General features: G+C 36.0%; 15 protein-coding genes across 22 annotated transcripts; 8 read left to right on the top strand and 7 right to left on the bottom strand.

Moving 5' to 3' along the window:
- The first annotated feature begins 4,279 nt into the window (after window positions 1-4,279).
- Window positions 4,280-8,409, top strand: LOC120276911 (protein DETOXIFICATION 40-like). The gene is given in 8 exon segments (XM_039283646.1): window positions 4,280-4,700; window positions 4,798-5,429; window positions 5,573-5,629; window positions 5,731-5,969; window positions 6,976-7,055; window positions 7,057-7,095; window positions 7,189-7,275; window positions 8,201-8,409. Coding segments are annotated over 8 exon segments (1,365 nt in total). The 5' UTR covers window positions 4,280-4,535; the 3' UTR covers window positions 8,267-8,409.
- Window positions 8,410-8,676: 267 nt separating this feature from the next.
- Window positions 8,677-12,845, bottom strand: LOC120276909 (heat shock 70 kDa protein 16-like). Of its 2 annotated transcripts, XM_039283643.1 has the most exons (9): window positions 11,656-12,845; window positions 11,320-11,535; window positions 11,001-11,099; window positions 10,794-10,910; window positions 10,127-10,327; window positions 9,906-10,052; window positions 9,336-9,464; window positions 9,118-9,248; window positions 8,677-8,990 (listed from the first exon to the last, which is right to left on the bottom strand). In XM_039283643.1, exons 1-9 carry the CDS (start codon window positions 12,748-12,750, stop codon window positions 8,945-8,947), a joined length of 2,181 nt encoding a protein of 726 aa, XP_039139577.1. In that variant the 5' UTR covers window positions 12,751-12,845; the 3' UTR covers window positions 8,677-8,944. The 2 variants fall into 2 exon arrangements, with proteins under 2 accessions (XP_039139577.1, XP_039139578.1); XM_039283644.1 differs by lacking the exons at window positions 8,677-8,990; window positions 9,118-9,248 and having other exon boundaries at window positions 9,358-9,464; window positions 9,906-10,015.
- A 3,160-nt stretch (window positions 12,846-16,005) lies between these two features.
- Window positions 16,006-19,943, bottom strand: LOC120276910 (heat shock 70 kDa protein 16-like). Its single transcript, XM_039283645.1, has 7 exons — window positions 18,796-19,943; window positions 18,371-18,583; window positions 17,145-17,366; window positions 16,928-17,074; window positions 16,499-16,627; window positions 16,281-16,411; window positions 16,006-16,152 (listed from the first exon to the last, which is right to left on the bottom strand). Exons 1-5 carry the CDS (start codon window positions 19,903-19,905, stop codon window positions 16,523-16,525), a joined length of 1,797 nt encoding a protein of 598 aa, XP_039139579.1. The 5' UTR covers window positions 19,906-19,943; the 3' UTR covers window positions 16,006-16,152; window positions 16,281-16,411; window positions 16,499-16,522.
- A 2,790-nt stretch (window positions 19,944-22,733) lies between these two features.
- Window positions 22,734-24,829, bottom strand: LOC120276913 (heat shock 70 kDa protein 16-like). Its single transcript, XM_039283649.1, has 7 exons — window positions 24,719-24,829; window positions 24,011-24,232; window positions 23,793-23,940; window positions 23,372-23,500; window positions 23,153-23,283; window positions 22,959-23,048; window positions 22,734-22,890 (listed from the first exon to the last, which is right to left on the bottom strand). Exons 2-6 carry the CDS (start codon window positions 24,046-24,048, stop codon window positions 22,982-22,984), a joined length of 513 nt encoding a protein of 170 aa, XP_039139583.1. The 5' UTR covers window positions 24,049-24,232; window positions 24,719-24,829; the 3' UTR covers window positions 22,734-22,890; window positions 22,959-22,981.
- On the bottom strand, window positions 24,827-26,848 carry LOC120276912 (heat shock 70 kDa protein 16-like). Of its 2 annotated transcripts, XM_039283648.1 has the most exons (3): window positions 25,685-26,848; window positions 25,262-25,474; window positions 24,827-25,033 (listed from the first exon to the last, which is right to left on the bottom strand). In XM_039283648.1, exons 1-3 carry the CDS (start codon window positions 26,795-26,797, stop codon window positions 25,004-25,006), a joined length of 1,356 nt encoding a protein of 451 aa, XP_039139582.1. In that variant the 5' UTR covers window positions 26,798-26,848; the 3' UTR covers window positions 24,827-25,003. The 2 variants fall into 2 exon arrangements, with proteins under 2 accessions (XP_039139582.1, XP_039139581.1); XM_039283647.1 differs by lacking the exon at window positions 24,827-25,033 and having other exon boundaries at window positions 25,145-25,474.
- A 6,831-nt stretch (window positions 26,849-33,679) lies between these two features.
- Window positions 33,680-36,608, top strand: LOC120277547 (1-acyl-sn-glycerol-3-phosphate acyltransferase-like). Its single transcript, XM_039284411.1, has 6 exons — window positions 33,680-33,691; window positions 33,953-34,489; window positions 35,592-35,741; window positions 35,819-35,917; window positions 35,996-36,088; window positions 36,172-36,608. The coding sequence occupies exons 1-6, from the start codon at window positions 33,680-33,682 to the stop codon at window positions 36,412-36,414; spliced, it is 1,134 nt and encodes a 377-aa protein (XP_039140345.1). The 3' UTR covers window positions 36,415-36,608.
- Window positions 36,609-37,595: 987 nt separating this feature from the next.
- On the top strand, window positions 37,596-41,507 carry LOC120277527 (polyadenylate-binding protein RBP45-like). Its single transcript, XM_039284387.1, has 7 exons — window positions 37,596-38,064; window positions 38,812-39,289; window positions 40,151-40,203; window positions 40,270-40,400; window positions 40,520-40,613; window positions 40,697-40,846; window positions 41,217-41,507. The coding sequence occupies exons 1-6, from the start codon at window positions 37,702-37,704 to the stop codon at window positions 40,841-40,843; spliced, it is 1,266 nt and encodes a 421-aa protein (XP_039140321.1). The 5' UTR covers window positions 37,596-37,701; the 3' UTR covers window positions 40,844-40,846; window positions 41,217-41,507.
- A 461-nt stretch (window positions 41,508-41,968) lies between these two features.
- LOC120276848 (mediator of RNA polymerase II transcription subunit 21) lies at window positions 41,969-44,559 on the bottom strand. 2 transcript variants are annotated; one of them, XM_039283572.1, is made up of 5 exons: window positions 44,206-44,559; window positions 43,966-44,040; window positions 43,582-43,633; window positions 42,996-43,120; window positions 41,969-42,182 (listed from the first exon to the last, which is right to left on the bottom strand). In XM_039283572.1, exons 1-4 carry the CDS (start codon window positions 44,410-44,412, stop codon window positions 43,044-43,046), a joined length of 411 nt encoding a protein of 136 aa, XP_039139506.1. In that variant the 5' UTR covers window positions 44,413-44,559; the 3' UTR covers window positions 41,969-42,182; window positions 42,996-43,043. The 2 variants fall into 2 exon arrangements, with proteins under 2 accessions (XP_039139506.1, XP_039139505.1); XM_039283571.1 differs by having other exon boundaries at window positions 41,969-42,244; window positions 44,206-44,557.
- Window positions 44,560-45,025: 466 nt separating this feature from the next.
- On the top strand, window positions 45,026-55,869 carry LOC120277223 (protein EXPORTIN 1A-like). 3 transcript variants are annotated; one of them, XR_005541484.1, is made up of 33 exons: window positions 45,026-45,261; window positions 45,574-45,690; window positions 45,996-46,088; window positions 46,226-46,297; window positions 46,635-46,742; window positions 46,834-46,916; window positions 47,200-47,338; window positions 47,453-47,521; window positions 47,843-47,920; window positions 48,010-48,072; window positions 48,209-48,253; window positions 48,514-48,621; window positions 48,700-48,786; window positions 48,913-49,116; window positions 49,449-49,508; window positions 49,988-50,098; window positions 50,740-50,837; window positions 50,911-51,019; window positions 51,154-51,219; window positions 52,074-52,172; window positions 52,253-52,333; window positions 52,499-52,588; window positions 52,685-52,770; window positions 52,869-52,949; window positions 53,038-53,220; window positions 53,409-53,475; window positions 53,554-53,664; window positions 53,780-53,887; window positions 53,976-54,113; window positions 54,197-54,334; window positions 54,411-54,515; window positions 55,256-55,441; window positions 55,503-55,869. XR_005541484.1 is itself a non-coding variant. In XM_039283976.1 (32 exons), the coding sequence occupies exons 1-32, from the start codon at window positions 45,166-45,168 to the stop codon at window positions 55,376-55,378; spliced, it is 3,216 nt and encodes a 1,071-aa protein (XP_039139910.1). In that variant the 5' UTR covers window positions 45,026-45,165; the 3' UTR covers window positions 55,379-55,869. The 3 variants fall into 3 exon arrangements, 1 of the variants encoding a protein (XP_039139910.1); XR_005541485.1 differs by having other exon boundaries at window positions 55,499-55,869; XM_039283976.1 differs by having other exon boundaries at window positions 55,256-55,869.
- A 919-nt stretch (window positions 55,870-56,788) lies between these two features.
- On the top strand, window positions 56,789-58,962 carry LOC120277949 (zinc finger MYND domain-containing protein 15). The gene is given in 2 exon segments (XM_039284829.1): window positions 56,789-57,312; window positions 57,314-58,962. Coding segments are annotated over 2 exon segments (1,896 nt in total). The 5' UTR covers window positions 56,789-56,856; the 3' UTR covers window positions 58,754-58,962.
- A 374-nt stretch (window positions 58,963-59,336) lies between these two features.
- LOC120277534 (B2 protein) lies at window positions 59,337-62,489 on the bottom strand. The gene is made up of 6 exons (XM_039284396.1): window positions 62,312-62,489; window positions 60,913-61,533; window positions 60,483-60,583; window positions 60,126-60,209; window positions 59,900-60,010; window positions 59,337-59,752 (listed from the first exon to the last, which is right to left on the bottom strand). Exons 2-6 carry the CDS (start codon window positions 61,514-61,516, stop codon window positions 59,711-59,713), a joined length of 942 nt encoding a protein of 313 aa, XP_039140330.1. The 5' UTR covers window positions 61,517-61,533; window positions 62,312-62,489; the 3' UTR covers window positions 59,337-59,710.
- A 6,699-nt stretch (window positions 62,490-69,188) lies between these two features.
- Window positions 69,189-74,311, top strand: LOC120276849 (zinc finger CCCH domain-containing protein 55-like). Of its 3 annotated transcripts, none has more exons than XM_039283576.1 (6): window positions 69,189-69,300; window positions 70,163-70,552; window positions 70,705-71,025; window positions 71,099-71,323; window positions 71,507-74,009; window positions 74,093-74,311. In XM_039283576.1, the coding sequence occupies exons 2-6, from the start codon at window positions 70,200-70,202 to the stop codon at window positions 74,120-74,122; spliced, it is 3,432 nt and encodes a 1,143-aa protein (XP_039139510.1). In that variant the 5' UTR covers window positions 69,189-69,300; window positions 70,163-70,199; the 3' UTR covers window positions 74,123-74,311. The 3 variants fall into 3 exon arrangements, with proteins under 3 accessions (XP_039139510.1, XP_039139509.1, XP_039139508.1); XM_039283575.1 differs by having other exon boundaries at window positions 69,199-69,300; window positions 70,107-70,552; XM_039283574.1 differs by having other exon boundaries at window positions 69,199-69,300; window positions 70,091-70,552.
- A 47-nt stretch (window positions 74,312-74,358) lies between these two features.
- On the bottom strand, window positions 74,359-77,661 carry LOC120277546. The gene is given in 3 exon segments (XM_039284410.1): window positions 74,359-75,011; window positions 75,013-75,300; window positions 77,455-77,661. Coding segments are annotated over 3 exon segments (1,122 nt in total). The 3' UTR covers window positions 74,359-74,384.
- A 5,699-nt stretch (window positions 77,662-83,360) lies between these two features.
- Window positions 83,361-86,096, top strand: LOC120277047 (probable disease resistance protein At4g27220). The gene has a single exon (XM_039283793.1). It carries the CDS (start codon window positions 83,399-83,401, stop codon window positions 85,916-85,918), a length of 2,520 nt encoding a protein of 839 aa, XP_039139727.1. The 5' UTR covers window positions 83,361-83,398; the 3' UTR covers window positions 85,919-86,096.
- A 301-nt stretch (window positions 86,097-86,397) lies between these two features.
- Window positions 86,398-89,872, top strand: LOC120277545 (probable disease resistance protein At4g27220). Its single transcript, XM_039284409.1, is given in 4 exon segments — window positions 86,398-86,432; window positions 87,272-87,544; window positions 88,961-89,169; window positions 89,172-89,872. Coding segments are annotated over 4 exon segments (1,218 nt in total).
- The last annotated feature ends 14,278 nt before the right edge of the window (window positions 89,873-104,150 follow it).

The raw sequence follows: 104,150 nt of genomic DNA, 5'->3' as shown, positions 1-104,150 counted from the left end.
GAAAAACTAATAATCAAAATTAAATATTTTTAAAAATGATTCCAAATTTTAAAGAATAATTTTAAGAAAAAAAATATGTCATTTTAGTTTGCATGATATTAAAAATCATGAAAACAAAGTTCAAATTCATGTGTTTTTCATATATTTATCAAATGCAATAGTAATTGTATGATGAAATTTACTTTGCAAACATACTTTGTAAATGTATACATGCAAAATAAAAATATTTAAAAAAATCATGGTGGTTTAATTAACTGGTTTTTCTTTTGAGTTTTTTTTTTTTGAAAATTCTTTATAAAGTATTTTTTTTATTAAATTAAGCAGCTTTCTTATTTGATGAGTTATAGTAACACTTGCCACCAATGCAAGTTTTTATTAATGAAATATCTGCTTCAAAATATACAAAAGATATGGTAGGAATATTGCAACTCCAAGTCATGTTAAAATGTGAAATTCTAACTAATTCAATGTTTAAACAAATAATTAAACAAAAACTCTAAATAGAATCAAGTTGACATTGTGTTGATTGTCAAAGAGCTCAAGTTTCTCCAAGGCACATGGCAGCCATGGCTTTGCTTTTGCTTTCTTTTTTTCCCCCTTGTTTTTCAAGCAAAATTAAATGGTTTACACAAGCAATGATTAATGACTTTAAAAAATTATAATTTGCACTCTTTATTCAAATGGTTGGTTTATCAAAGTCAATAATATTCATAAGTCTAAATCCATAATTTGAACATTTCAAAGCATGAGAATGGTTTGCAATATTTGGCTTTTGACACTTAAATTCTAAGTAATTTAATTACAACGCAATCAAATGACAAGTTGTAAGAGTCATGCATGTTCTTCCAATTATGTACCTTTCTTATCACTCAGTTTAGTAAGAAAATATATGTTACTTTAAAAGTTAAATTCTCAATTTTGCCAAAAAAAAAGTTATGATTTTTTTATATTAGTTTTTTATTTAGTCATTGACCTATAAAATGAAATAAAATATTAGAAAGCTTTATAAAAGAATAGATCTCTTTTCATTTTATTTAAATGACTCAAACACTATATAATTATATTCTTCAAAATACTTAGAATTGAAAACTCTATATTATTGATAAAAAATTTTAAAAATATATTATCAATCCTATTTTTTTTATTGAGGTTTATTTTTTTCTTTAAGTAAAAAAAATCTCTTATGTTTTAGTCTAAAATCATATGGATGTTTTATAGTGAGTTTTTTTTTTTAATAAAAAATAGATCAGAAAATTTCAGATAAATATATGAAAAACTCTATTAAAAAAACAAAACAAAAAGAAAGACAAGAACTGAAGAAAGTGATACAGAGATCTAGATGACCAAAAACACCAAAAAAATGATGGTCCTTGTGAAAGTGTGAGCAAAGACATTGACAACCATTCAATGCAAACACCACCGTGCATTTGTTTTATTTTAATTTTATTTTTTGTACAGTGAACTAGAGGTTATGTTATTCACTTATTTGAGATAGTTTGAGTTTGTTGTTTCTCTATTCTGTTTGTGAAGTGGATTCCTATATTTGTGTGTTCTTCTGAGAAACTTTGATGTTGTATTTTCTTTTATTATAAAAAAATAAATTTTGATTCATTTTCAAGGGAAAAAACAAAAAGAAAAGAAAGAAAGAAAGTGATTGAAAGACATTGGGCATCTTGTTATTTTATTAATTAATTCGAAGTGGTTTATTCACCTTAAAAAAAACATTGAGCATGGACAATGAAAGAGCGTCATTAATTAATTATTTCTAGGTTGGCCACTAAAGTTCAAAAGAAAAGAAAGAAAGAAGTGATTGAAAGCCATTGAGCATGGACAATGAAAGAGCATCATTAATTAATTGTTTCTAAGTTGTCTAATAAAGTTAAAAAAAAGAAAGAAAGAAAGAAGTGATTGAAAGACATTAAGCATGGACAATGAAAGAGCATCATTAATTAATTGTTTTTAGGTTGGCCAATAAAGTTCATATATATATAGAGAGAGGTATAAACACCAAAATAGTCCATGTACTTTTTCTCTCTTTTTATCCTCTCTACTCGAAAATGCTCCCATCTAGTCCTCTACTTGAAAATATCTCAGTTTAGTTAAAAATGCTTTCAGTCAGTCCTCTACTTTTAGAAATGTAGTCCACTTGGACTAAGTGAATGCGTTTTTAAAAATAGAGGGACTAATCAAAGCGTTTCAATCAGAGGGTCGAAAAGAATAGAAAGAAAAGTAAAAGAACCAACTAAGATATCATACCATATATATATATATATATATATATATATATATGTTGGTGTCTTAATTTGGGGCCACTTTATATTGTAGTTTGTAGTCAAGTGGGTGTTCTGAATATTGTGATAAGTATTTTGCCTTTTTGGCCAATAATGAAGCTTGTACCATTCTGTATTAATGGGCCCCGGATTGTACATCAAATTTTCTCCATGATTTTTTTTTTTATCTAAACGTGAAAAAAAAATTATACAACATAAAATTAATATCTCAATAAATTTTTATTTTTATTTATATAAACTAATGTTTAAATATGTTTCATTAATAATACATAAATACTATGTAAAAAATATTTAATATTAATAAAAAAAATTATTGGTGTTGAGATTAGATTTTATACAACAAAAGTGATACCTCATTTATACTCCATGCTTATGCCAAAAATCCTCCATAAAAAATATTTTATTTTTATATTTTAATAAAATATCATTAAAATATATTAAGAAATAAATTAGAAAATAAGTTATAACGTTAAAGAAGATGAATTTTTAGATTAAACTCATCCAGAAATATTTTAGTAATTATTTCTTTTTCAATTGTAGAGATTTTGGTAACATTTACATTCAAATTTCTCTCTAGATTAATATATATATTTATATATATATATAAAGGATTTTCTATTTCAAAGTTTTTTCCTCATTTATTATTATTGTTATTATTTTATTTTATTTTATTTATTTTTTAAAATGGTGATAAGCACTGTCTACCTAAAGGATATCAAAGAGACAAACAAGTATAAAAGGGCATCTATTACAATAGCTTAACGAGCTCTTAAAGATTTTCCATATGGAATTAATTAATATGCGGGGCAATGAGAATTTATCAGGGGCTTAAAATGATATATAAAAACTATATTCCACAATGGGATTAATTAATAGTATTTCTCTAATATTTCATGGGCCCATTCATTTATCTTTTTAATGTAACAAATTTTAATTCAGTTATGTTTATTTTCCCCCTTTTTTTTATGTAAGTAAATACTCTGATCAACACTTCAAATCAAATAAATTAAGAACTGTGACTGGGAACCACTGGAAATGGAAGACAAATGATGTGATGAGAGGCATGAGCACATGTTTTGTTTTCTTATGGAATGACCTCATTGATGATGCAAATATTTAATAACGACTCATATATTACCTCTTTACTATGTTTATGTTATGTTTTCTCACTTGAGTTAATTTGATTCTGTTCTATTATAATTGTAATTGTAGTTGCCAATTTTGACCCCTACCTTGTTTTAGATCAAATTACTGTATTATATATGGTACCAAAGAATGTCTTTAAATCAATTATTGAATGATAATTTATTGATAATATATTTTTTAAAAAGTTATTCATTTAAGTTTCAAAGATTCTATTAAATTCATTACAAAATATGTTTTATTTTTGAATTTTTCTATTTGATAGGAATCAAGAGATTTTAAATAAATTTGTTAGGTGGTGTGACAAATTAATTCACACACAATTATCTCACACATTTGTTTTCAATTAAAGAGTTTTTTTATTATTATAATTTTTAAACACGCAACTACTCCACTTTTTATGGTTAAAAATTAACTAAAGATTTATACCAAATTTTTAGTAAAAAAAAATAAAAAACTAGTCATACTAAACAATCTTCTCACACAAATCATCTGAATGATTTGGCATCAGTGTTGACACCGGAAAATGAAAAAATTTATAATTAATGAGAAGGTGACAATTTAGGATTGGGTGATACAACGACATATGGATGCGAGAGCCAATGTCAATATAGATACCACATCATTTAGATGGTATATTAAATAAAAAAATTTATTCCATATAAATAGCATAACTCCAGAAAGACAAACCAAATTACAACATCTCATCTAACAATTAATTAATCAAACATAATTAGAAAATTCAAATCAAATCACGTGGCCACAAAAAAAAACACAATTCCCAATTCTCTCTTCTTTATATATATTTATATATATATATATAATAAATAAACCTATCTAAACACTAGTTAGACAACAAGGTCTTCATTCTTTTCTTTCATCTCCCAAACTCTCTCACCTTCACCGCTTAACCACCACCATGGCTTCTCATGACTCCTCCATTCATAAGCTTGAATCCCCTCTTCTTGAAAACACCACCACCACCACTACAACAAAACCACTCCGGCAACCCAAGAAGGAGGAAGCAAACAATTAGAAACCATCCTCACAAACACCTCCATCCCTTTTCTCCCTCGTTACTCCAAAGCCTCAACCTTTGAGATGAAGCTCCTTCTCCATCTCGCCGCTCCTGCTGTCATGGTCTACATGATCAACTACCTCATGTCCATGTCCACCCAAATCTTTTCCGGCCATCTCGGCAATCTTGAACTCGCCGCCGCCTCTCTCGGCAACACTGGCATCCAAATCTTTGCTTATGGTCTCATGGTACGTATATATATATATCATCATCATCCTTATTTTCAACACTTACCTTGATATAATAATAATAATAATAATAATAATAATATATATATTCAAATAGCTTGGCATGGGAAGCGCAGTGGAGACGTTGTGCGGGCAAGCATACGGCGCACACAAGTATGAAATGCTCGGTGTTTATCTACAAAGATCAACAGTGCTGTTGACGGCCACTGGAATTCCTCTGGCCATCATTTACGCTTTCTCTTATCCGATATTGATTTTGCTCGGCCAATCACCGGCCATCGCCTCAGCAGCGTCAGTGTTTGTCTATGGTTTGATCCCTCAAATCTTCGCTTATGCTGTCAACTTTCCAATTCAGAAGTTTCTCCAAGCTCAGAGTATTGTTGCACCAAGTGCTTATATATCTGGTGCCACACTTGTTCTTCATCTTCTTTTGAGTTGGTTAGCAGTGTACAAGCTTGGACTTGGATTGGTAGGAGCTTCATTGGTGTTGAGTTTATCATGGTGGATCATTGTTGGTGCTCAGTTTGTTTATATTGTGACTAGTGAGAGGTGTAAGTATACTTGGGATGGGTTTACTTGGCAGGCATTTTCTGGTCTTTGGGGATTCCTTAAGCTCTCAGCAGCATCTGCTGTTATGCTTTGCTTAGAGACTTGGTATTTTCAGGTCTTGGTTCTCATTGCTGGTCTTCTTCCCAATCCTGAATTGGCTCTTGATTCTCTATCAGTTTGGTAATTAAGAACATTCAATTTAATTTAAGTTTAAAGAATTTGCATTTATTTTGTTCTTGAACTTGTTAGTTTCTTGTCCTTTCTTTCATTATTATGTATTTATTTTTATCATCTAAACAATTTGTGTATTCTTTCTTGGCCAGCATGACAATATCAGGTTGGGTGTTCATGATTTCGGTTGGATTTAATGCTGCTGCAAGGTACGTAGTGATTGACTTTTAGTTTATCTTATTTTATATTAGTTTTAGGATTAATTTAAAGTTGATTTTTTATTTTTTAATTTTAATTTTAATTTTTATAGTGTGAGAGTGAGTAATGAGCTTGGAGCTGGGCATCCAAAATCAGCAGCGTTCTCAGTTGTGGTAGTGACTGGAATGTCATTTGTGATATCAGTAGTGTTGGCGATTGTGATTCTTTGTTTAAGAGATGTTATTAGTTATGCATTCACTGAAGGTGAAACTGTTGCTCATGCTGTCTCTGATCTATGTCCATTGCTTGCCATCACTCTTATCCTTAATGGTATCCAACCTGTTTTATCTGGTTAGTATCTCTCTCTCTCTCTCTCTCTCTCTTTCTTCTTTTTAATTTTTTTTATAATATGTCAAACCCATCGCAAACGAATACACTGTTTAAGCTCTTGGTATTAAAAAAATTATAATACCTAAATTGATCTCTCTATAATAATCTTTCTACTCAGAAATGTTCAGAAGTAGCTTCTATTTTTAAAAATGGTTCTACTTAATTCTTTCTACTCTAAAATAGATCAATTATTGACTGTATTTTTTCAAAAGTAGAGGGAATAGATGAGAAGAGATTAACGGTAGAAAGATTAAATTGGGTCATTTTCAAAAATAGAGGGATTAGTGGGGTGTATTTTTGAGTAGAGAGACAAAAAAAAAAGATAAAAAAATAGAAAGACTAATTTGGATATTATACCTTAAAAAAATAAAATTAAATTTATTTTTCAAATAAAATAATAATCAACTCAATTGAAAAATAAATTAAGAAGTTATGATTGATAGTTTCAATTGATGATATAATACTTTAGATCTTTTATGCTTGATTGTAAATTTGTGTTTAGTGATTTATTTTGAACTTCCAACTTTATTTGTGGGAGTTAATCATTTGATTTTAAAAAAGTTAGAAAAACAAATGGTAAGTAGAGTGAGAGTAGTTGGGGGTTGGGTGGGGGTTGAATTGAGGGAAATCTCAGGTTGAGTAGAACCCCCAGATGGTGGTTGGAGCGGTATGTATCTTTATATATATATATATATATATATTAAATGTGAAAGGAAGGACCACCTGGTACTGATCTTAACGTATGCGCTGCAGTCTGCTGCAGATCAGATCAAATAATAATACAATAGAATAATAATAATAATAATAATAATAATATATTCAAATTTTGAAAGGTTAATGACAAAGAAACAAACAAACAAGAATTTTCAAAGAAGACGGAAGTATAAAGTGGGAAATTTTGTTTTGAATATTTGAACATGGTTGAGAGTTGGATTAGATTCTTTGATTATATTTTTGAATGGAGTAGGTGTGGCTGTTGGGTGTGGATGGCAAGCGTTTGTGGCTTATGTTAATGTTGGATGTTATTACCTTGTTGGTGTTCCTGTTTGGTTATCTGCTTGGTTTCAAGTTTGGATTAGGAGCTAAGGTGAGTTATTATCAGTTTTTTTGTTATGATTAATAAGGGATTAAAAAAGGTTCATTAATAATATTTGATGGTGGTCTTAATTAATGGTAACAGGGATTATGGGGTGGTATGATTGGAGGAACATTCATGCAGACTTTGATTTTACTGTGGGTTACTTTCAGGACAGATTGGAACAAAGAGGTATGTGCTGTAAATTAGCTATGATTATGTCTTATTAGATCATGATATTTTAATTTTATGCTTTTGTTTTGTAGTGTAGTCTTTTTATTTTATTTTATTCTGTTTAGTTTTCATTTTCATGTGTAATGCTTTTTATTTAAAAGATTATTTAAATATCTGAATTAGCTGAAAAACAATATAAAACTTCCATCCTAACCCTCCTCCCTCATTCATAAGTCCAGCATTCTAATTTTACTTATAATTCATCCATAAAAGAAGCATTTATTATTAATTTTTTTAAAGTTATCTTAATATTTAAATTTTTTTAAAAATTTAACATAAAAGAATAAATATGAAAATATAAATTATAGGTAATTTTAGAAAAATAAAAAATTATGTGAAATAACCCATTTTTTTTTTATGTGAGATTCAGTTATTCACAACAGATAAAAAAAAACGGAGGAGTATTTTTAAAGCTTTTTAAAAATTTTTGAAATTATTATTCACGGAAGCCATGAACTAATTGTCACTTCCGTTAGGGTATGTATATCATCTGTATCTCTTTTAATGATGAGGTTTAGTGGATAAATTAACCTAGAAGTTTAATTTCATCACTAACCACCAAATGAAGTAATGATTCATTTTTTGGTTTTTCCGGAAAAGCCTCATGTGACTGTGACCCTTTTCTTTTTCTCTCTCTCTCTCCGTCTTTTCAATTTTTGACTGAGCATGAATAAAGTCTATTTGTCTTATTAAGGTGTTCACCGATGGGTCATAGAAATTAACCAGTAAAAAGAAAGAATAATGCTATGATGAGGTGTCGAAAATGTGACTTTTTAGATTTTGACAGGGTAAAACTTTGGATGATATCTTGATGATAAGCATTTTTAATTATCTAATGTTGCAATTGCATTTATGGATCATGTGGTGTTGATTTGGTCCGCAGGTTGATGAAGCCATGAAGAGGCTTGATAAATGGGATGACCAGAAAGAGACACTGAGTATTGAATGAAGAAACGGAGGGAGTGTTGTTAGTTACAATTTTTGTTTTTGAATAATTGGATTTTTTTTTTTTTTTAAATTGTATGTATGAATTCTATGGAAAATTTTCGATTTTAGGCTTTATGTTTATAACATATATGCTATTAGCTATCATGAGTTTCCAAGTAAAACAATCAAAGTAATTAAATAGAGAACAAGTACAGTAGGATAAGAGAAAAAAAAAATTCTTGTTTTGCTTAATTTTACTGTCCATGTAAACCATTGACATATTTTGTATTCTTTAATTAATTAATTAATTAATTATAATAAAAATGGATAAACCATGAACTCTCATCCATGAATTGACAAAAAGTAAAATCGAGAAATTCAAATCCTCGATTTTACTGTTTAAAAATATATATATATATATCACTCTCTTGTTGTAAAAACTTCTACAATGAATAGTGTAACTAATTCCTCATTAACCAGCAACAGTTGGCTGAGTGTACCAATGTGACCAGCAAACTCAAGAGGAAGCTTTATATTTACAATATGGAAAACATATGGAAATGTACTAGCATGTATGCCTTAAAACAATTGGTGTTATCCTGATCAGAGAGAAAAAAAAAATTAATTAATTAAATGAGGGTTAAGAATTAGTTACAAATTCCATGGTCATGTGTTAATTCAATCTGTTTGCATGTCCTTTTTACCCAAAATGAGGAGCTCTATGCTTCAGTATCTGCCTGCATGATCTGATATTCAACAAAAGAAACTCAGATTTAGTATGTGTAAAATATGATGGCAACCAAGCTAACATGAAACTTAAAGAAAAAAAACATGAAGAAAAGGGAGGAACTAAGTGATGATATGAAACATAACGTGTCTAATGATGCGGTCATTTTGTTGATTTCATGTGACCACAACACAGGGTCACTGTTCTTGGGTAAGGAATCCTGGAGTTGGCTTTTGTCTCGCAGCCATTGTTCGGCTTTATTGCATTCATTGAAGACCTGTGATTTGAAAATGAATATCACAATGTTAATTGGCGAATATTGTGTTTTTTTCTATGGTTATTGCAGCTTAATTATAGGACTTACAGCGTCTCGTTCATATGTTGTCAATGATTCTACAGCCAACCTGTTGTCTACTATACATTGCAAAAGCTCCCTTTTTGCTTGAGGTCTAGCTTCTTCGTCTTTGAATCGGTTGACCACGGGATCCACCAGCTGTTATTAATTAAAATCCAACACAACAAAGTGATTTATGAGACCGAAGAAAGTAAAACTATAAAAAAAAAAAGTCATGGAATAGTACAGTTTCTTGATAAAGGAATATAGGTGAAATGATTTGAGCAAAGATAAGAGTAGAATGCAACTCTACAATGCCTCAGGAAAGAATAAAATAAATATATTAGTTATGATCTAAGTGAAACAATAAATGCATTGCAGATTATAAACCACCTTCAGCTCTTCAAAGCCTACTCTGTAAACCATGAAGAACGAGCACTAGTTATGATCTAAAAGAAACAGTAAATGTGATTCAGTTTATAACTCACTTTCTTGATAATGGAATATAGGTGAAATTATATGAACAAAGAACGCCATAAGTAGAATACTACTAGTTACAATCTAGGAGAAACAATAAATAAGATGGAGCGTATATTTGACCTTCTTCAGCTCTAGCAGTTTACCGGTGTAGACATTTTCTGTTTCATCACCCCCTTCATCATAGAGCCATTCTTCTGTTTGTTGGAGGCTCTTAGAAATTCCTTCTCTTTCTGATTCAGTTGCAAAGATACGGTATCTCTCCAAAAGCTAGTGGCATAATGGAGGCAATAAATATTTGGCCTATAAAAGGCCTAAAAAGAAATGAACTCTCTCAACAATACCTTGTTGCGAACTTCATAAACATAAGCTTCCAGTTCATTTTTTCTTTCTTTAGTTTGTTCAACAAGCTTGTCCTGATGAGCTAGATTCATCTCGAGCAACTGAGCTTCAGATAACTCAGCAGGGGTCATTCCACCATACAAAGTCATAGAAACCGGTATGTCAAGCCTTCTAGAAGGCCTTCCTTTAATTTGACCATCAACCTGTAAGATACCGGCAATGAATTTGACTACAATGATAGTTTGGCAGGATAGCGAAACAGAATAATATTATTACTTCAACTTTGCTTAAATGCAAAGGGATGCAATTTTTTATCCAACAAGCATTTCTAAATAGAATAACAATTTTAGCGCGGCTAATTCATGCCCTTCAATACTTGAAGTAGATCAGGTATTATAACGTTTCTTTTTTACAAGTTTGACTAGTAGCAAGAATATACTTGTCTCATCACAACATATTAACAACGAGCAATGCAAATATTGAAAAGCACTAAACTATCACAAACACAAGATGTCTGAAAAACTAAATGCATAGAATTACAGGTAGTTTAGTCATGCATAGAAGCTGAATGGCAAATGGAGGGAGAAATAAATATAGCTTCTGGCAGTCATTGTGAAGTAAAGATACTTGGGTACAAGAACTAAAAAATAGAACTTGGCAAAGACTTACAGCTGGTTCAGACTTGTCAGATGTTCTAATCTCAATAACATGTCCAGGTTCTGCATTATATGAATTTGAGCAACTTGTATCACTTGAAACTGGATCTTTGGTGTCATCTTCATTCAACTAAGGAGTTGAGGAATGCCAATTCAGAGGTTTTCATAACAAATTGGGGCAAAAAACAACTCTAAAAGTAATAATTACTGTTGCACTTACTAAAGCCGTTGAGTCCAGAGTAACAATTCCACTAATATCTAGAAGAATTCTAACTGTGACTACGGAATCCTTACCATCAGATGTCGGAACAGGGCCAACCTGCAAGAACCAAAACAAAGAGTCAAAAGGTTGCCCATAGATAACCATATATTGAACTGGGCCACATCATCAGTAGATCATACAACATATTACTGAAACGTGGCCACTATAACAAGAAATCTATATTAGCATCTAAACGGGAGCTACATTAGTCCTAGGAAATATATGCCAGCTTAAGTAATTTAAGAAGATTAAACAGATCCTGTACACGTAGACATACAAAGAATGAAGTAATTTTCTGAGAAGCATCAAGTGGCTGTCCATTTTTATCAGCATAAAACGCATGCAGATTGAATTCGCCTCTTCGGAGAGAAACACTGAGATCTCTAATACTTGCAAGAGGCTCTCCTTTTGAGACAAGTGCCTTGTCGAAAATCATAGAAACATGGCCGGCTTCCAACCCAAAACCTACAGAGTAAGGCAACAAGTCACACACCTGCAGAGAAAGATACCAAAATTGCATCAATTTTGTAGCTATGGATCAAGAGTAAATCAAAAGAGAACATAGAAGCACCATGGAAACACACAATGCTGTACAAAATCAATTGCGGCTGACCTTATAGTTCTTCGATTTGAACAAAGGGGTAAGCTTAGCACACTGAAGCGCACAGCCACGGGCGACACATTCGCTCGCGTTGAGCGTTCGGCTTGGTTCTTTACCGAAGAACGAGGACAAAATTCTCGTGATCGCCGGGATCCTTGACGCAGAACCGACAAGCTCCACAGATTGCACTTCATCGACCACCACGCCGGCGTCTGACAGAGCATTCCTGCACTGGAACAGCACCTTCTCCAGCAACCCAGATGCCAGCCTCTCGAATTCCTCTCGCTTGATAAACCCTTTCACGTCCTTGTCGTCCATCAAGCATTCAATGCTCATCGAAGCCTCCGCGTTCGCGCTCAAGACCTTCTTCACCTTTTCGCACTCTGCCTTCAGCCGAATGCTAGCCTTTGCATTCGAAGAAACATCGATCTTATACTCGTCCTCAAACTGTTTGCTAAAATGCTTGAAAAGAATCTCATCAAAACCACGCCCGCCGAGCCGGCGATCGGAGGCGTGCGAGAGAACACGCAAACCACCACTATCGAAGACCACGACGGAGACCTGGGTGTCGCAATGGCCGACATCGACGAAGACGACACGGATCTCGCCGTCGGAGAAGTCGGTCTTGTAGATGCCGTATCCCAATGCCGTCGCCGTCGTGTCATGGATCAAACGAAGCGGTTTCAAGCCTGCGATCTGAGCCGCATGGAGATAAGCTCGACGCCCGAGTTGATCGGTGAATGAGGGCACGGAGATGACGCAGTCGGAGACAGGGGTTCCAAGGGATCGTTCAGAGATAAGCTTCAGATGAGAGAGCAACATCGCAAGAAGATGAACAGGGGTGAGAGTGATTTCACGATTGAGAAACGAGACACGATGTTGGCTCCGGGGTTGGGAGAGGAGGAGATCCTTGATGTCGGAGAAGGTGGAGGAGGGGTAGAGGAGAGAAGAGGCGGAGGAGCCGATGAGACGCTGCTTGTCGGAAAAAGAGATGCAAGAGGGGGTCTCGCGCTTGGACTCATCGTTGAGGAGGACGTCAATGGTGCCATGTCGGACGGTGGCGATCACGCAAGTGTCGTTGCCGACATCGAATCCGACGACGCTCATGGTAGCGGCGGCGATGATGGTCGGAGAGTTCGTCGGAGACGAAGTAGAAGGGAGGGGGAGGGAGTGATCGTGGGAATGGGAGAGGGAGAGAGGGAAACGAGGGCGGGAAAGAGATGTGGGCCCGACGCGTGGAACATTCTCGAGCTTTTATTGATTCGGATCCGGATCTGGAATTCAGTCCAAACCGATCCGATAAGGTCTGCTGTGAAAAGTGAAAATTTGTGCCAATTATTTAGTTTGTTCAGGATGCCAGTAAAAGAAGATTGAAATTATTTTTAAAAAAATATAAATAATAAATTGGTAAAGATGTGGTTTTCCTGATTATTTTAAATAAATAAATATATAAATTACTAATTTCTTGAAAAAAATAACAGACGGATACAGAAAAATAAAAAATGTATAAAAATAAAAAAATAGATAACAAACACACAAAGCTTTCTTGATTATTAGTAGAAAAAGTGTGCATATGGTTTATTTATTCGTAAATGTGAAGGATAAATCACACTTCTTTTTTTGTCATGCGGTTTTGAAGGTGAGTGATCAATTGTGTTTGGTGTAAAAAAAACAAAAAAGGTAAATCATAATTTATTAAAGAAGAGATAAAAACAGTAGGGATTAAAAGAAGCATTAACTAAATAAAGAGATGAACATAGCTCAAAACAATACACAACTAATGCAAAACATTCACTAATGGGTTAAGAACTTAAGACCAAGAAAAAGCTAAGGGCCCGCATCTTGATCATCAATATGAACACCTTCTTCAACGGAAGCTAAGGGCCCAACAAAACCAAAACTCTGACTAATGAGAAAAATAGAATCTTCCGATTTACTTAAATTTAAATGTTTGATTCATTAATTTTTATTTTTTACACTTTTAATCTATAGTTTCTGGCTCTAGACTCTGGTTACTAAAATTTGGTACTCACATGAATTCAATCTAGAATCTCAGAATTTTTATCCCGTAGAACTCGGTTCTGTGATAACAGAATCAAAACGTGGTTCATTTTTAGCCATTGATTTATAAATTTTATTATTTTTTATTATATAATTTAAGAATATATTAATAATTATCTTAAAAGATCCATGTTTTTTACCTTGGAAATTATTAAATCAAGACAATTCAATCGATGAGATTGGATTCTATAATAACTATATTCCGTGGGATCATTTCAAAGAATCTCAAAAGTCAAAACTGAGGCACTTAAAAGTTCTTTATTCTAGATGTGTTTTTAGAATATATGGTTAAAGAAAAGATAGCTGCATATCCAATTACTACATCCATATGTTATTTTAGTTCTAATTAAAATTGATTATGCATGACTTAAACTAGGGGATTTAATGATAACTATCAAATATAACTTTGACTTATTGTTCACTTCTCCTGATGCATTGCATTCTCAGGTAGTTCTATTCAATCTCAATTATGTTATATAACTTATATTGCATTATATATTTGTTCATATTCTCCAACTCTATATGTATGTACTGCATGTCATTGTTCATGTTCCTACATTTGTAATCTGTTTTTTTTTAAAAAAAAATAAAAAAAAATTATTACTCTTTCAACCGTTTGCATCAAGATAAACAAAAATAACAAAAATGATAAAAGGATCAATGGAAGACTAATTCTTGTTATCTACTTAGTCAATGTATCATCATGTTGGTTTGTGTCATTCACTTGGCCAAAGAAACAAATACATGAAGCCAATCTATTAAGCATGATATCTATTTAAATGCATGATTTCATAATTCATATGGTTCTATATAACTACATCCATTTGATTACCAAAAATTCTAATAAAAATGAGTTGCTTGAACACATCCTTCTCTTATTCAAAGGCTGATAAAGAGGACCAAGAAGAGGTCAATCACAGGAAAGCACAGTTCTTGATTAAGAAGGTGATGGAAGAGGCTGAATCAAGGAGGAAGAGGAGGATCATTTTGCAATTAAAAAGATTAAGATTCAAGGTGAGAAAGATATGTCATGTATTTGTTGATCATTCAACAACTTAATTGAACAAGTATGTTATTTTATGTTAAGGTCAGCCGTGGTTCTTTAAAAAACATGACCTTTTCAACCAATTTGAATTAGTGGGAGTCCTTGTACTCTCTCTTTTACCCTTTTATTTTTATTTTTATTATTATTATTATTATTATCATTATTATTTTGTGTATCAAACATTATATATATTTTTTTGGGTTTAGGGAAAAGGGGAAAGGGGGGATACATCAAAGATTGTTAGAAGAAGTTGTGCATGGATTGGAACTTGAACATCCAATTTGCGCGCACTTGATCATACAGAATGCATGTTGCAAATCTGAACCCACAATCATCAATTAGAGGTCCGTTGTCATTATTACAGCTAATAAGACTTTGAATTTAAGACCTTTTTGAATATCCCAACATTAGCACCTTTTCACAGTAGAGTTAACACTTCCTGGATTATATTTGAGTCGCTATAAAAGTTATTATAAAATTCCTTCATTTACTATTTTACTGTTTTGATTTATTACCTTCTTGAATAGTTTAACAAATACCTTTATTATCAAATTCCAAAACTTAATTAGGAAGTGTTTTATACAAATTTTTAAATAAAATGAAATAAATCACAAAATTTATTTATTAATTTTACTTTTTTTCCTCCCATTCACAACAATAATAGAAGATATCTATTCATCCATATTTATAAAACAAAATAAATAGATAATTTTCTCATTTTATATCTATAAATTCTATGGAAATTAATATTTATAACAAAAGAATATTAGTCCTGAAGTGTTTTCGATTAAAACAATTAAAACAAATAAATTACAAAGAGAACATATTAAAAACCTTGTCTCAAGGAAGAGGTTTTTACTCAAAGTTCATTTTTAATAAAATACTACCAATTTTTTAAAAATTATTTTCTTATTATTTCTCAGTGTGTACGGCTGACTTTTCTAATAAATTTGTGATTTATTGATTTTGTAAAAAAACATATATATTTGCCATCATTTCACTTTAGTACCACTTCATAATTATGTTGTTGTAATTAATTTTACTAACCTACATCATGAAACATTATATATATATATTAAGGAGAAAAAACATTTTAACCTAAATTTGAAGCATCAAAAGTTAAAAGAAGTGGCAAGTAAAAACTTCTTTAATGAATAGCCAACAAAGAAAGCAAAGTAACACCTACAAACTCAGGGGAAGCATTATATTTACAAGATGGAAAACCCATGGAAATGTAGCTGAATGCCTAAAAAAAAAAATGGTGTTATCCTGATCAGAGAGAAAAAAATAATCAAATGAGGGCTAAGAATCAGTTACAAATTCCACGTTCGTGTGCTAATTCAATCTGTTTGCATCCCTAGACCGAAGGAGGAGCTCTATGCTTTACTATCTGGCTGCATGTTCTGATATACAAGAAAAGAGACTCAAATTCAGCATGTCTTCAATTTAATGGCAACCAAGCTAACAAGAAACAGAAGAAAGACAAAAAGTTCAGAAAAGAGAAGAACTAAGTGGTGATATGAAACATAACGCGTCTAATGATGCAGTTCTTTCTTTAATTTCATATGACCACAACACAGGGTCACTGTCCACGGGCAAAGAATCCTGCAGGTGAATTTTGTCTCGAAGCCATTGTTCGGCTTTATCGCATTCATTATAGACCTGCATTTTGAAAATGAATATCACAATATTAATAGGAGAATGTTCATTTTTCTTATATGATTGTTGCAGGTTAATAATAGGACTTACAGCATCTCGTTCATGTGTTGGCCATCATTCTACAGCCAACTTGTTGTCTACTATACATTGCACAAGCTCCCTTGTTGCTTGAGGTCTAGCCTCTTCATCTTTGAATCGGTTGACAATAGGTTCCAATAGCTGTTCTCAATTGAAATCCAACAGAAAAAAAAAAATCTGATATAAGAGAAATGACAAATACAAAGCAGATTATAAACCGCCTTCCTCAACTCTTCAAATTCCACTCTGTAAAGTATCGTACAGAACCAAGTACAAAGAACAAGTATTTATGATCTAAAAGAAACAGTATATGTGATTAAGATTGTAACTCACCTTCTTGACAATGGAATATAGGTGAAATCATATGAACAAAGAACACCGTAGAATATTTCCAGTTATGATCTAAGAGAAACAATAAATAAGACGCAGCTTATACTTCACCTTCTTCAGCTTTAGCAGTTCACTATTGTAGACATTTTCTGTTAAGTCAACCCCTTCAACACAGAGCACCTCTTGTGACTGTTCGACGCTTATGAAGATTGCCATCCTTTCTGTTTCAGTTGCAAAGCGACGGTATCTCTCCAAAAACTACCAGCATAAAGAAGGCAATCAATATTTGACCTATAAAAATCCCAAAATAAAATATCTCTAAACATACGTTGCCGCTAAACTCATTAACCAAAGCTTGCAGTTCATTCTTTCTGTCTTTAATTCGTTCAACAAGCTTATCCTGATCAGCTAGCTGCATCTCCAGCAACCCAGCTGAAACCAACTCGCTACAGTCAAGCGCACCACGAAAATACATGTCAATAGGTCTGTCAAGCCTGCTCCAAGGCCTTCCTTTAACTTGACTGTCAACCTCTAACGGCAATGAACATGACTACAATAACATTTTGACATAATGGGGGAACAAAAAATAATATTGTTATTTCAACTTCGCTGAAATTCCAAGGGATGCAGGATGGAACAAAAACATTCTTACTTCAACTTTGCTTAAATTCAAAGTGGTGCAAATTTACATCCAACAAGCATTTCTAAATAGTATAACAATTTAAGCGTAGCCAGTGCATACGCTTCAATACATGTAGATAAGATATGGCTACTAGCGACATTGTGACAATATACTTGGCTCAACAGCACATAATAACAGCTAGCCACGCTCATATTGAACAGCACCAAATTATCACAAACACAATAGAAAAGAAAGATGCCTGAAAAACTAGGTGAACGGAAGCACTGGTTACTCATGCATAGAAGCTTAATGGAAAATGGAGGGAGAAATAAATATGGCTCCTGGCAGTCAATGGGAGATATAAGATAAACAGAAGAACTGAAAAATAGAACACGCCAAGAACTTACAGCTGGTTCAGACTGCTTAGATGTTTTAATTTCAACAACTTTCCTAGGCTCACCAATATATGGAATTGAGCAACTTGTATCATTTGAAACTGGATCTATGATGCCATCTGCAAACCACTAATGAGTTGAGGAATGCCAATTCAGAGTTTTTCTTTTTAATAACAAATTGGGGCGAAAACCCCCTCTAAAAGTAATAATCACAGTTGCACTTACTGAAGCTGGTTCATCCAAAATAACAATTCCATGAATATCTATACGAATTCTAACTGAGACTATTGCATTCTTACCAAGAGGCGTCCGAACAGGGCCAGACTGCATTGATAACCAAAAGGAAGAGTCAGATTACCAACAAATACACATATCTTGAACTATGACACCAGTGTATCATATAAGTACATAGCGCCAAAATGTGGCCACTATAACAAGAAAACTATATTATCATCTAGATGGGTGCTACACCAGCCATAATTTCATATGAAGCATATGGCAGCTTAAGTAATTCAAGAAAATAGAACAGAGACATACAAAGAATGTATCAATTATCTGAGAACCATCAAGTGGCTGTCCATTCTCATCAGTGTGAATGGAAGACGCAGACAAATGGGAGAAACCTCCTCGGACTGGAACATTGACAACTTTAACGGTTGGAAAAAATGCTCCTTTCAACAACACTTGGTTGTTGCGAATCCAGCCAGAGTCCAACTCAAAACGTAAAGAATGAGGCAACAAGTCATGCACCTGCAGAGACAGAAACCAAAAATGCATGAAAATTGTAGAGTAAATCAAAGAAACCAAAATATATGTAAAGTGTAGCTCTGGATCAAGATTGGAACAGAGAAAACAAAATCCATCAACATTCTAGCTATGAGCCTCAAAACTGGAGTAAATCAACGAGAATGTAGAAGTAAAACGGAAACACACAATGTCGTACAAAACCAATGCCCGCTGACCTGATAGTTCTTGATTTTGACCCCACAAGCAAGCATGGCGCACTGAAGCGCACAACCACGGGCAACACATTCTCTCACGTCGAGCGTTCGGCTTGGTTCCTTTCCAAAGAATGAGGATAAAATCCTCGTGATCGCCGGGATCCCTGACGCAGAACCAATAAGCTCCACAGATTGCACTTCATCGACGACGAAGCCAGCGTCTGACAGAGCATTCTCACAGGGGAGCAGCAATCTGTCAAGTAACCCAGATGCCAGCTTCTCGAATTCCTCTCTCTTGATAAACCCTTTCACGTCCTTGTCGTCCATCAAGCATTCAATGCTCATCGACGCCTCCGCGTTCGCGCTCAAGACCTTCTTCACCTTCTCGCACTCTGCCTTCAGCCGAATGCTAGCCTTTGCATTCGAAGAAACATCGATCTGATACTCGTCCTCAAACTGTTTGCTAAAATGCTTGAAAAGAATCTCATCAAAATCACGCCCGCCGAGCCGGCGATCGGCGGCGTGCGATAACACACGCAAACCACTACTCTTGAAGACCACGACGGAGACCTGGGTGCCGCAATGGCCGACATCGACGAAGACAAGGATCTCGCAGTTGTAGAAGTCGGTCTTGTAGATGCCGTATCCCAACGCCGTCGCCGTCGTGTCATGGATCAGACGAAGAGGTTTCAAGCCTGCGATCTTAAACGCTTGGAGATAAGCTCCACGCCCGAATTGATCGGCATAGGAGGGCAAGGAGATGACGCAATCGGAGACAGGGACTCCTAGTGATCGTTCAGCGATGAGCTTTAGACGAGAGAGCAACATCCCAAGAAGATGAACAGGGGTAAAAGTGATTTCTTTCTTGAGAAACCAGACACGATATTGGCTCCGGGGTTGGGAGAGGAGGAGATCCTTGATGTCGGAGAAGGTGGAGGAGGGGTAGAGGAGAGAAGAGGCGGAGGAGCCGATGAAACGCTGTTTGTCGGAGAAAGAGATGAGAGCGGGCTCATCGATGAGGAGGACGTCAACGACGCCTTGTCGTACGGTGGAGATTGTGCAAGTGCCGTTGCCGACGTCGAAGCCGACGGCGATCATCTCATCGCCGGCGATTCTCGGCGGAGAGTTCATCGGAGACGAAGTCGAAAGCCAGAGCGAGAATGGAGAGGGAAAACAAGGGAAACGCGGGAGTTGAAAAAGAAATATAAGAACCTTCTTTATCTTTATGGATTCGGATCCGGATCTGGAATCGCGTCCGAATCCGATCCCGATAAGATCTGAGTTGAAAAGTCAAAAACTGTGCTGGTTGTTTACTTGCTGAGGATGTCAATAGAATTTATTTATTATAATTTATTTATTTTTATAATCAAGGAGGAAGAGGATGATCATTTTGCAATTAAAAAGATTAAGATTTAAAAGTGAGAAAGGTATGTCATGAATTTGTTGATCATTCAACAACTTTATTGAACAAGTGTGCTATTGTATGTTATGGTCAGCCATGGTTTTTTAAAAATATAACCTTTTACATCAATTTGAATTTGTGGGAGTCCTTGTACTCTATTTTTTTCTTTTTTTACAAATGACAATACTCTTTCTTTTATATATATATTTTTTTAAAAAGTAAATAAACCACAATGCATTAAGATAAAAAAAAATATGATACAATATGAAGAGCTATAAAAAAATAAAACCGACACAACAATAAACTAGGTAAGTTATTCACCGAGAGTGGAACAGGGAACAACAACAAGGGTTCAAAGGCAATGCACAACTACAGGAATGCCAAAAGCCGCCACAAGACGAATCCAAAAGTGACAAGAAGTGAGTGATCTAGCCGATGATATCATCGAGACTATCATCAGGGTGCGCTCCTCGTGCGTGAAAGACCCGAGAATTGGATACAACACCTGACACCTCACACTTGCTGAGAGTTCCTCAAGCTTCAGTTGTTTAGATATGGGAGCTACATCCACCCAAGCAAGATACAAATAGCAAATTTTTAATAAAAATAGAGGGTAAAGATAAAGCTGCAGAAATTGAAAATGCAGTCATTTCTCCCAAGCCAAAGTTGCTAAATAATTATCTTAGCAAGTAAGGAACATGTAGGTCGGAGCGTGGCACCCACTCTCCTAACTCTTTTAAGCCAAGGTTTCCCATAAGTCAAAACTGGACTCTATGGCATGTTGAAAACCTAGAATACATGCAAAACAGTATCAAATTGAATTGGCCACATTGCATCTAAAAAAAATATGATCCCCCGACTAGGTGGCACTGTAATAGAGGACACATGTGGCAGTAAGCAATTTGTCACAACCTCATCTACCCTGCACCTTTGGCTGGCACAGTCTTTTCAATTAACTAAATGACATTTAGGACTTTCCAGATCTGGACCTCTCCAAAGAAAATCACGCATGTTATTATTCATGTTCCTGCATTTGTAATCTGGCATTTTTTTTTAAAAAAAAAAATTCTATTACTCTTTCAATAGTTTGCATCATGATAAACAAAAATAGCAAAAATGATCTGAGCATCAATGGAAGACTAATTCTTGTTAGATACTTAGTCAATGTATCATCATGTTGGTTTGTGTCATTCAGTTGGGCAAAGAAACAAATACATGAAGCCAATCTTAATAATTACACATGATCTCTGTTTAAATGCATGATTTCATAATTCATATGGTTTTATATAACTACATCCCTTTAATTACCAAAAATTATAATAAAAATGAGTTGCTTGAACACATCCTTCTCTTATTCAAAGGCTGATAAAGAGGACCAAAGAAGAGGTCAATCACAGGAAGGCACAGTTCTTGATCAAGAAGGTGATGGAAGAGGCTGAATCAAGGAGGAAGAGGAAGATCATTTTGCAATTAAAAAGATTAAGATTCAAGGTGAGAAAGATATGTCATGTATTTGTTGATCATTCAACAACTTAGAACAAGTGTGCTATTTTTTTTAAGGTCAATCGTAATTCTTTAAAAATATCACCGTTTTTAACCAATTTGAATTAGTGGGAGTCCCTGTACTCTGCCTTTCTTTTTTTTATATAATTATTTTGTGTAGCAAACATTATAAATTATTTTTTTACCAATATGCTTGATGTGGCAAATATGGCAAGCATGATCAGTGTGCATCGATTAAAGATTGAATATCTAATTCATGAGCCATCATCCAATCATACAGAATCATGTTACAAACCCAAACCCACAATCACCAATCAAAGATCCATTGCCACTATTGCATTTAGCAAGACTTGAATTTGAAGTTTTTTAAATATCATACATTAACAGTTTCTATAATGGGCTAATAATGTTGGACTATATTTGAATCCTTAGGGAGGTCATTGTGAAAATCTTCCGTTTATTATTTCACTGATTTTGATTCATTTATTTAGATAGTTTAGCAAATACATTCATGATTGAATTTTAAACAATACTTTTTTCAAAAAAAAGAGTAAACCACAAATTCATTATTATCCATATTTATAAAACAAAGAAACAATGTTATATCTATAGATTCTATGGAAATTAATATTTATAACAGAAGACTATTAGCCCTCAAGTGTTTCCAATTAAAACAATTTAAAAGCAAATAAATTAAGTAGACAACAGATTAAAACGAAAAAAAGAAAAAACCTTGTCTTAAGGAAGAGGTTTACTAAAAGTTCATTTTTGACATAATACTCCCAATCCTTTAAAAATTACATATCATCATTTCACTTTAGTACCCACTTCATAATTTTGTTGTACTTGCCCATTAATGAAATAAATTTGAACAATTTTTATTAATAAAAATCTCTTTCATAGTATATGTTATTACATAATAGATATATATAATTAATTTTACTAACCTACATCATGAAACAGATTTTATATATATCAAGGAGAAAAAACCATTGTCAACTAAATTTGAAGCATCGAAAGTTCAAAAGGAGAAGTAGCCAGTAAAAACTTCTTTATTGAATAGTCAACAAAGAAAGCAAAGTCATACCTGATTAACCAGTAACAGTAGTTACACCCCTCAAATAAGGGCCGAATGTACCAAAATGACCAACAAACTCAGGGGAAGCTTTAAATTTACAAGATGGAAAACCCATGGAAGTGCAGGTGTATGCCTAAAAAAATTGGTGTTATCCTGATCAGAGAGAAAAAATAATCAAAATGAGGGTTAAGAATTAGTTACAATTTCCACATTTGTGTGTCAATTCAATCTGTTTGCATATCCCAAGACCCAGAAGGAGGAGCTCTATGCTTTAGTATCTGCCTGCATGATCTGATATACAAGAAAAGAGACTCAAATTCAACATGTCTGAAACTGATGCCAACCAAGCTGACATAAAACAGAAGAATGAAAAAATGAATGAAATGAAACATAACGCGTCTAATGATGCAGTCCTTTCTTTAATTTCATGTGACCACAACACAGGATCTCTGCTCATGGGCAAAGAATCCTGCAATTGAATTTTGTCTCGAAGCCATTGTTCGGCTTTATCACATTCATTACAGACCTGCGTTTTGAAAATGAATATCACAATGTTAATAGGAGAATGTTCTTTTGTTCTACTAAGATTGTTGCAGCTTAATTATAGAACTTACAGCATCTCGTTCATGTGTTGGCCATGATTCTACAGCCAACGTGTTGTCTACTATACATTGCACAAGCTCCCTTGTTGCTTGAGGTCTAGCCTCTTCATCTTTGAATCGTTTGACAATAGGTTCCAACAGCTGTTCTCAATTGAAATCCAACAGAAATCTGATATAAGAGAAATGATAAATATGATGCGGATTATAAACCGCCATCCTTAGCTCTTCAAATTCTACTCTGTAAAGTATCGTACAGAACCAAGTACGAAGAACAAGTATTTATGATGTAAAAGAAACAGTAGATGCAATTAAGATTATAACTCACCTTCTTGATAATGGAATATAGGTGAAATCATATGAACAAAGAACACCATAGAATATTACCAGTTATGATCTAAGAGAAACAATAAATAAGACGCAGCTTATACTTCACCTTCTTCAGCTTTAGCAGTTCACTATTGTAGACATTTTCTGTTAAGTCATCCCCGTCACCATTGAGGCACTTTTTTATTTGTGCAAGGCTTACGAATATTACTGTCCTATCTATTTCAGTTGCAAAGCGACAGTATCTCTCCAAAAAGCTACAGGCACAATGGAGGCAATCAATATTTGACACATAAAAATCCCAAAATAAAATCTATCTAAACATACGTTGATGCTAACTTCATTAACAAAAGCTTGCAGTTCATTCTTTCTGTCTTTAATTCGTTCAACAAGCTTATCCTGATCAGCTAGCTGCATCTCTAGCACCCCAGCTGCAACCAACTCGCTACAGTTAAGCACACCACGAAAATGCATGTCAACAGGTCTGTCAAGCCTGCTCCAAGGCCTTCCTTTAACTTGACCGTCAACCTTTACCAGCAATGAATTTGACTACAATAACATTTTGACATGATGGGGGAACAGAAAATAAAATTGTTACTACAACTTCGCTGAAATTTCAAGGGATGCAGGATGGAACAAAAAAAAAACATTCTTACTTCAACTTCACTTAAAATTCAAAGTGGTGAAAATTTACATCCGACAATCATTTCTAAATAGTATAACAATTTAAGCGCAGCCAGTGCATACCCTTCAATACATGTAGATAAGATATGGCTACTAGCGACATTGTGACAATATACTTGGCTCAACAGCACATAATAACAGCTAGCTACGCTCATACAGAACAACACTAAATTATTACAAACGCAAAAGAAAAGAAAGATGCCTGAAAAAGCTAGGTGAACGGAAGCACTGGTTACTCATGCATAGAAGCTTAATGGAAAATGGAGGGAGAAATAAATATGGCTCCTGGCAGTCAATGGGAGGTATAAAACTAATAGAAGAACTGAAAAATAGAACAGACCAAGAACTTACAGCTGGTTCAGACTGCTTAGATGTTTTAATTTCAACAACTTTCCTAGCCTCTGCAATATATGAATTTGAGCAACTTGGATCACTTGAAACTGGATCTATGATGCCATCTGCATACCACTAATGAGTTGAGGAATGCCAATTCAGAGTTTTTCTTATTAATAACAAACTGGGGCTAAAACCCCCTCTAAAAAGTAATAATCACAGTTGCACTTACTGAAAGCTGGTGTGCCCAAAAAAACAATTCCATGAAGATCTACAAGAATTTTAACTGTGACCATTGCATTCTTACCAAGAGGCGTCCGAATCGGGGCCAGACTGCATTGAGAACCAAAAAGGAAGAGTCAGATTACCAACAAATACACATATCTTGAACTAGGACACCAGTGTATCATACAAGACATAGTGCCGAAAATGTGGCCACTATAACAAGAAAACTATATTATCATCTAGATGGGTGCTACATCAGCCATAATTTCATATGAAGCATATGGCAGCTTAAGTAATTCAAGAAAATAGAAACAGATCATGCACAAGCAGACATACAAAGAATGTATCAATTATCTGAGAACCATCAAGTGGCTGTCCTTTCTCATCAGTGTGAGTGGAAGACGCAAACAAATGGGAGATGCCTCCTCGGACAGGAACATTGACAACTTTAACAGTTGGAAAAAGTTCTCCTTTGGGCACCAGTGACTTCTTGTGAATCCAGAAAGAGTCCAACACAAAACCTACAGAGTGAGGCAACCAGTCACGCACCTGCAGAGACAGATACCAAAATGCATGAACATTGTAGAGTAAATCAAAGAAACCAAGATATACGTAAAGTGTAGCTATGGATCAAGATTAGATTAGAGAAAACAAAATCCATCAACACTATAGCCATGAGCTTATGACTGGAGTAAATCAAGGAGAATATAGAAGCACCATGGAAACGCACAATGCTATACAAAACCAATGGCCGCTGACCTGATAGTTCTTGATTTTGAACCCAGGGGTAAGCATGGCGCACTGAAGCGCGCAACCACGGGCGACACATTCGCTCGCGTTGAGCGTTCGGCTTATTTTCTTGCCGAAGAACAAAGACAAAGTCCTCGTGATCGCCGGGATCCCTGACGCAGAACCAACAAGCTCCACAGATTGCACTTGATGGATCCCGACGCGGGCGTATGACAGAGCATTCCTGCACTGGAACAGCACCTTCTCCAGCAACCCATATGCCAGCCTCTCGAATTCCTCTCCCGTGATAAACCCTTTCAGGTGCTTGTCGTCCATCAAGAGTTCAATGCCTATCGATACATTCATGAACGCGCGCAAGCCCTTCTTCACCTTTTCGCACTCTGCCTTCAACTGAATGCTAGCCTTCGCATTCGAAGAAACATCGATCTTGTACTTGTCCTTAAACTGTTTGCTAAAATACTTGAAAGCAATCTCATCAAAATCACGCCCACCGAGCCGGCGATCGGCAGTGTGCGAGAGCACACGCAAACCACCACTGTCGAAGGCTACGACGGAGACTTGGGTGTCGCAATGGCCAACATCGACGAATACGACAAGGATCTCGCCGTCGGAGAAGTCGGTCTTGTAGATGCCGTATCCCAACGCCGTCGCCGTCGTGTCATGGATCAGACGAAGAGGTTTCAAGCCTGCGATCTTAGCCGCTTGGAGATAAGCTCGACGCCCAAATTGATCGGCATAGGAGGGCAAGGAGATGACGCAATCGGAGACAGGGACTCCTAGTGATCGTTCGGCGATGAGCTTTAGACGAGAGAGCAACATCCCAAGAAGATGAACAGGGGTAAGAGTGATTTCTTTCTTGAGAAACGAAACACGATGTTGGCTCCGGGGTTGGGAGAGGAGAAGATCCTTGATGTCGGAGAAGGTGGAGGAGGGGTAGAGGAGAGAAGAGGCGGAGGAGCCGATGAAACGCTGCTTGTCGGAGAAAGAGATGAGAGTGGGCTCATCGATGAGGAGGATGTCAACGAAGCCTTGTCGTACGGAGGAGATTGTGCAAGTGCCGTTGCCGATGTCGAAGCCGACGGTGATCATCTCATCGCCGGCGATTTTCGGCGGAGAGCTCATCGGAGATGAAGTCGTAGGAGGAGGAAGCGAGAGCGGGAATGGAGAGCGGAAAAGGAGGGAAACGCGGGAGGGAAAAAGAAAATAGAACCTTCTTGATATTTTATGGATTCGGATCCGGGTCTAGAATCCCCGTCCGAAATCCGATCCGATAAAAAAATACAAAATGGAACTTTCTTGATCTTATATGGATTCGGATCCGGATCTTGATTCTGTCTGAATCCGATCCGACAAGAGTGGTGCTGGTTGTTTTATTTGTTTACTTACTAAGGATGTCAATAAAAGAAGATTGCAAATTTGCTAATAGAATTTATTTATTATTTATTTATTTTGCAATTAAAAAAATTAAGATTCAAAGTGAGAAAGATATGTCATGCATTTGTTAACCATTGAACAAGTGTACTATTTTATGTTAGGGTCAGCCATGGTTCTTTAAAAATATCACCTTTTTAATCAATTTGAATTTGTGGGAGTCCTTATACTCTCTTTTTTTTTCTCTTTTTTTTTTTAAAGTGACAATACTCTTTCTTTCCTGTTTTTTTGTAATTGCTAAAATCTACATCTATAGTGTTTTGTCTTTTTTTTTTATATATATATTTTACCCAAAATTAATATGCGTATTGAATTTCTTTTTTTAATTATTTGTATAATACACATTATAATTTTTTTTTTATCAATATGGTTGAGTTTTTTTTATAAATGCGACATATGTTGTCAGACTGTGCATCTAACCAAAAATTAAATATCTAGCCAGTGTGCCCCCACTCAGTCATGTGGAGCTCGGATTACAAATCTAAATCCATAATTAGAAACTAGAGTTAAACTGGGAACTTTTTAAATATATCATAGTAACCTTCCATATAGGTGGTCATTAAGCTATTTAAATCATTATGGAAGCCATTGTGGAATTCATTCAATTAATATTTCACTATTCTTGATTTATTCTCTTCTTAGATAGTTCTATTTTGAAAAGAATATTTTAATAAATGATTAAAATAGTAAATACTTTTATAATAAAATTTTAAAATTTGATTGATAAATATTTTGATGGTTCCGGTGGGGGTGTGATGGGTTAAGTTCACTCAAAAACTCACTCAAAGATTAAACACTCACACACAATCAAAGCGAGATAAAGGAGACAAGCAAATTGGTAACCCAGTTCGGCACAACCTTGCCTACATCTGGGGGGACCAGGCCCGGAGAAACAATCCACTAAAAGAGGTATAGGAACAAGAAGTACAACACTCACTCACTCTCTCAATACAAAGAATATCCTCTCAAGATTGCCCGATGGCCACACACTCAACTCTCACCGAAGAGTCTCTCACTTGTTGGCTCCCTCCTAAATCTTCGAGCAGGATGTCTTATATAGACGCACCGACGTCTACAAAGTTACCTCTTTTAGAATTCTCCGCGGTTTCCTAACTTGGATACCTTCCAAAGTTAGATGTTGCAACACCCAGTTGCAACATGGCCCACCTCATCGAGCAGGGGATCGAGTTCTAGCCGGATGTGCACGAATCTGCGACCTTCAACCTCCCGGTTCCTTCGATCAGCCTCGTAGCGATTGACTGGGACCCGAGCTCCTTCGCTTGCACTGCTTCCCTTCCTTACATCACTTCAAAAGGTCTCCCTCTCCCGGGGGATGTGCCCACTCAAGGCACACGTGACCATCCCTACCGAAGATAGCCAGCAAGATCTCCCGATCTTCCTTTCCAAACTTAGCTCCCAAGTTTGGTCTTCCAAATGATTTTTTTGTTTGACTCATGGAAATATTGTTACTAAACTTGATCTTGTCTTCATCCAAGTTTAGCCTTCAATATCTTTAACCATGATCTTTAATCATCCATACTTGGATCTTCAAATCTCTAATCATATCTTATGCAATCTTTAATCAATCTCCTCATATGACTAGTCTCTATGAATAGTTCCGCCCATAGATAGCTCTTGAATCTTCCTTCAATATAGTAATGCTAAATATGGTCTTGATGATCTCCTTGGTATGTCTTTTACCTTATTTAGTTTGTGTCTTCAAATAGACTTCACACCAAACTAAATCTTTGTGTCTTCAAATAGCTTCAAATAATCTTCATGATCTTGAACTCTGCCAATAATAGAATATTCTCTCTCTTCAAATAGATCTTTCTAAAAAGGAGCTCTATCAAAGATATTAATTATCATCCCGGATCTTACCAAGGATAGATAATCATATCTAAAATAAAACTTGCCTTTCTAGAAAAGATCCTATAGTCTTGATGCACTTTCCAAAAATAGTTTATCATCACATGATTGTATTGAGAGAAATATCTATTAAATCTAGATTTTAATCAAATCTCCACCTTGATCTCCATTAAATCTCTACCTTGATCTTCATGATAACATCCTTTGCCACATCATCATCATAGTCATATTTTCCTTTGATGAGTCACCACATGCCACGTCATCATCCTCTTGCCATGACACCACTTGACTTATCATATAATGCCAATCCACGTCATCAGACTTAACACATTTATACAAATCCTTTCATCACTAAAGTGAGGAAATCATAAATTCATTAATTTTTTTCCTCCCCTTTACAATAATAGTGGGAGATTACAGTTTATTTATATTTATAAATATATATATATATATATATATTTCTGATCTCATATCTATAAATTCTATAGAAATTAACATTTATAACAATAGATTTTAGCCCGCAAATATTTCCAATTAAAGCAACCAAAGCAAATAAATAAATTTTGTCTAAAAAAAAAAAAGGTTTTTACTCCTAGTTTATGTTGACAATCCTTTAAATATCACCTAACATTATGTCACTTTAGTACCCATTTCTTAATTTTGTTGTATTTGACAACCAATGGAATAATTTTTGCACTCTTTTATTTATAATGATTTTTTTGGGGGGCAAAATTGACAAACACAGCCACAAAAAATCACTTAAAGGAGGGGTGGCAAGTAAAACTAAAAACCTCTTCAATGTATACTGAAAGCAAGCAAAGTAATTCCTAACTAACCAGGAACAGTAGTTACACCCCTAAAATAAGGGCCAAGTGTACCAATGTGACCAGCAAACTCAAAAGGAAGCTCTATATTTACAAGATGTGAAACATATGGCAGTGTAGTTGTGTGCCTAAAAAAATGGGTATAATCCTGATCAGAGACAAAAATATATATATATATATATCAAATGAGGATTAAGAATTTATTACAAATTCCATGTTTGTGTACCAAATTCAGCACGCCTGAAAATGATGGCAACCAAGCTAACAAGAAACAGAAGGAAAAAAAAACAAGAAGAAAAGGGAACAACTAACTAGTGATATGAAACATAACGCGTTTAATGATGCAATCCTTTCTTCAATTTCATGTGACCACACCGCTGGGTCACTGCTTAGGGGCAAAGAATTTTGTAGTTGAATTTTGTCTTAAAGCCATTAAAGACCTGTGATTTGAAAATCAATATCACAATGTTAATAGGTGAATGTTTTTTTCCTTCTATGATTGTTGTAGCTTAATTATTGGACTTGCAGTATCTTGTTCATGTGCTGGCAATGATTTTGGAACCAACTTGTTGACTGCTATACATTGCACAAGCTCCCTTATTGCTTGAGGTCTGGCCTCTTGATCAATGAATCGGTTGACAATGGGTTTCATCAGCTGTTGTATATTAAAATCCAACAGAAAAAAAATTGATTTATGAAAGTGAAGAAATTAAAATTTTATAAAAAAAATGCCATAGAGATAGTATATTTTCTCAACAAAGAAATATAGGTGAAATGATTTGAGCAAAGAACAATGTAGAATGGAACTCTACAACATCTCAGGAAGGAACAAAGAAAAATTACCAATTATGATTTAAGCAAAATGATAAATAAGCAATGCATATTACAAACAACCTTTTTTTTGCTCTTTAAATTCTACACTATAAACAATCATAAAAAACCAAGCACAAAGAACAAGTAGTTATGGTCTAAAAGAAACAATATATGTGATTCAGATTATAACTCACCTTCTTGATAATGGAATATAGGTGAAATCATATCAACAAAGAACACCGTAGAATACTTTGTACTAGTTATGATCTAAGAGAAACAATAAATAAGACACAACTTATACTTCACCTTCTTCAGCTTTTAGCAGTTCATCATCACATTTTCAGTTTTAGTAATACCCTTTTCATATTTGAGCCATCTCTTTGTTTCCTTGAGCCTATTAGAGATTTCTTCTAATTCTGCATCAGTTGCAAAGCTATCGTTTTTTTTTAGTAAAGTGGATGAACCACTGATTTATTAAAAGAGATTAGAAAGGGTACAACAAATAGAGACAACTACTAGTGAAGACAAACAATCACATACTAGAATACAAAAACCTCACCAGAGGTGATGGAAACATAAGGAGTTAAGTAAAAAGAGAAGATAGAGAGACAAAAGATGAAAGCAGCAAGATTGGCGAAGACAACTGTTTGCTGACACAGGCCTGTCGTAGCTGCAAGCCTGCAAGGAGAGGGGAACTACTCTTGATCTACGTTGTGTTCTATATAGCTGGAGGTATCTGCGACTCTTTAGTTTATGAAATCGAGGGATCACTTGATCCTTTTGCGATACTTTAGAAAGGGATTGTTGATAAGCATGAGAAGCTGTGGAAACAAAGAAATGAGCATGTTAGCCACTTTGCGGATAATAGTAAAATGAGGTAAAGCATTCAAATGAAAAATGCGTCTATTTCTCTTTTGCCAGATGTGCCAAAAAATGGCTCGAACGCTAAAGTCCCACAAAGTCCGGGATCTAGCTTCTAAGGACGGAATCCAAGATGTCCATAAGCTAGAAATGAATAGTGGGATCACATGTGAGCCAAAAACATAAATGAAGAAACTCCATAATTGATTGTGTATTTGCAATCAACAAATAAGTGATCCACAATTTCTAAATCCCATGTGGCAGAGGATGCAAGTATCAGTAGCATTAAAATTGAGTCCAATTTTGAAGAGGGAATATTATACCAAATTAAAATAATATTTTTAACATAAAAAAAACTTGGTTGGTGAAATAGCAGTTGTAATAATAATAATAATAATAATAATAATAATAATAATATGAAATTACGTGTAGACCAACAAAAACAAATAGTTGAATTTAAATTATACATAGAAATAAATGGAAACAAATGCAATAAAATTGAAGATTTCATTGAACAAAATAAAATATTATAAATTAATGATGAACTCAAAGTAAATCAGATTCATATAATAAAAAGAATATAATAATTCTAATGACTTTATCAGGAATGTGAAATATATAAAAAGAATATTCTCCTATTTTTTTATAAAGTAAACATTTCGTGATGTATCTCCCATACATACCACATAGAAGTGATAAAGTACATACGTGTTTAATTCCATGTGGTTTTTTTTTTCCTCCAAATGTTTAACATTAAAAACTCCCACCGCTATCATTCTAATATGTTCGAGTATACGAGCATAGCGATAAGTGAGAGAAAAAAAGAAGGCTTAAATTTCTGTTTTTCACTCGTGAATTCATTGTTATATATTAGTTAAAATGGATAAACTATAATTTTATTAGCAAATTAAAAAATAAAACAAATTAAAACAGTACAAACTAGTGTTAATAACCCAAACGGAAGCATATGTAGAGAAAAGCAAAAGAACAAAAACAACAAGAATAAAAAGTACATCACTAGAGATGATGCACTATTATATATATTTTGTTTTAATAAATAATTTATTCATTTAAAAAATAAAAATAATCAATATGCTCATATTCCCTGTCTTCTCTTTCTGACCCCTCTACTTTATTATCAACTTTAGTTGTTTTCTTGGCCAAAACTCCTACAACTTGTCAATGCCTTTGATAACAAACATGGAAACAAATGACTCATCTATGCATAATGGTGACCATATTTAATTATTCACATTTCCCATATCTCATATTTGTTATTTTTATTCTTAAGCATGATATTTTCCAAATATCTTCTTTTTATTTGCTTGATCTATTTTGATCAAATTCCAAACTTTATTTATTTATAGTTAGGTTCAAGGTTGGTGGTCATCACTGACTCCACCATCATAGTCATTTTCAAAGTCAAGATTTGAATGGCAATATGACATGATATTTTTGGTTAATAATTAATCACGTGCTTAGTTTGATAGTCACAGTTTATTAATTTGTTTCTAATGCCACAAAGTCATGCCAATCAATTCCTTCATGTCCCCTTTCCTTTTCATCTCTGCCCAAGTCCAAGCAAAGCATGTGTACACTATATAATAATTTAATTTTAAAAATATATCAAAATAAATTATATTCTTAAAAAAATTTATTATAATTTAAATTAAACTATCATTAGTTATAAATTAAAAATAAAAAAAATTGGCAAAAGTCAATTTGGCTCAAGTGATTAGAAACACTAATATATGTCCATCGAGTGGTGTGCGGAATGATGAAAAGTTTGAATTTTTATTGGAAGAATTAATTCAAGGGTGATATTACATCCTCCTCTCACGTGTCTTCACAAGGTGAGGGCGCACTTGATACATTAACTTATGCACACATGTCTCTTAACAGTCTCATTTGAGGTAATAACACATCTGTGATAGAGATATCAACATGTGCTTTTATCACATTTATAAAAAAAATAATAATAACAATAAAATTTATAAATGGAAATTTAACAAATTTCCTTTTTTTATGGTCCATATGGGACTGCCATTAAATCAATAACATGTGAAAATATAAACCGAAGGGTGTTGTTTAATTATTTATCAATATATATATTAATAATATTAATCCACACAAAGAGTGACAAAATGTCACTCCCACAGACTCTTTAAAGAAGCAGACAAGGCCTACCAACGTTCTAGAATCCGCCATGACGGGTCGGGTCTGTTCTCCAACCAATACCAAACCCGACAACAAAGTCCAATCATTCCACGTAGCCATTTATTCAGTATGCCTATTTATAAATAAAAAAATATATTTTATCAACTCACATCAACCATCTATGGGCTTCCAGTTTTTTTTTTTTAAAATAAAAATCTATTTATTTTATAATTTTTATTCCGCATCCATAGATGGGCCCGAATCCGCAAACTCGTTATCGGGTTTCGGAGCTCCATTAACCCGTTAACCAGACGAGAAGCAGGGTCCAGGACGACATAGAAAAGCTCTCGTTTTTCTCTCTCGACCAGACAAACAAAGATTGTGTCTTTTCTACTTGATCTTCTTCAATCCGAGAGCTTTCATTCAGTCTATAAATCATCGAATCCTTGATAAACTTCTCCAATGTCCATTGATTCTTGCTTTGGTTGTTGTTGATCTTGTTGGTGGTTTGTTCAGTGAGGGAAAGCATGGATTTTTGGAGTGTTTGTTCCTTCTTGCGTGGGCCGTCGGTTTTGAGAGTTTTTTTGAGACGAGTTTCCGCCAGTCGGACACGCCGGCGCCGCAGCAGAAGGCGGCGGCGGCGGCGGCGGCAGTGCAGAAAAGGAAGGCTGAGGATTGGTATGAGGATGATGATCGGTTTTGGACTGTGATTTTATCGGTTTTTAGGATTGTTGTTTGTTTTCTGGCGATGATGGTGACGACGGCGCTGTGGGCGGTTGTGATGGTGGTGCTGTTGCCTTGGCCTTATGAGAGAGTGCGGCAGGGGAACTTGTATGGGCATGTCACTGGGAGGATGCTGGTAAAGTTTCAATCTTTCTGTCTGTTTGATCTTTTATCTTGTCTGAAATTTTATGATTCTTGTCTCTTGTTTGTTTGTAATTTCTTCACTTTGTTTGATGAATGATACTGGTATGCTTTTTCGGATTGTTTGATATTGTGTGCTGGATGGATTGAGTGGTTTCTTTCTGGTTTTTGTGGTTGAGGTTGAGCTGCTTTTTTCCTTTCGAATCTTTGGTTGTTCATTGACAACTTGTTTAAAGGAATATGTGGGAAGAATATTTGGTTTAATATAAAACTCACTGAGCTTTCAAAAGAGCTTCATCTGTAGAGCTATGATTTGTGAATTAGAGGAAAAATAGATTATTTTTATCAATATGCTTGAGTCATTATGAAGGTCCTTGTAGTTGTGGAATTCTTTCATTTACTATTCAGCTGCTTTTGATTTACTTCCTCCCAGAACAGCTCTGTTTTGAAGAGAAGAGTTCCATAAATGATTAAAGACAACAAATACCTGCATCTTTGAGATCCGAAACTTTGTTGGTAAGCAATATGCATCTTGTTATTCGGTCAAGTGACAATATGTTGTCTATTTGATGCCTTTACATCATACTCTTTGAAATACAAAGTATTTTCTCAAGTGGTACCCTCTTAATACTTCAAGAGAACTGTTATTGAAGGCATTGTTGCATTAGCCAAACTTTTTTATGATGATGCTAATACTATCTTGAAAATTTCTCTTCTGGATGCAATGGAAATGCATTGAGGACTCCCCTCTTGTGAAATGCATTATGGTATGCCTAAGTTTGTGTGAATTCTAAACCTTATAGAAGGTAATTAGTTAGATTTCAGTCTGAGAACTTTTTGGTACATTTGAGTTAACTGCATTCAAAAGGAAATTAATGTGCAAGATGGGTTGATATTTGGATGATTGTTCCCTCTATGTTTTTGTTGGTGTATGGCTCTCCATTCTCAATTAATGTTCCTTGATGTACATTGTGCCACTAATTTATGCCAGTGTCGCTGCAAAGTCAAAATTTATTAATTTTTCTTGTAGTTTGTCTTTGAGGCCTGTTACTTTACTGACTTCCTCGATAATGTTTGCGCCCTGTCTTTCTCTTCAGATGTGGATTTTAGGAAACCCCATAACAATCGAAGGTTCAGAATACGCCAACACCCGTGGTATTTACATCTGCAATCATGCATCACCTTTGGACATTTTCCTTGTAATGTGGCTCACTCCAACTGGTACCGTTGGCATTGCGAAGAAAGAGGTAAAGCCTGCAGCTTTCTTGTTTTACTGAATTTCTTGATTCATAAACTGTCAGTAAAAATTTATATCTATATGCAGATCATATGGTATCCCTTATTTGGGCAGCTTTATGTGTTATCAAACCATCTCCGCATCGACCGATCTAACCCCATGGCTGCAATTGAATCAATGAAAGAAGTAATTAGTAATTATACTGCACAAAATTCTTTAGTATCATTCAATCCATATCTAATCTCTGATTCTTTAAAAGCTCAGGTGGCTCGTGCAATAGTCAGGAATAAATTGTCACTAATTATATTTCCAGAAGGCACTCGATCGAAAACCGGGAGGCTGCTACCGTTCAAAAAGGCGAGCTTAGTTCCATGCTCATATTAATTCAGCTTTCTTCTTCATGTATGAATACTAATTCTTCATTCTTTCTCAAAATTCAGGGATTTGTACATATAGCATTACAATCTAAATTGCCTATAGTTCCAATGGTTTTAACTGGCACACATCTTGCATGGAAGAAGAACAGTTTGCGAGTCAGACCGGCACCACTCACAGTGAAATACCTCCTGCCGATAAAAACCGATGATTGGGAAGCAGACAAGATCAATGAGTATGTAGAAATGGTGCATGACTTGTATGTCAATCACTTACCAGAGTCTCAAAAACCTCTCAATTCTGACTGAGAAGATTCAGACAAGAGTTCAAAATCATTCTGAGAAGATGCTGGTCATATGTTTATATATTTTGTTTGATTAGTACAGAGCCAATATGTACTGATAAACACCGAGAAGTTTTGTAAGTTATAACATGGTCTTTGGTTTAGTGCCATTGTATATAGAGGTTAAAAACCAGCATTCAAGGTTCTTGAATGGTTGAATTATTGCTCAGTAAAGATATGGGATGAGTTTCTTGAGCTGATAAAAGGAGATTTCCTTAGAATTGAATTATTTTTTTGGAAATAAAATTGAATTTCAAGCATTGCTATTGTTAGAAAATTTAATAGAATAAAACACTATAAATATAACATATAATAATCTGTTTATTGTATAAATAATAGATAATGCGCTTCTCTAGCTAAAGCAATTTGAAGGTTTGAGAAAGGTGATGTCACGAACCCGGGCAGACGAACATATGGGGAGCAGTGCCATCGCATCGAACCGTCCTCACCTCGCGAGATGGGGATTGAACTCGAGGGCCCACGCTCGACACTCGAGCACGTAACACCCTAGACCCGACTGCGATAAGCCAAATGGTCGTTGGCGCAATTTGAAGTTTTGAACACCTTCAACATTAAAACTGTTTTTTTTTTTAAATAAATATGGATAAATCATAGTTTTATTAAAAAAAAAATCTTTTATTTTTATATCTACGGATTAACCTCTTTAATGGTATTTTTAATAGGATTATCTTTTAAATAGATCCAAAAAAAATTTGGAACACTTCAACAAAATTATCCAGATATAAGGTAATTTAATTTATTACATAAATATTTCAATCAGAAGTATTTTAATAATTTTTTTAAATTAGTTTTTTATTTCTTTCTTTTCGTTTTTTTTCTGAATTTTTTAATAAATTCACAATTTATCTATTTTATCACATTTTTTTTTTAAAATAATCCAAACCGGCTTAAGAACATCTCATCTTGAATGATTTATGAGAAGTAACAGAGTTTAATATTATCTTTAATTTAAAAATTTGAATTAGAAGGAGAAAGAAAGGGAGGGAGATGTGATTTACTGGGGGAGTGTTTAATAAAAAACAATAGAAGGGATCTTTTCATAAATACATCAGCTCTAAAATCGGAAAATATCAGGGGGTTGCGTGAAAAATAGACCTCTCTATATTCACTGATCGTCGTGATCGAGATAGAGAGATATCTTGGCGCCGTCCCGCGTGCGCTCTTCTCAGTGGGGGGCTCAATCCGGTTCTTCGAGCTCGCTAGGGTTAGGGTTTCCATCTAAGCTCCGAAGATGATGCAGCCCGGCGGAGGGACGATGCAAGGGCAGATGGACCAGCAGCAGATGGGTCAGAGCCAGGCGCAGTGGGGCACGATGGCGCCGCTCCAGCTGCAGTACCAGCAACCACCGCCGCCGCCGATGTGGAGCCAGCAGCAGCCGCAAATTCCCCCTCAAATCCCATCGCAACAGCAGCAGCAGTACCCTCCACAGTACCATGCACCCCCGCCGCCGCCGTCACAGTACCAGGTGGCTGCCGCGATGCAGCAGCCGGGATCGTCTGATGAGATTCGCTCACTTTGGATCGGGGATTTGCAGTATTGGATGGACGAGGCTTACCTTCAGAGTTGCTTCTCCCAGCCCTTACAGAACGGAGAGGTGATTAGCTTTGTCGCTGATAGTTCTATCTTTTGCTGATTTCGTGTTCTCATGTTAAAATTTTTATGATTTTTGTATATATTTTCCTTGCTGATTAGGGTTTTACAAACTACAGTTCAGGGTCTTAACTGGTGGATGAAAGGGCTTTTCTTGTGGGTAGATTGTTCCACTCTTGGTTTTGTTTATGAATTAGATGAGTAACATATATGAGTGTCAAAGGGAACAAGAATTTTTGTTTTGCTAGAGTGATTTTCAATTTTCAAATTGAGAAAGTAAATAGAAAGGATACTCGAGAGGGAGATTGCGGATGAAATTAATAGATTAGGTAGTGGCATGAACTTCGTCTGGAATTTTGATTAATGAAAGTTGATTTTGGAGATGCATGTATCTTGGTGAAAAGTTGGAGTAAACCTGTATTCCTGTTGATCTATCAAATCAGGTTTTTCATAAGCACAAAGTTCTATTACTCGTTCATCACAATTTTTGAAATTTTTAAGAGCTTTACTTCTCTAAACAGCTTTTACATGCAACCTTCAGTGTTTGTCTCGTAATGTGTTGGTATCCAAAACAAGTTCTGCAAACTAATGTTAGTTTTATGACCTTGAACTGTTTCTGTGTTTGTTGATCTCGAAAATAAAATATAAAATTGCTTTTGTTTGTACATGTTCATTATAGTGAGGTTATTGACATCGAATTTTACAAGGAATAAGTATGCAAAATTTAAGCCATGGTGCTCTATGGTTGCAGCTTCTTTCTATGAAAATCATCCGCAATAGGCAGACTGGTCATTCTGAGGGTTATGGTTTTCTAGAATTTGCAACACATGCCATTGCAGAGCGGATTCTTCAAACATATAATGGCCAGATGATGCCTAATATTGATCAAGCTTATAAAATGAATTGGGCATCACCGGGAGCTGGTGAGAGGCGTGACATTGGTGCTGATCATACCATATTCGTTGGAGATTTGGCTTCAGATGTTACTGATTACATTTTGGAAGAGACATTCAAGGCTGTCTATTCCTCTGTAAAGGGAGCAAAGGTTGTGATTGACCGAACTACTGGACGCTCTAAAGGCTATGGCTTTGTTAGGTTTGGAGATGTCAATGAACAAAATCGAGCTATGACTGAAATGAATGGAGCGTACTGCTCTTCAAGGCCTATGCGGATTGGTCCTGCAGCCAGCAAGAAGAGTGCTGATGCTCCACAACAATATACTGCAAAAGGTAGGGAAGTCCTCAAATCTTAGAAGTGTTCTGGCTATTCTTTTCTCCATACTGCTTATGGAGTATTTTCTTTCCAGCACACAATTGAAGGCTTTTTTAATTTTTAATTTTAATTTTTTATTTTGCAATGCAGCAGTTATTTGTTTATAGAGTAACATGGTCGACACTCTCTTAAGTGCAGAAATTGTTTGCTGAAAGCCTTTTCTCTTCTGACATTCGATTGTGATTAACTTCATAAAATGCCTAGCTCCTAATTCTCTTGAGATGTAGTTTGTTATTTCCTTCCAAGTGACTTTCGTTTGTGACGTTGGGCTCATCCTGTGAATGTGTTAAGTAATGAAATCTTATAAGAATTCGTGTTCTATCAAAGCAGGATGCCAAGAGGCCCTTATCTTGATTGATTTCAGCTGAGTGGCATTTCTCCTGTAGTTCGAGCAAGATTTAGGTCAGTCTTGCTGTTTATGCCATAATTGGTTCATAGTTTCTGTTGAGCCTTCAATGCCTTCTTTATTTTGCTTTTCCAATTTTTTATACTATTCAAGGATTTATAATCTCATATTACCTCTGTGCAATTGCCATTTCTTCTGCTAAGCAGTTCATTCGTTTAATAATATTGTTGAATATGCTGATTACTAAATTTTGTTTTGGGCTTGGAATTTGGTAATCTAGAATGTTATGGTTATTTAGGCTCTGCTACTGTAAAATCTGCTATTGCTTATTCACATCTGATACTAATATCGCGTTCTAGTCTTAGGATCTACATGATGTAGTTTATGTTTTGCAAAGCGAGTAATAGAATTCAACTGCTAATGTTTCATTTAGGTTTTTTAGAGCTAGTTTTCATTTTATTTCTATTTGCAGCATCATATCAGACACAAGGAACTGATTCTGAGAGTGATCCAAACAATACAACAGTAAGTGCATGATTTAACATATTTAAACATATACTTAAATTTCTCATTGGCATCCTTTCAATGCAGCTATTTGTTGGTGGGCTGGATGCTAATGTAAGTGAGGACCTTTTGCGGGAAACCTTCTGCAAGTATGGGGAATTAGTTCATGTGAAGATACCCGTAGGCAAGGGGTGTGGGTTTGTTCAATTTGCTTACAGGTTTGTATATTCCATATGCTTAAGAGTTTACATGACATTAATCTGAAACATTTTGCTTTTTCCGTTCCCATCAAGGAACGGTATTAATTTGGAGTATCTGGTCTCTCATTTGCATTCAGAGCTAATGCCGAGGAAGCTTTAAAGTTGTTGCATGGAACCTTGTTGGGTGGCCAGAACATTCGCCTTTCCTGGGGCCGCAGTCCTAACAAACAGGTTTGCTTTTGCCTTTACACGTAGTTTTATTTGTTTGAACTCATAAAGTTGTGAGTTTGATTGCTTTAACTTGATACTTCCAGCTACAACCTGATTCAAACCAATGGAATGGTAGTCACTATGGCTACGGCCAAGGATATGACATGTATGGTTACGCTCCTCCGCCTCCTCAAGATCCGAACATGTATGCATATACCGCGTACCAAGGATATGGAAATTATCAGCAGTAACAGGTAAAAGACGGGATGATGCTCTATCCTTGTCTTGATATCATATCATTGCTTCTGTCATATGGCAACCGATTGTTTATTTTCACGTTTTTTTACTGTTTGTTTATCGTGTAATTATAGCTCTCATACCACAAGCCATATTTATTTGATATAATTGACCATCTGACCTATTTCTAGGTCGTGAAAGTACTTGTTAAACTTGGTTTAAGTTGATTAATCATAAGTTATAACCAGAAAAGTCATGTGTCTCCACAATGTCCACATTAGCTATTGATCCCCATGCTTAATCATTATTATGTATTGTTAAGTTCCTTGTTCTTGCCTATATTTAGCCAACATATTTGAACATTGGATTGATTTTTCTATGTTGCAGTGATCATTGGTACAAGGTGGCGACGTGCTTTTGGTTTTGTCCACACAATTTGCTTTCTAGTCCTCGTCAATGGTTTAGGTTAATTATTACTGGTCCTAATGGCCCCCTTGTATGTTTGGTAGTCTGGCACCAACTTTTATTATTGTTATTATTAATTCTAGGCGGGAAATTTCTGGCTTGTACTCAAGCTATTATTTGTGTCAACATAGACAGATATTGGGTAACAGTTATATAATTGCTGTGTTATTTTCTAGATTTTTCTTTTAAAATGAAATATGACTTTTGGCTATTTATCCTCAATTTACTTTCTTGCTGGTATGTTTATATGGTAATTACATAAATGTTTGGTTTGGTTGCAGTGTGTCTGATGCTCTAATTTGGTAATGTTATTGAACATTTTTTTTTTAATTCAGAAACATAAAATAATATTGACAATTTATTCTGCACTGAATAACTACAAAAGTCTTCCATGGCTTGATGTTCACCAAGGTTTTACGAGGAAAGGATTTTTTTTTTTTTAAATAAAAAAATGGCTTGAATAAAAATGGTTATATCATACCGTCTGCACGTTAAATTCGTCACAAAAAAAATGGGTGTTAATAAAAAGAGATCAGTTCATTATCATGAACTTATATATAAATAAGTTGTTGTCTTGGGAGATAAATTTTTTTTTTTCATCTTCTAGGGCGTGGTAAGTGAAATACCCAAGAACTTACTTTAGACATGGAATAAGATTGTACTGAGATGAAAGAGACATCTAAATTGAATTCATTTAATAGTGCTTTGCTGTAAAAATCATAAATACTGATTTTCAGTACATGAAAGGGTATACAAATTGATCATTCTTAAATTGTACATGTCCATGTTCATCAATTGTTACATTCACTAGCTTCACAACGGCTATGCAGCTTTTCAGAGAAGACAGCTTCAACAGCCCGGACTCGGATCGTGGGGATCGCCGGAATACTTCGTATCAACAGATAAGATACTCGGTATATCAATATTGATTAGATCGGACTTTGCAAACTCTGCAAATGAATACAAGAAGAAACAAAAAAGCAAACCAAAATAAATAAGACTCGTGGCAACCGGCATAAACATGAGTATCTGGTTCACACAGCAAAATTGTTGCAATTGATAATATATGACTCGATTTTATTAGGCTCTAGACAGATTTTGGCCTGAAACTAATAAAGAATAAAATGCGTTGGCAACTCGGTTTATGATAATATTGATAATAAATTTTCTTTTATTCAGGAAATGATTCAAGTCCATAATTTTACAAACTATGATACCTGCTTAAATTCATTAGACAAACATGATTCATAACATCTTATAGTTTCCCAAAGTTTGAAGTCTCTATGAGTGTCTGATAGCCTTTCAAAAGCCATGGCTAAGCGAGAGAGTGATACCTTAAAAAATGAGAAGCCTTGGCTTGAATACCCCAGTTAAACTAGCATAAATCCTCTGATATAGAGAATTTCTAAAAGAGAATAGGCTCATTTAATTTGTTTCCTAATAATTTCTGGTCGTATGTATTGTCTTCCCAAAAGAAAGAATGTTGCTTGTTGTCACAGCATATTATAAGAAGGATTACTGGGTCATGATAGAACAGCTCACATACAGAGAAGATTTAGAAGGAAAAATGAAAAGTTCGAAATTCGTAATTAAGCCAGACACTTGCCAAAAATACTCATGCAAACATTTCCAAATTGTATGTTCATTGCAGGAACAAAACATAGGAAGTAGTGATTAAGCATAGTCTGATTTTAATCTTACCTCGTGCTTGAAACTCGCAGAAGTGGTTGCTTGGTATGTTTTACTTGATCAGGTCGGTTTCTTTAAGTTGAGGCAGTTGTCAGCAGCTTGGTTAAACAACTCTTGAACTTGTTTCAGTTCTTGATCTGAAAACACAAGACCATGCAATATGAGAGTATTGATCATCAAACACATTATTGACACTAAACTATTCATGAGTCAGAATAACTTTTCACTAGAAAATCTTGACCATTTGTTCAGAATTGTTCTCTCTTTTCTTTCACCATCAAAAAATCACAATTAAAAGAGAGAGAGAGAGAGGAATCACTAAAGATGACACTGAACTATTCTAGTGATATTCCACAGCATTTGAGTAGGTGAATCTAATGAAGATTTTAGTTAGATAACTTTTACTAAGGTCAAAGTTTTAAGCCACATCACTAAATGATGATAATAAACTGACAGGAAGCTCATACAACTTATCAGTCATGAAAAACAGCAGATTAGCTTCCTTTTAGCTCATCTCACAACAACAATGGCATGATATTAACACATAATGATTAAGATCAGTTTAGTTTTCCTCATTAGCAGCAACAACAAAATTTACCTGCAGCCTCTAGCTGCTTCTGAAGCTCCAAACCTACAACTTCATTCTCTGCCTGGATTATAAGGTTCAAAAGCATCAATATGAGCACACAACCATGACAAACAGTATACAATTACACAGATAAAAATATAAGAGTGTACCATCTCCACTTTGGAGAGTTGGTGTAACACTCCCTCACAGATCAGAATTTGAGATTAAGTGGAATGCTCACATTTCTCCAGAAAAATACAAAACAAAAAATTAAGAGTTTCTAGCTTTCATGTTCTACATAAAAAATTCTTCTTTTTCCCTAAAATGTTAAATGTTTTTCTTAATCTTTTCTGTTTGATAGTGAAGGCAAAATCTAGCTCTAACACAAACAAACATAATTTAGAGAAACATTACCTGAAGCTCTGCTATCCTCTTCAATTGAGCTTCTTCACCTCCAGACAGTGGCAATGCTGAAACAAGAGTATCAAACTGCAAGAAAGCAACAACCATGATATTACGCACAAATCCTCACCGTTTTCAGGTAAACAATCCACAAAAAGATAAACCAAGTATCATATATGCAAATCAAAACCACTAGAAAACATGAAATTTAAGAAAGCTTGAATCTTTAAACAAAAGAAAGCATGTTCCAACCTTCTTTGCGGCTTGAACTAGTGCGCCGCTCATTGTCTTGGTGAGTTCAGGGATATTGACATTCTCGTCAGAAGGATTCGCAGGCGGCTCAGGATAATTCGGCGAAAGCCTCACCGGTGGCGCATCCTTTTGCAACGTCCCAAAGATATCCACCGCGATGGCGGCGATGGCGTTCACCTGGTCTTGAAGCTGTGAGATGATATCCATGAATTCCTGATTCCCTCCTCTCGGAACCTCGCAGGAAGAGGAGAAAACCCAAAACGATCACAGCGATCAAGCGGAGAAATTAGGGTTTTGTTTGGGAAGCAAGAACACATTAACGAAGCACAAAATGCTTTTCTAAATACCCCCCTGAAATCTTCTATATTTGCAGGACGAATTGATATTTAAATATGACAGACTTCTTGGCCTTCATACTAATAAATAATATTATTTGCTACAATATCTTTTAAATATAACTGCACTGATAAATTGCATCAACTTGAAATTTAAAATAAAAAAATTGATGATAATATAGTCTATTAAAGTAATCTGTTTTTATTGAGATAATATTTTAAAATTTTAAAAAATTTTGGACTAGAAAAATAGATAATAAAAATCAATCTTTTAAATTATGTGGATGTTTTTTAAACACTCCATAGTTTATTCCAGAGAGATATTTGTAAATAAAAAAAAAACAAGGACTAAAGAACAGAAAAAAAATGTTAAAAATAAATATGGAAAGGGTGAGGGTTTAAGATGTAAATTCAAGTTTATTCCCTTAATTAAAACCCCCCAAGAAAACCCTTTTCGAAGTTTCTTTTTGTCTCCTATTTATAGTCCCAAGAACACCGCTTGAAAACTAAGCTAGGGTTTCGATTTCGAAAGATCCCTCCCTCCCTCTCTCGCTCTCCTTCGCTCTCTTCCCAACTTTCCCACTGTTTCTAGGGTTTTGGAGCTCGATCTCGAGCCCCCGCTCTCATGGCGGAGAAGCTCCGGGATCTCAGCCAGCCGATTGACGTTGCTCTGCTTGATAGCACTGTTGCTGCCTTCTATGGCACCGGATCGAAGGCCGAGGTTGGCGTTCATTACTTTCCTGACCTTAGTTTTTCTTTATCTGGGGTTTGGGTTTTGGCGTGGCTTTTTGGGGGTTTTGTGTGCTAGGTTTTTGAATGCAAGTGCGGGACTTTCTTTGTTTTGCTTTGCGGATTGGCTGTTGCTTTGATCGTGCTTTAGGGTTTGGTTTTTAGGGGTTTGATTCTTTGCGAAAGATATATCTTGTAGGTTTTGCGTCGTTGCTTGGGCTTACTCTTTCTCGAGATCATTGCACCTTTTTTCACTAGTTTTTGTATTAATCTTGAGCCGGGGTTTTGTATTTCATTGCGACAGAGACAAGCGGCCGACCAGATATTACGGGAGTTGCAGAACAACCCAGACACATGGTTGCAGGTTGTCCGCATCTTGCAGAACTCACAGAGCCTGAACACCAAATTCTTTGCTCTTCAGGTGAGAGGACTCTGAATAGCTACTGCTCTGGTGGAATAATGGAAGGAAATGTTTCTAGCATTAGCTTTTGCAGTTTTCACTTTTGATTGGTCTTCTATGATTTAGCTGACTTGAATGTAACTATACTCTGCTTTGTGAATTTGTCTGCTTTCAACTCGAATGCAGAATGCTGATAGCTAGATAAATGCACTTATAGTATGTCCAACTTTGAACATGTTTGAGTTTGTCAAAACAGTATGCACATTCCACTATTCTGGTCATGGAAAATGTAATGCTGCTCAAATGGATTTCTTTTTTTTTCCCAGGTTCTAGAAAGTGTGATCAAATATCGATGGAATGCTTTGCCTGTGGAGCAAAGAGATGGAATCAAAAACTATATTTCTGATGTTATTGTGCAGGTACTGATCATCTTCGTGCTTGCGCTTGATTGGTGTTATTCTTTTCATACTGGCTTTCTCACTGACTAAACATATTTCTATTCTGATGTGAATACTGGTTTCTTGTGTTGTACTTCAACTCTCTTATCTCTGGTCAGCTTTCAAGTAATGAAGCATCTTTTAGGAGTGAGAGGCTCTATGTAAATAAGCTCAACATTATATTGGTTCAGGTAGTGTGCTACCTCTTTTTTGTGGCTATTTCAATACAAAATTATTCTCACGATGAGTAGTATAATTAGGATCCTTAAGTTCCATGTATGGCCTTTTCTATGTAGGACCTTGCTAACTCATTTGTAGTAATGGCTTTGTCTGATTCTAGACATTCCCCCTCTGTCCTTTATGCTGCTTGATCTGCTAATAACTAATCTTGTTTTAGATTTTTGATTTTATATGTTTTGTATGTGTTATAAATGATGCTTTCTCTAAAATTTTAGTTGTGCTTACCCTTATTGATTCTAGCTCATTATACTCCTTTGACAAGTGTTTCCTATGAACTTGAAAATTCAGGTTTTAAAGCATGAGTGGCCTGCAAGATGGCAGAGCTTCATTCCTGATCTTGTTTCAGCAGCAAAGAGCAGTGAAACTCTATGTGAGAATTGCATGGCCATATTGAAGGTATTCTTTTGCATTTTGGATTGCAGCAATTAATTTTTGCAGTGTGATTTGGCTCATTTCAACTGATTAACTTGAATCATCAAATGTTCAGCTTCTTAGTGAGGAGGTTTTTGATTTTTCAAGAGGAGAAATGACTCAACAAAAGATTAAAGAACTTAAGCACTCATTAAACAGGTATAAATTGAGTGTCAGCGCCCATTTTATTCTTTTACCTGTTTATTATTGTTAACTGTCCATGTTTGCTGATTTGTGAGCATTTCAAGCCTTTTAACATATATCGATGACAATTGATTCTGTCCTTATTCTGCTGTTAAAAAGTCCTCCTTTGATAATATATTTTTCATTTTGCTTGTCTTGCATTTCTTTCATTATAATTGGTGAATCAGTGTGTTTTGTCTTGCATATCCTCTATTTGCAAAACGATCACTTTGTCTTACAGTAGTTTGTTGATGAACAGCGAGTTTCAACTCATTCATGAGTTATGCTTGTTCGTACTATCAGCATCTCAAAGGGCAGAGCTTATACGGGCTACATTAGCAACATTACATGCTTTTTTATCTTGGATTCCTCTTGGTTACATTTTCGAATCTCCACTGGTTTGTCTTTCTAACTACGTTGCATTTGGAGTAATTTGGTCAGGGAAGACTTGTGTTACTTTTTTAGTTTCTATATATTGAACTTATATATCCCATGTTTGTGTTTTCTGATAGTTGGAGACTCTATTGAACTTTTTCCCAGTTGCTGCTTATAGAAATCTCACACTTCAATGTTTAACAGAGGTATGCCTTTGTCATATTAATTCTTTAAGATGGCAAACATAACGTTCTCCCCTGATTTGTATGTATTAAGGTTCCTTCTCCTCTCCTACCTTCAATGTCTAAATATCTCTGACCAATGTCATTATTATTTGGTAGATTATGTGATTCAATGTCGTGTTACTGAAGAATGAACCTTTTCTTTATTATGCCATTCAATCCCTTTCATATTTTGATGAATAAATAAATATATGTTTGGCAGAATTGTATTACGTAAATTACATTCTTCAATCCAGTTCCCACCTCTTTGGGTTCTTGTGGTAAATTTCGTTTTCATTTTTGCAGGTTGCTTCTCTTCATTTTGGTGACTTCTATGACCAGAAGTATGTCAGAATCTACACGATTTTCATGGTCCAGCTGCAGGTGTTGTCTGTAGACAATCTTCTAGTTGTAATGATACTCTTTTTCATCTGATATTAATTCTTCTGCCTCTTTGTTTGTATTTGATCCAGAATATTCTCCCATCCACCACAAATATACCTGATGCGTATGCTAATGGTTCAAGTGATGAGCAGGTACACTGATGTTCACATATGCAACCATTTCATGCTTTCCATTCTTTCTATGTGAAAACACATGAGTGCAGTTTTTGGTTCTTCATTATGTTTTCCAAACATTATGCAACCTAATAACGATTTCTCTTTTCATTAGGCATTTATCCAAAACCTCGCCCTGTTCTTCACTTCGTTCTTCAAGGTAAGTCTCCTTGTTAATTCCTCACTAGTTTAGAAATCTGTTGATCATGTAACTGGTAATGGAGGAACAGTTTCAAGTCCGATAGGATTGGTAACATTTTTGTGTCCTATTACCAAAATGAAAATCCTTTGCAAAAGGAAATTTACACTGTTTAGTGGTCAGGATTGGACTCATCTCTTTTAGCTGACTTGTGTGCTGTTATTTTTAGTTATTGATTCTTAATATTTATGAACAGTATATAATGAAAAGGTTGTATGCAGTATCATATTCAAATATTGGAGTCCACTGCTGAGAGTAGAGCTGCATTGCTCTTGGGTCTTGAATATCTGATAAATATTTCGTATGTCGATGATACAGAGGTTTTTAAGGTATAAATTTATCTCACACTTCTGCTGTGTTGCTCATGGAAAATGATCTGAAACTGTGGAATTTTGATGCGTGAATAGGTATGCCTGGATTATTGGAATTTGCTGGTCCTGCAATTATTTGAACCTCACCACAATTTGGACAATCCTGCGGCAGCTTCAGGCGTGGTGGGTCGTCAGATGCCAATATTACAATTGTCCTGCAATATATAATGATTCTAATACCTGCCATATATAATGTCTTATCTTTTAGTACATGTGGTTTTTATCTTTAGTCCATGTGCTATACTGTAGGTAGCATCAATTACTGGATTGATGGATGGTCTTGGTCCTCAACTTTCACAACGCCGACAACTCTATTCTAGTCCAGTGTCAAAGTTAAGATTGCTCATGATTTCTCGGATGGCAAAACCTGAGGAGGTCATTGTTGTTGAAGATGAAAATGGAAATATTGTCCGTGAAACTATGAAAGACAATGATGTACTAGTCCAGTATAAGGTTTGGTCAATATTTTGCCTCTACACACTTATGATGTGTTTGCAAATTTTGTTTCTATTTTATTCATTTCAATGGCCTTTTTATCCGACAGAGTTGTTATCTCTAAGTGTTCTTCCAGCACTTATCCTTATTGAACATGATTATGAGATGCATGTTTATTATAGCTCTTGAAATAAATTTTTGTATGCTAAGACATTTAAAAACTTTGATTTCCTATGGATAATTGGAGCTTGACAAGGAATTGAAATTTGGTTGTATATGTTCTTGAATACATTGGACTTCCTTTATGACATTCTTTATTTCAAGGCATTTATTTTCTTTTATTTTGTCAGATAATGAGGGAGACGCTGATATATTTGACACATCTTGACCATGAGGATACTGAGCAACAGGTTTGTTGATTTTGAACGCTTTGTTGCTTAAGTGCATTCCATATAGTGCGATATGCATCTACAGAAGATGACTGGCCTTCTGGCGGTACTTATGTTGCTTTGTTGCAATGTTGTGTTTTGAGGCTAGATATTTTGTTTCTGCAAGTGGTGTTATTCTACTTGAATTTAACCTTTTTCTAGAAGCCAATTTTTGGTGAGTGGTTGAGCTAGTTGATATATCATTAGAAAAGAAGAGGGAATTAAAAATGATGATGCAAGGAATAATTATAAAATTTATTGTGTCAATATTAGCATGTGATAAGTATGCTATGTGACTATGTGAGTGTTAAGGGTTTTACTTTACATTATAGCATTATGTTGAATCGTGTGAGACATTTTTTATTAGCATCATGGTGGTTTATGGTTTGTGTTGAAATATTTTCCTCCATATCCAAGCTTGCAGAAATTGTTTAACACAGCTATTTATTTGATGATTTTAGATGTTGAAGAAATTAAGTAAGCAATTGAATGGAGTTGACTGGAGTTGGAACAACCTAAACACGCTCTGCTGGGCCATTGGGTCAATATCTGGGTCTATGATGGAGGAACAGGTATGTCTGTTTAAGTTTAATATATATTTTATCCTTTATTCACCAATTTTTATAACTAACTAGCTCTGATGATAAATGCTGTTGAGTATCATTGCATTTGTATTTCATACCTTCCCTTGTTTGACTTGCTGAAAAAAATGAAATCATTTTAGTTTCAGTGGTTATGTATTTGTAAATCTTATAACAATAGTTGATTCATTGTTCTTTAAATTTTGAGTGTTATTTCTATTGTTGCAATTGAATTGTGATGGTGCTTGGAAGCCCGCTTTATGATTTTCATAAATGATGTGAACTGTTTTTTTTTTTAAATCTTCCAATGTTAGATGAGCGTTGTTTTCATATAAATTTGAGTTAATCATATTCATAATTTTTCTAGTGAATTAGGGGTTTAGCCAGCTTTGGTTTGAGTATGTCTCTTGAGTTTGGTTCCGACTGCGAGTTGAATTCTTATGAATTGAGCCAGACTTGGGTTTTGTTTGCTATTTGGAACCGGGCAAAGGATTTGCACCACCATTAACAATGCCGACCTGTAGTATTGAACCATTTAAGTCTTTGTCAATTTTACCATGTTCCTTCTTTTTGGATTTTGGTAATAGCTTCTTTCAATATTATTTTAATGGTAATGTTTGCTCATGTCACAGGAAAATAGATTTCTAGTGATGGTAATTCGTGACTTGTTGAATCTATGTGAAATTACGAAGGGGAAGGATAATAAAGCTGTTATTGCCAGTAATATCATGTAAGTCACAATTGATTTAATAGCATATTTACTCAGTTCTCGTGTCTTTTGTTGACTGTTGGTAAGTTTTCAGGTATGTTGTTGGACAGTATCCAAAGTTTTTAAGGGCTCACTGGAAGTTTCTCAAAACTGTCGTCAATAAATTGTTTGAGTTTATGCATGAAAATCATCCAGGAGTTCAGGTGAATATAATTGTGTCAATGTATTTTCCCCTATGGTTTTTTATTTGGCTGCTGATCGTGCAGGATAGGAGTCATATAGGGTTACACTGACATGTTTCATCCAGGAGATGTAATAAACTTTTTTTCTGTTGCAGGACATGGCATGTGATACTTTCCTGAAAATTGTCCAGAAATGTAAACGTAAATTTGTTCTTACACAGGCATGTCCCACATTTCTACTTATGACAAGCTTATTGTTGCAGTTCTGTATCACTCCATACCCCATGTTCCATTGCTATCTTGATATCTTTATATATCCCATGTTCTAGTTCTGTATCACTCCATATCCCATGTTCTCTATCACATGATAATGTTTTTTTTTCTTCTATCCATTTGATTTGCTGATGTTGTAAAAACTTGGAATATCAAAATTGTCCATCAACTCTGTTGTGATATGAAGTTTCTGTTCAGAATGCTTATTGCCATCTGAAAAGGAGTAAATTGGAGAAGTGGCATTGACTGGCTTTTATATGATTTTACTAGGTAGAGAGGATAATCAGCACTTAGGAGGAAATGGGAATAATGAACTATCCTAGTTGAGTTAATATTAGATACACCAACCCACCAAGATTTATTTCAATAGCGTCATTAGAAAGATTCAGTAAGAACTTACTGATTTTTTTTTTTTTTAAATTATTGTCCATCCTAATTTGGTATCTCACCTCACATGCCCTGCAAATTCTGTGCTTGTCTCTGCCTCAGTCTGTAAAATTTGTAAAGCTGGTACTTTGTGTTTTGTTTGTTTGGTTGATTTGACAAGAAAGAAATAAATGTTTAGTTATTATGTGTTTCAAACTGGAATTGGAACCAATCTGTAAGGAAAATGCGCAAGGGGTTGGATGGGGAGTGCTGTTGCTGTAGCCCCAGCGCATGATAATTGGATCCTTCTTGGCTTTTCTATCACTTTGTTCCAATATTCAAAGATTTGTTTGTGGATTTCAATTTGGTTTTTGAATATGAGCTTAATATTAGATTATCGAAATGTCATGTGATGCCTTGATTGCTTATATTTCAGCTTGGGGAGAATGAACCTTTTGTATCGGAGCTTCTGTCCAGCCTTCCTGTTACCATTGCGGATCTTGAGCCCCATCAGATTCATTCATTTTACGAATCGGTATTAATACATAAAAAGCAAATCATGTATTTGCTTATCTAATATATCGTTTTAAGCAACTCATTGCTTTGTATGTGCAGGTTGGGCACATGATCCATGCTGAATCAGATAGCATGAAGAGGGATGAATATTTGAAAAGGTTGATGGACCTTCCTAATCAGGTTGGTCGAATTTGTTGTACTACCATTTTTCTTTATAATTATGCTTCTTCCATTTTGTACGAACTTAATTTATTCTACAATGATTGTTGTGGCAATTCAAGTGTAATTGTCCACTTGTTGCTTGTTGAGATGTCATATATTATCTTCCTTTCCTTTGCACTGCAGAAATGGGCAGAGATAATCGGACAGGCTGGCAGGAGTGTTGATGTTTTAAAGGATCAGGATATTATTAGAACTATTCTTAATATACTGCAGGTAATGGGTTTGACATTTCTCTTCAGCTTTGCATTAACCACTGTCTCTTCATATGATAACGGAAAATCTGTAATGTTTTGCTTCTAATGCTCACAGACAAACACTAGTGTTGCTAGTTCTCTTGGGTCATATTTCTTCCCACAAATATCATCTATATTCTTGGATATGCTGACAGTATACAGGTATTAGTCTTATACTGCCATCTTTTGAGGTTTTGGTTGTTCTTCCTTTTAATCCAGTATTCAATGGTACTTGATATGACACTAGTTTTTTCCAACAGAATGTACAGTGAACTTATTTCTAGTACTATAGCGGAAGGGGGGCCATTTGCTTCCAGAACGTCTTTTGTCAAACTTCTTCGGTAATGATATTTATTATTGTCAATTTCATTTTTTGCAATATCAGTTTTTCTTGATATTGTTCAAGGACTTACAACATGGGACAAACAGATCTGTGAAGCGTGAGACTCTTAAACTGATCGAAACATTTGTGGACAAGGCTGAAGATCAACCTCATATAGGCAAGCAATTTGTGCCACCAATGATGGACCCTGTTCTTGGTGACTATGCAAGAAATCTTCCAGATGCTAGGGAGTCTGAAGTGTTATCTCTTTTCGCAACAATCATTAATAAGTATGGCCGGGCTGCCTCTAATTCTCTGTACTGCATGAAAAATAAAGCTTTGTTTTCTAATAATCTATTTGACAGTATTGGTATTTTTGTTTTGTCCAGATGTAAATTTACTAATATATTTTTCCTGATAACTTGTTTGCAACATGTTTGTTTTAAATGGTCAATAATATTTAACCTGATTATTGCAGGTATAAACGTGTAATGATGGATGAAGTCCCCCGCATTTTTGAAGCTGTTTTTCAATGTACTCTTGAGGTTAGTATTGCACATACTATTATGGAAATTACCTAATTCTGCTGTGCTTATTATGTTGCAATCTTCATTGTTTTCCAGATGATTACAAAAAATTTTGAAGATTACCCTGAGCACCGTCTAAAGTTCTTTTCTTTGCTGCGTGCAATAGCTACACATTGTTTTCCTGCTTTAGTCCTGCTGTCAAGTCAGGTAGTGAACATCTTTGCTTGTGGTCATCTGCAATATGTTGTTACAAGCTGCATGCAATATTTGCACATTGGTTTCGAGTCTTTTAGAAAACTCTAATGCAGTTTGGCAATGACAGCAATTGAAACTTGTCATGGATTCAATCATTTGGGCTTTCCGGCACACTGAAAGAAATATCGCTGAGACTGGCCTTAACCTTTTAGTTGAAATTTTGAAGAATTTTCAGGTCTTGATCATCTACCTTATTATTGGTGCTTAGTTTTCACAAGCTAGTTTATACATTTTACTGATGTTTTGGTGATGCTGATTTCCAGGTGTCTGAATTTTGCAATCAATTTTATAGGACTTACTTTGTGACAATCGAGCAAGAAATCTTTGCTGTCTTGACAGATACATTCCATAAGCCAGGTTTCAAGCTGCATGTTCTGGTGCTTCAACATTTGTTCTGCTTGGTAATTAACCAACTACTAAATTTTAATGGTTGTAGAGTTATCAATCTGTTATAATACAGTTAATTTAATGGTTACATTTTCAGGTTGATTCTAAATCATTGACAGAGCCCTTGTGGGATGTTGCTTCTGCCCCATTACAATACCCTAGTAATGCTGATTTTATTCGGGATTATACCATTAAATTATTGGGATCATCATTTCCAAATATGACACCTACGGAGGTACCCAATTAAATTATGAACCTTTGATATGCTTTCGTAGTGGCGCAAAGTTGTCTTAACTTTTAACTTGTTTCAGGTTACTCAATTTGTCGTTGGTCTATTTCTGTCAAAGAACAACCTGCCTACATTCAAGGATCATATTCGAGACTTCCTTGTGCAATCAAAAGAATTTTCAGCACAGGTAATACTAATGACATACTTGGTTTCAGTTCATGTAATACTACTTGTTGCATGCTTGGTCTTGCTATATTGAAATTTCTTCCCAGATTCCCTGGGTGTTTGATTTTTGTGCTACTTATATTCTTCGACTATGCACCCAACACTCATCCCACCAGTCAATTTTTTTTTGTTATTTAAATTAATATGTTTATAAATTATCTACAGTAACTCAAAATTTATTATTAATTCAAATAATATGATTATTTTTATTAGTATGAAAAATAATTCCTTATTCCTTGAACACATGCTTTTCCTCACCAAGCAAGTACAATCTTAGACTATGGTTACAATGATCATACTAGTTCTCATCTTGAAGCAAATTTAGTCAAAGGTCAGAAGGAACAGTACTGTTGTTGAAGTCAAAGTTTTGCATGTCTGGCCAATGTGATCATATCCATAAATCATATACCCAAACAACAATAAACAAAGAAAAATGATGAACAACTCAGATTAGTAAATGCAAATTTGAATTTCTGTGCCCAATGTGATCTGTGGCAGAACTGTTTCTCTGTGCAACAGAAACATTTTCTATCCTTATCATCCTTATTCATTTTTTAAATTTAGTTTCTTAGGCAGATTATAACTGCTGAAGGTTTTTTTGAAAATAAATTATTACTCTTTGTTATATGCTGGATATGAGCAATTTTGAGATGCACCAATCGAGTGTAGTTTTTTTGTGCTAATACTATTCCACCATTGCAGGACAACAAAGATCTTTATGCAGAAGAAGCAGCTGCTCAGAGAGAGAAGGATCGGCAAAGGATGCTCTCTGTACCGGGGCTTATCGCACCAAATGAGTTGCAGGACGAAATGGTTGATTCATAGTGTTTGTGATCTTGAGAGCATTTATCTGAAATTTTTAACCAACCTCCATCTTATAGTCCAAAGGTTGCTTTAACTAATCATTTCTAAGATGTTCAAGTATTAGGGATTTCACTGGGATAGTCAGATAAGAACCTCTTGCTGCAAGAGCTGTTGAGACTGCTGGTGATACTAGCGGGCGGGTGTTCTTGTTGGTTGAAGTAGTTGCGGTTCTTGATTAAGCATGTATTATTATATTATTGTTATTACTATCATTAGGGTTTTAGCTAATTTTCAGCCGGCATCTACGGCAGTGTTTAATATTTTTTGTGTTGTTTTTCTATCTATGGGATACATAGAAGATAAGTAGGTAGTGTGGAGAAAAAAAAAAAAAGTGTAGTTCTTTTATGACTTTCAGTGTTTTGCTGGCATGTTTTATTGTTTTGCCATGGTTCAGTTTTACTTGTAAAAAATACATTACTGATGAAGTTGATTCTTTTCTTCCTTGGTTTCCATTGTTGTTGATGTGTGGTATTATTCTACTTGAAAGTATATTACCTAAAATTTGCTTGTCGCAACCATTACTGATTAAATTAAATAAATAAATAATTATTACCACCTTCTAATGTAATTATTTTTCAGTAGTCACTGGTATGATTGTTTATAAACTTAATATTTGAAAGTATGTTAATGTATAATTATAGGTTATTTTTAATAGATCAGTGTTAGCAGGAGGGAATTAATTTTTAGGTTATATAAAAATATAAAATAATAATCTTTCTGCTTATTTTACTCCCGTTTTCTGTGAGTTATCCAGGCTGCTAGGTTGTTAAGAAAGCAGAAGTGTGTACAAATTTTGGCTGAGCATGTGGACGGGGGATGAAATTTGTGCACACAATTGTTACTCACAATTTAAAAAATTTGGCCTCAAAGCTCACTGAGATGATGAATTATGAATATATTTGAAATGAAAAGACACCCATCCATGGACCATGATCCATGCCCGTCTATATGTGTATACTCTAGTGAATCATGTCATGTATATAAAAATTAGTTTAATTACTATACAACTCCTTGTAATTGTGTATTTTCTGTCCTTTTAGTCCTTGTAATTTTTTTTAGGTACAATTAAATCTTCATATTGGGTCATTCTAATCCGTGGTGTAGAGTGTAAATTGCAAAAACTTAATTGTACCTAAAAATATTATTGTGGATTAGAATGATCAATTTGATCAAATATGAGGACTTAATTCTACCTTAAAATAATACAAGGACTAAAAAAACAAAAAATACATAATTATATGGATCTCTACAGCAATTAAACCATAAGAATTTGGATCTCATACCATACCATAGTCCCTATCATCATATCATCTCTTCAGATTTTTTATATATACACACACAATCCATTGACATTGTTGAGAACTACTTATTAGTAGCTTATAGCAACACCTTCACCACCGCGCGGTGGTGCTCATAAATAAATAAATAAATAAATAAAAATGGAGGTACATTTGCGGGACCTGTTCGCCAGATTCGAAGACCAGTTCGGCTCCGGCCCCGGCCTCGGTCCTAGCTCCGGTACATCCCTCCTCCTTCTCGACTCCCTCCCTTCTCCATTCATCAAACACCTCTTCCGCTCCTCCGCCGCCCTCTTCCGCACCGACCCCTGGAAACGCCTCCGCCCTTCCCACCTCCTCGGCCTCCGCGTCGGCAAAGACTCTGACTGGTCCTCCAACAGACAACCATTCCCCTGCGCTCAGTTCATCGGCGCTGATGGCGGTGACCTCGCTCTCCACCTCTTCAAGTCTGAATCCGACGCCCTCAAGATGACCGGCCTTCGCGAGACCATCCGTGCCCCCAATACTGAGCTCCTCCGTGTCGTCTTCGTCTCTGAACCTCTCCTCTCCTCCGCCGACAAGCGTATGGTTAGATCCTTATCCCTCGAACCCTCCGGTCCTCGATCGGTTTCCTGTCTTCGACGTCGCGCGCTGCACCTCCACTGGATCTCTGCGATTTCGCAATCCGACGTTGGAGGAGCTCCGGTATGTCTACGCCTTCATGAAAGCCATCGCCTTGCTGCATCCCCTCCTCCAGCCAGCCAAAGACCCCGCGCCGAAGCGCGGGAGAGTGATCCGCTTCGAGCCATTCATCGAGACGGTGGACGTGCAGTGGCCGCAGGAAGTCTCCCGTGGTAGCGATCTCGTTGCCGTCACTGTCTCCCATCCTCCCGGTCAAGCTTATGAAGAGAAGAAGCTCAGTTCCAACTCCCCCAAATTCATTGCAGAGCCTCCAATAGAGGATTCAATGAAGAAAGTCATAGTTGCAAAGAATTGGAGCATAATGAGGCAATGCATGATGTGCGAGAAGGAAGTGCCCAGCGAGCAGTGTTTGTGCTGCGGCCGGTGCCGCGCCGCCGTCTACTGTGGCCCTGTTTGCCAGAAACAACACTGGAAGGATGAACACAAGAGCATTTGTGGAGTTTTCAAGGCCATGATGGAGAGGGAGGAAGAGTTAACTCTCAAGGTATTCACTTTCCCTTGTTTCGTAGAGCATCCTTGCAAATGGCTTGATCTCATGGGGCTTCATCAGAAGGGAATGTGGAGGAGAAGGTGTGATTGCTATGCTCATTGCCCATTTGGTTTGCTTCCATTGGAGTTTGGTGGTGTTTCTAATTCTTGGGGAGGATTGAGTGATGGTGAATTTCCTCAAGATACTCCATTTGTGAACTATATGGATGGTGTTTCCAATTTAATTCTCCTCTCTGGTTGGTCTGAGTACTATAATCTTCGGCCATTGCCAATGTCGAGCCCGGTGGCAGCCATACTTTCACACTCTTTGACGTTGTATCACATCCTCACTTCTCTTTGTATTAGTTCGAAAAACCGGTTGATCAAAGGGAAAGAAGTTGTAGTGCATTATCTTGGTCCTGAAGGTGAGTTGGATTGGATGCCTGCATTCAGCGAGATCGGTCATTTGCTCAATGGAGTAGGGAATGTGCAGATTGTGATGATCGGTCCTGAGGTTCCTAGTAATTTATCTGGATCAGTTTCCGGGATCAGTGGTAGGGTGCGAGTGAGTTTGGTGAGAGGCATTTATCAAGAACAAGCATCTTATCTATCTTCAGCTCATGTTGTTATTGCATTAAATTGTAAATTGGAGAGTTTTGGGAGCTGGGGAGGTGCTCTTGAGCTGATTAAGTCAATGAATGTGCCTGCATTCTTCACTGATAAATCCGAGATCTCGTGTGCAAATGCTAAGCAAGTTCTTCGGGGAGCCGGATTGCATATCAGTCATCCTGTAACTCCTAATCCATTCCGTTCACCTTTGCGCGAACAGGCAACTTCGAGCAATCTACCTTCATTCAGCAATGGTTTTGTGTTTGGAGTGAATGCATGAGAAACAATTGCACATTGGAACTACTTTCTATCTATATCTGGTATGGTACTATCCCTTATGTTGCTCTATGCTTACTCTTGAACATAGAGTTTGGATGTTGTTAGAAGTTGTTCTTGATGTCTGTGTCTTTAGTTTGCCATTGTTGTTCTGCTATTTTTGTGAATCAATCCTACTTGTTGGAAATTTGAAATAAGAGCAATTTAATCAAATGTTGTTATTATGTGTTCATAAAAATTTAAATTTCCTTGCAAACTGTAATTATATGCGACAGTTGATGAAAAATGCTGCATCAACGAGGAAGCACTATTTGTTTATAAAGAATAACATATGTTTGATGACAGTAACTTAATGCCATGCCAACTACGGAAAAAAAACAAAAACTTAAAAAAGTTCTGATCATTTTGAAGCCTCTATACAGGCATCTAACTGAAACATTAGTGGGGCATTTCTAATTCATTTGAGTCATAAAACCATAGCATAAGTCTGAAAAACCCAGCGGAGGAGCTAACTGTTTCTGAAGATAACTAAAATCAATTAAGGATATAATACAACATTGTGTTGATAAAACATAAGATGCATTTCATGACACACAAAACACAAGCTGCTAACAATTTGAAAGTTTGTCACCACATAGGCTTTATGATGGACAAATTACATCTGTTTCTTTCTTGTCTGTTTTGCAAATTCTGAGATCATAGACTAGCACAAAATATACATAGCATGCATTTCCAAAGTATTTGAGGTTTAGAACTGGAATGGGGCTCACAACTTCTGAGGCTTCCCAAACACCAGATCCTCATTGAAAATGCATTGAATGAAAACTCCCAAGCTTACGCTTCACAAAAGACCGACATCATGAGAACAAACATTGTCAAATAACAACAAACAAGCAGTGCTACTTCAGTTTGTGAACTTCAGGATCTTGGAATGATTGAGAAGGTTGTGATGGAATTGGCCTCACATGCCCGCCTTCTCACAGAGGTCTAGTAGATCCAAGGTCTGAGTACAGGCAACAGATGAGAGGTCTACGGTCAGTTCATCAACTCATATAAACAAGAATTTAGATCAGCAATCTTATCTTATGCATCAGCTCGGATCCAGATAAAGTGAAGAAGCAAACACAGATGAGAGATGCATTTTGAATACCTCTTTAATGGATAGTTCAAGACGGAACTTTGGTCCATCATAGTGGAACAGAACTGGCCTGAAAGAATCCTCTTCGAGGGCTTTGCAGATCTTCCTCACACGGATCCTCACCTAATGTTTTTGTCAATTGAGCACCAATGATAAATATCAATGGAAGGAACTTGTACCGCAGATTTTGAATGCTAATGATATACAAGTTCAAAATTTTTAAGTAATTTTAACTCACTTGTGCAGGAAACCTGGACTCTCCTTTGCACTTCTTATCTTCCCAGGCTGTTGGATCAATGTTGGTACCACCAAAACTTGCAGCCTGCAATATAAACCTAGTGATGAAACCTATGTTGATGTTTACTAAAATAAGTAAACACGAAATCGGTTGCATGCTTATTATGCTGCAGTTATACTTACGAAACATAGAAACTTAGATGAGTCCTAATTGTGATATTAGAACTGTGGTAAACCCCACTAAAGGCTACCCTTAAATTAAAGGAAAGGAAATTAAATCTTCAAACTGGGATCCGCTAATCCTAAACGGCTAATGAAAATGGCAAATATCAAGTGCTGTAAGACATAAAAAATTGACCTCAAATATTCCGTGAAGTTGATGGGTTGTATAGTTATAGAGGAAAAGAGGCAGTCCAGGAGTAATTGCCCTGACAGAATCACGGTATCTCGGAGGCAACCCTGCAAGTGGAAAATACACATAGCTGAGATAGTTTTCATCTTAAGAAAGTATTAGTTACTAGGGAATTTGAAACAAAAGAACATATTAGCATCAGAAGAAAAGGAAACCTCTATTAGTACTAAAAGATCAACATAACTCAGCCATGGACTGTGGCCTCTATATCAACAGTAGCAGTAACCACAGCCTTTATACTCTTCGTGCATGCTTGAAGGATGAAATGATTATGAATGATTTACAAATGTTAGCCTATCAGTTATCATAGTCAAATTCTAATAGCACTAAAATAAAATAATCTTCTTAAAGTGAGGAAGCAGAAATATAAGCATACCAAACAGTTGTCGCTTGAGATCTTCCTGCATGGTATCATTATTACAAACAAAAATATAACCTCCAAGAACCTCATTGCGTGGGAGCATCTCAGCAGAAGGTAGCGTCTTGAAACGCTTGTCCACCACAAGGTTGTTGTTATTGTTATTGTTGTTGCTATTGTCGACATTTTTGTTCCCGGCATTGTTGTTGTGGTTGATATTGTTGTTGACATCCTTGCTGCTGTTGCTCTGGGCATACTTGTTGGTCACTGAGTTCAGCTTAAAACCATTGATGCTATTAATGTTGCTCATGTTGCTCTTCTGGTACATTGTGTTCATGTTAAGAGCACCATTACGGAAAGGACTCTTCACTGCAACCTCATTTATTTTGAAATCAAGGTTCATAAGATTAAGATTTAAGCTATCAAATTTAGTATCTTCCAATGCATATTTTTCCCATGGCTTGACATCTTGAGGACTCTTTGAAATATCAAGGTTGTTCATCCGCTCGCCCTTTGTTCTAGTGAGCTCAGCCAGTTTTGAGGTAATGACTGACCACTGATGGTCCTCTGAAGCCTTTGACTGGCCGCGGAACTCATCTCCCAGATGCCAAAGGTCATCCATCTTTTTCAAGCAATTTGCTGTAAACAGAAAAGAAAATTTTCATACATCATACAGGGAAAATCTTTGAATGAGCTTCATCAGATCATAAGATTAACAAAGCAAGAACACACTTGAAAATTTCTCAAAGAAAATTGGTGCAAGGCAAAATTTTGTTAAGCTTCAAAAGTCCAAAAACTAAAACAAAGAAGGATAGGCTGTGCTTTCTCTAGAGCCAGTATGGCCATTAGTACCAATATCATTTATACAACTCAATCTTAAAGATGATAAAGCATTATAACAACAACAAAGAGACTGGATCTAAGAACACCGACACAACAAACACACACAGGCAAAGCTCACATTCCTAAGCGCCAAAATCATGTTAATTTACAATCAAGTTATGAAAGCTCAACAGATTCAAATGGCATAATGTTAAGTATCACAGGAAGAGGAAAAAAATTAAATTACCAGTAGAAAAGAGTAAAAAAGAAAAAACCAAGCAAATGCAAAGATCTGAGAATAAATAAGCAAAAATTCCACCTCAGAATCAAATACTCCAAAAACTTACTAACATAAACATATCCTAAAAGTCAAACAAAGATCAGAGATCTAGTTCTCTTTTATCCTTAAAATAAAAAACAAACTAAATCCACTAAAACAACACAAAAACTACGCAAAATCCAATATTTCAAAGAACAAACAAGAAATTAACTCCAAACCATCAGATACTACTTCATTCATAGATCAAGCAACAAAATAACAGCAAAAAAGCGTTTTTTATCGTAAAAAACCAGAGAAAATGGAGATTAAACTCACCTAGAACAGAAGAACAGTGGGTATTTTGGATCTGGAGCTTGGTGTCCAGATCCAATCAGGCCAGGGATCCAAGAAACCCTAAGATTTGGCTCGAAGGAGATGAGTAAAGGTGCGATTTTTTTCCCTTAACTTCCTCGCCCCCTCCAAATAGAGCCTGCCAGAGAAGCACACAACGTGTTGTATTGTCCCCAGTTTATAGACATACTTTTACCAAAATGCCACTACTTTTCACATTTAATTACAATTTCACCACTTTAGTAAGATATTTTCACATTCAATTGCAATCATTTAGATGAGCTCATATGTTTAACTTCACTTAATCTGATTGATTGGTTTAAATTTATTAGTTTTTTTAATGTTTTGATCTTGTTTTATTAAGCTTCATAAAACAAACAATAGGAATCATGTGAACCAAAATAATACTTTTTATTAATTTTTTTTAAGAGACATTGCAATAATATAAGTCGTCTTGTAACACATGATCAGACAGGAAAGCTTGGCCAAAAGTAGATACAATGAATTTATAACCAAAGCTTTTCCACAAGAGTCCCATTTAGAGTTTGGTGGCATCTGTTTTATCTTCCCATAAGAATATTCTCATTGGACCAAAATTTTAATTTTGTTTTCAATTTTTTATGAAGTTGGTGGATATATATATGTCTATATATATACATAATTTTTGAAATAAATGTGGATAAAACCAGAACTTTATTGAATAGAAAGAGTAACGAGGGAGCAGAAGATAAAAACCTCTCACCGGGAAGTGAGGAAAAGAACCAAGAGCAGCGAGAAAATAAAATTTATACGAAGAGAAAAAAGGTGAGAAGGCGGAAGACACCGTCTGGTCCCTCGAGCCTCCAGGACCAACAAAAAGAACCATTCCTCCTGCGAGATTGAGTCGGGATCTCCGAACTGATTTGAGACTTTAAGTACTTAAGAAATTAAGAGAAACGCTTAATTTTTACCGGGAAGACTTCATTAAAAGATGACGAGTTATCTATCAGTGAAATTTGATTGAAAGCCAAAGAAAAGAAGCGTATTAGTGATTTTTAATAAAAAAATATTGTAAAGCGGTAAAGCAGTCAATTGGAAAATACGATTATTTCGTTCAATCCATATAATTTTTATCAACAACCTTGTTATTATTTATTAATTTTTTTGACGTTGTAATACAATGTATTATTAACAATGTATTATAAAAAGAAGAGCATGTTACTTGTAGAGGTATGCACTTTCATAATGGATTAAGAATTTGTTTGTGATCACATGGGATGGGAGTGATTAGTTGGTAATAAACTAAAAAAAAATATTGAATTATTTTAATCTCTGTGAAAGATGTGTGTTGTGAATATAATATATATATAGAATGTGGATAGTGATGGATTTGGACGTCTACCATGGAGAACCACATACAACTTCTCTATTATGAGATGGTAGACGTGTATACATATATTGAAAATAAATAAATAAAGTATGTAAAATTTAGATTATGTGAAAAACTGTTGTCTTTGTTTAATTGAAACGGTTTGTCTCAAAAATTAGCTTTTTATGTTAAGCAGCTCATCTTCAATTTCTCATTTGATATTAAAAAAATTATTATTTGAAAAAAATCTGAATCATTATGTTAAATTTTCATGCTAGGTATATAATTATTTTAGATGAAAAAAATATAACATTAATATATGAGGATAAATAATATATTATATAAATTTCATCTAAGCTAGTATAATTGAAAATTAGATTTAGTTTTAAAAAAATTATTTGTTTACCAAACATCCAATTAAATGAATTTGACTAGATTATGATTAGATCCTTTCCAAAATAAACATCTTGATTATGAGTAGCTTTAATTCTACCTGAAGCTCTTTTTTTTTTTTTATTTTTTTGTGATAAAATCTAGTGGTCATGTATGTTCAGAAAATATTTCACTAGGGGATTGCTAAGAAAGCCATTGACCATTCTATGAAATATAAAGGAAATGTTGGAAACTGTCATTTCAGGAAGCTTCTTTCTAATTAATCTTATGTCTGTGAAGCTTCTTTCTAATTAATCTAATTTATATTATGTCTGTGTCCATGTCTTCTAAACCACCTTTGTGTGTTTGTTTTCACTGAGATTGTAATTTGTAACAAAGGAGTATTGCTTTAAGGTTTTCTAGGTGACCAAACTGACTCCAGTCTAGCTGCTGAGATTGCTGCAGTGAATGTTGAATTTGATCCAAGTTAGAGGGATTGTGAGAATTCTAATGAGGGATTGTGAGGATTGTGAGAATTCTAATGACATTATGAAGCCTGCTAATCATTGTGTGTGTGTTTTTTTGTCTTTTTGATGATGGGCGACAAAAGCCCCACAAAGGTGTCAAACAAGTACAGTCTGTTATGTATACTCAAAATGATATATTAATATATGATCACACCATAATTTGGTAAATTCTCTTGTCTAAACCCTGAGTGGAAAATACGGTTCTTCCCACAAGAGACTTTAGAAACAGTAGATGAATAGATATGGTATTTCAATAGTATATCTATAGTATGTTACTATGTTATGGCACAAAGGATTCAATCTTATCTCGCTCACCCACCACTAATAGTGACTGTTACTGGGTTTATTTAGTGGTTGCTTGTTAATCATTGTTTTGACTTGGAGTCTTGGACGCAGAACAAGGTTTTCAATAATATCTTGCCATTAACATTAATTTCAGCTTAGAGATCCAATCATGAGCATTTAGAGGTTTTTTGGTTTTGTTTTTTTCATCTATTGTACTATGTTGCGCCCTTTTTGGAGAAAAGGTGATGACGGAAGCTGCAGGGGAAGCATCGTGGGGAGCCGCTACTCATTATCGAACCATACTCTCACCTCGCTGAGATGAGGGATCGAACTCGGGAGGCCCACGCTCGACACTCCGAGACAACACTCTACGTAAAGGGACCCGATCTGCCGATAGACCAAAATGGTCGTTGAGCTTTTTGATGTTTTTTATATTAGTTTTTTTTTTTTGGCCTCTTGTTGTTTATTATTAGCCTTCATGGTTGGTGCCTTGGTGTGTTGTTTTATCTTTTATACCGTCTTATGTTTTTGATGAATGTGATTTATTTATTTAAAAAAAATTGATTTGATTCGGGTCATTTTGTTGACAGACTTGTTTTCCACACCAGCCAAAGTCCAGGACTCTTAGTACTGTTTCATAATGGATTTGATTTAACCAGGCGGATCACAGATGCTAAACTCTTGGGGTTTGTTTTGGGTTTATGTCTTTTTTTTTTAAATAAAAGTGGATTAGGCATTCATCCATTACAAGGGGTTGTCCGGCCAGAAGGTTTTTTTCTTAAAAGAAAAGAAAAAAAGAGGTGGAGCGAGAATAAAAACAATATAGAAAACTGAAAAAGAAGATCACAGCAGAAAGGTGGACATGTCCCAACATAGGGTTTGAGGTGTCCGGCATGTATACCAAAGCACTTCAGATTGAGGTTGCATCACTAGGGTGCTTGATTTACTGCAAGATTGTAGTGTAGTTGCTTGTGGAGAAGTCTAATTAAGCTATGTTTGATTAAAATCTTTGATGCTTTTCAACTTTGAATGGGCCAAATCAGAAGTTGCATTACATCATCTAGAAAAAAAAATTATCAGCAGAAATGATATTGGGAATAGATGACATTTTCTTATTGAAAATTCTTTTATTTCTCTCAAGCTAAATCTAACTACAATGACAGGTACCCAACCATGAAGGAGGTTGGGATGCATGACAGATTGCCACTTTAAATAGATCTCATAGAGAGTCTTAGGTTGAGGTGGGAGGTTTAAAATGAGGGGAAAATGATTTCATATTTGTTTAGCAAAAGGAAATAAGAGGAAGAGATTACCATCCATTTCAATATCCGCATCACATAGAAAGCAAGTTGGTGTGCCATGGTGGGAGTTGCATATATATATATATATATATATATATTTTTGATAAAGTTGACAAGTGAAAAAGCAAAAAACAAATGAGTACGGAGGTACATCAATTACAGTGGTTTAACTGACTTCCTAGAGATAAACCCTCAAGAGGTATTCTTCACATAGAACTCCCACAGAAGACCCAGAAAATAAATTATAATCTGAGAAGCTCAAACTCGAGACCTCTCAATCACAAACACATGTAGTTACAAGTGGGCTAACCCACGGTTCCTAAGTTGCATCTTCTCTTGGACAAATTATCCAAATTAAAAATTTTATCATCTTAAATCAATTAGTTGAATAACTTAATTTCTATTGGGTAATAACCCTTTTATTGTCTCAAATCAGTTATAAAAAAAATTTAGCTAATAATTTCTTAATATATTAACACCGAATTTTTTAAGTAAGGTGATAGCACATAAGTGTATTGAGATGCTACCTCCACATCTATGCATATTTCTAATTTTTTTTTAAAATGAAAAAGTATTTGTTGTCTATTTGTTAAAAGAAAAAAAAATTCTACCATACGTCTGGCCTTATTATATATTAATAATTTATAAAAAATAATGGAACCAAGAAGTGACAATTGCATTCAAGTGGGTAGGTCCTCACGTCCGTTTTGATGTGGGAATGACATTTAACATGTTGGCTATAAAAGATGAGGGAAATATAAAGTTATGGATAGACATTTGAGTGGAATCCCTAGTTAAATTAGATACTCATACTATAGTATGGATTGATGCCGATTGAACTGTTAATGGGCATATAGATTTAGCTACATATCTGTGGATGCACTTCCATTCATCCATCTAATATTGCTCCTAAAAGAAGTTGATCTATCATTTCTAAGGCAAGGGAGCTAATATAATGGAAAAGCTGGTCAGAGTGCATGAGGCTTCCAAAAAAAAAATGTTTTTTTATGTGGAGACCGGGACATTTATTGCCTCTGAAAATTATTTAAATGAATTATTTTGGTCCAACATCATTTTCTGTTTGAGGATAGTTTTCACTATCATTTACCAAAGAGGGAGACATTAAAGTCCTTCAAATTCAAAATATACCGTCCTCTTTTGATCTCTAAGCCGATAAATAAGATTTGAATTTTTAATTGGCATCTATTTTGAAGATTCAATTTTTACCAAAGGGTTTATAGTACGGTAGTATTGGCTTAACTACGAAATGTGATTATGAGACATTCAAGTGTTTAGAGTTAGAGTCTCACCAATAGTGACGTATTTTTGATTGTGGGTTTGGACTTACAATCCACACTTCACATCACCAAGTAAGTACATGCAGACAAATTAGACGTTCAATCCTCAGATAATATGCATGTCTTTTTGACTAACAACCCTTATTGCATTTGGGGGGAAAAAAATTCAGTTGTACTAGTTGTAATTTCTATACCATCAAAATCTCACTAAATTTTATTAATTTCATTGATCACCCGAAACCAGAGTTTCTAAATAAACATTCAACACATCATAATAGCTTACAGAGTTTCATGTATTTTTTACTATCTATTGAATAGCTTCTTTAAATTTTTGAAAAAACGTGGATAAACCACGACTTTATTGAAGTAGGTCAAAATCTCTTTAAATTTAGCATAACTAAATTTTTCATAGCCAACGACTTGTGGGTCTATTGGTACATAGGTCGCCGATAGAGCTCTCACCGAGTGATGAGAGTTCGATTCTCGGCTGATGGCACATTTTTGGGAGTTGTGAATAGTGGTTGTATACGAGTGGTTCCAGCTCACGTGGCTGGGCGCATCATCCCTCACTTGTTCCACCGAGGTTTGTCTGACGTCCCAGGGGTCTCTAGTGGGTTCGCCCCAGCTCATCTTCCAAAAATTTCATAGGTCAAAATGAAATTCTTGCTCAAATTTGAAAATAATAAAAAGAAGGGGAAAAATCCTGCGAAAATTGTATAGCAAGAAAGTGATTTTTTTTCTTAAATATAAAACTAAGTTTAAATAACCAATATTGAAATTTATGTTCTCATCAAATTAGCTTGTTCATTTGACTCGGCTTTGAGACAACAAAATCCTCATCCGAAAAACCTTGCCTTGGGAAGTGCAATAGATTACCAACTCCTACACGTGTTATGTTATGTAGCAATTGAGTCGGTTGATCCTTTGTTCATTTCTTGTGACTTTGCGGAGAAGATTGGTCCTACTCTGACTGGTTTTTGAGGTTGGATAGATTTTTTCTTTTTGTGTGACATATAGAGACCATATGTTCCCTTTATAGATGCAAACAACTCTTGAGGTTAAGAAGACGAGGTTGGAGGTTTCAACCATGATTCTTAGGAGAAGTTTGGAGTTCTTGGGTATGTGTTAGTGGAGCGGGAGAAGCTGATGAGATGACTTTCATCTCAAGTGCTCACCTAATCACTATTCTTTTGTGTTATTTTGGGGTTTTTATGACACCTTTTCCCTAGGGGTCATGTTATTAGTGTTCTTTTTCTTCTTATTGTGTTTGTTTATTTATAAGTCCACTCTAAAAATTTTATTATAAAATTTTTTTATGACATAAATACTTATTGTACTTGCTTTATGTCTATACATATCTCCTGACTTCTTTTTAAAATGGATGACACTTATCACCTGTTTATTAAAAATAAAAAATAAAAATCTTTATCATGGTATACCTTAAATGGATGCAAATGCATGTGTCTATCAAAAACTTAAAAAGGTGATGCTTGTAGGATATATTAGTACTTTGATTGCCGCTGATACTTTTCAATCAAAGAGGGCCATGTATGCTTTACACGGTGTTATTCAATCAAAGAGGGGGCTTACATGTTTTACACGGTGTTTTCAATATAGGGTATTTCAAAGGGCCCATATGAAAAAAAAAAACATTTCTTAATCGTTTCCCGTTTCCCTTTGGGATTACCGTTTCTCGTTTCCCGAATTGGGGATCCGGCATTTGGTGTAAGTTTGCTTGCTTCCCAAGTGTCTTCTTCGTGGTCTCTTCCTCTGCGGGATTTCTAGGGTTTCTCAGGAATGGTACGATTTTGTAGTTGTGAACGCTTCGAATCATCAAGAAAAGGTATTCTATTGCTCAAATTTCTCAATTGAACGCATTTTTGTAAATCTTTTGATTAATTATTTGTGATTAATTTCATCTTGACCTTGCTTAGGGTTTTGGGTCCTTTCCTTTTCCGGTGTTCCAGAATCATTCATTTGATTTTGAAGTTTTTTTTTTATTCAGTTTTAGGTTTGGATGGTTTTCGGCCTTATCATGCTGTAATGGGATTGAAGGTTGTTTTTTTCCTTTTTTTCAAGTTTTTGAGTTGAAATTTGTTGCTTATTGTGTTTGATTTGGAGTTTGCTGAAGCTCAATGTTCGAAAGGTACTGTTTTTATTGGTATTTTAGTATTCTTTGCTCGTTGCATTCATAAATGATTGCCAAATGATTGCCAATGCTGTAAAATCAGTGACTTTAGAAACATTATTGGTGAAGAGATGGATGCTAATTGTGTCACATGAATGTTCTTTTTTTAAAACAATTTTGCATTTCTTGCTATACATGTGCAACATCCTTTTGTCTTTGTTACTTTTAACCTCCCTATTGGTTAAAAATCTATTTTACTTAAGAAAGCTAGAAGAATTCAATTCTCATTGTTTGCTAAACAGAAGCAAGCACTGTCCGTTTAATTCTTGCAGGATTTCTTGTTTATCAGGCTTTTGTTTTCATTTCTTGTGCATTGATTCTAACTTGGAACTTATAGTGATTAGATATGGAGTTGAAACTCGTTTATGTTTATAATTGCTATATTCTACTTAAATTTCAAATCTAGCTTGGGAGAGCTGAATCCTGCTATTGATTTGTTCTTTAGGGATGATTTTTTACAGGAAAGTTCCCTTGGATGCATAGGCATATTTTTCTGAATGATGCTGGATGGTTACAGGCAAACTAGTGAGGAACATGCTTCTTGATCCAACTTTATGGCGGAATATCACGTCGATGCTGACAAACAGGAAAGCCTATTACCTTTAGCAGAAGATGCCTTTCATCCTGAAAACGATCCCCAAATGGATTTTAGTTCATACTATAGACAGACAAAGTTTTCCAAAATGAAAGCTGTTAATGAAGATGGCCCAAAGTCTTTAAAGAGGGCTAGTACTTCTGAAAACATAGCTTTGGAGGAGGAAACTCATACCAACAGAAAGACTGACAAGTGGAGTTCTCCAGATGGCCAGTTTACTGAATTGGCTGGGAGCATTTCCCCTGATCCTCATGCACGGAGGAATCGAAGCACTAGTGTATCCCCAAAACGTTGTTGGAGCATATCAAACAGGTATTATCGAAAATCTTCTGTTATAACTGACTGTGTATGTTCTTTTTACTTGTTGCTTTCTTTGTTGGTGCACATCCACTATGCACCCTAAAATATCACATGCTCTTTTGGATGATTAACAACCATAAAATTGTTCATCATGTAATTTTTAGGAGTCTAAGCCGTAGTCCTTCTCGTGTTTCAACATTTGGATCTAAGAGATGGGAGAACAGAGGGAGAACAAGAGAAGGATTAATCATACATGATAGAGACTTCCCTGACTGTAAAGGTGGTTCCAAGAGAGCAAATTGGGATGGCATGACTGCAGTTCAAACCACAAGGAGAAGTGGTATAACCAATAAAGAGATCAAAGGCTTGGTTCCGGCACTTGATCAAAGTGACGACTTGGGCAGGAGCATCTCCCCTGGCCTTGAATCATGGAGGCGGCATACCTATAATATCAATCCAAAACATGGTTGTAGCCGGTCAGAAAGGTATTTGATTTTGCAAATGGTGCTTGTTCAGTAAATTTTGTTTATGCATATGGCAAATCTATGATCTGTGTAGGAATTTTATATCCAATAAAGATGGTGCCAAGATGTCAAATTGGGAAACTGCATCTGGAGACCAGACTACAAATGAAGATGGTTACTCTAGAAGACATGGTGGTGTATGGGGTGCCGCACTTGATCGATTTGAGGAATTAGACCAGAGCATTTCTGTTGATCACCAGAGATGGCGGCGACGAAGTCATAGTATTTCCCCAAAACATAGTTGGCGTATAAGGAAAAGGTTTCCGATTGCAAAAAATTAGTTTATTTGTTAAAATTTTGAAGCTATTTTCCTAATTTGTTCTAGTCTAGAACTTTGGCTATATATAAATGGTTCTGTCCATGCTCTATTAATTCAAGTTCAGTCATTATTTGCTAATTTGTTACTTAACCATTGACACATTGGATTGGATATAAAATGCAGGAGCAGGAGTCCTAGTCCACCGCTTGGTTTAAAGTCTGAAATGGAGAGCTGGAATACCAGGGGTAGGACAAGCACAGGAGGATCAGCTGCGGCCTATAGAGATTTTGCCACCGAGAAGCTTGCGAAAGGCAGCCACTTAAGAGAACTTGGTGAGGATGATGCACGGAGACATTCTGATAATGCTTCTAGAGAGTTTGGGGAAGGCAGGTTTGAAAGAGGAAGATACTTGCGATACCACAGCAGGGAGAATTTTGATGATTTGTTGGAGCAAAAGGATTTTTCACGGGACAGGCTTTTGCAAAGGGAACCTTCTCACCATGATGGCAATCGGGAAAAGCATGAGCATCATCAAAATAACAGGTCAACTGATCACCATTACATTTCCACAAAGGAAAGACGTCTTCGAGTCTCAACATGCAATTATGATCATTATGATGTCAACTCTCACAGCCAGTGGTCAATGAGAGACGGGGCCAGAGAAAGAAACTATGATAGAAGAGATGCAGATTCACCTTTCAGGCAGAGGCTTAAGTCTCGCAGAGTTAGCGATACACCTTGCAAATACTTTGCCGTAGGTCATTGCCGGCGTGGTGAAGATTGCAAGTTCTCTCACCAACCTTCACATGGACATCCTAAAGGCAGGCAGCAGGATGATAAGCAAGACTATAATATGCGGACTGAGACAGCTCCATCATTGAGTGGTTCAGAGAGGAATAATAAGTTATCTACCATGGATGTGCATATTTCATCACATGGAATGCATAATGGCAATGACTCAAGAATGAGTAATTCTTCCTCCATGGATGATGAATTATTAAGAAAATCTGATGCCCAATTTAAAGCTTCTCAGTCTCCAGAGCAGGATATAACTCACGATACTTTTGAACGATATGATTCTGCTATTCATGCAGACATGATGAGCAAGAACACTCATATGGAGCAAATCATCAGCAATAAAGAGCAAACATCCAGCAAAGGAGGGTATGTTGTGGGTGACATTGCAAGATCGAAAACTGAGATGGATTTTGTTACTACTCCATTTCCTGCAGTTTCTTTCACTGAGAAATGCTTGTCAAGGAGCAGATCTGAGCAACAGTTGGACCCTGTGCTACATAGTTTTGCATCAAATGCTCAGGATATGAAGGGTGACATTCTATCTCCTTCTGGGAAAACTGTACAAGAAACAGTGTGTTCAATTGTGCCTAATGGGGATTTCCAATTAGGAATTGGTCAAAGTCTGTCGCCAACCAATCAGCAAATGCATTTTGCATCTCAAGTTGGACACAGTGAGCAAATTCATCTGAGTCCTGTGTCTCTGAGACAACATGCTCCTGAAGGGCAGTGTGATCAGCAAATGGATTCTGCAGCTCAAGTTGGGTATAGTGAGCTAATTCAGCAAAGTCCTGTGTCTCATGAAAACGGTCTGAGCCAACATGTTCCAAAAGGGCAGTGTAATCAGCAAATACAGCAGAGTCCTGTGTCTGATAAAAATGGTCCAAGCCAAAGTATTGCTAATCCAGTTGTTCCGCAAGGGCAAAGTAATCAAATATTCTCACGAGATCATCTCAACATACAACCGATATTGATTAGTGATGATGAATCAGACCAACAGGCAGGTGACTCAAATGAGATAACTTCTCAAGTCACTTCTGGAACTTCTGCAAGCCAAGTAGTAGTAATCACCGACGAGGTTGCTCATGTAACAAACCTTTTATTGTCTCCTTCTCAAGTATGCCAGCAACCTTCACAACCTGATGCAATTCTAACACCCATTGGATCCGCTGGTTCAACATTGTCACAGATAGCTTCCAAACCAAGTATGGTGAAACTTCCCTCACCTCCACTGGTATCTTCTCTTGATGGAAGTCAGGGATTTGTGGCGCCACATCATAATCAGACTCCTGCATCTAACAGTTATGAGGATGCACATTTGGATGACAATGAAAATAGACAAAATAAAATACTTGAGTTACATCATAATCAGACTCAAGTATCTGATAATTGTTACAAGGGTGCACATTCAGATGAAAATGAAAATAGACAGAATGGAAAATTAGAGCTCAAGCAGGTCGAGCATGTTGAGGAGGTAACTGTGTCAATCAAGAGCTCACATTCAGATGAAAATGAAAATGGACAGAACGGAAAATCAGAGCTCAAGCAAGTCGAGGAAGTAACTGTGTCAATCAAAAGCCAAAATGAGAAAGTACATGTGCCTCCTACAGAGGAAGTTGATCATGATGCACAGATAGATGGCGAGAACAAGAATACCAAGGAAATAAATGGGATGAAGATGTTCAAGTTTGCACTTGTGGAGTTTGTAAAAGATCAGTTGAAGCCAACCTGGAAGGAAGGCCATTTAAGCAGAGAAGCTCACAAAGCCATTGTTAAAAAGGTAGTGGATAAAGTCACCGATTCAGTGAAAGGCCCCAATTTCCCTCAAACTCAACATAAGATCAATCAATACATGGAACACTCCAAATCAAAACTAACCAAGCTTGTACAGGTGAGTACCAACTTTATCATATTTTCTATTGTTTCCTTTTTATTCTGCAAAATTTTTCCAAAACCTCCACTCATTCAATGCAGGCATATGTTGCAAGATCAATCAAAAGCTGACCAACTCATGCTCCAAAAAACCAGACGACCAATGTATTTATTTCACTGGTTTACATCAGATGGTTGTTTGTAAGATCTAAAATTTTCACAATCTCTGTCTATTGCTTCAGCTGTGTGCAGTTGTTGTTACTTATGCTTGTACCAGTAACTGGTTCTAGTTCAATGAAATTGGTAACATTAAAGTGGCAATATTTAGAATGAACCCCTGCGTGAACCTCATTCCAAAATTTCCAGGTTCTTGTGGAAGAGATGGAAAAAAAAACTAGGATTTTGATTCCATTATTTTGAATTTCTCATCCTTCAATCTCCTCTGATCTCCAACCATGGATTCGAAAAGCATCAAGAGCTCATCCAGCTTTTCCTCCTCGCCGCCGTGCAGCGCCTTCAGTGCGCACATGATGCTCTCGATGGTCGACAAGCATCCGGCCTTTGGCTCGTGCCGCACCTCACTGTACAAGCTCTCGCTCTTCCAATCCAACCTCAGCCGCGGCATCAGCTGCAGCCATGGATTCTCGCAGTACATCCTCCTCGCCTTCCCCCAAGTGCCATCCAAGACGATCAGATGCTTCACTTCGAAATCCACAGCCTCCAATGTGATAGCTCCATCACCTGGATAGAGCAATGCCGTTCCCGCAGGTATCACGATCTCATACTCTTCTACGTCCTCGGTTTCATCGCTGCTTCCCCTTCGCGTTTGCTTTGTTTGGATCTTTTTCGCTGTAAATCCATTTGAGATCGCTGCTTTGCCGATCGGCGACGCCAGGACTGATTTCATGTTGGGCTTCGCCCCGCGATCCACTCCAATTGAGATGCATTCATCGTGCCATCTGATCCTGCATTTTTCACCTTGTTCTTCAGCTCGGCACTCTCCGATATCACCGAAATCCAAGCATTTGAGGGTGATTAGGGTCGTTGGGGTTGGGATCGAGAGGGCGGATGAGGAGGCTGGAGCGAAGGTTGACGTCGGAGATGGGGATGATAGAGAGGTTTCTGAGGCCAAGCTTGGCGATGCGGATGGAGTTGAGGGGATGGCGCTTCTCGAGGTTGTGCTGGAGGACGGTGATGGCGATGGAGTTGTCGATCGGCGGCGAGGTAAAGCGCGAGCAGAGGCAGGTGCGGAGGGGTTTGGAGCAGTGGTTGCAGAAGGGTCTCTTTGGATGGACCCTCGCTTCCCATCTCTAGAATTAGGGTTAGGGTTAGGGTTAGGGTTAGGGCACGCAGCTTCCAATTTGAAAGTAGTGCCGTGTGGATGGGAGGTGGCGGGGGTGAACGGCACCTTGTTTATTTATATGTTTGATTTTATTTATTTATTTTCATCTTGTTTGGTGGAGGCAGTGGAGTTCACTTTTTTTTTTTTTTAGGTTATTATTGACAATTCTCTGGGTAGACATAATCCCTTTGGAAATGAATATAGGATTGGGAAGGTGAAAGCTCTCTTATCACTCTAACATTCTCTGGGGAGACATAATCCCTTTGCACAATAAAATCCTTTCTCCAGTCATAATCCCTTTGGAAATGACATCTCTGCTAGCACTTTGTACCCTTTGTCATACTACCGCGGAAAGACACAGACCACCTGTTGTTGCTCTGCCCTTTCTTGGTTAGAATATGGTCTGATTTTGCAGTGATATTTAAAACTGAGCTATCTCCTACCTTACTGCAAGCTTGGTCCCTTTGGGGGATGAGAGGATCTCTCCTCTCGAAACTCTTAGGTCGCCTCCTTACTCAGGTCATTTGGGTTAAGTGAAATCACCACATTTTTTTCTTTTTCTGTTTAGGACTCTCTATCCATCATTTGTAAAATTGACCACATGCTTCTTACTTTCTTGCTTTGATTGATGCAGCTCCCGACATGACCAAATCATAACTTGTGGAGTCTATCCCCATGCTCAAGCTGAGCCTCATCTTTGCGGACCCTTCAAACCATGTCTCTCTTTTTCTGCCAGCCCCGGCAAACGAGCATGTTGACGCGCTCCCCTAGGTTGATTTTCCACCTCTGCGCTCCCCCTTCTCTCCTTGGAGGCTCCTTTCCTTCTTTCCACCTGACTCCTCTTTTTTTTGTTCCGACTTTCACCTCTGGTGTTCTGGTCATTCTTTTTTGTTTCTTGCTTTTGTTCTATGTACTTTGTTTTTCATTTCTCAGAAATGAATTAGTGGTTTATCCAACTTTTTCAAATATATATATATAGGATAATTTTTTTTATAAAGTGTATAGGTCATTCCTCTTGATTAATATTTTAGAATATTGTAGGAGAATTTTTTTTTTTTTTTGAAAAATGGATAAACCACAAATTCATTGCAACGAAATTAGAAAAAAGTACAACAAGATACAACACAAATAAAATTAATAGGCTAGAAATCAAAAGGGAGAACGATGAGAAACAACTAGCAAGAACAAAGAGGAGCATCAACCAAAGGTTCAGAAGATGCCCGACTAGAAAAGATCAACTTAGCTGGGCGTTGATTTTAAAACCTTTCATTTGGTAAAAAAAATTACCACCATTTGGTAAAAAACAATATTTATTTAAAAGCAAGGAATATAGATAGACTACAATTGAGACTTACAGAGAACAATGAACAGATAGCACAGAGTAGTCTACTCCGAACAAAGAACAGTTTGCTATATACATATATAAGTACCCTAGGTACGTCTTCAAGTCATATGCATCTCTTTTCAACTCTGTCGTATTCCTTTTGTTTCTTTTCTTCAAAGATGATCATTGAACTAGATGAGAAATGAATGTTTTTTTTTTTTTTTTAAATTTTGTCATGATTTTATTATCTTCTTTATTTTTGAAAATCGATCTCGTGTTTCAGTTGAATGTCTACAACTCTTGTAGTTAAAAACACTAAAAATAGAGGATTGGTCTACCCTAATGATGGTCCTAATGCTATCCAGTTGTCAATGGGCGGTTAGCACTTAATATTCTTGTATTGGTTGTGAGGGGATATTCTCTACACAGAGGCCTCTGTATTTCTTTTTTTACTTTTATCATTGTATTTACTTTCAGTGGAATTTGTTATGTATCTCCTACTTTCATCTATATTTGTTTTGTTTCAATTTCCTTTTACTCGGATTTGCAGGTTCTAATGAACTTCTTGTTAGTTTTCTCAGTGAGTTGGTAGTTTTCTTAGTTTGCAATTTGTTGCGTTTCATTACTCAATGAGTGTCGAAAGATCAGTAATATAAAGCAGCATCCGAAATCAAACTTCAATTTATTGTAAAAGAAAAACAAGTTAACATGCAAATAATAATAATTTAAGCCCCTGACATTCAACTAGTTTAATTGGTTGGCAGCCTGCAACAAACGGTAGAGTGTGCGGTTAGGCACAATGAAGAAGACATGCCCAGTTTTAAGCAGTGCATCAGGCCGCACAACAACATGTGGGTTTCTGAATACATCCGGCCTTGTTATTGAGTGCCTTGGATTCTTTGCCATGATCTCCGAGGCTGCCACTGGCTTCCGGTGAACCTCAACAAACCTGCCAGGGTGGACTAGCTTCAAAACGCTGCCACCCTCTCTCCGGCGGGGTCCCATGGCACAATTCAGCACCCTCTCTGCCTCTTCTTCAGCCTTCAAAGTTCTCCTTGTTAATTAATATGGTCAGGAAGTGTCTTTCAACCATAAACTGACTAGAGTTCAAATAAACCATGTTGTCCTAATTGAACAATTTGAGTTCATTGGTTTTACAGTCATTCTTGCTTGTCTGCATAAATAATACATGCATATTATATTGATACTTGTGAAGACCTTGTTATCATAGACAAGAAATGTATATATGATACTTGGTTATCTAAAATGAAATATGTGGAACCTTTTGTCATGTCCAAGTGAATCAAAACAAGGTCTGCTTGATATATGATGCCTGCTTCCATCTTTTCCTCTTTTGGATTGTTGTGTTATGCAAGTTTCAATTATGGTGTGTATGGATTTATTGCTAATTTAAGATCAGGAAGCTTTAATTGATTAAAGTTTCAATTGAGCATCTTCTCTTTGCAGGCTGGACTTCACTTTAATTTAGAAATATTCTGCAACTACATACTTTTAAAGGCTAAGGCAAAGCATCATGTAGTTTTTGTAATTATTCATTTAGCTTTTATATATGATTATTTTATTAGTTAGAATAAAGAGCAAGGCTTTGTTTTGTGGCTAGAGTGTTGGAAGAGATTGATATCTTGTGATATATGCTCTTATATATGTTTAAATCCATCGTATCACATTGTCTTCCCACGCTTACCTCCTTCATCAACAACTCAGTTCGTATAATCAGGTACATACAATTTAATCATTGTTTCAGTGAAGCCAATTATATTGTAATTGCATTAAAAGTGGAAGAGTACTTTCTTGTTCTTGCTATTTTTGCTCATGCTACATATCATTGAAAGCTTTGGATTTGCATGCAATTAGAGTTATAATTGCACTTGTGTTGTAGTTGATTATCAGGATTTTCAAACCCAATAATTGAAGTAACCATGTTTATTTGGAAGTATTTTGTATTATATGGTATTTAGAAATACTATATATTTTAGTAAAAATGTTGTAAATCATAATTTTGACTTGCGTCAAAAATAATTGTAAGTTGAAATTTTGATTTGGTTTTATAACTAATTCTTTTAGTTGGTTTACCATATCATTGATTTCTAGATTGTGAATTTTCTCCTCATTTTATATTTTTTTAACATTTTTTAATAAAAAACTTTGTTAGGGTATGCCTTTTCTTCCATCAAATTTAGATTGCTAAGATCAATTCATAACCCGAAGAGAGAAACAACTAATTTAAGGGATCAACAAGTAAAATAAAACTAAAATGGGGTGACAAATAATTCTATTATTCTTAAGAAGTAGAAAGTAAAAATCTCAATATTTTTTAAAAAAATTATAAATATGGTGTAATACATTGTTTTTTAAATAAAAAATTATGCCAAGCCACTTGGTTTAAGGGGTTATCCTCTCTTGTGATGTGCGGAGTGGTGAGGGTTTAAATCGTTGTTGGAGGAATTAACTTACGGGTGATGCTGCACTCCCTCAAGCAAGCACACTCCTTGACAAAAGGGTTCGAAACATTAACTCACGTGCGATAGAGATACTAATAGGTGCTTGTTGCTTTTGTCAATAATAATAATAAATTACAAAAAATTTTTATCCCTTACATTTTTCCGCTACATACATATATATATATATATATATACAGAGAGATGAGCAAAGAAATAACAAATTAGAGATGTTAGGTCCTAGGGTGGGTCCCTTTGCTAGCATTGGGTAAATTTTTTTGAAATGACACCAAGACTTTTTTTTATTTTGGGTCTAAATTTCAATTTGAATCAAAATGATTACTTAATTTTAATTTTATTTTATTGGGTGATCACCTGAGAAAATCCGATTTGTTTTTAATGATCTGATGTTGAAATTTTTTTGTTAGCAAATGGGCCAGCTGGGTGAATAATGTGTTATGTATGTCCTGATAGAGAATTTACAACATCTACATCATAAAAAAAAGACCAGAATCTTTCGGATAACCACCCCGTAAAACAAATTTGAAGTTGAATAACTGTTTTGATTCAAATTGAAGATTAGATCCCAAATTGAGAAAAAAATCATAATTTAGTATCCTGCCAAAAAATTTACTCGGCTAGCATCTCTAGTCATCACTAGTGTTATTTAGGACTTATGATTCACCTTTTCAATAATTTTCTCGTGAGTGCCACCTCTGTCTTGTTGTTATATTCTTATGTTGGTCTCACTTTCATTCATGGCATAATTGTGGTCTTTCCTTACAATTGTCTCTATTATATTTTTTTTGTGTTTTTTTATTATCTGCGTTACATTCCTACTACTATCTTTATGAGGTAATGCTGGGGTAAATTTTTTACTAGATCACTAAACTTTGGCTCATTTTCACTTTGATCACCAAATTTCAATTTGTATCAATTTAATCACTAAACTTTAATTTGATTTCACCGGGAGACAAATTAATGATTTCAACCCCCAATTGATTATATGGTTGTCTGAAAATCCGAATTAGTCTTCCCCATGACACATTTTTAAGTCTATTAGAGGTGTCTATGTTATTGAAAAAAAGCCACATCATTCATTTGAGGGTTGGAATCCCATGATTTACTACCCACTGAAATCAAATTAAAATTGAGTGATCAAATTGATACAAATTGAAGTTCGATGATCAAAGTGAAAATGAGCTAAAGTTTAGTGACGTACTAAAAAATTTACCCGGTAATACTGGTATATGATTTTCATTTTAAATAAAACAATAGTTTATTCATTTGATATAAAAAATAACATATTATTATTATTATTATTTATTATTTAATTTTTTTAAATAATCGAATAGAATGTTTAATGAATAGAATAAAATTTTAATAACCAAATAATGGGAGAATAAACTATTTTTTTATTACAAAAATAGCATAACAAACTTGACCATACTCTTGCTTGCTTGCTCACTCTTCTATGAAGAATAACAAAATTACTTTATACCCTTAAAATTAGTTCTACATGTTTTTTTTTTTTTCCCCTAAATTCATGAATAGATATCACCAAATGAAATAGGCTTGAGCGTAGGAATAACATGCCAGAGATCCTACATTCTTAGATTGGTTCCAGATGCTAAAGATGAGATCATCTCTTGTCATTATTGGTGTTACTCAATCCCGATGATCCACCACTCCAATGATTGTCTCTTGATTGTCATCTCTACTTTATTATTTATTTTTTTTTAAAGTCTCAAAAAATTATCAAAGGATACTCAGGTACGGTAGTGTACTAATTATAATAGTTTATTGATCCTCTAGAGATTTATTAACTTGATCATACTCCACATGGGATAATAGAGTCTTACCATATGCAAACACATGAGATGTTTCAGGAACTAAAATGAACTAATAAATTCCCCTTTCATCATTCAACTCTGAAGGGGAAGGAGATAACATCTTTCCACAAAATGATCTGAGTAGTGAATGAATAATATTATTACTGTGTTTTATATAATATTCTACAATATATTCACAATACTGCGATAATACTATTGATCCAAAAATTTGATTTTGGATCTGCCCATTTACCATTCTATGATGGTCTCACTTTTTTTTTTTGGTAGAAAGTGTAAACTTCTTTTATACTATTAGGGGTGAGCAAAAAAATCCGGATCCGATGATCCGATCCGATATCCGGTTTTTTTACCCGATCCGAAAAAGAGGGTGGGGTACCCGGACCGAATTTTTAAGGTGAAAACCGGATTGGATACGGGTCGGGAGAAATTAAAAACTGGGTATCCGAATCCGATCCGGTTTTTAATATATTCATTTATATATATATAATTAGATATAGATATATAATTAGATATAATAAATTTAAATTTTATATGGTTTAAAAAGTAAAAAAAGATCCAAATCCATCGTTTAAAACCCTTTAGTTTAAATTTTTCCAAATCCCTCATTTAAACCCTCTAAGATATATATTTTTTTAATTTTTTTAGACTATATAAAAATTTAAATTTATTATATATATATTAATAAATTTAAAATTTTACAAGGACGTAAGTAGAAATTAAAATCCCTCGTTTAAATACTTAAAGAGTTACTTATATAGTTACATTATTATATATATACATATTAATAAATTTAAACTCTTAGGGTTAAAAGTAAAAGGAAAAAAATTTCAAATCTTTATGTCTAAGATCGGTGAAACTCTTTATTATTTTTTTGAATTTTTTTGTGGGGAGAATAATGTAAGGTTTTAATCCTCTTTATAAGTTACAAGTTTCTCATATTTGTTTTTTTTATGAATGTTGATGTTGTTATATAAAAAAAAATCCATGGAGTAGATGAAACTTAATTTGGATCCGGATATTCGATATCCGATCCGGTTTAAACCGAGTACTCGATTTTTAGTATCCGGTTTAAACCTGGTCGGATACGGGTCAAGCTTTTGCCGATCCGAAAAATCGGATACCCGATCCGGTTTTAAAAACTTGGTCGGGTACCCGGTTTTGCTCACCCCTATATACTATGATGGTCTCACTTTCACTCTTCGTAGAAGTGTAAACTTCCTTTATAATTGTGCCTATTATGTTTTCATGTATCCTCTCTATGTTATCCTCATAGAGATTCTAGATTCTTTGACTATCACTACCAGTGTTAATCTTGATGATCCATCCCTCCAATGATTGTCCCCTGATTGCCACCTCTATTTTGTTGTTGATGCCTTCATGTCAACCTCACTTTTATTAATGGTAGAAGTATGAACGTCCTTTATAATTGTCTCTAATATATTTTCATATATATCTTTATTCTCTCCATTCTTTCCGATATCCTCCTATCGTTAATGTTATATGATATAATGTAATTATGTAATTTTTATTTTTAACAAAACAGTTATTTTTCTATTTTTATCTAAATAAATGAATAGCAAACTTCAATTTATTTATTTGTTTATTGATTCTTTTACCAATTTACTAAATAGAATAAAATTTTCATAGCCAAAAAATAGTAACCAAGAGGCAGTAGCTCGTGAGTGACCTCTGTTGCCTCTTGGTAGACTTCGTCTTCTCAGCTTTAGTTCGTGGGTCTTTTGTCAGTGTTCTCTCCGGTTGCTTCTTTTTCCTCATGCGTTGTCAGTGCATACATACGCTGGTGTTGCATTCTTCATTTCGTTTTCTTTTACTTTCTCCTCATCGGTGTTGACTGTTGTTGTTTTTCGTTTTTTTAATAAAATTGTGGTTTTATCTATAAAAAAATATAGTAGAACAAACTTGACCATACCCTGCTTAACTGCAGCAAAAATGGATCTCTTAACCAACGTTGGTGGAAATATAATTCAGAGCTTATGGGTGCCCATTAAACGGGAATGTGGTTATCTAATTTTCTACAAAAGCAAGGTCAAGAAACTACAGAGTAAATTCAGTGAACTGGATGTCAAGAGGAAAGATATTCAACAAGATGTAGAAGCAGCAGTAAATCAAAGGCTGGAAGAAATCACTCATGAAGTTCAAATGTGGTTGTTTAATGTTGAGATTGTGGAAGAAGAGGTGAAGAATATTGCTGAAAGAGTTCAAGACACAAAGAAAGGATTACTAGACTGCATCCCTGTTGTTCGCTTGCGTCGTCAGCTGGGTAAAGATGCAACAGAAAAGAGACAAACCATTGAAGATCTTATAAGGAATAGCAAGTTTGACAGAGTTGCACATAGCCGCCCTCCTCCACGCATTGATTCCATGCTAATTAATGAGAACTATATCATTTTTGATTCAACAAGATCATATATGGATCAAGTCTTGAATGCTTTGAAGGATGAACATGTACACATTGTTGGGGTTTGTGGTATGGGTGGAGTGGGAAAGACAACACTGATTAAAGAAGTGGCGAAGAGAGCAAAGAATGAGAAGTTGTTCAATGAGGTTGTGATGGTGACGATATCTCAAAATCCAAATATCAAGAGCATTCAGAATGAAATAGCAGAGCGTTTAGGATTGAGGCTGGATGAAGAGAGTGAAGAAGTAAGGGCGATGAGAATCGATGAAAGGTTAGGAAAATCCGGAAGAATTCTGATAATATTGGATGATGTATGGGAGAAGTTGGAGCTTACAAAGATAAGAATCAGTCAGAAAGATAATTGCAAAGTGGCAGTGACAACAAGAAGCAGAGACAGTTGTGAGCAAATTCAGTGTCAAAAGACAGTTGAAATGAAGCCATTAAATGATGGAGAGTCATGGTTTTTGTTCAAGAGCAGAGCAGGGGATCTTATAGAGTCTCCTATGATACAAAGAACGGCACGGGATGTGTTCAAAGAGTGTGGAGGTTTGCCACTAGTTCTTGCAATCCTTGGTACTGCATTGAAAGGGAAGGACCCTGAAATATGGACTGTGGCACTAAACCAATTAAGGAAGTCAGTTATGTTGGATCTTCCTAATGTGAGCAAACAAGTATATCAATCCATTGAACTCAGTTACAAGTTCTTAGAGAGTCATGCAGTGAAGTTGTGCTTCTTGCTCTGCTGTGTCTTCCCTGAAGATCATGACATTGATGAGATAGAGTTGATGAGGCTCATGGTGGGAGAAGGGCTATTGATAGATGGTGCTGATACTATGGATTTGGCACAGAGCAGAGTCCGAGGCTTGACAGATATTCTGAAAGGTTCTAATTTACTTCTTGAGAGCCAGAAAGAAAGGCATGTGAAAATGCATGATGTTGTGAGAGATGTAGCAATCTGGATTTCTCAAAGAGAGCAAGGTTTTCATGTGCAGTCCGGAGTGAATTTGATCCAGTGGCCTCACACTCAACAACTACAAGAATGTCGTCGGCTTTCACTGATGAGAAACGAGATTGCTGAACTTCCTGATATGATAGACTGCCCCAAACTCCAGACATTGATACTCAGCCATAATAGAATATCAAGGATCCCTGATCAGTTCTTCTCACAAATGGGATCTCTGCTTGTTCTAGACCTGAGTTTTACCAATATTTCATCACTTCCAAAGTCTGTCTCTTGCCTTACTAATCTCAAAACACTGAACCTTGAGTGCTGCCAGAGCTTGAAAGATGTATCCCGAATCAGAGAACTTAAAAAGCTTGAGATATTGAATTTGGGAAGAACTCAACTGTCTTTCTTCCCAAGAGAAGCTGCAGCTTTGATCCACCTGAGATGCTTAGATTTAACTGCAGCTTATTCTACCAGCAAGTCTCTTGCATCTCATCTTGTCCGTGTTCCTTACAAGGCAGAGCAGTCAAGCAGAGTGCTTACAAATATACTGATAAAATTGGGCAATTTAGAACAATTGTTCATGGATAACTTTGATGTGGAATTCGGAGAACTTGCAAGATTGACACGACTGACACATCTGTTTGTTCATGTGGAAGATTCAGCCAGCTTATCTCAAGACTTGGGATCATCACAATTGTGGGCTCAGCTGACAAACTTCTGTATCTGTTTTGTTCCTCGCATCCGCCAACATTCCAATCCTTTGAGTAGGCATGGAAAAACACTACACCTGACAAAAACCAAGGGTTTGGCTGGGTGGGTGAAGGTGCTGCTTGATAGAACAACAAGCTTGGAGTTGTTTGACTGTGAGGAGACCACACTGCTTTCACAATCCAGCAGTGATACAGACTTCCCAGCAAGTTTGTTCTCAAACTTAAAGCACCTCAGAGTTGATGGCTGGAAAAATCTGATTGAGTTGGGTGATGATCAGTCGTTGCCAGAAGGAGCTTTTGACAAACTGAGAGACATGTCAGTGGTGAGTTGTCCCAAGTTGAGAAGCCTCTTGCCATGCAAACTGTGGACAAGAATGAATCAATTGAAGAAGCTAGTTGTCAAAGAGTGTCATGAGATGCTGCAATTGTTCCCATACATCACTGGGATGGTGGAGGATAAGGAGAAACCATCATCATCATCAACAACCTTGCAAGGCCTTGGAATTTTCAACAGCTTACGAGTTCTGCATGTTGTTTCTTGTCCAAAACTGACATATATCTTCTTGTTAAAACAAGCAGGTGGAATGCAACATTTGGAAGAACTACATGTTGAAGACTGTGCTGCATTGGAAAGAATTGTGGTTTCTGAAGAAGAAAAACAAGTTGATGACTGCTTGTTTCCTCTGTTGAAGAAGCTTTTGTTAATAAGCTTGCATGAACTCACCGCCTTAGTGACACAGACGGTGGCGTGGGAGTGGCCATCTCTGGAATATCTTGAACTCAGGTCATGTCCAAAGATTATGAAGACTGCGCTGATTGGTCCCTTGACCTCTGAAAGAATTGGATTGCTTGTAGATGGAGGCAATCCGTGAGTGACTTTGCGATTTCTGGTTTTGGTTTGTTGTGGTTTGGTTTGGTTGTTTGTGTATTGTTTCAAATTTCTGCTGGTGTTGGTTAATTTGTTCTATTTCTTTGTGTTTTGCTGCTTTTGGCAAAAGGCTGTGTTATTGCCTTCATTTGGTTGGGGATTTGGATTATACTTTTCTGTAATGTATTGTTTGGAGTTTTATAAATTGTTTGGGATGTATAAGAAGTTGAAATAAAAAGAATTTGACTAAAATTGCTGTAATATTATTTTGATGTACCATATGCAATAAATATATCGATCAAACTACCAAGTTGGGTGGTCAAGGTGATCAATCATTTATGCAGAGACTTCTATGGTTTGGGCCCGATATTGATAAACCTAGGTGGATGTTGATTTTCTAGAAGTGTTTTTCTAAACCTAAAGAACAAGATGGATGGAGTACATTAAACATTGAGGCTTCAATCATGTACTGCTTGGTAAATGATGGCGGAAGATCTCAACAGAGATGGATTGGTGTGGTTCTAGTATCTTTCAATTCAAATATTTCAGCATGGTTCTCATTGGGACCTGTTCCAAAAGTACCCCTCAAGGATATTTTTCTTCTGGAGAGAAGTTTTGTGTAGGCTCCTTGTTTCTCAGGCATGTACCAACCCTTTTAATTGGGATGACCAACGATCTTCGGGTCTATTGGTACACTGGTCGCCGATAGAGCTCTCACCGAGTGGTGAGAGTTCAATTCTAGGCTGAGAGCATATTTTCTAGGAGTTGTGAATAGTGGTTGTGTACGGGTGGTTCTAGCGCCCACGTGAGCGCGGCCCTGTCCCCACTTGTTCCACGAAGGCTTGTGCACGTCCCTGGGATCTCTAGTGGGTTCGCCCCGCTCCTCTTCCAAAAAAAAAAACCCTTTTAATTGGGATGATGCCAACACTCTATTGTAGTGGGATAGATGGATTAATGGATGCGTAACCATGTACTTTTGGCCGGAGGCATTCAAGAAGTGTGCAGAAAAGCGTGGGTCTATCTAATATCTTCTCCGTGATCCTAGAAAAAGAAAGGCAACTTCTAGGAAATGGGAGAGACCTAGATATTTTGCTAGAGAGTTATAGAGTTTTCAAGAGAGTTGATAAGGGCCGTGAGATCAAACTAATCCCGACCATTCATTAGGCTAGCCTGGCCTATATATAGCCAAATAGTCTTCACTTGTAAACTAACCAAGAAGAGCTGTAAGTTTCAGGTATTCAAGGAAAATACGAGTTTTCTCAAGTGCTCAAAGTCTTTTTAGTAAGTTCTCTTCCTAACCCTCAAGCACGACTGCTTCACTGTTGTTTAATGAACATTACATGATTTTTTATTCAAGGAAGTCACATGCGATACAAATACTTGAAGCACTGAACAATGAAACTGTGCATTTAATTGGGCTTTGGGGCATGGGAGGAGTGGGAAAGACAACATTAGTTAAAGACGTTGCGAATCAAGCCAAGGAGCAGAGCTTGTTTGGTGAGGTGGTGATAGTGACTATATCTCAAACCATAGATCTGAAGAGAATTCAAACTGAGATAGCAGAGTGTTTGGGTTTCCATCTCAACGAAGAAAGTGTAGGGGTTAGAGTTGTCAAGCTTGCAGAAAGATTGTTGATTGTGATTTATATAACGCAAGTATACGCTATCGCAAACAAGTAATATAATGATAAGAGAGTATCGTTCCCACGAGGATTGAGTTTATTAATTACCAAAATTACGAACACTAATTCTACTTGATTAATGAAATTGAAGAGGTTTAATTTAGGAAATCTAATTCAAGGACTAGAGAGAGAGAGAGAGAGAGAGAGAGAGAGAGAGAGAGAGAGAGAGAGCTAAGGAGAAATCAAATGTCAAGAGATTCTAGGGTTTCCGAGTTCACCTAGACTAATTCCACCTAGATCATCTAATTCAATCAATCAATGTTTGTTTCTTATGTTGTCATCAAATTTCCCTAAATTACATATTGATCTTTCTCAAGCATCAATAGCATATTCCACTAGATAAGTTAACATCATCTCTGAGATACTTGTGAACCTATGGAACTCATTAAGCTCTAGAAATTTATAATGATGCATACAACCTCATAAATATCTCTATCTTATGATGATTGTACAATATTTCAACCAAGACCTAATTCAATTATCACCTCTCGGTCTCAAATCAAATTAATAATCATGCAATTGGTGATCAAGCAATCACAAGCATTAAGCATAGATTAAAATATCCAACATAGTCTTGAAACAAGCATCAATTAAATTAAACAAAGATGAATCTAGGGTTTCATAGTCTGGCTACATCGTAGCCCTAGAAAAAGTATTTAGAACATAATAATTGCAAAGTTCGACATATAAATAAGGTTCATAATCAAATAATCAAAGAAAAACTAAAAACTAAAGCCTGGCAATGAATCTTCGCTCCCGATCTCTTGATCTCCGAAATTCTCACCGCTTTTAGTCTCAACCCTAGCCCCTTTTATAATATAAAAATCGGGGTAGCGCCTAGGCGCCAGAGATTGTAGCGCCTAGGCGCTATAGTTTCTGTTTTGCACCTCTTAATGTTGTAGCGCCTAAGCGCTGCATGCTAGCGCCTAGGCGCTAGATTTTCTGTTTTTCTTATTCCCTCTTTGTTGAAACTTTGCTCTTCTTTCTCCAATCTTGTGCCTTTATATGTTCTTCCTTCGAATCATTCTCTTTCTTTCCTACAATGCAATAATACTAAAATTAGGAGTAAAATTGGTTTAAAATAATTCAAATTTAATTCATTATGAGTTAAAGAAGGTCTATATATTAAGTGCAAATTATACTCATCAAAGATTAGCAAAGACAGAAAACAAAGTATTGGTGATACTAGATGATATATGGAAGCCGATGCATCAGTCAAATGTTGGGACTCGACTTCCAGAGATGGCTGGCACTTGCAAAGTGGTGATCACAACAAGAAACAGAGATGTCTGTGAAGGAATGAGCTTCCAAGAGATAGTTGACAACATTATCAGATAAAAAATCTTGGAGTTTGTTCGCGAGCAGAGCAGGGGATGCAGTAGAATCTTCCACAATAAGGGAATTGACATGGAATGTGATGAGAGAGTGCGCTGGTCTGCCTATGGTACCGGTGGTTATTGGCACAACACTTAAGGGTAAGAACTCTGGGACTTGGGAGGCAGTGTCGATGCGGCTAAAACGGGCGAAGGAAGTGGAGCTCCCAGGTGTGAGTAAAAAACTTTTTCAATCCATCAAAGTTTTGATTTCTTAGAGAGTGAGGCAGCCAAGTCTTGCTTCTTGCACTGTTGTGTCTACCCTAAAGATTATGAAATTCCTAAAGAAGAATTGATGCATATGATGGCCGGTGGGGACCTCTTAGCTGATGTTGAAACTCTAAACGAAGCACAGTGCAGTGTGGATTCACTGCTCGACCAGCTAAAAGATTGTGGTTTGCTTCTTCAAGATAGGGATGAACGCTATGTAAAAATGCATGATGTTGTTAGGGATGCAACGATACAGATCGGTGCTGAGACAGATCGTGCGTTCTATGCAAGAGCTGGACAAGGCTTGACAGAGTGGCCAAGAACTACTAAAAGTGTGATGCAAAAATGCCGACGGCTTTCATTGATGAAAAATGATATTAAAGATCTTCCTCCTAATCCAAAGGATTATCAAAATCTTGAGATGTTGATATTGAGACGCAACGAAAGGTTATCAAGCATCCCAGAAAAGTTCTTCAAAAAAATGGAATCTCTGATGGTTCTTGACTTGAGTAATACCGGTATTGAATCCCCGCCAAATTCACTCTCTTGTCTCACTAATCTCAGAGTATTGAACCTGAGAAATTGTGAGTCTCTGAAAGATATTTCTCACATTAATGGGTTGAATATGCTTGAAATAGTTATTCTGAAAAGTTGTCCGGTGTCTATTGCTCCAGAAGGTGTAGAGTGGGCATAGAATGTGAGATTTGTTGATTTGAGTTCTGCATTTAATATTGGATGTTCACCTTGCCTTGATGATTATTTTGTTGATGAGGAGGATGAGAAAAAGGCAAGATACACTGAACACAAACCAGTGTTCGATGAAATGCCCATCCAAATGTGAGAGGAAAAAGGTGTTTGATAAAATGTCTCACAGAGACCAAGAGAAAAGCAAGCAAAGAGTTGGAACGATAATAGAAAGACTTTTCAACTAATTCATTCCACCAACCAGAACACAGCTGCTAATACATATATATAATCAAAAAGATACAGTCAAAAAGTAACACACCACTCTCCTATTGGCTACAGCATGCTGCTAAACCCCTATTGGACATCCCCAATACTTGGACACATGCTCATTGGCTAAGACCGGACAACGAGAGATCACCATGCATTTAATTCTCTCTTACACATACCATGCCATCTGAAACAGTCCACTAATACCCATGCGCACCAACCTCGTACGTGAACAGCACCATACCCAAAACCATGATTCTGTCAGCAACCACCGCCGGCAACACGTCGTCACCCATACCTTCAATCAACATCAACACGCCCCCTTGATTGAAGCTCCCGTAACCCGAGTTGGCCTCTCATCCAAATATGCTTCTCAGGATTCAGAGGTTTGGTGAAGACGTCCGCCAGCTGTTCATCAGTGCAACAATGGTGTAATGCAATCACATTATCACCTACCAGGCCGCTGATGAAGTGAAACCGCACGCCAATATGCTTCATCCGCCCATGATGAGTTGGGTTCTTTGCCACTGCGATTGCTGACAAGTTATCACACCATAATTTGGTTGGATATGGACTAGAAATACCACAGTCTTGTAATATCCTTCTCAGCCATACAACTTGACAGGCAGCGGCAGTACAGGCTACATATTCTGCTTCGGTGGTGGATAACGCGACTATCTCTTGCTTCTTCGATCCCCAAGACACCACACTTGATCCTAGCCTGAACAGCATACCCGATGTGCTCTTGCGATCAGCCTTGGAACCACCCCAGTCGCTATCTGAGAAAGCTTCCAATACTCAATCATCTCTATATGAATACCACAACCCAAGATTCTTGGACCCTGCTAAGTACCTCACTACACGTTTAGCTGCGCTGAAATGAGATTTGTGTGGCTTGGCCATGAACCTTGATAAATAATTCACAGCAAACACAATGTCTGGACGGGTGTGTGTAATGTAAAGTAATTTGCCAATTAAGCTTCTAAACAATCTTGAATCTTCATAAACACCTTCACCATTCTCCAGGAGGTTTTCATTCACAACCATTGGTGTTACTATAGGCTTGCATTCCTTCATATTAAGCTTGTGAAGTAGATCCTCAATGTAGCTCTTTTTCCTAATGAGAATTCCATCTGCCCTCTGAACTACTTCGAGACCAAGAAAGAAACTCATTAACCCCAGGTCGGACATATCAAAGGTCCGCATCATCTCCTTTCTGAATTCTTCGATCATGACCTGTGAGGAGCTAGTATACACAATATCATCAACATACAAGCTTATCAGAAGAGTATCACCTTCATTACCTTGCCTCCTGTATAGCGTGTGTTCACTTTCACTCCTAATGAAGCCCATCTCCCTGAAGCGATGGTCAATCTTCGAGTACCAAGCCTTGGGCGCCTGTTTCAGCCCATACAGTGCTTTATTTAACTTGCATACTAGATGCTCACCTCCTTCCACTACATACCCTTCTGGTTGAGAGACAAAAACATCTTCAAGGATCTCTCCATTTAGGAAGGCCGATTTCACATCGAAGTGGTACACCTTCCATCCCGAATGAGCAGCTAGCGCAAGGATCAATCTTACTGTCTCTAGACGGGCCACTGGTGAAAATACTTCTTCGTAATCAATACCATGCTGCTGTGCATACCCCTTTGCCACCACTCGAGCCTTAAGTTTCAATACCTGTCCTTCAGCATTGAGTTTAGTTTTGTAGATCCACTTGAGACCTACAACCTTCTTTCCATCAGGTAGTGTACATAGTTCCCAAGTTTTTGTTCTTTGAGGATTGATGCCATCTCTCGCATCCATTGCTTGCTTCCATCCTTCATTCTTCACGGCTTCACCGAAGTTTTTGCGGATCAACTACATGCAAAAGCAAATGTACAGGGTATTATAGATTTCGGTTAGAAGCTCTGGTTCGAATGGGGGAGATCCATCCGTTGGTGCTATTCTTGAGCACGATGGTTCACTATTCGAGTTGGTCTGAGCTGAACTGTGGCATTCCTCCATTCCACCATCTTGCCCCTGAAGAGCTCCCCATAGCTTCCTTGATGCCTCCAGCTTCTTCTTCAGTCATAACTTTAGGAATATTTCCTCGAGCTTGATTCCAGTTCCAACGAGAATTCTCGTGAAAAACAACGTCCCGACTTATAACAATCCTGCAAGACATTGGATTGTATAGTCTATAGGCTTTGGATTCACTAGAATACCCAACCAATATGCATTTTTCAGATTTCTCATCTAGCTTATGAGCTGGAATCAACGCAAATGCTATACACCCAAATACCCGAAGATGGCTCACCGAGGATGTCCTTCCATGCTAGACTTCAAAAGGAGTTTTGTTTTGAAGTGCATAAGTAGGAGACCTGTTGATTAAGTATATTGCAGTGGTTACTGCTTCTCCCCAAAACCTCAAAGGTAGACCCCCATCCTTGAGAAGACTCCTTGTCATCTCCACAGCAGTTCTATTTTTGCGTTGCACCACCCCGTTCTGTTGTGGTGAATGAGGCTGCGATGAGCTCTCCTGAATTCAAACCTTTCACGATCTTGTTAGAACTACGATGAAGTGAATTCTCCTCCTCTATCACTTCGCACAACCTTAAGCTTCTTCCCGGTTTGCCTCTCCACCATTGTATGAAAAAACCCGGAGCTCACGAAAATGCTTACGCCTTTGCTTTTTGAGAAGATATATCTAACACCACCTGCTAAAGTCATCAACAAGTAAAAAGAAATACTTGTTATTCCCAAGAGAACACTCACTCATGGGTCCACATAAATCTATGTGTACCAATTGAAGGAAAGAGACAGCTCTCCTTGACCCCCCACTAGGAAACGCAGCCCTTGATTGCTTGGACACCACACACAGCTCACAAGGTGGACCTTCCTTCACTTCAGACATTCCCAACACCATTTTCTTTTGTGCCATAGTCACTAGACTCCGATAGTTTAAATGTCCTAGGCGTGCATGCCATAATTCAGACAAGGATGGACTTGATACAACAACGTTCAACCTCCCAATACTTGAGACATCCATAGGGAACATGTTGTTCTTTGACCTTTGAATCTTAATCACCTGATTCTTCATGTGATTATCAGATATAATATAACAATCATGATTGAAAACTACAGAGTACCCTTTGGTAAGTAACTGACCCACACTTAAGAGATTGTGTGCCAAACCTGGTACGAACTGCACACCTTGCAGCTGCTTCTGCTCACCTGAAGAGGTTGTGATACTAACTGTGCCGACACCGAGCACCTTCATCTCCTTGTCATTCCTGAGCCTCACAGACACCTTCTGCGATTCATCCAAGCTTTCAAACAAGCTTCTATTACCTGTCATATGGTTCGAGCACCCGCTATCGATAAGCCAGACTGATGAGGCTGTGGCCTCTGATGAGCTGCTCGCCATAAAGACGTTACTTGTCTCCTTCTCTTCAGCTACCAAATTGACTTCCTTATCTGGTTGCTGCTACTTGTTTCTTGACCAACAGTTTGCCTTCAAATGCCAGAACTTTTTACAGTGAAAGCATTGTATGTGGCTTTTACTTTCAAAGCCTCTTCCGCGACCTCCTCTTCCTCTTCCTCTTCCACGTGAGAAGGGCCTCCCACGACCTCTGCCTTCTCCCCAAGAATTCCCAGAGTTCTCACCTTTACTGCCACTTGAGTTCGATAAATCATTCTTCACAACAAGAGCTCTATCACCGAGCTTCACAGTGCTGCGGTTCACTCTCACTTCGTGAGCGAGTAAGGTGCCACTAAGATCATCAAGTGAGAGTTTAGCTACCTCCTTAGACTCCTCGATAGCCACAACAACGAAGTCGAACTTTGGGGCTAGGCTTCTTAGAACTTTAGACACAACTTCCGGTTCTCCCAGTTTGTGACCCAGTGCTCGTATCTGATTGACGACGGTGATGACCCGAGAGATATAGTCTTGAACTCCTTCAGTATCCTCCATCTGTAGGGTTTCAAACTCTTGCCGAAGAGCTTGAATCCTCACAGCTAGAACTTTAGTGGTGCCTTGACATTGCTTCCTCAAGGTTTCCCAAGCTGCGTGCGCAGACTTCGCCTCAAAGATACGATCCAAGTTCGGACCATCCACCGCCTGTTGAATCAAACACAACGCCTTGGCGTCTCGTTTCTTATTTTCCCTCTCCACTGCTTCATCCTTGGACTCGGCCACTCCTTTCTCCACAAGATCCCAAAGCTCTTGGGATCTAAAATAAGTCTTCATGCGAAGGCTCCATCTCCCATACTCCGTCCCTGAAAACACAGGAACTGATGGTTGTGACAAGGACACCGGTGTGCCACCATTGCCAGCCATTTATGAGATAAGGCTCTGATACCACTTTGTTGACGAGGAGGATAAGAAAAAGGCAAGATACACTGAACACAAACCAGTGTTCGACGAAATGCCCGTCCAATTGTGAGAGGAAAAAGGTGTTTGATAAAATGTCTCACAGAGACCAAGAGAAAAGCAAGCAAAGAGTTGGAACGATAATAGAAAGACTTTTCAACTAATTCATTCCACCAACCAGAACACAGCTGCTAATACATATTTATAATAAAAAAGATATAGTCAAAAAGTAACACACCATTCTCCTATTGGCTACAGCATGCTGCTAAACCCCTATTGGACATCCCCAATACTTGGACGCATGCTCATTGGCTGAGACCGGACAACGAGAGATCACCATGCATTTAATTCTCTCTTACACATACCATGCCATCTGAAACAATCCACTAATACCCATGCGCACCAACCTCGTACGTGAACAGCACCATACCCAAAACCATGATTCCGTCAGCAACCACCGCGGCAGCACGTCGTCACCCATACCTTCAATCAACATCAACATGATTATTTTTCCAAGGAATTGCTAAGATTTCACAGGCTAGAACAATTGTTCATGAACAAGTTTGCAGGAGGCTTTCAAGAGTTGATCATAAATTTGAGGCATCTAACTCACCTATTCATTGCAGAAGTGGTGGATTCAAGTGATCCCTTATCACATGAACTAGTCTCACTAGGTTATTGGCCTGATCGACTTCTACAATTCAAGCTTTCTTTTGTCGAAAGATAGCCATGGGATTATTTTCTTTCTGGGGAGAAAGGGTTGAAACTGATGGGTTCCCATCAGCCTTGGCTGTTTGGGTCATGAGATTACTTGAAACAACAATACAGTTGGCATTAGTAGAATTTCCGGAAACTGAACTGACTTCCATCAACTAGCTCCCATTCTCAAGTTTGAAGCATCTTGAAGTTGTCAACTGGCCAAATTTGACCAAGTTAGGTGATGAGCTATTATTGGATGAACAAATTTCCTTCAGCCAACTCAAAGATATGTTCATAGACAATTATCCCAGGTTGACTAGTTTAATACCATCAAGCCTTTTGCAGAAACTAAAGTTTCTTAGTGTTAGGATCGCCCTATGATGCTGGAACTATTTCCAAGCCGTCATAAAGCCAAAGACATAACTGAATTAGATTTCCAGTAGCAGCTGAATGTATTACAACCATTCCAATTCCCACCAAACTTGAGGCACTTGAAAATCATTTATTGTGGAGTGAGATATGTTGTTTCATCTGAGATGCAGACAACGGCAATATTGGCAGATTCTTTTCTAGCACTATAGTTTCTTTATATCAGTGCTTGCCAAGAGATGAGTGAGATGATCTCTTCTCCTGCTTCTTTGCGAGCCCCGTGTTTCTTCCAGTAACTTAGAGAACTCGTGATCATTTCATGTCCAAGACTTATGCATCTTTTCTCCTGCAAGCAAGCAAGAAGCATGCAACATTTGCGTCAACTTCATATAGTATGGTGTGCTACATTGGAGGCTATGGTGATTTTCACGGAAAATAAAGAGGAAGCATTTGCAAGCACATCCACGTATGTTGTTGATCATGAATCTTACAATAGCCCTTTTCCTAATTTGACAAGTCTCACCCTCGGTTATTTGCCTCAACTCACTGCCTTCCATTACCCCACAACACCTCCCATTGACTGGTTATATCTTAAGTCTTCCAAGGTATGGCTATGCCCAAAACTACAGCATCCTTTGTTCAGACTTGTGCACCTAGCGATGCACAAAAGGTATACTAAAGGTAAGAGCTCCAATGCGGTCTAAGTATGGTGATTTTAATTTTTGGAAGAACTCTGTTCCTTCCAAATGCTCTTGTGTTCTTCAGAAGCCTTTTTAAGACTGCGGGTCATATCAATCCTTTCTGTCGTATTAATTCTGTGAACCCTGAAAGCACCTCATTTATCTGGGATCCTTGGTGTTTCAAAATTCCTATTGCTCTTAAACCCACTTTTCTTAACATGAATGTTGATGTTGACCACCTTTCCATCTCTGCAGTTGTTGATGGTGATAGATGGAATGATGCTCAGTTAAATCATGTCTTTGGTCCTAACCTAAATATGTAGGATCTGTCTACTAGCTCCATTGATTTCAACTCATGTAACCATTGGATATGGAGCCCCAATACCAAACATCACAAACTCTCCACTTTAGTCTATAAACATTTAAATCAAAATCTCATTGTGACTGATTCCTGGTCTGGTTGGAGGCTACTTTGGAACCTTAACATTGCCCCTCGTGCAAAGTATTTTCTATGGACCCTACTCCATGGCTGTCTCTGTACATCTAATTTTCTTTATCAAATGAGACTGGGCCCTAACAACCCTTGCATTTTGTGTGGCCTCTCCTTTGAAACGATTGATCATATCTTTTGCTATTGTATTAAAACCAAATAGGTTTGGGCTCATCTTGGTATGAAGATTAACACATATATTCACTTCCCTAATGGTTTCGCTTCTGGATCCTGGCTCACTGATGGCAATTATTCTTTGCACATTGCATCGGTCATTGCTGCAACTGCATGGTTACTTTGGAAATCTCGGTGTGATGTTATTTTCTGCAATGCCAGTGTTAATTTCCTTGTTATTGTCTGCAAAGCTCTAACCCATGTGCAGGAATATACCAACTGCAATAAATGTTTACTAGGCCAGAAGCTTATCTTGAACAATTTTTCTTGTTCAGATGAGCTTCTTCTGTTCTCCCACGCCAGCATCAACCAGTGCTCCAAGGTAAGATCAGTGGGTTTCTTTATATCTAATACTGACTATGCTGTTAATCTTGCAGGTTGCTGTGCACAAGCAATGGTTGATTCTTCATTGGATGACCTCTTCGCTCTTGGTGTTGCGCTTCAAACTGCCTTGGATAAATGACTAATCATCAAACATATATTTGTTAATACACCTACAACTCTCAGCACAATCAGAGATCCGGATCCCGTCATCACATGGAGGTCTAGTCCTCAGATCGCTAATATCAAATCACTCTTGGATGAACTTGGCTCTCCCATCATTCACTGCATTCCCAGAACCTGACCATCAATTTGGCCACTCATGGATTCAACTTTTCAGCACTCAATCTCTTCCTTTTTGGAAGAGATCTTCCCCACTGGATAATGAAGGCTTTCATTGATTCTGAATTTAAATTCTAATTGTATCAATTTAATTGTTTCAGTTTTCCTTTTTCTTATAGTTCCTGGTTTGTTGTTTCTTTTGTCTTTTTAATTTTATTTTAATAAATTAGCCCCTCGGGGTCCTTCCTTCAGAAAAAAAAAGTAAGAGCATCAACATCCACTCTCATCTCAATCTTTGCTAAAATTCCATGTCTTCATCTGATTTCCTTCTGCATTTGGATCATAAGTGACAATTTTGTGTAAAAAAAAAAAATGCTAGTTTTAACCATTTTGGTCCTCATTGAGGATGAAAGTCAAATTTGATTCATGTGAAATGCTAATTACTTTTATCATTTTCTGACCTTTTCTTTGATGTACATTAATTACTAATGTTGTATTTTTTTTTTTTCATTTTATACTATCGAACACTTACGAGAAATTAAAAAAAGCAATTATTAATCATACAATAATTTAAATATTTTCTGGTTATGAGTATCAAGTAATAATTTTATATTGAATGCCTCAGTTATGGAGAGGAAGAATGGACAGATGATACGGAAGGAGAAGAAGAAAAGGGTGGTGATTTGGAGCCTGATCGGTAGCTTGAAGGATAAAGGCCACTTTCTGCTATGAATGGTAAAAACAGTGTCTCTATTAAACTTATAAGATAACAGTATGTGATTGACAATGATAAGCATAACTCTTTCAAGTTGCGTGGTTTTGAGTTTTGACAGTCTCAGTGACTTCTCAATTTCAAGTTGATTCTTATAACCGTTCCTTGATGTCTAGGTAGCTGTGCACCTGCCCAAAGATAGTCAGAAACCATTTGTTAGAAACTAAAACATGCAACTGATTTACATATCTATTACAGTGCAGCAGACATCATAGAATCAAACAAATAAAGCAAAATTGGCTTTTACAATCAAACCAGTTACCTATAGGATCCAGTAGCAATCTTTCTCACAACACAACAAAACAACTAGAAACAGATACTCTAAAAAATTCTGTTTCATAAAACATCATTTAGCATTTTAGACATGATGCCCTCCTTTTCATAATTAGTGAAAATTTGTTCATATAGCTTTTCTTTTTCGCCCCTCAAGTTTAGCAATGGTTATTTTGAAGAAGCTCATTTTTAAAGGGTGTCCTTAGATGCTGCAATTATTCCCATACAATGCTGGGATTGTGGAGGATAAGGAGAAACCATCATCATCATAATCATCAAATTTGCAAGGCTTTGGAAACTTCAACAGCTTACTAGTTCTGCATGTGTCCAAAACTAACATACCTCTTCTTGTTGAAACAAGAAGGTAGAACGCAACAACTGGAAGAACTACATGTAGAAGACTGCACTGCATTAGAGAGAATTGTGGTTTTGGAAGAAGAAGAAGAAGGTGAATGCTTGTTTCCTGTACTGAAGAAGTTTTTGTTAATAAGCTTGCCTGAACTCTCTGTGTTAGTTACACAGACGGTGGTGTGGGAGTGACCATCTCTGGAATACCTTGAGCTCAAGTCGTGTACTAAGATTATGCAAACTTTGCCTCTTGTTCCCTTAACCTTTGAAAGAATTGGGTTGCTGGTAAATGGAGGCAATCTTAATCACAGAGGCAACCCATGAGTGACTTTCAGATTCTGGTTGTGTTGCTTATTGGTTGTTTGGTTTGGTTTGGTTTGGTTTGGTTGTATATATTGTTTCAAATTTCTGTTGGTCTTTGGTTGCTGATGGTTAATCTGTTTGTGTTTTGCTGCTTTTGATAAAAAGACTACTGTTATTGATTCTATTTGTGTGGGGATTTGGATTAAACTCTATTGTAATGTATTGTTCGGAATTTTATACTTGTTTGGGACCAATAAGATGTTGTAATAAAAATAATTTGACTAAAATTGCTGTGGTATTAATTTAATGTATCTTATGGAATAAGTGTATTTAGGTTACACCGTATTGGTTTTGTACATTATAAACTAAAATCCAAGAAGGTAATTACATGTACATACTGAGCCCATTACTTCTTTATGTCTCAACTAACTCAACATGCTCTTTGCCCATTGGAGAAGCCAAGACCATATCTTTGCAGCTGATGGGAACCAAGCCCTTGCCTGTATAAGTCAAGAAATTACTTGGAAAAACGAAAAAGTTGGTATTAACAAAAAGTCCATGGAAACTGAACTGATTTCCATCAACAGCAATATCCCTTGCTTGCTTTTCTCTAGTTTGAAGCATCTTCAAGTTTGTCAGCTGGCCAAATTTGACAAGTTGTTGGGTACTGATGAGCTATTATAGCATGAACAAATCCCATGTATGAGCATAGACAATTGTCCCAGCTTGACCAATTCAATACCATCAAGACTTCAGCAGCTAAGGTAAATGGGCAGCTAATTTACAGAAGGGCAAAACATTAAAAAAAAAAAAAAGAAGAAAAAACTAAAAGATGCAGCCAGTTGACATATCTGTCATAGTGAAGTAGAAGTCACAGAATCAATTAAATAACACAAAATTATTATTACCACAAAACAAGTTAACAATAGGATTCAGTAGCAAGCTTTCTCAAGAAACAAGAAGCAGAAAAATATACTCCACAAAACTCCATTCCACAAAACACCGTTTAGCATTCTAGATCTAGTGCCCTCCTTCAATTAGTGAACACCTGTTCATAGATAGCATCGCATTCACCCCTTGAATATATATAGCATTGGTTAATTTGGGGCGTGAATGCAAGAAAAGATTGGCATGGTACTCTCTACATTCATGAAGAAGACAATCGTCAGATGAACCCAAGAGACAACCTTCCAGAAAAACACCACTCCTTGCTTTGCAACATTGCTTTGATAAAAAAAGCCAGGACATGGAACACTTCAATGGAACTAATCAACGAAATCTATCAATGTGCTCTGACATATATCTATCTTCAACTGCTTAGAGTTCTGCAGTCCTTTCGATCTTGTCCAAAACTGACATATATCTTCTTGTTGAAACAAGCTGATGGAATGCAATGCAAAATTCAAAAGAGCTACATGCAGAAGACCAAGCTTCATTAATTTAAGATATTGTGGTTTCTGAAGACGAAGTTGATGAATGCTTGTTTTCTCTGTTGAAGAAGCTTTAGTTAATTAGCTTGCCTGAACTCACTGCATTAGGGACAAAAAGTGGTGTCGTGGGAATAACCATCCCTGGAATATCTTGAACTCAAATCATGTCCAAAGATATTATGCAGACTACGCTGGCTGATTGGTCCCTTGGCCTTTGAAAGAATTGGATTGCTTGTAGATGGAGGCAATCTTGATCACAGAGACAATTCTGCATGAGGGACTTTCAGAAAGGCAATGACCATTGCTTTTCTTGTCCAATCCTAAAGCAAAGGTCAGCATCTGATTCTCCGCCTTGTTTCTTTTGCATTCCTAGCTTACATTCTAAACTTAATCGATAATAAGAGAAGAAGTTAAGAAAGAAAGAGACTTCTTTAAATTATTTTGGTTTATTCTTGGAGTGAGAACGAAGAAAGAAATCTAAAAAAGATGTTGTGTCATCTCTATTTAAAAACCGTTCATTGCCTTCAATTCGCTCTACGCTGACTATTACCGGATAATAGTGATCAACAGCAGCAGGCACTTGCACAATTAACCAGGTATTTTCAAGAACCCAATAATTATTAGTTCAATTAATTATGAATTTGCTTATTTTGATTATTTTTTTTATTTAAATAATTGTCAAATTATTGATGATGATTAACATGTGAAACCAATGGATTTTAAGTAGCTTATATCTTTTCAAGTTAATTTCTTTTATAGTCGGTCATTTAATTAATTCGATTTTGGGTTTATGAGATTGGATTGTATCTTCCTATATTTATTGTTTAGTCATGCCGGTTATTTTTAGAAGAGTCTCTCTACATCTGGGGTCTTCATATTTCTATTTTGTTTTTTATGTGTCCATCTTCAATGGACTCTTGTTTTGGTTTATCCACTTTATCATAAAAATTTAATATAAATATATATATACCAGTGGTTTATCCACTTTTATCAATATATATATATATATATATATATATATATTCAACGTGATAATATCATAGTTTTAATAGGATTCCAAGTCGTCTATGTATTTGAACACCTGGGTCTATAACTTTTTTGGGATGTATGTTTTTAGAAAGTAATAGCGGTAGAGTGGCTAGAAATAAGTCATATAACCAGGCAAGCTAAGAAAGCCATGAAAGATTTCCTAGTTTTATGAACCTCTTCTGGTTTTTGGGATTTGAACAACTGGTTACATGGAGAGAGGACATTTAGTTTATGGAGATCTGCGCTTAATTTTGATCCTGAGGCAAGTTTCCTCGATCTTCTTTAGTTCTTTTTGTCTTTTTAATTTTCATTATGTACATGCATACATGGCGGAACTAGAAACAAAATTTAGGGGTGTTGAATTCAAATTTAAAAATTTTATGAATATTTAATTACTTTATTAATTCAAATTTAAGACAATAATAATCAATAATTCAAAAATATAATATATACATCCATATAAAGATTTTGGTTTAGGAGTAAAAAAATCTATCATATTTACATAATTAGCAAATAACTCAACTGACAGTTAAACATTAAATTGACAAATAATACAATTAAAAAAATGACTTAGCACAAATTCACAATATAAATTCATTTATACATCTATAAATAATTAATCTTTCATAGCAAATAATCACAATAAATATCTAACCATTTTCACAAGTAAATATCAAATATTTTTAAACAACAAAAATCACACAAAAATTAAACAAAGTAATTATGATATAAAACAAATTTTAAAAAAATATATATAATTAGTCTCTATAATGAAAGACAAAATATAAACTCGAGTTGTTTTTTTTTCTGCTTTTTTAATGCATGTGGTTAATCCACTTTATTAAAAAAAATATATATATAAACTCGAAAGTCTCAAGAGATTGAGCAAAGATAGAAAACTCATAAACTGCATTGATTGTTTTTAGAGATTTTAAAATAGCAATAATTTTTTTTTATGGTTTTATGGTTTTATATTTATTATTACTATTTTTTACATTAATATCCTAAAAAATTGATAATAATGCATTGATAAGTTCAATAAAAAAATGTCTAAATATAAAATTTTAAAACAAAATATTTGAATCAATTTTATTTAATATAATAATCTTATTGTTTTTATTTAATTTATTTTAAATATTGTGGGTTAAATTTAAAAAATAAATAAATAAATAATATCACTTTCTATACAAATTATATATATATAGTCATGGGCAAGGGGGTGCTTGAGCACACCCTTGCCCCCCTCTAAATCCGCCACTGCATGCATATATGTTAGTGTAGAATAGTCTTCACATATGCTCACCGTCGGGGAAAAATAAATAGATACCTTTACATGAGTGTTTTCTTTTCTTTTGGGTAACTTTTCACTTTCGTTTTTTTTTTCTGAAATTTTGTTTTATATTTTTTTAAATGAATAAATCTCAATAAATCACCGTAATTAGTGCACTTTCGTATTTATATGTATATAAAGGGCACTTGTCACTTATTAGTAAAAAAAAAATTAAAATTAAAATAAGTGTAACATAGGATCCCAACTAAACCTCATGCATTCATCTTGCTTTAAAAAAATTTTCCCTCTTAGTTGTGCATTTTTTTTCTTTTTCTTTATCTTCATCTTTCTTCAACACTAAGCTTCTCTTTTTTTCCCTTTCCTTGTGTTCTTTAATTGGTTTAGTTTTTCCTAATCATTTTTTTTTCAAAATTCAAAAAGTCCTTGATTTTATTTTTTTATCATTTATTTTAAATTTTTATACGAATCAAAATATAATTTGAATGTTCAATTTTTTTTTAAATAATAATAGAATCTGAGATAAATTAGAATTATAGAGTTAACTCAAATCTTAAAAGAAAATTTACATACATAACTCTACTAATGCAAAGTGCTTTAAAAAAACTGGAGCCACGTTAATTCAACAAAAATCAAGAAATACAAACTGATAACAATAGCAGCAATAACAAAGACAATTGCCCCCTGACAAAGTACACATGTACTAATCAACAACTAATTGAATTTTCTAGAGGCTAGGTTTTCCATATTGAGTATTTGATTTAATTACAAGGATAGCATAAGATAGAATTTAAATGATAACCGGCATATGATCTATAAATTTTATTTAATTAAAAAATTATAAAATAAAATATGGCAATTTACTGCCAAGTATATATTTTTTCTAATTAAATGTGGACATGTAGGAACCCTCAAATGGCATTTAATCTTTCACCTTCTACTTGGAAGAAAAATAAACCATCACCCTATAATAATTCAAATAGTCTCTCATAAAATATAATTTAAGTATTTAAAAAAATTGTGGTTCAACCAACTTTATAAAAAGTCTTTAAAAATTTTTATTCATCCCCTTTAGCTTTTGATATTTTTTGCTTGATTTTAATTTTAATTTTTGAAATTTCACCTTTTAGCCAAAGTCAAACAATAGTGCATAATATCCTTGTGTCTTACAAGTGGGGCTAGGGTTTACATCTTTTGAGAATA

This window comes from Dioscorea cayenensis, chromosome 15 (genome assembly GCF_009730915.1).
Source record: "Dioscorea cayenensis subsp. rotundata cultivar TDr96_F1 chromosome 15, TDr96_F1_v2_PseudoChromosome.rev07_lg8_w22 25.fasta, whole genome shotgun sequence".
In the NCBI taxonomy this organism is placed as follows: Eukaryota; Viridiplantae; Streptophyta; class Magnoliopsida; order Dioscoreales; family Dioscoreaceae; genus Dioscorea; species Dioscorea cayenensis.
This window is presented reverse-complemented; position numbering and strand designations above follow the sequence as displayed.

Bases quoted from the DNA above. Each gene is read 5' to 3' on its own strand.
- LOC120276849 (XM_039283576.1), top strand. From the start codon at position 70,200: ATGGCGGAATATCACGTCGATGCTGACAAACAGGAAAGCCTATTACCT. The intron at 71,324-71,506 runs GTTTCCGATTGC...TATAAAATGCAG, and splicing joins AGTTGGCGTATAAGGAAAAG to GAGCAGGAGTCCTAGTCCAC. The intron at 74,010-74,092 runs GTGAGTACCAAC...CATTCAATGCAG, and splicing joins AACTAACCAAGCTTGTACAG to GCATATGTTGCAAGATCAAT.
- LOC120276910 (XM_039283645.1), bottom strand. From the start codon at position 19,905: ATGAACTCTCCGCCGAGAATCGCCGGCGATGAGATGATCGCCGTCGGC. The intron at 17,367-18,370 runs GTATGTCTCTGT...ATGTTATTGTAG, and splicing joins AGATAATTGATACATTCTTT to TCATGTTCATTGCCGTTAGA. The intron at 16,628-16,927 runs GTGAAGTATAAG...AATTGAGAACAG, and splicing joins AACTGCTAAAGCTGAAGAAG to CTATTGGAACCTATTGTCAA.
- LOC120276909 (XM_039283643.1), bottom strand. From the start codon at position 12,750: ATGAGCGTCGTCGGATTCGATGTCGGCAACGACACTTGCGTGATCGCC. The intron at 11,536-11,655 runs GTCAGCCGCAAT...CTTTCTCTGCAG, and splicing joins TCAAATCGAAGAACTATAAG to GTGTGTGACTTGTTGCCTTA. The intron at 11,100-11,319 runs GTATGTCTACGT...TGGTTCTTGCAG, and splicing joins AGAAAATTACTTCATTCTTT to GTTGGCCCTGTTCCGACATC.
- LOC120276912 (XM_039283647.1), bottom strand. From the start codon at position 26,797: ATGAGCTCTCCGCCGAAAATCGCCGGCGATGAGATGATCACCGTCGGC. The intron at 25,475-25,684 runs GTCAGCGGCCAT...CTGTCTCTGCAG, and splicing joins TCAAAATCAAGAACTATCAG to GTGCGTGACTGGTTGCCTCA.
- LOC120276913 (XM_039283649.1), bottom strand. From the start codon at position 24,048: ATGAACTGCAAGCTTTTGTTAATGAAGTTAGCATCAAC. The intron at 23,501-23,792 runs GTGAAGTATAAG...AATTGAGAACAG, and splicing joins AACTGCTAAAGCTGAAGAAG to CTGTTGGAACCTATTGTCAA. The intron at 23,284-23,371 runs GTAAGTTCTATA...TTCAAAACGCAG, and splicing joins CAACACATGAACGAGATGCT to GTCTGTAATGAATGTGATAA.
- LOC120277527 (XM_039284387.1), top strand. From the start codon at position 37,702: ATGATGCAGCCCGGCGGAGGGACGATGCAAGGGCAGATGGACCAGCAG. The intron at 40,204-40,269 runs GTAAGTGCATGA...CTTTCAATGCAG, and splicing joins GTGATCCAAACAATACAACA to CTATTTGTTGGTGGGCTGGA. The intron at 40,401-40,519 runs GTTTGTATATTC...ATTTGCATTCAG, and splicing joins TTTGTTCAATTTGCTTACAG to AGCTAATGCCGAGGAAGCTT.
- LOC120277547 (XM_039284411.1), top strand. The intron at 34,490-35,591 runs GTAAAGTTTCAA...CTTTCTCTTCAG, and splicing joins ATGTCACTGGGAGGATGCTG to ATGTGGATTTTAGGAAACCC. The intron at 35,918-35,995 runs GTAATTAGTAAT...TTAAAAGCTCAG, and splicing joins CAATTGAATCAATGAAAGAA to GTGGCTCGTGCAATAGTCAG.
- LOC120276848 (XM_039283572.1), bottom strand. From the start codon at position 44,412: ATGGATATCATCTCACAGCTTCAAGACCAGGTGAACGCCATCGCCGCC. The intron at 43,634-43,965 runs GTAATGTTTCTC...CTTATAATCCAG, and splicing joins AGAGGATAGCAGAGCTTCAG to GCAGAGAATGAAGTTGTAGG. The intron at 43,121-43,581 runs GTAAATTTTGTT...TTGTGTTTTCAG, and splicing joins GAAGCAGCTAGAGGCTGCAG to ATCAAGAACTGAAACAAGTT.
- LOC120277534 (XM_039284396.1), bottom strand. From the start codon at position 61,516: ATGGATGACCTTTGGCATCTGGGAGATGAGTTCCGCGGCCAGTCAAAG. The intron at 60,210-60,482 runs GTCAATTTTTTA...TTTATATTGCAG, and splicing joins AACTTCACGGAATATTTGAG to GCTGCAAGTTTTGGTGGTAC. The intron at 60,011-60,125 runs GTGAGTTAAAAT...CAAAAACATTAG, and splicing joins AGTCCAGGTTTCCTGCACAA to GTGAGGATCCGTGTGAGGAA.
- LOC120277223 (XM_039283976.1), top strand. From the start codon at position 45,166: ATGGCGGAGAAGCTCCGGGATCTCAGCCAGCCGATTGACGTTGCTCTG. The intron at 48,073-48,208 runs GTACACTGATGT...TCTTTTCATTAG, and splicing joins ATGGTTCAAGTGATGAGCAG to GCATTTATCCAAAACCTCGC. The intron at 51,220-52,073 runs GCATGTCCCACA...CTTATATTTCAG, and splicing joins GTAAATTTGTTCTTACACAG to CTTGGGGAGAATGAACCTTT.
- LOC120277047 (XM_039283793.1), top strand. From the start codon at position 83,399: ATGGATCAAGTCTTGAATGCTTTGAAGGATGAACATGTACACATTGTT.